Source organism: Thermobia domestica, chromosome 14 (assembly GCF_964235325.1).
Source record: "Thermobia domestica chromosome 14, izTheDome1.hap1.1, whole genome shotgun sequence".
In the NCBI taxonomy this organism is placed as follows: domain Eukaryota; kingdom Metazoa; phylum Arthropoda; class Insecta; order Zygentoma; family Lepismatidae; genus Thermobia; species Thermobia domestica.
Window position 1 is genome coordinate 201,798,913 of NC_137467.1, and position 144,179 is coordinate 201,943,091.

A 144,179-nucleotide genomic window follows, 5' to 3' on the forward strand; every position below is an offset into this window, starting at 1 on the left:
CTTAAATTATAGACTAATAGTATGTGAACATAGCTTTAAAGTTCACACTTTCATGTGTTGAAGGTTCGTGAAGAAAGAAATCCAATAATGTTGCTTCTTGTTAATTTTTTTCTTACTGTTATTCATTCCCTCACTACATTTCATCGTCGCTGCACTTCGATAAATCGTTATGTAACATTTTCTTCGAATATGTCCAACGAAATCCGATATATTCGACCAACTACGATAAGCCTAAAGCTCCGTTGCTTCTTCTAATAAGTGTCTTATGTGGAAACAAATATGATACTTGCTAAGAATGTAAATGATGAGAAAACATTTTTTGCTCTGTAAAGATGCCATTTCTGCACATATCGGATTTTCGAGGCGCAGTTGCTATATGCCGAAATTGATTCAAGAATCAACAGTGCGAGAAACGTTTTCGTTTGGTAATACAGAATTCCTATAGACTGAAACAGTGATGTCGTCATTTCCTTTCCGTTACCGTGGTGATGGCCATGTTTTCTTCTATACAAACGCGTGAAGCGAACGCTGTATTTTAAAGTGTAGTATAAATAAGGACAGCGGCTGTCAATTAATTATAAATTTGAAATTATAAAGTGTGTTAAGGAATGATAAAGTTGGTAAGAAAGGGTACAGATTTAGAATGTAGAAATTACGAATAAAATCAAGAAAATTCATAAAGAAAGAGTAATGTCTAAGGAACTTATTTCTAAAAACGCCACATCTTTAAGTGATAAGATAGAAATCAAATAATTAATGTAAACATCATTATCATATAATCCACTTTAAAAAGCAATTATACACAATAGAAACACTCAAACGTGCAGATTGGTAAACTGTCGGCACAACGGCAACTGTCAAAATATACAGTTAAAAAAATCTTTTAGAACGATGTTAATTCTATTGGGACATTTCATTTCCTTATGTTCACTCTTAATAATGGAAGTCCACAATATTAATGTATTTAATATTCCAAAGAAAGGGGGGGGAAGCAAGCAGGTCAGATCTTTTCTTATATTACCTACGAACTTTTTTAAAAAGCATTTAGAAACAGTACAATAAGGAAATATCCATTTATGAATGGTTCAGCGTATATTCTAAACAACTGTTAAACATTAATATAAGTATCATAACATTGCATACATGAACAGGATTAACAAATCAAAATTTTCCAGTATTATCTAAGGTTAATATCTGATTATGAACAAAGATTAGTATTTTTCTTTTCTATATATATCTGTTTCTTTTCTTTTCTTTTCTTTTTTTTAGTTTCATTGATTAGAAATATTTAAAAAAGAAACATAAATGTTTCATTCATTCTCATGTTTGCAATTCCGAAATATTTCATCATTGTTTTCGCTTTGCATTTAGGTCCTTTAGATATTTAGGCTACTTGTTTAGAAAATAAAATGGCGTTCACCATGGCAACGAAAAGGATGTGACGTCACACTATTTCAGTCTATTTTCGGCTTTTGTGGATCCATGCAGTAAGGAATTATGGGTAACGAACACAATGTTCAATATTAGTTTTCCTTCTTTGGTTTTATTGGTCAGTAAATTTAAATGTAAGATGAGACTATGAGACTGATATTGTGTACACTAAAGCAGTCATTCTCAACTTAATGAATTACAAGTGACTGATACAGAATTGCTCTTAGGGAAGGCACATTGCTGAAAATTAACGTTTTCTTGCTAGAACTTAAAGGAAAAAACTTGAAATATGTAGTAATTATTGTATACGAGAATTGATACATACTTTGTTTTTTGCCGTCTAGTCCTATCGAGAAAGTGTAGATTTTTACCGATATAGTTTTCCATAAGAGCCGCCAGTGAACAGGTGGATCATAAATTTCTCTTTTCAACATGTATTGCTGACAGATGACGAGAAGAACCCTAAAACAGGGGAAGCGGGGAAAGGTCAACGACACGGTCAAGTCCGTTTTCGGTTTTTGAGGTGCGGTCTATACTTAGATGTCGTCTGCTACTCCGGGCAAAGTTATATGTGTGCTATTCCGTGGTGTCATTTGAAACCCCGTGCGAAAAGTGCGCGAGCCCATACCTACGTCATACTGCTTCTGCTAGGGCTCTTCTCGTCATCTGTCCACTGTATTCTTATGCGCAGATGATCTTTGGATAACAATAACAGGTAAACGTAAGAATGTGGATGTAACATTACGTGTAATATCTTACGCTTCTCTTTGTTAATGCTGTGTGTGAATAAGCTTTGGATAAAGTGAGAGCAACCTCTTCCTCTATGCGTATAAATGGTTAGCATTCTCGTCAGTGCTGGATGGAGTTCGGATTTCAAATCCAGTTACAGGTGAATCTACTACCTTGGTGTTAAAAAGTAAGTAAAATCAACTATCTGAATAGGCTTGCACTTTATCATTTTAGTCTCTTTGAGGATGATATACACTTTGTTTAAATTTCATTTAAATTTTCAAAACTGGTTAATTCATGCATAATGTAGTTTTAAATCTTACGAAAGTTTAATATTCATAACTGGGTCAAATAATAGGTTGAAAAACGCTATGCTAAAGGGATGAATGGATGGACGGGTGTGTATCCTCCTTTTCTGGATTGAGGCTGTATTATATATGAGACTACAATTTAACGTGAATCCGCACCACGTGAACTCTCACTGGAAATTGGATAAATACATATTACTATTTTCGACTGTTAGGGTGCATTGCACTTCCTCTGATTAGTTTGTCAAATGAAAAGTTGTAATAATTTCCATGATTTCAGTGATTTATTTTTAATTAATACGTACTTCAAATCTAACTGATCATTGACATTGATTAATGTTAGAGGCAGGGTTTGCCCAAGTGGGCCCTGCCCGAAAAAACCCACCGGGTTTTTTCGGGTTGGAGCCACCTGAAAAACCCACCTGGGTTTTTGAGCTTTTTGTTAGTATTTTATTGGTACAATTAAGGTGATCACAGTGAACGTGATTTTTATAAGATTTTTGGACTTTCCTTTGGCGATTTAGATGCTTACACGGTAAGGTATACAACAACATTTACATAAGACCTTCATCAAGGTCGGAATGCTCTGAATGGATAAAAAAAAGCCTTGCCTTAGCTTGAGATAATTATAAAACATATTAATGTGTGGATTATGCTTATAGCCTATTTGAAATAAAATATGCAATTTTATATTTTAGAAAATAGTTTCCGTGAATAGTGTGCTCGCCGACTAGGCGACGCTGAGGGACGTTGTCCCTCATCCGTTTGGTGGGTTTAAGGCCATGGGTGCCGGTGCTACCAGTAAATATGTAGTGCATTAGTAAATCTATAAGTATTATTTTTTTATTACCTCTGATGGTAACACAAGTATTCCTGAGTAAAATTTTGTTTTCCAACAACAATTTATTCGAGTTATTTGTTGCTACTCTTCAAATAAGCATTTTGTAGAATCAACAGCAGCAATAGTGTAAAAATTCTTGTCAAATTTAAGAAGCTTAATGCTGAGAGTTCCGAAAACAACGTAACGCTTAGTTCAGTAGAGCCAAAAGATATGTGACTACGGTGAAACATTCTGGGCAAGTTCGTGTTGCACGCATCTACGACTCTAAGTGATGAAAGCACTTTTTTCCCTTCCATTAACCATACGATTAACCGCCGACGCTACATGAGACTGTGATAATGAGATGGACGATAACAGGAGGAAGCAATTGTTCTGGGGAAACCCACTCATACAATATGTCCACCAGAAAGAGCGCTTACCTCTGGTGCGTTAGGGTTCCTATTTCCCCCAGCCAAATAAGTTTGTGGAGGACAACATCGTAGCCCTGTGTTTTCTCAGAGTAGTCCCGTTTCGTCCCATTCCCCGTTCCACAAATTCTTCCCTCATTCCCTTGCCTTAATCATCTTTCACCTTTAACCTCAAGGTCATAATCATGGAACCTTAAACCGAAAGATTTAATTTTATTTTTCGTAGCTGCTTCCCCACCTTGCTACTAATAGATTTTGGTACACTGTAATGAGTTCGGTTTGCGGGTACTGTAGTTGTTCACCTTTCAAGAACTTTCTAAACACAGTGGACGCAATATTTTGTAAGGGCAATGTTTAACTGAAGGGGTGACGGAATTTTTTTCTATAATATGTTATAATTTCGGTAGTTTCTGTTCACATTAGGTTAGGTTATTTTCTGTTAGATTGTATTAGTGTATGAGTTCGGCATAATTTTCAAAAAAAAAAAAAAAAAAAAAAAAAGCTGTAGGTTAGGTTACATTTGGTTTGGTTATGTTAGGTCTAAGTACTTGTATCTTCGATTTCTCCCGTAAATTTTGTATTTTTTACGTACTTCTGGACTCCGTCTGCAAAACATTTACCTTTTGTAATTGAAGTTACAAAGAAAAAGAGATATTAGGATATTTAGTATAAATTCTTTCTGCTATAAAAATAAAATATGAAATATTCTTTTTAGGGTCCATGTTCCGTTAAGGGGGTCCAAAACTAACCTAACCTAATATAACGTTATGTTATGTTATCAAACGAAAATTGATGGAAAGAAGTGGATAAATTGCAAATTTCGTGTGGAAGAAGTTATTGGACCCCCTTAACGGAACATTGACCCTTTTTAGATTTATCAATGTATGTACAAGGAGTTGTGTGTGCACTGATAAACACTTGTCAGATTTACATATCCAGAAGGAATTTCTATATTTTTATTTAAAACTATTACTCTTTGGCTCCTTTACTTGCATTTGGGGAACAGCTTTTTATGTTGACGTATTTTGCAGAACTTGGTCATTTTCAGTGAACTCGAAAAAAGGGAAGAAATTATATATATAAAGCTGGAAAGGAATATCAAATCCAGAGGCAGTACAAGATAAGCTGGACACTAGCTAGCTAATCATTCTACACTGCGTCTGACACTTGTGATTCAAAGCAGACGAAAACAATCCCCTGGTTACTATGACAACCCATGACGTCACGTTCATAGACCGATGGCAGCGCCATCTCACCCGGGACGACACATCGTTCCGCCCTCCCGAGCGCTGATTGGCTCTTTCGCTGTGCAGACGATACAAACTGATTTCAATTGCACATATTGGAAGTTTGCTGTCTGTATATCCTTTGTCTGAGCTTCCCCAGGTCTCTTTCTCTCTCCCTCCCACACGCTCAGTATTGATGCAAAGGAACTCTTCTTCTTCTACTTGCTTGCTTTGTTGTCCTGGCGCCTAGCATTTTCGGCAGTTCGGTTGGTCTTGTTTGTGATGGTATAGATGTACTGTAGTCCGTCCTCCCTAGGAAATGAGTTCTGCTGTTTTAATTTGCAGTAGGCTGTAGTGAATAGTCTAATTAAAGCGTAATGTTATTGATTATTATGTACTGTAGGAGCTGAAAAACTATGGTGCGTATATTGTACGCTAAGATATATGAGACAGTCACTGGTGTAGTATAGTGGAAATAATGGATTACAGTGTATAGAATAGAACGATAGACTGGAGTTAGCATACACTCAAAGATGAGATGAGATAATCGTCCTTCTTGTTCCACACAATAACAGAAAAGTATTACGGTATCCTTGATGATATAATCGGTATGGCGTTTGAGCTAGACCTAGATATAACCTAAAAAGTAAAATACATGTCTTTTCGTGCAACCTTGAGGCGATATCTACTTTTTGGTCGTAGGCCTTGGGAATATAACCCAGAAAAATTTACCTTCACGGTGGTTGTTTTGCTCTTGATAACGTCTCTATTGTTGCTGTCTTTGCTATTGAAGTTGAGGTTCTCTTTGAAAACGGGATGTTGCTAATATGGTCTAGATGAGTTGCTTCGTTTGCAAGGTGGTCACTTGCAGTATTGCCAGGTATGCCGAAATATCCGAACGTGTGAAAAATTTGACACATTGTCCTTTGTCCTTAAGAGTTGTGAATTGTTGTTTAATATTGCTATGAATTCGTGTCATACGGTTCGAGAGGGCCGCAGATTAGAGGCTTTCTAGTGCACTGAGACTATCGCTACAGATGCCGAAGCATTGGTATTTTTGTTCTATGACCTGTCTCAAGACGGAGCGTATGTCCCATAATTCAGCATGAAATATAGACATCTGATTCGGTAGTCTTTGTATTACAAATTGATATGAATGGGGTATGTATATACCAGCTCTTGTGTATTCCATTCCTCCATGGGTTCGTTTAGAGGTATATGTATATATTAGGATGCAGTGTGGATGATTTAACGCCATGTAATATTCCCATCTTGGCGCCACACTCCTGGAGCTTAATAGATCCGTTCTTTTTTTGCTATTGATCGGAAATTCCAGTTCCACTGATGGATATGTAGTGCGGCACTGTATAATGTAACAAGGTAGTCTAGGATTCCGATATATGGAATATATACAACGTCTCAGTTTCACATATGTATAGTACAACCAGGGTAGTCTCTGGCGGTATGGCAGTACACCATTTCTGTTTTGTGTATAAATAAGTTCCAGTTTAGAAATCACAGTAGATGAAGTAGCCTATTCCTTAGTCTTCTCATTATATAACGCGACGCAGAGTACTGTTTGAACTGCGAGAGGATTTTACCTGCTGCTTCTAATGCGTTAGTTGGTGCAGATTGAAGTAATGAAAAAATTGTACGATGAGTGAGGGCTTCCGAAGAGGTATATTACAAAGTCTAACAGGTGTGGGAGCGAGGAGGTACCCTCCATAGTTTATTATGGCTTTTACACATTTTTGTGATATGTGTAGCAGTGGTCCAACGTCTGTTCCCATTTTTTGTTGCATTCGCTTCTCATGATATTTATGTAAGGTTGTATCTTCACTTGCAGAAATGCTAATTGTGGTTTCTAGGTTAAGCGGTAGTCAAAAATAATTCCCAAATAAGTAAGCTGATACTGCTGCTTCAGTGTGTGATTGTCTATTTGCAGGCTGATATACACCCGAATATAGGATTCGGTATGGCTTGGAGTGATTGACAGTCGACGTAATAGTAAAGATACCCACGTCGAGACCTGTTCCTTCATAAATCACAAGTTAGTTCATAACTGATAATGACACTTTTGTTCGCATACATATAAACTTTCAGTTGTACAATAAATGGTGCACCAAACAAATCAATATAAACAATAACCCTCATCATATCTTACCTTTTTTCGCAGTTCCTGCAGCGAAGTCACTCACGTCTTCTTTCTTTCTTCTTCACTATTATCATTGTTAAAGCGTTGCCTCCGAATTAGAAATAGTCTTCGTAAGCTATAAGTGTTTGTTAATTTCAAACTTTTCTTTCAACAAAATTCCAACCAGCCACTCACTGGCTCAGTGCACTCTGTGCAAGGATCTCCGCATGTGCCATCACTAACAATTGAATGTTGTTTTATGCACGTCCATCTTTTGCCCAAATAATGTAGGTCCGTGGAAGTTTCATTCGTGGATTAAATATGGATATCCAATGGACCATACACTGAAGTCAAGAAAATGGATATTCATTTCTGAACGTAATATGGACATCCAATGGATGTTACCCTCAAGTCCATATACTAAAATTGGACGTTCTGGATCTAATATGTACACCTTGTCTCAAAAAGGTTGGGAGCATTCGTTATTGGTGTTTTAAGGCAACAATTTTCAAAGTTCAACTTCGGGTATCTTCGGAAAAAAGTAAACCAGGTTCGAACCTCCAAGCCAGCCTTTCCAACCAGGAAAAAGTTTGCAGATGTGTTTTTCTTCTTTTAAATATAATAAGACTTGTTACCAAGTATAGAAAAAAAGCAACATTGATTGAAATACTTAATGATAGAATATTTCTAAACCTTGTATTAATGTCGGCACATGCTTGTTTGTCATTTAGCTCTCCATACGTAATTGAACCTTTAGATACGTTAAAGAATCTTTCCATATGTAAAAGAATGCTTAAAGTTAAGACATAGAACATAATTATCACCTGAGAACTAAAATAAAAGTCGAAGTAGAACAAAAACAGCGTTTGTAGTGGATATGAATGCCATAATTTTCTTGAGAACTGTTATACATGTTTCGCTAGAAGCATATTTCCGAAAGTCCTTGTGTTAGCTCACTGGTAAGGTGTCGCATTTCAAATCTTAATGTTACGAGTTCGATTCCCATCTGGGTCAATGATTTCTTTTATGAAATTGTATTTTCCGCAATGCATGAAAAATTATATAAAATAATTACATTAAAATACATCAGTTGTATATATATCACATAAACATTGCAGAACATAGCAATTATTATTTTTAATATATAACATCTGAGATAGGTAGGTGTTCACAGTAGGTTAGTATTATATATGAGAATATTAAATACAAGTTAGGAAAATCGTTCAATAGCAATAAATAAAGTATGTAGTGTATTTATTTGCAGCTATTTGTCATATAGAGGATACTTCTCAATATTCATATTACAGCATATAATTTATGATCTTGAAAAATTATTCGATGCATAAAGAGAGGGTATAAACAGAATCCAAAGTCGCAACGCTCGCAAAAAATTCATGAACCCCAAAGGTCACGTAAGCAGACTGGAATTGCCCTTATGAAGCATGCCACAGCAGAAAGTCTTTACATAGATTTTCAATTCAATTCCCATTGGTGTAACTAGGATATTTTCCTAGGGGGTGGAGCATGGTCCTTTAGTTCTAAAAAATTGGAAGAATCTTTTAGAAGACCTTGTTATGATGTTATATATAGTCTCCCTTACCACGCACTCATTATCAACTCCAAGTTATTTAGTTCAAACACGACACTGTCATGTAACATTTTAGTGAAAATATATTTTTTTAGAAATTTACTTAAAATTGTATATTCCCTATATTCTGATGCTACTAAATAACTACCTAAAACCTACTCTAATCATGAAAACTCATAATGTTCTATTACTGTTTTACTCGAGCAATTCTGAGTGAAAATACATTATTCGTAAACGTAAACTGTCATGCTCTCAGTTTACTTTTACACAGTGGTAAAAGTGGGTCTGAAAAGATAGGGGGACGTATGACATCACGCCATCTCCTGTGCCTATCTTTGCCCATTGCATTTTTTAGGAATTGGAGGGGCACCGTAGATAGTTTTGGAAGTGGAAAAACGGTGTCCTCCCGTGTTCTCCTTTACTTTTACCCCTGTCCTTACATCTTATAAAAACACAAATAAATATACAAGCTGTGACATAATTTAAAGTTATAACTTTTTAAAAATCAGTCATGGGCTATTCATTGTCGTTTACTAATTTTGGAGTTTAATTACATAAATCTCTGCAAACAAAGAAATACAATCAATTTTATACACAAAACATTTTTAACTAAAAAACAGAAACAATGGTATACAAAATAGTGGTAGAAATATAGTTGTTTAACTTCCCGAACAACTTAAATATTAAAAAAATACAATTAGAGTGAAGCAGATCAACAATACGGGAGGAGAAGACATGTAGACGGACTTGAGGGATTTGTTTTTCTATAAAAGATGTTTCCCATTATCTTTTCAATTAAATATTAAATTACACTCTTTACAATTTTCTGGAGGACGTATGATAAGTGGCTCTGATGGACAAGCAGATGTGATTGTAAAAATTAAAACAACAAACATTTAATGAAACAAAGATTCAACCAGCAGAATTGATTGATAATAATGTTGATCACAATATTTTAAGAGAGAGAAAAAATATATCAACTCTAGTAATATTCCTGAATTACATTATGAGCTTTTAAGCGTATTGTTGTAGCTACATCGTTAGCGTCAACCGTTGGGAAATATCATTACAGCCAGGGGACACCCACGAAGAGGTCCACCGGACCGAACCCTCAAAAATTTTTTTTTAATGATTGTGTTTTGTCTGTACCATGGAGCACTCATGGAATGTCCATCCAATTTGGACCGCATTAAATCGTAGTGACTTGACATACATATGTGCGCTTCCTTAATAAAACTATAGTTGACTTAACAGTGAAATTATTATTGGTTTATTTCCGAAGAACAAAGAAAAATTTAAATATTTATATTGGCTAATCAGTAAGGGCAATAATTTCTCTAGATTAGGGAAATTTCCCTCAAACTACGAACACCGCTTGTTATTGCTGCGATACCCATGTAACTTTTACAGAATGAAACTAAAATATCAGGTTATCAGAAACATATATTTTTCTTTAGCATAGCACAAATACATTCTCTTTTCGAAAGCAAAATATAAAAATTGTTCATGTGGTGCACAACTTACGCTACTTGGAAATTATTTATGGTTTACTCGGACGCAGAATAATGCCGTATCTCTGTCTTGCAATATTGTACTCCTCCCAACTTTCGACACTCTGAACAAAAATTTTCTGGGTGCGCACCTGATTACAGTTTATACCTTAAGAATGTAACTACAAACTTCAGTTCATAAATAATAATAATACTAAGAAGAAGGAGGAGGAAAAGCAACAAATGATATTGAATAGTGACTTTTAAATGGGTATTATATGCGTAATTGCTTCAGTTTAGCAGTTCAAGAGTTCGGCTTCTTTTTTTCTTTCGTTTCTGTTTTTTTAGTGTACCTTAATAATTTGCTCTGAGAATCGTAACTGTTCAAACATTACTACAGTATGCTATAAATAAAATAATAAGAATGAAACTGATTTATCACACACATATAAACAAGAAAAATTACTACGTCGATAAGTGAATTACTTGAAAGAATACAAAAATAATTTACATTAATGAAGCTATCAAATAAAAAAAAATCGCATACATCGCAAGTCGAGAGGTCGCTATACTGCCCACTATCACATTGGTTCAGGTATTTTATTACATTCAGGTACAAAACCATAGATCCATATTTAAAAAAAGTCGATAGGCGGACGAATATAGACACTATTAAACATGTCGAATGCAAGCATCATTAAAATTGTTATGCGTAAATTGAGGTAAATTAATAACATTATTTTCATCCAGTATAAAAATTGTGGGGAGGGTCAGCTTTGCTTCTGGGGGAAGCCGGCACCCCCAGGACCCTCTCTAGTTCCGCCTATGTCAATTCCTGATATATGCTTTTGCAATGTGGAAGTTGTAATGCCTTGAGTCGCTCTCTCTCTTTATTTATACAGAATATAAAAGTGGTTGTATGTGTGTGTTTCAACTTAATTCTGATATATCTAGAGCAATTTTAACTATATTTCTTACAGTCTGGAAAAGAGTACTGTCGGGATACATATCAAAAATGCTAGAAACGGGTTGATATTAATATCGAATCCATAGTTTCGTGGTCGCTTAGGTGAATAGTTCTACTTTCAATTCAAGTCCAATTAAGCTCCCATTAACACCCAGGAAGGTTACGTAGCGACATAAAAATATCGAAATCAACCGATATTAGAATCGAATCGTAAGTTTTCAGCGACGCATTTCCCGTTAGTCCACATTAGTTCACATTTCACATTAGTCCCATTGCCTAGAGGGCAACATATTTGCAGAATGCAAAGTTTAAAACTTGAACAATATTTTAATTTTTTCCGTATGGAAAAGTTAAAAATCAAGAGCAAATATACTATTTCATGAACAATCCCCTTTTACTATTCTAATATGTTTAATAATAGCGTAAAAATCTAAAAATTATTCAGAACATGTTTCACATTTTTACTTTTTGTTACGTAGTTGTAGCTGTAGCATGTAGTGAGTGGTATTTAACGGTAATAAATTCACTAATTAAGCATATTCAAATTTAAGTTTTATTTTTAAGTTAGGGATGAAGGGGCGGATAAATATGTAGTTATTGGGGCCGCCGAGAGCAAAAGTGCGTATGTTTACCGAGCTTATGTGCAGAGATTGGAAAATGCTGAAGATGAGGGGCAAGATTAATGAACTTGAACAGAGGTTGAAAAAGAAAAGAAAGAATTCAAATGATGGACTGGAAAAAATGTAGCCGTGAATTAGAGATCATCTTTTGTTGTAGTTATGTAGACCTTGAATTCTTTAGCTGTTTTATTAGGTAATCCCCGGGAGATTATTGGAATGAGACTGTCATTTTGACAATTTGTTTTTGACAATATCCGGGAGAGTGTATGGTTATATTAGCTAGCCGAACATGGTGTTGATTTTGAATAATCGGAGAAAGTGTTGGAAAATAGAAACAACAAATGAAGGATGTTACTATGTAGAAAAAAATAATGTGTAATCGTGTTGATGTAGAAATGGAGCCATAAGTATGTCAAGGAAAGTTAGAGCCAGTGTAGCAATTGATATTTTAGGGTTTATGAGCCAAGCGTGGCTGTTGATAATAAGGTTGAAGAGCCGAAAGTGGACACTGTTATGTTAGGTTGATGAGCCAAGAGTGACTTTTGATATTTTAGTGGCTTATGGTAATGCCAAGTGGGACAATAGTTATTGTTATAGTTTTTGGGATTCAGAAAAGCTCCTGTTTAATTGAATGTAAGTTAATTAAAGTTTGACAGTGAAAAGAAAGTGGTATAATTCATTTGTAAACTCTAGTAGATTTGAGAAGTTAATTAAAGTATTACTTTGCTTCACTGAAGGTACGAAAAATAAACAAACCTAACATTATAGTACATATCCTTAGGGGAGAGTAGAAGTCCGAATTTTTGTGAAAAATTGAGTATCTCACAAGCCGTTGAACTAAGAGCTGAAATTCAGCATATAACTGTTTATTAAAAATAAAGAGAATATGTCCTGACATTTTTTAAAATTGTTTTCTTTATGAGCAGGGGGGTGCATTTTCTATATATTGGAAATTGGTAGTGGGTTGATTTATAAAAATAATCGAAAACGATTGATATTAGTTGAGAAACAAATTGAGTAATAAAACTACAGTTCTTCGAAATTGATACCCACTGCTTTCTATTTATAATTGCAGAAGCTGGTGTTTAATATATGGAGCGTTCAGAACATAAAGCAATCAAGTCATAAAGTTGAGAGAAAATGGCCATAAAATTTGTATTCTAAACTTAGTTACATGGGCATTTTCAATTAGTACGGCATGCTTAATTATATAGAAAATTAGCTTTTGTTTCTTTTTTACGTTCGTGTACTTTTCCTTGATTTGAGACTTAAATTTCATGCTATTTTCTACTGAAATGTGTATGTAAGGGAACAAAGAAATAGTTATATATAATAAGTTGAAATTCATTTTAATTCCGAAGATGAGAAACTCTTTACTATTGTATATCTTAAAGGTCAGGTCCACCACTATTGTAACAGAGGTGCTTGAGCCATTGACGGTAGAAATTCAAACTCCGATAAGTGATAATTTCATAGTCTTGTTTTAGTCAATGGAAAGGAGGACGTGGATCATGGGTCAGAGTTGATGACGATGGGTTTTGGTGGATCGGAGTTGGTCGCAATGGTTCAGAGTGGTTCATAAATGGTGGTGGGTCAGAGTGGATCACGATGGATGATGGGTCAGAATGGGCTAATGGATAATTTGGGTGTTGGGTCTTCGTGGGTCGTGCATCAAATTTTCATTGACCCACACCATCTCTGGTTAAAATTGTACTAGAGAAGAGGCACCGAAGATGCATGTTGGCTATTATGCTCAAATTTTGCACATAGATAGCACCCCACCAGAAAGCAATAAATCTGAAATGGTTAACGGTACCACCTCCTAGAACTCGAGATGGAGGGGTTTGTCTGATTGGCTAAATTAAGACCTCAATGATTTATCCTTCAACAAGCAAGCTTTTTATGATTGTTTCCGTGGGGAAGTCAGAAGAACACGTGCCTAGTAATCGTAATACTAATAGTTCGCGTCCACCCCGGGGTATTTGTTTAGTGTTTCTTTTGACTCACCTAAATATAAACAAATCACACATATAGGCAGTTTGAATATTTTGGGAGAGTAATTTTGTGGTTCGTTGGCGTTTCATCGTGTCTCTGCAAATGGTAGTAAAATTTCCAAAATGGAACTGGCGCCACCGCGGATCGTCACTGTGGGACCACCAATTTTTCGCGAGAAGTCAATAGTGGACCATCTGTAGTCCACCAATGCTTACAGCTTAGAGTAATGAACGATGTCTTTGGCTTGTAGACTTCATGACGACCAACTTATCATTATTATTATTATTTGTAGTAATAGTAGTATAATTGATAATAGAATAATTATATTGTCTATGTGTTGTCTCGGTAGAACTACACACAGGATTTGGCTCGTTTTGGTTCGAGTCAACTCTAATCCGAGTCGAGTTGGAGGAAATTTTTCGCGCCAAGTCCTAGAGTAACCTCAAAGATGTCTGTTTCGAGTCGAGTCGACTTTCAAAGAAAAGTCGCTCGTGCCCATCCCTACTAATGAGAGTTTAATCGGAGTTAAGCGAAATCGAAAGTCACACTATTTCTCGAAAACTATGAATTCGACACTAATATCGATCATTTTCTAGCAATCTTTTATATATATCCCCCTCCCATTCACCATAGGTAGCCCAACAGCATTCTTTTTCAGACTATAAGAAATGTGGTTATAATTACTCTAGGCTAGTGATGAGCAGTGGGAATATTCCCGGTGGGAAGGAATTTTAAATGGGAATATTCCCGGGTTTTTTCCCTGGCTTATAAATTCCCGGGAAGGAATTTATTTTCATTTGTTTACTTTCTCTTCCAAATTATAAGAACTATAAATATGACTAATTACTTTATTTTAATATATTATGATTTACTTCTAGGTTTAAAAGAATTTGGAGGTTAAAAAAATTTAAATTATTTGACGGTACTTTATATAACTAATAATATGATTTTTTAAGTTCCATTTCCATTTGCACTAAGGTAATTGTAATAATAATACTAATATTGGTTGGTCAAAACTAGCAAAAAGTAGGATGATTTACGGAAAAAATGAGTTGATAGTGGTGTTCAAGTAGTCAAGAAAGTATCGAACACAATTTGTTTAGGGTTATAGGGGATTTGTACAAACTATAGAGATAAGTGGAAGTGATTTATGTGAGAAAATAAAGTGAATTGTTTGTAACAAAGAAAACGTGACATGCTGGGCTCTAATCCGTCTTCACTCGCTAACGCTCGCTCTGCGGTGCTGTCTGGATTTAATGTTTGTAATACAATTTAACGTATGAAACCATAAAACAACCGCATCGGAATAGGATGTCGCAAAAAAGTAGATGCAAAAGCTGGCCACCCAATGCTAAACAATAGCCAAAATTAACAAAGTACTAATTTACAAATGATGAAAAGAAACCATTTTGTAAAGTAATGTAGAAATAGAGTTGAAGTACTATTAATAAACCCTGAACCACCGTTAGTAATAGACGTCGGTCTGTCTCGAATTTCTGAAGAGGTACTCGGACTTCTCTTACATGTGAATTAATGCATGAAATTTCGAGAAATAGGTAGGAAGAAAGGTCGTGTATTGCAATGTTACATGCCAAATTATAAAGTTAAATCAGTGTCTTGCAAATTTTGTGAACATAAATGCTTATGCGCAAATGTTGATAAATTAGTGAGACATGTATCTTACGGCAGTTGCCCAATCTAATTTGTTTATAACATTTAAAAATTTAATATGTTTATAATATCACTAGTAGAGTCAAGTATAGAAAATCCACTTACTTATAAATTTAAACTGTATAGCGGTGTAAAAATATGTGGACTTACTATACTATTTTTTTCCACTTATTTACTTTCATAGAGCATATTGTAAGTAAATATACATTTATGCGCATGGGCGGCGATTAGGGGGGCAAAGGGGGCAGTTGCCCCCCACTCTTTTGAAGGGACCCATTAATGTATATAGAGTTTCATTTGGAAATGTAAAGTTTTTGTGTGTATTACTGCTTCATAGCAAAAAAATGTGCCATATAGTACTTTTCGTTGCGTGAGTAGGCCTATGTATTGGTTGCCTTCCAGTGGAGTTAAGAAACTACAAGAATTGCGTTTTAATTGCCACGGAAAATGGTCCAAAAATTATCCTACTGGAGCGTAACAATTCCAGGATACTTTTATTTCTTCTAACAAGGGTTCGATATCTTAATCAGCCGCTTTGAAACTAATTGAGAGAATATTTCGTCAAAAAAGGTCTTTCACGAGTTATTCTTTAATTGCACAAAAATCGAAAGTTCCTAAAATGTCTTTCATCTTTCTAATAGTAAGGAATATTGATTAAAAAGAGAGTAATAAAAAACAACTTCGACCTTCTCCATTGAGTTGTTGATTTTTTGAGATTAACGTCCTTTTCAGCAACGAGGCTCTATGAGACGGAACCTAGTGATTAACGTGGAATCCGAAACACATGAGCTCCGACCAGGAATCGAAGCCGGGTCTCGCATATTTTTCCATTGTTTTGCAGTGTAATATACGAGTGAAGTGGTGTGTTTAGGGGTGTACGAGTGTATATACAATTAAATTTAGTGAATTCAATATAATTCTAGGTTTTAGGATTATTTTCTATGACTGGAGTATGGAGTGATTCCAAGTATTGTGTTTTGGTGTATTCCAAGAAAGTGAAAACTGCATCTACTGGCAACGAACATGTTTCGGGAAGCTGCAAAAGCAAATATTTCTTTAAATGTCGTAGCATATGCTTGTAGTATTTACTGTCTTTAATTTTCTAAGAGTAATAACATACATTTAATAGCATGTGTGGAATTAAAAATGTAAGTTCTTTATTAATCTCCAGTTTCAATATAACTTCTACGGAACAAGCTTCATTATTCATTACTCTGATTAATATTATCCTATCTATTTATTTGTTTTGCAAATTTTTTATTAAATATTCTGATCACATAATTTTCCAGACAGAATTTTAAGATGTTCATGAGCAAGGAATCAAATCTCTTCTTCCACCTTCGTTGTTTAAAAGTACAAGGGCTAGTCCCTACTTGCGTTGCTCTTGTCAATTTGCTTAATAAAATATGAAATACGTTATACAATATTTTAACTGAAAAAGCAGTATCCTACACGGTGTATTAGTTACACAACCTTTCGTCAAGTAGTGTTAGAAACAAACAAGGAAACTAACATTAATATTTAAATATTCAGGTCTTGCCCCCCCACTTTTAACGTTCAATCGCCGCCACTGTTTATGCGTATTATCTAAACATAAGAAAATATTAATAAAGCAACATAGTACCGTTCAGAATATACATTTTAAGGAATCCCCTGGAGACAAGTGTAATAATATACTGTAGTAAAAAAAGAATTTAACTTCGAAATCTTAATATAGTAATAGAAATCACTTTTGTTTATGATTGTATATAAATTTCCGGAAAAAATCCCATTTTGGGAATCTTCCCCGGGAATATTCCCGAAAAATATATTCCCGGAAATTTACCCATCACTATTTGTGCTTATGTAGAAGCGTCACAAAATTGGGGCAAAAGGCATTGCCACTGTATTAAAAAAGTTTTATGGTCAATTTACAAAGGTAACTAAACGTGTAAAATGTAATGATTTGATTAGTGGAAAAATGTTAAAAAGTTATAATATGAGTACAAAGGTATATGACATGTACAAAGTAATGGGTATGATAAAGTAAAAAATACGTGAAAAAGTAATGTCACAATCTGGAAAAAGTCAAGTCAAGAGAGAAGTATGACACAATAGGGTAAAGGTCAAAATCGGGAGAGAAGTTCGAACAGTGAAAGAGGGCCGAAGGCCAAGTTGGACAGGGCAAAAGGTAGAGAAAAGTGAGAGTGTAAAATAAATGAAAAAATGTTGAAAAAAGAAGGGAATGTATGAACGTGTAAAGGGAGAAAAGAGTGTAAGTGTAGTGTATATGTCTAGAAAGGTCCACTCAACTCTCTCTTCCTCACAGAGGACACAAAACACGATGCACTCGCCGTAACGGCCACTGACGAACTCGTCAGTTTCGATGCTCCAGGTTCTTGATTATTCTGTCTTTTCTTGTCTTAGACCATTAACGGTCAAATAGGTAGGTGCACTAGCTCGCTATTCATATGTGCTACGAATGCGAAAATTGCCAAATGTGTAACTCTCGCGGTGGACATTGGATTACAAAATACAGGACACAATAGGGAAAAAGGTCAAAGTCAGGAAAAGGTCAAAATCGGTAAAGAAGTTCAGACAGTGAAAGAGGACTGATAGCCAAGTTGAATAGGGCAAATAGTTAGAGGAAAATGGGAACTGTAAAATGAAAAAGCACAAAGAGTAGAAAAAAGAAGGGGATGTATGTACGTGTAAATGTAAAAGAAAGTGTAAATGAAGTGTAGGTGTATAGGAAATCCCATTCAACTCTCTACCTCACAGAGCACCACCATTCATGAGGCACTCGCCGTAACGGCCACTGTCGAACTCCCAAGAATGCGTCGCACAGTGGACGAAATGCACAATATAGCTGTGAAAAAGTCCAAAAGCAAGTTGCTTGAAATTGCACCCATTGTACCCGTAAGGGATCACAAATATACCACAGATGACAGAAACAACAATAGAAAAATATTACGTTATGCAGGGAAATGGTTTGCAGGTATAAAAGAGGAGTTGTGGTACAGCCGCTGGTGTTACTAATGGTAGTCATATTTAGAGAGTGAAAGTTAACCCATCGTGCTCCCAAGTTTTTTCGACTCTTAGGAATCGAGAGTTGAGGTATTTCCTGCTGCAGGGATGCAGAGTTATATAAATAAAAAAATAACTAAAAAAATTAAATAGGGTACCACACTAGCACACATATAACGTCAGAAGATGATTTCCCTGAAAAAATACGCTATATTGCGTTTTAATAGAAAAACAGTAAAGATATCCGCGTATATCCACCTTGAAATATGTTTATGTGCAATAAATGAATGTTCTTTTAAGCAATAATAGTGATATCAGGTGCAGAAAACTGCGACTTTTTTTAATGTGTTTTATCTTTTCAGATACGATGTCTATATCCCGGAGAGAACTATTTTATATTTCACATGAAGAAAGAACCCTAAGTGCCAAAAATTCTGCAGTTGCAACGTATTTCTGGAGCAGACTGGGACTGGACAAGACAAACACAGATAAAAACGAGTACATTCAGCAGCAAGTAAACAATTTTAATAGCAACGTGCATCAAAAATGGCAGAAATCTAATCGTATGCTGAAGGTATTTTTATCACACGAAGGTAAATGGCTGGATACCAATGTCACCTTTGTGCCTCAACATCAACAAGATGATCCAGAACCAGGGCCATCATCCTGCAGCACACTCGGTAAGCCACTGAATTAATTTGAACAATTGTCCGTATCATCAAAAAAGAGGAAAGTTTTCTCGTTAGTGAAGACACCTTCAATAGAAGAATTAGCATTTGCCGCCCAAAGTAGTTTACGTTTGTCTGGAAAGAAGAGATGCCGTAAGTGTGGTGCGTGAGGTCACTGAAACAACACCAACGAGGGCTATGAAAATTAAAAAACATGCAAATCATCTAACGTGGAACCTACTAAGTATACGCCGGAAGAAGCACTTGCATTGTATATAGACGGACGTTTTACCAAACATTCTTACAAGTTAGTTCAGTCTGGCGCTACGGCACGTAATGCTAATATATATATCCTTATTACGATCAAATCCAGAACACAGAGAAAGACTGTTATCCCAATATGAAATCAATTACAGTTAGTGAAACATCAGCAGAGGTATCAGTTCAGGCACTGGTGGACCACACAATAACTAGATTGGTCATGTTTCAAGAAGATGCCTTATCTCAAAACGTTGATTATTTATCGGATGGTGTTACAGTTATTTTTAAATGGGATTGTGATGGTAGCTCTGGCCATTCCACATACAAGCAAATATACTATGATAATGATGAAGGTGCTAAAACAGATTTATTTCTATTTGCAGTGTGTATAGTTCCACTACATATGCGTGCAAATAAAACTATGCTATTATTGGACAGAATCCTCCACCTTCCTTCACAAGATTCTGTAGGCTTATTAAAGTCTTATTTGATCAAGAAACTGTGAAGGTGTCCAAACGTGAAATAGGGATTATCGAAGAGCAGATACAAGGACTCTGTCCCACTGTTGCCAACATTTGTGGCCACGATATCATATTTACTTCTATGTGTAAATTAACAATGATTGATGGGAAAACGTTTGGGGTCATTGCTGATATTTCAACTCAAGCATGTGGAATTTGTGGGGTGACTCCAAAAAATCTGAATAACTTCAAATTCATAGAGAAACTTTCGACGGATGGAAGCAAATATGAATTTGGTCTTTTAACACTGCATGTTTGGATAGGTGTTTTGAGTGCATTCTACACATCGCATATCATCGGAACGTCAAAAAGTGGCAAATTCGTACGCTAGTGGATAAGGAACAGTTTCGTCAAACTAAGAAATGCATTGAAGGTGACTTAAAAAAGAAAATGGGACTCTTAGTTGATATTCCAAAGCCTGGGTTTGGTACAACGAACGATAGTAATACTGCCAGGCGCTTTTTCGAGCAGTCTACTGTGGCATCATCTATCACAGGAATCGATGAAGAATTAATAAAACGGTTCCACGTGGTATTGCAAACAGTTTCATGCGGTTATGCGATAAATGTGAAAGCGTTTCGTAGTTACTCAAAAGCGACTGCTCTAAGGTTTGTTGAACTGTACCCTTGGTACTACATGCCATCTAGTGTGCATAAACTGCTCATTCATGGGGCAGATATCATCACAGCTGCTGTTTTCCCTATTGGTATGTTTTCACAGGAAGTATGGAAGCGAGAAATAAAGATTTAAGACGATACAGGGAGTTCCATATACGCAAATTTAACCGTATGCAAACAATGACAGACTTAATGAATACTATGCTATTTTCCTCTGATATTTCAGCTGTTCCTTTTCTCAAAGTGCACATTGCTCGATCACGTAAGATTTGGGGACTTGATGATGACGTCAAATCTCTCTTGACACAACCTTATCTCATTCCTAACTTATCCCCAGGTTGTGAAAGCGACCCTGATAGTAAATAATGTTCCGGTAACTGCTTCATACGTTCATATTTAGATAAAATGCACACTTATTGTCAGAACAGTTTTGATTTTTCGTACCGTAAATTGAGGTGGGTTTGAACACCTTGATTTTGTCACACATAAACTTAACCTTACACCTTGTAACTATGTACCTATTGGAAAAAACATTTTTATATTTAAAAAAATAAGACTGAACAAATAAAAACTGAAGCAGAATAACCGGAAAATGAAAACAATAGATTTCAGTCATCCCACCGGTCAAATTTACCCCAGTTTACGGTACTCATGTTTTGTTTAGTTTAGTTCTTACTATAGTGTTAAGGCAAACTCCACACTACGTCAGCTGCAATAGAAGTGCAGTGTGAAATGAAGTCGGCGAGCGGTAAGAGTATAAAATGACGACTTTTGTGATTTTCAAGGCGACAAATTTGCGTAAGTCAGTTTTCTGGACTCTGAAATACATTTTACGGCTTTCACAATACGTTTATTTACTGTTATTGTCTTGTCTTGTTTTTTGCACTATAAATAGTGTTCAATGGCCACCAGGTAACCACCAGTATGTGATAGACTTACAGAAAAAGGAATAATAATTATTTTCAGATAGTGAAAATAGTTAGTCACAGCTTGTATAAAGTTCCAAGAAAGTAATATGGTTTCCATTCTTTAGTAACTTTTCTGGTAGCCGGTCTTCACTATGCGTACAATCTTTATCATACTTATCTGTTTCCAACTTTATAAATAGATTAATAAAAAGAAACCATTTTTAAAATATTCTTGATTATCCAAATTACTTTGCTGTGTTCCATATGTCCAGGTGAAATCGATTGTTCAATAGGTGATTTTTTTAAAAAAATATTTATTCCAGAAGTTATGAGAAAATATATTAATGCTTTAATTGATGGCCAGTTGTTCGTTGCATATATATATTTATACGAAAATGGTGCATAAGCAAGGTATTTGTATAATTGTGTTAATGACTGTGAACGTAAAGATAGAAACAATTCACATTCAAAAATAATGTGATTAACTATTCCTATTTCTTTATCGCACCAGCAGTGATATGTAGTTTTTTTTTCCGTATTTGGAGTAATTTTATAGGAGTCAGCGCAGTTCCAAAAATAAGTCGGTAATAAATTATATTATGATTTCTCGACGAGTACAGATTTTAATGATTTTCTTCATATGGTCTTGCAGTGGATTAGAGATTGTCCAATAAAATTTTCCGGGAAGTGATTGTTGTTTATTATACCAGGTAGTTGACTGTTCCTCATAAAGGTACTTGATGTGATTGTAGTAAGTCCTTGGTGATAATTTGATATTCGTTGCTATTCCTTCATGACATGAAGCTTTTGCAGCTTTCTCTATAATATTGCTATTCGTTTCAATATTGACGTGAGTTTTAATAAAAGTGAAGTGTATTCTGTAACTATTTTTCATTAATATTCGATAAAGGTATTTAATATTTAGGAGAATCCAAGTTGTAGAATTATTCCAATGGATGGAATTTAAAGCTTATAACACACTAAATGAGTCTGAGCATATGGCAGATTTAAAAATTTTATATTTTTAATAAAAATTAATGCCTGTCGGATGGCAAATGCCTCTATATCTTCAAAACACAGAACAAAGAGAAGAATTTAAGCGATTTCTGAAAACCTATCTATTACAGCACTCCTTTTAATCCGTGAATGAATTCCTAGGTGTGTAAATGAATTTGATTACGGATAGTATTTAAAATGTCTGTTTTCTGTGTTTCTTTTACATACTACATATAGCTTAGTATCTTAAATTAATCAGTATGTATATGTTAGAACTATGTACGTTTATGTATTTTTATACCCTGATGAGTCTTATTCATACCCACAAATTCACTTAATATATATTATTATAAAGACGAAATAAAATGACTAATTGAATAATAACTCTCTATCAAGTTTTGCTCACGCTGAATTGTAATAAAGAAAAGTCATTATTTCTCTGTGAACAAAACATTTATTATTGTTGTTAATACAATAATATTCCGGTTAACACTTAAATATAAAGTCAAAAACATAGACCAAATATCTTACGAATTGTTTAATAGAACACATAACTAAAGCTCATTAGAAATTTTAATTTATTAGATTTTTCGGACAAATAACATGGATATCCTATATCCTAGAAAATATCCTAGAAATTAATTTCATTGTACCAATAAAATCTGTTTTTCACGTACGTAGAAACAAATATTGTAAGCTTTCAATGCATTTCCGAAAGCCTGATGAACTAAAACTTGCTCCATTTTCGTAACCTCCCGTTAACATTGTTGAAAAGCTCGTATCCTCCATATGTACGTATTGTGTTGAATCCCGAAGTAAAACATATACAAGCCACATCCACATCATAAAGTTAATAACAAGCCATTGCATCTGCTCTCCAGAAGAGATGCCTATCCATACGTCAGACCATAGATCACCTAGTTCATCAATCTACAAAGAAATAAAAATATGCAATTAGAAATGCCAAAACAAAAGAAAGATGCACTTCGATTCCTGCACTATAAAAAGACTTTTATTTTATTTTTCACCATATTAATATTACGGACACTTTTAAACTTAATTACGATTAGGACTGGGGTACGTTTGTAATGGAAATGGACGAAGCAGGCGACTGGATTAGATATTACGTTTGAGTTTCTCAGATACTTCTTGCAATTGGTAGTCGGTTGTCTATTGTGTAGAAACCTTATTTGAACTAGCACCTAAGAGAAAATATTTGCCTGACAGCTAGTAACGAAATTGTGATTTTGTGTTCCGAAATCTATTATTGTCACTCATGTACGTACTTCGCTAGCGTACATATTGTAGATAAATATTATGTACTAAAATATTTTTACTTTTTTCAGCAGTACTACTCATGAAGAATATAAGAGAATGAGGGTCAAATAGCAAAGATTGGAGCTGTTTCACCCTATGCTAACAATAATAAACTTTTTACTATCTCAGTGTATGTACGTATCTGGTGTTTTTTTCGTGAAAGTGAAACAATATTTGTTTGAAATAATATTATAACAGTTCTACTAGCAATACTGATAAATGTTGTATTCATCTTAAAACAAAGTGTCTACAGATTCATTTGGCATGTGTTTTGAAGGCCTATGTTTTCTTCTGTTCACTATACATCATTTTTAATGCACTGAATTCACAGGAAACTGGAATTTGCTTAGCTGTGTAAGCTCTGGACATAAAATGTTAATATTTTTTGTAAATAATAATATTAATAATAACAATGGTAATAAACCTCAAAGTTAGTTTCTAGTTAGTCTGTGGTTATTAAGGTGGCAAAGAAATACAATATACATATCCAATAGCGTAGACATATACATTAGGAACTAACAATAAACAATTGTAGTTCCTAGCAGTATTTTTACATTATGTTATCAATGAAACAATATGAATATTTGCATATGGCGTTTTATGGAAACACAATATATGTTTATTTATTTCTGATTAAACAATGCAAAAGAATTACGTGAAATATTTTTACATAAATTTCCTATTAAACATCATACAAACATTTCTATATATGTTTTCAATTTTGGCAAAACAGTAAATATTGTAATGTAATATAACATAAATATTTGTTCAACGTCACTTTTCACATGTTCATATGGGCGTGTCCAATTTACCGACCAACACATTTCTCTGGTCACCAAAAAAACTACAACAGCTATCGACACCAAATTCCACACAAATATCAACCTCCTGGACCCAGACACATTTACAAAAAATCATTAAAATATCGTGATATTTAATATATCTTTATCACGAAAAACTATTAAAAATATGATAAAAACTTGGCAACCACGGAAACTATAAAAGCCACCGACATCAAACAATGCACAAATATCAACCTCCTGGACCCCGACAAATTTAGAAAAAATCAATAAAATATCGTGATATTTAATATATCTTTATCACGAAAAACTATTAAAAATACGAAAAAACTTGGACACCACGGAAACTATCACGGCCACAGACAAAAAACAATGCACAAATTCAACCTTCTGGACCCCGACACATTTACAAAAAAAACATTAAAATATCGTGATATTTAATATATCTTTATCACGAAAAACTATTAAAAATATGAAAAAACTTGGCCACCAAGGAAACTATAATGGCCCTCGACACCAAACAACGCACAAATATCAACCGTGAGGACCCCGACATATTTACAAAAAATCATTAAAATATCGTAATATTTGATATATCTTTATCACGAAAAACTATTAAAAATATGATAAAAACTTGGCCACCACGGAAACTATAAAAGCCACCGACACCAAACAATGCACAAATATCAACCGTGAGGACCCCGACATATTTAGAAAAAATCATTAAAATATCGTGATATTTAATATATCTTTATCACGAAAAACTATTAAAAATACGAAAAAACTTGGCCACCACGGAAACTATCACGGCCACAGACAAAAACAATGCACAAATATCAACCTTCTGGACCCCGACACATTTACAAAAAAACATTAAAATATCGTGATATTTAATATATCTTTATCACGAAAAACTATTAAAAATATGAAAAAACTTGGCCACCAAGGAAACTATAATGGCCACCAACACCAAACAACACACAAACATCAAACTTCTTGACCACGACATATTTACAAGAAATCTTTAAAATATCGTGATATTTAATATATCTTTATCACGAAAAACTACTACAAAACTGATAAAAACTTGGCCACCACGGAAACTATAAAAGCCACCGATAACAAACAATGAACATATATGAACCTTCAGGACCCCGACATATATACAAAAAATCATTAAAATATCGTGGTATTTAATATATCTTTATCACGAAAAACTATTAAAAATATGATAAAAACTTGGCCACAACGGAAACTATAAGGGCCACCGACACCAAACAATGCACGAATATCAACCTCCTGGACCCAGATACATTTACAAAAAATCATTAAAGTATCATGATATTTAATATATCTTTATCACGAAAAACTATTAAAAATACGAAAAAACTTGGCCAGCACGGAAACTATCACGGCCAGAGACACCAAACAATGCACAAATATCCACCTCCCGGACCCCGACACATTTACAAAAGAACATTAAAATATCGTGATATTTAATATATCTTTATCACGAAAAACTATTAAAAATATGATAAAAACTTGGCCACCACGCAAACTGTAATGGCCACCGACACCAAACAATGCACAAATATCAACCTCATGGACCACGACATATTTAGAAAAAATCATTAAAATATCGTGATATTTAATATTTCTTTATCACGAAAAACTACTACAAACCTGATAAAAACTTGGCCACCACGGAAACTATAAAAGCCACCGATACCAAACAATGCACATATATGAACCTTCAGGACCCCGACATATATACAAAAAATCACTAAAATATCGTGATATTTAATATATCTTTATCACGAAAAACTATTAAAATATGATAAAAACTTGGCCACCACGGAAACTATAATGGCCACCGACACCAAACAACGCATAAATTTTAGACGTGAGGACCCCGAGATATTTACAAAAAATCATTAAAATATCGTGATGTTTAAAATATCTTTATCACGAAAAACTGTTTAAAATATGATAAAAACTTGGCCACCACGGAAACTATAATAGCCACCGATACCAAACAATGCATATATATGAACCCTCAGGACCCCGGCACATTTAAAGAAAATCATTAAAATATCGTGATATTTAATATATCTTTATCACGAAAAACTATTAAAAATATAAGAAAAACTTGGCCACCACGAAACTATCATGGCCACCGACACCAAACAATGCACAAATATCAACCTCCTAGAACACGACCAATTTACAAAAAAAAACATTAAAATATCGTGATATTTAATATATCTTTATCAGAAAAAATTACTACAAACCTCATAAAAACTTGGCCACCACGGAAACTGTAGGGGCCACCAATACCAAACAATGCACATATATGAACATTCAGGACCCCGACATATATACAAGAAATTGTTAAAATATCGTGATATTTAATATATCTTTATCACGAAAAACTATTAAAAATATGATAAAAACTTGGCCACCACGGAAACTATAATGGCCATCGATACCAAAAAATGCACAAATATCAACCTCCTGGAACCCGACTAATTAACAAAAAAAACATTAAAATATCGTGTTATTTAATATATCTTTATCACGAAAAATTACTACAAACCTCATAAAAACTTGGCCACCACTGAAACTGTAGTGGCCACCAATACCAAACAGTGCACATATATGAACCTTCAGGACCCCGACATATATACAAGAAATCACTAAAATATCGTGATATTTAATATATCTTTATCACGAAAAACTATTAAAAATATGATAAAAACTTGGCCACCACGGAAACTATAATGGCCACCGACACCAAACAATGCAAAAATATCAACCTCCTGGACCCAGACACATTTACAAAAATCATTAAAATATCGTGATATTTAATATATCTTTATCACGAAAAACTATTAAAAATATGAAAAAACTTGGCCACCACGTAAACTGTAATGGCCACCGACACCAAACAATGCACAAATATCAACCGTGAGGAGCCCGACATATTTACAAAAAATCCTTATAAAATCGTGATATTTAATATATCTTTATCACGGAAAACTATTATAAATATGATAAAAACTTGGCCACCACGGAAACTATAATTGCCACCAACGCCAAATAATATACAGTTATCAACCTTTAGGACTCCGAGATATTTACAAGAATTGATTAAAATGTCGTGATATTTAATATATCTTTATCACGAAAAACTATTATAAATATGATAAAAATTTGGCCATCACGGAAACTATAATGGCTACCGACACCAAACTATACACAAATTTCAACCTTCAGGACCCAGACATATCTACAAAAAATCATTAAAATATCGTGATATTTAATATATCTTTATCACGGGAATCTGCCAAGAATATAATAAAAGCTTGTGGTCCGTCCAAACTATAATGGCCATCTTCAGTAAACTCTACACAAATTTCAACCATTAGGACTGCGACATATTTAGTAAAAATCATAAAAATATGGTGATATTTAATATATCTTTACTAGGGAAAACTATCTATAATATTATACAAATTTGGATACCATTGAAGCTATAATGGCCTCCGAATATAAACTCTACCTAAATATGAATCTCTAGGACCTCGACAATATATTAATATTCCAGTTGGTGTAAGGAACCCTTTGGACACATGTACAGTTTCGGCAACTTTTCATTTTCGATTCCTAGGCATGTTGTATGGAACCAGTGATCACATTGGCCACACAACACCATCTTTCCTCTGAGCATTTTGCACATAGATTCATAATGGCATATGCCAGAATTTTCTTCCCAGTAGGATTTCACAATCTCAGACAAGAAACTTGTCGTTGGAATATCTGAAGGATTGCTTTTAACAACCGAACAAGTCCATTCTATTTCCTCAATTTTGAAAGTTCGCGCTTTCTTCTTGTTAAAAGAATATGTCCTTGGTCCGGAATTCTATCCTTCATCATGTATTCTTTTATTTTGAATGCTACAATCTTACGGTAATTATGCATTCTTCCCAGTTCATGGTATGTAAGCTTTGCAAGTGATCCACGTATTAGGATTTCTCCGAATAAACATATGTACAGACCACAGTCGTAACTGTTTGCTTGTACTGGAATATCACGAGGAGCATATATTTTCCATTCATTAACATTAAAAGACATACCATGAAATTTGTAATATGAAACAAACAGCGATAGTATAGTTCGTAACAACTGTTCAGACGGCAGATGTAATAAACTGTCAAGGTAGAAAATATTTTTTTTGCCTTCTTAGCACAACAAATAACGAACAGTGATCATTGAAAACAAAAGGTATAAGTGTAATGTCTTTCTCTGGAATTCGATATTTCATAAAAGAAAGAAAAGTTTCACGAACAACATCTTCACTTCTAAAGTAATTTAATACAGCGTCTGCTACGTAAACTTTCAGACTAGGGTTGTTTTTGGTTTCTTCATAAACTATGATAGAGAGATATGTTTCTAAAACAGAGTCACTTAAGTACCATTCGGATCCATTTTCTGCCTGAGTCCTTAACAGAGGTTCAAGATGGCTAGGATAAATAGATTTTCCCAATACTACGAATTCTTTATTATTTTTGTATCTTTCCTCAAAAGTGTCAAGAACGATGGAATCCAAGTCACCATCGTTGCCATTTGAGATGTCTATGGGTTCGAGTAACACATTTTTTACGTTCTTGCTTTTTGGTATAGGTGTAGATGTGACAAGTACGTTATCTTTCAAAAATTCATTTGTCTTCCTATCCTTGATATTCTCCAATTTACTGTCAATTTCACTTTTAGTCTGTATTAATTGAGAGGTAAAATTTACTGAGTGGAAAGTCCGTTGCTTTATAACATCACTCTTTGCTGCTTTAGTTGGAATTGATAGCATCTTCGAGGCTTCTAGTTTATTCAGAATTGTCGAATCGTCAGCTGCTTCGATTATTTTTATGTTCCTCGGGACCTTTTTTCTCCCAGATTTGTAGCCTCTGTTTTTTCTGAGAATAGTGTTAAGTTTTATATTTGTTATTTTTCTCGACGTATCGCCGATGGACAATCTTACTGCATCGATATGATGACAATTTCGTCTTGAAGGACAAGAACAAGATGGTCGTGGGAATAGAGAAACCAGGAATTTGCTGTTTGCTCCACTCACGATAAAAACTTGCTCTTCGGGCACATGCTTTACTCCACCTTGAATGACGATTAACTTTGCCAGTCCAAAATTTGTAAACACATTTTCTTGTGATTCCGTGCTCTTCGAAATCTGATTTTCGAATATATACGGAATATTTTCTAATGGCACATGGCTATGTGGAAAACTGATGTTATCAATGTTCCTTGAATTCTTCTCCTGATGGGCTGTTTTCATATCATCCTCACCGAATCCACATAGTCCTAACAAAATCTCTTTTTGATAGAAAAGGTCCAACTCATACAAAGATAAAGTAAGGACTTGTGCCTTTACCTCTTGGCGTTTCAGAAATCTCTTCAAAACAGCATTCATACTTTCCGAAGGGTTTATGGTCACACCACTTCAAGGAGTATACACATTCTTTTCTACTAGCTTCCATTTTCCAGAGGATTTTATATCAAGCTTTAAGTATTTGCCGAAATAATTTTTGAAAGCAGCACTCCATACCACATTCTAGACATACTGGTATACTTGTATTCAAATTGCTCTTCTGTGAATCCAGTAGGTCCCAAACTTGGTTAACATAGATAGCTATGTCAGCGCTACTGGTATTATGTTGCTGCCTTAACCAGTTCCGTACGTCCTGTTGTATATGGTTCCAGCAGAAAAAAAATAGAAGAGGTGCATACGGTTTGTATAGCTATCCTTATACCAAGTTCTCTGTCCACAAGTATAGTTTTTCCATCTATATCTGGACAATGCTCTTTCAAAAATTGAAAGAATCCCCTGTGCACGTTACTTGTTCGTCTGTCATGAATCAAATAAGCAAGTGGGCCAGGTGGTTCTTGTTGGAAAGCTGTATGTTTGTAAATTAAAATAGATAAATAAAAATCTCTCAATAGGAAAGTTGTATCATAGTATAGGATAGTATGACCAACCTTAGAATTTTCAACGAACAATTTGAACATGGAATTGCTAAATAAGACTGCATAAAAGTCAGGCAAGAGTTGTAATTTCTGAACGAAAGAATCTAGTTCTTGGTTCAAAATATAAAGACCTAGTACGTCATCATGAGATGGGAGATGTCGCTGTCTTTCACGCGAAACAGTATTTCTGACTTGCTTCGAATTCCTTGGTAGCAATACAGCTGCATGTGTTGCTTGTACATCCTCTCTTTGAAGCTTTCGATAGTCTTCTTTAGGCTGTTGTGATATAAAACATTTTTGTTGTTTTAATTGTGACTTTGCAGTCATAAAGTATGGTTTGGCATTATCCTTCTTACTGTTTCCATGTGGGCGTGGAATAAGAAGTTCAAAAGTTCCATTATAATGAATCAAGGTACAAGTCATTTTGAAATTATCAACTAACAACAGCTCAAAGGATCGTTTCTGAAATGTTTTTGATGAAGAATGTGTTAAATAAGTTTTTCGTGATAAAGATATATTAAATATCACGATATTTTTATGATTTTTTGTAAATGTGTCGGGGTCCTCACGGTTGATATTTGTGCATAGTTTGGTATCGCTGGCCATTATAGTGTTCGTTGTGGCCAAGTTTTTATCATATTTTTAATAGTTTTTCGTGATAAAGATATATTAAATATCACGATATTTTAATGATTTCTTGTAAATATCTCGGAGTCCTCACTGCTGATATTTTTGCGTTGTTTGGTGTCAGTGGCCGTGATAGTTTCCATAGTGCCCAACTTTTTATCATATTTTTAATAGTTTTTCGTGATAAAGACATATTAAATATGACTATATCTTAATGAATTTTTGTAAATATGTCGGGGTCCTCACGGTTGATATTTGTGCATTGTTTGGTGTCAGTGGCCATTATAGTTTCCGTGGTGGCCAAGTTTTTATCATGATTTAATAATTTTTGTCATAAAGATATATTAAATAGCACGAAATTTTAATGATTTTTTGTAAATATATCGGGGTTCCGGGTTTCGATATTTGTGCATTGTTTCGTGTCGGTGGCCATTATAGTTTCCGTGGTGGCCTAGCTTTTTCATATTTTTAATAGTTTTTCGTAATAAAGATATATTAAATATCACGGTATTTTAATGATTTCTCTTAAGTATCTCGGAGTCCTCACTGTTGATATTTTTGCGTTGTTTGGTGTCCGTGGCCGTGATAGTTTCCGTAGTGGCCAAGTTTTTATCAGGTTTGTAGTAGTTTTTCGTGATGAAGATATATCAAATATCACGATATTTTAATAATTTTTTGTAAATGTGTCGGGGTCCACGAGGTTGATAGTTGTGCATTGTTTGGTGTCCGTGGCCATTATAGTTTCTGTGGTGGCCAAGTTTTTATCATAATTTTAAGAATTATGGTGATAAAGATATATTAAATATCACGATATTTTAACGATTTTTTGTAAATATATCGCATTCCTGGTGCTTGATATTTGTGCAATGTTTGGTGACGGTGGCCATTATAGTTTCCGTGGTGGCCAAGTTTTTATCATATTTTTAATAGTTTTTCGTGATAAAGATATATAAAATTTCACGATATTTTAATGATTTTTTGTACATATATCGGGGTTTTGGTGGTTGATATTTGTGCATTGTTCGGTTTCGGTGTCCATTACAATTTCCGTGGTGGCCAAGTTTTTTCATATTTTTAATAGTTTTTCGTGATAAAGATATATTACATATGACGATATTTTAATGATTTTTTGTAAATGTGTCGGGGTTCAGGAGTTTGATATTTGTGCATTGTTTGATATCGGTGGCCATTAGAGTTTCCGTGGTGGCCAAATTTTTATCATATTGTTAATAGTTTTTCTTGATAAAGATATATTAAATATCACGATATTAAATGATTTCTTGTATATATGTTGGTGTCCTGAAGGCTCATATATGTGCTTTTTTTGGTATCGGTGGCCTTTATAATTTCCGTGGTGGCCAAGATTTTATCAGGTTTGTAGTAGTTTTTCGTGATAAAGATATACTAAATATCACAATATTTTAATGATTTTTTGTAAATATGTCGGGGTCTCTAAGGTTGATATTTATGCGTTGTTTCGTGTCGGTGGCTTTTATAGTTTCCGTGGTGGCCAAGTTTTTATCAGGTTTGTAGTAGTTTTTCGTGATAAAGATATATTAAATATCACGATATTTTAATGATTTCTCTGAAATATCTCCGAGTCCTCACTGTTGATATTTTTGCGTTGTTTGGTGTCGGTGGCCGTGATAGTTTCCGTAGTGGCCAAGTTTTTATCAGGTTTGTAGTAGATTTTCGTGATGAAGATATATTAAATATCACAATATTTTAATAATTTTTTGTAAATATGTCGGGGTTTTAGGGGCTGATATTTGTGCATTGTTTGGTGTTGGTGGCTATTACAGTTTCCGTGGTGGCCTAGTTTTTTCATATTTTGAATAGTTTTTCGTGATAAAGATATATCAAATATCATGATATTTTAATGATTTTTTGTAAATATGGTGGAGTCCTCACGATTGATATTTTTGCATTGTTTGGAGTCGGTGGCCATTATAGTTTCCGTGGTGGCCAAGTTTTTATCATATTTTTAATAGTTTTTCGTGATAAAGATATATAAAATTTCACGATATTGTAATGATTTTTTGTACATATATCGGGGTTTTGGTGGTTGATATTTGTGCATTGTTCGGTTTCGGTGTCCATTACAATTTCCGTGGTGGCCAAGTTTTTTCATATTTTTAATTGTTTTTCGTGATAAAGATATATTACATATGACGATATTTTAATGATTTTTTGTAAATGTGTCGGGGTTCAGGAGTTTGATATTTGTGCATTGTTTGATATCGGTGGCCATTAGAGTTTCCGTGGTGGCCAAATTTTTATCATATTGTTAATAGTTTTTCTTGATAAAGATATATTAAATATCACGATATTTAAATGATTTCTTGCATATGTGTTGGTGTCCTGAAGGCTCATATATGTGCTTTTTTTGGTATCGGTGGCCTTTATAGTTTCCGTGGTGGCCAAGATTTTATCAGGTTTGTAGTAGTTTTTCGTGATAATGATATACTAAATATCACAATATTTTAATGATTTTTTGCAAATATGTCGGGGTCTCTAAGGTTGATATTATGCGTTGTTTCGTGTCGGTGGCTCTTATAGTTTCCGTGGTGGCCAAGTTTTTATCATATATTTAGTAGTTTTTCGTGATAAAGATCTATTAGGTATCATGATATTTTAATGATTTTTTGTAAATGTGTTGGCGTCCTGAGGGTTTATATATGTGCATTGTTTGGTACAATTGGCCTTTATAGTTTCCGTGGTGGCCAAGTTTTTATCAGGTTTGTAGTAGTTTTTCGTGATAAAGATATATTAAATATCACGATATTTTAATGATTTCTCTGAAATATCTCCGAGTCCTCACTGTTGATATTTTTGCGTTGTTTGGTGTCGGTGGCCGTGATAGTTTCCGTAGTGGCCAAGTTTTTATCAGGTTTGTAGTAGATTTTCGTGATGAAGATATATTAAATATCACAATATTTTAATAATTTTTTGTAAATATGTCGGGGTTTTAGGGGTTGATATTTGTGCATTGTTTGGTGTTGGTGGCTATTACAGTTTCCGTGGTGGCCTAGTTTTTTCATATTTTGAATAGTTTTTCGTGATAAAGATATATCAAATATCATGATATTTTAATGATTTTTTGTAAATATGGTGGAGTCCTCACGATTGATATTTTTGCATTGTTTGGAGTCGGTGGCCATTATAGTTTTCGTGGTGGCCAAGTTTTTATCATAATTTTAATAGTTTTTTGATAAATATATATCAAATATCATGATATTTTAATAATTTTTTGTAAATATATCGGAGTTTTGGTGGTTGATATTTGTGAATTGTTTGGTGTCGGTTGCCATTATAGTTTCCGTGGTGGCCAAGTTTTTATCATATTTTTAATACTTTTTCATGATAAAGATATATTAAATATCACGATATTTTAATGATTTTTTGTAAATATGTCGGGGTCCGGGAGTTTGATATTTGTGCATTGTTTGGTTTCGGTGGCCATTACATTTTACGTGATGGCCAAGCTTTTTTCATATTTTTAATAGTGTTTCGTGATAAAAATATATTAAATATCACGATATTTTAATGATTTCTCTTAAGTATCTCGGAGTCCTCACTGTTGATATTTTTGCGTTGTTTGGTATCGGTGGCTTTTATAGTTTCCGTGGTGGCCAAGTTTTTATCAGGTTTGTAGTAGTTTTTCATGATGAAGATATATTAAATATCACGATATTTTAATGATTTTTTGTAAATATGTCGGGGTCCAGGAGTTTGATATTTGTGCATTGTTTGGTTTCGGTGGCCATTACATTTTCCGTGATGGCCAAGCTCTTTTCATATTTTTAATAGTGTTTCGTGATAAAAATATATTAAATATCGCGATATTTTAATGATTTCTCTTAAATATCTCGGAGTCCTCACTGTTGATATTTTTGCGTTGTTTGGTGTCGGTGGCCGTGATACTTTCCGTAGTGGCCAAGTTTTTATCAGGTTTGTAGTAGTTTTTCGTGATAAAGATATATTAAATATCACGATATTTTAATGATTTTTTGTACATATATTGGGGTTTTGGTGGTTGATATTTGTGCATTGTTTGGTGTCGGTGGCCATTAGAATTTCCGTGGTGGCCAAGTTTTTATCATATTTTTAATACTTTTTCGTGATAAAGATATATTAAATATCACGATATTTTAATGATTTTTTGTAAATATGTCGGGGTCCAGGAGTTTGATATTTGTGCATTGTTTGGTTTCGGTGGCCATTACATTTTCCGTGATGGCCAAGCTCTTTTCATATTTTTAATAGTGTTTCGTGATAAAAATATATTAAATATCACGATATTTTAATGATTTCTCTTAAATATCTCGGAGTCCTCACTGTTGATATTTTTGCGTTGTTTGGTGTCGGTGGCCGTGATACTTTCCGTAGTGGCCAAGTTTTTATCAGGTTTGTAGTAGTTTTTCGTGATAAAGATATATTAAATATCACGATATTTTAATGGTTTTTGTAAATATGTCGGGGTCTCTAAGGTTGATATATATGCGTTGTTTCGTGTCGGTGGCTCTTATAGTTTCCGTGGTGGCCAACTTTTTATCATATATTTGGTATTTTTTCGTGATAAAGATGTATTAAGTATCACGATATTTTAATGATTTTTTGTAAATGTGTCGGGGTTCTGAGGGTTCATATATGTGCATTGTTTGGTATTGGTGGCCCTTATAGTTTCCGTGGTGGTGAAGTTTTTATCAGGTTTGTAGTAGTTTTTCGTGATAAAGATATATTAAATATCACGATATTTTAATGATTTTTTGTAAATGTGTCGGGGTCCCTAAGGTTGATATGTGTGTGGAATTTGGTGTCGATAGCTGTTGTAGTTTTTTCGGTGGCCAGAGAAATGTGTTGGTCAGTAAATTAGACACACCCTGTTCATATAGTTACACGGAATTTTTGTACATAAAAATTTCCTACTAAACTTAGTGCAAACATTTTTATATATTCAATTCTTGCATAACAGTAAATATATTGTAGTATTACATAAATAGTTTGTTTAAAATAAACAATTAAATAAACATGGCTGTTATGACTGGCTTTTGGTTTTACTTTTGCAGGCAGTTTATACTATTATATTTCTTTTTCTTCACTGATTCATTTCACAGTTTATCCAATGTTTTATTTTTTCTCTGGTACTAATGTAGGCATAGAAGATAACATGGTTTCTACTAGTTTCAATTATATTTTAAGGTTTCAATACTTTGTTGTGTTTTTCGAATATAATTAAAATAATTTAAATGTTATCTCAAGCAAATCTGTTATTTAACAGACAAAGACAAGAATAAAATTATCAAAACAACTTTGAACTCTGCAGCAAGAGAGACTACCGGCACTCTTATTTGAAACTAATGTTGTATAATGAGGACACGACAGGTGCCCTTATTACTTCTTTTTCTTGGCAATAAACTGCTGCCATTTTCTTTTAGGTGGTACCAACTATCTTCACAGCGCTGAGTAAACGCCGCTCTCTGGGATAGTCACTTATTTAACAAGGAACTATTTGACTTCGAAGCCGTGAATGTTATTGGCAGATACCTGTAGCTATGAGGTAACTATAAGCCTAATACCACCTTAGCCCTCCTCAGGCCCGTAGCCAGCCCTAAAACTTAGGGGGGGCCCGGCTGAAGTTAGGGGGCCCCATCCAACTATATGATAGTTCATCACCATATTATAGTTCTTTTGCAAGCCTACTGTAAAACTTTTAGGGGGCCAGCAAAAATTTAGGGGGGGCCTGGCCCTCTAGACCCCCCTGGATACGGGCCTGGCCCTCCTCCAGATACCAGATACTTTTACTTGATTGTTAGTACAGATATATGATTGTGAACTGAAGTCAGCCCCCAAAGTCTTCTCCGAAATGTTTTGACAACGTGAAAGCTCCTCGAAACGTCTGACTAGCGGCTCATCAGTGGAACGAAAGACTTCTAAATGTAAAGAGAATGTGAATCACAGTCGAATGATAACGTCGAAGTATAGAGCAGAGCAGAACTATAGGCTATAGTATAATGGCGTTCACATCAAAACAATAAAATAAAGCTCTTAAGAAAACACTGGATTTATATCCACAAGAAGAGTGACCAAATTTTACATTTCGTGAGAAAGTTACATAGTAGTTTATCATAGTAAGAAAAAAGTGCCAGATAACTATTGGCTTTCTTGAAAGTGTCGATGTCAACGTAGTATTATACGGTGTCAACTGTAAACGTGGAGTTCAACAAAACGACGATCTTGATTGATTAGATTTGAATTCAACACCTCTTTCAGTAGCGAGGATATACGAGACGGAGACCTACAGCTTAGCGTTAGATTCAGACGATAAGTGCTGCTGGCGGGAATCAAACCTATGTATCCCACAGTACACTAGCCACATGCAGCGGAGGAACTCCAGCGCCGATGATAGTAATTGAAAGTGACATAGAAACTTAAGTCGAACATTGTAGTTTATGACCGATGTCGGAGGCACAAATCAATGTTTCTCCAGCAAGCATAATAAAGGATAACTTTTGCCCTGAGTAAGACACTAATATCGCAGCATTTGACAAAAAAACGACTTAATTGAGACAGGTATCGATCCATACACCTTATTTAGTTGGGAAATATGAAGTGGATTAGTGCATTGTATAATTTTTAAAATAACGAAGAAATATGATTTTTTTAAAACCTAAACATTGACACTGTAGTATGTGAAGGTAAAACCTTGATTAATATTTTTCATTCTGACAATACACAAGATGATTAATGAGATGTCAGAATTATGATTAGCTTTCCAACTTTAATGTTTGTTTAATTATAATATTCTGTAAATATAAAACGTGTATGAACCGATAGACAACATAGGGTTAAACAGAATAAGATACGTCATGTGCAATTTCAGAGAAAATAAAGAAACGATTTTCATTCCTCCAAAAAGTATTCGTTTATTGCCAATATTTCATAATTTTTAATCCTGAAACTATTTATTTATCTATAGCGTATGTAAAAATAAATATTAACAGAGCAAGCATACTGTAAGTGCTTTTCTCGAAGGAGACAGACTCGAAAAAATATACAGTATAAGCTTTCACAGGTCGGTCATACATCAGAAAATAAGCATGTTACAATCTATTTAATGTCTTTATTTATCCACATTCATAGTACCTCTCCAGTATGTAACCGTAATACTTTTTATTTTATTTGTCTATTCCTCCATATTGAGAGTAAGTCACCAGAATATACGAGTGAAACGTTCAATTTAAATACTCTGTTCGTTCGCGAGGATTGAATCACAGTTAGGTCAATATATTATTTAATTGCTGGATAAATAATAACTTACCGGTGGTGCTATATGATCTACCAAGTATCCACAAAATCTTGTAGATTCATATTTGTCCTGTAAAATATATCAATAGTAGATTATTCATTCATTAAATACTGTTTTATATAATGTAAGTCTTTATTTACTTGCACTGCTATACATAATGTGGCATATTTTAAGTACTCAATATTGGCTTAGAATTATCACGACTTTGATAATGTTGGTATATGTATACAGACGTCTGTTTATACGTGTTTCTTAGAAAGTTTTCCCTCCCTGGGAGCTAAAGTAAATCATATTGTAATTATATGTCAGTCATGCACAGGAAGCACCCTTTTCCATTTAGCAAATAGTGTTTATGTGCAGCTCTCTCATATTTTCATGTCATACCCCCCGGACAAAATATTCTGAAAGAAAGCTTGCACATGAACATAATTTCGTTCTCTGCCTCTCACTGTCATTGGTCATTGAATTGATTCCTTCTATGTTATCCCTGAACTCAATCACAGAAAGAACCAAAGACTGGAGGATATGCTATAAAAGTTATTCAGGGTGTGGAACCTAGGAGTTCATATTCTGTACAGCTGGAGTAGAAATAAAACTCTTATGGTTAAAGTGGACACCGACTTTGTACCTGACCTTCAATCTATCAAGTTACGCTGAACCAGCAGCAATTGATGTTGTACAATAGGAAGAGAAAGGAGATGGGAGGAGAGTCTGTCATGTGATTATGACGTAATTGATGCAGTACGTGAAGCTGGATGTATGTAAAGAAAGTAATGAGCCAAGGGGAGAGAAAGAGTCAGTTTAAGATATATATAAATTTTAATTCATAATATAATAATATTAAACGTAAAATGTACTTATATTGAATAGCCTTGAGCCCAAAAACAAAATCTGAAACGACGCTACTGTTAGGAATGAAAAGGGATGATGTCATAGGCAGGAAGTATGTCGCGTGAGTGTGAATGAGTAGATCATGCTGTTAGGTATTGTTGATTGTGTTTAAATAAAGATGACGTGTTCTTCTTTGAATCTATTAGTTAAATAAAGGGGCTAATACTACGTCGTCAGTATCTTCCAGCAAGATGACCGATTTGTAAAAATTAGTGGGCGAAACAGAATAATTGATTATCCAATAATTACTACGTTAAATAGGAAAAAGGCATGAATGAGAGTGTAGGAAAAATAGAAAGTTATTTGATCCTATTGATATATGGAAACAACTCAAATGCATTATTTTCGTATTTGCAGAATGTAATTGTTGGTTTAATTTACAAGGAGAAAATAAACTTATTTGGACGTAATACATTCTGTTCAGAAAGTAACTATACAGTTCATAACTTTCCGTATTTTATTTACCACTTTAAACAACTGAAATTAACTCCAAGCTAAACTTTAATCTCATGGAAGTTATGAGATGCTGGAAATGATCCCCCTCCACTTGAAGACATAGTTCCACATGTTTCTCCATGTTCTTAAAGACGTTGTGCAGAACATCGGGAGTTATGTTCGAATGTGAGTGTCAGTGCAGCGTGGAGTTCTTGTATGGTGTGCGGATTGTCTTTATAAACCTTTTCCTTCAGCGTACCCCATAGAAAGTAATCCGGTGGAGTCAGGTCGGGTGAACGCGGAGGCCAGAGTTCTCGAAAGATGATGCGGTCACCGAAGATGTCCTGTAAAAAGGTCATCGCCTTGTGGGCGGTATGTGCAGTCGCCCCATCCTGTTGGAAACAGGCATTCTCAATTTCGTCCTCATTCAGCTCATCTAGGAAGGGCTCCAGAATGCAGGTGCAGTACTGTTCTGCATTTATGGTGTTCTCAAAGAAGATGGACCCAATGATGCGTTCACGAGTCACGGCGCACCTAACACCAACCTTTTGATGATGCAGTGGGGACACATGAAATTCATGCAGAGTCTCCGTACTCCACATACGACTATTCTTGCTATTCACGTAACAGGAGAGGTGAAACCATGTCTCATCCGTGAAAAACGTTTTGTTAAGAATCCCCCGACCATTGTCCTGCAGGAAGGGCAGGAACCAGTTGCAAAAGTTCACACTCGCCGGGTGATCGGTGTCTCTTAGTTCATGCACGACCGAAATTTTGTACGGATACATGGACGGATACGGATACATACGATACTTCCGGAGAATCTTGTGAGCGGAACCCACGGTCCTTTGGGACTGCTGAGCTAGTCGTCTAACAGATTTCTTTGGACTATGCAGGATCACGTTTCGCACCTCCGCCACCTTCTCTGCGGATGTGGCTGTGAATGGCCTACCTGATTTTGGAGCATTATGAACGCTTCCGGTCTTTCGATACTTTTTGATGAGGTTCCGTACAGTACTGCGGCTAAGCACCTTCACTCCTGGGAACTTTAATGCAGATGAAGCTTCTACTACTGATGAGGTAAACTTGTCTCCATTGCGGAACACATGCTCCACAAGAAACACTTTGTTCAATCGTCAGTATAATGACCTGGATCACAATGATGTCACACAAGACGTTGGTCTTAAATCAAACCGGACCTATTAACAAATACAAATACCTGGTTGAATATGGTTGAAATATGTTAAACAATGGAAAATGTTGTATAACTAATTGACATCATATCAGTCATCCCTTAGTACACCACAACGTGACGCTGCATAGTTACTTTCGGAAGACCCGGTATATATATGATTTGGAATTTGCTGAGTTGTGGTAGTCATAAATGTGAAAGATCATTATGAAGTGAATACAATCTTCTGCAAATTATTCACGACTCATATAATGAATCAGAGCTGTTTGACTGCATAACGGTCATTTAAAGTTGTGTTAATCAAGTAAGTTGAATTTTCTTCATATATTTACATTATTTTAATAACGGTCTCTGTACATATAATACCCAAATTCGGTACCTGCAAGCAGTACATGATGGCACAATATACGTTAACGCTTTTGAATATTTTTACTCATAGGCCTTCTGAACAGGAAGAGATGGATATGAACATTAATTATATAAAGATGGAACAATATTATAAAGTGCAGAAGAAAACAACCAGTCGAATCTCTTTGGTAAAAGAGAAGTTGAAGCGCGAGAAAAAAACGAAAGCTAAATTTTATATGTAGGAAATTACTGACAAAGTGATAAAGAAAATATCTGATTTAAGTTCATTAGAAAGGATTCCTTCTAAAATAGAGAAACTGAATAACTTATACTTCGAAATTGAAAAGAAAGTATGAATATATAGTACATAATTATGTATCATAAATGAAGCACTGACTTGAGACACGTCAAAGTCAATAATGTCAATAATACCTTAAGTCAATGATTTGTGACGTTTCTCATCTCAGGGACACTTGTTGCAGCTCGATATTGTACCAACTATAAGCGTGACTTCTGACATATCACAACCCAACCGGTGTAGCTATCCATCAAGAACCAAAGCTGCAAGGTAACTCATTTTCGGCTAATGGCTGACTTATGACCTTTCGGTAATCAGAGATTCAAATATGAATTGGTGGTTACATTCAAAATTTTGAAACAGATCAAACACACATTAGACCTACAATTATAATTGTAAATTCTGAATATTTTTGGTTGTAGGTTATTGGAAACTATACTCTCAGCTAATTTTCTAAATGGAATAATAAACACTTCTGACCAGAGTATATACACTTATTTATTAAAAACTAAATTAGAGTGTAACGGTTTCGACAACGTTGTCTTCATTAGACACTATTCAGACGGGTCAGAATTGTTTATTATTGCATTGAGTTCCAGAGTCGTGATGGATAGAGCTAATTTCCCTTTATAAATTAGTGAATGGAATTATCAACAGTCTAGGGTATTGAATTTCAATATAAAATAAAAGAATAAGAAATCGGTTACCTTTTATTTGCAACAGATCTGAAACTATGACATATTTAAACTCTCATATTACGAGAGTTTGTCGATTATACAACCAGCTGATACAGGAGAATTTTGACTTAGATTTTGCTATGCCTTATTCAGTCTATGTAAAAACTCTTAAAAATAATTATTGATTATAAGAGATTTTTAGTTCGAAGCTGACATTTATTATGATGTTTTGAAATAAAAAGAGTATTTCTATTACGTGAAAACATTTGTGCCTTTTTTTTTACAGAAATCTTATTTAAACATTTATATTTGGGATATTTTTATTCTTGTTATGTTCTATTTGTTTCTCTTTTATTTGTGGCGTGAAGGGCTGGATTTATAACCTTTGCAAGGTTCTATTTGTATATTTGTGTATCTTATTGTGGAAATTATTACAAATATATCTCTTATTTGTGTTTCCTCATGTTTTTACTGTTAATTCTGTTTATTTTAATTTTCTTTTCTTTTGTTGTGTTTGTTGATATTTACAAAGCTTGTAATTATGTAAACCTATTGTAAATGGGAATTTTCTTTTTCTGTAATAGGTTCAATAAATAAACAAATAAATAAATAAATAAATAAATAAATACATAAATAAATAAAGTTCAAATTGAAAACTATTATTCTTCTGTTTTTCTCTGATTAATATAAGTTGTTCATTTATTAATGAATTGTAATTTGAAGAAACGATATTGTCTTATTTTCTTGTATTTAGCAGTAAATGTCATTTTAAAATATTAGTCAATTTAATAAATATGTTGTTATTCTCAAACTAGTTAAAACGGCCGTTATTCAAAGGAGGGCAATAAATTCATGATAAATATTTGAACCTTCTTTTACCTTCAGGATCAATAAAAGAGCATAACATACTCCATTTTGATCATAAAATTTGAGCTAGTAATCCTCTTAATGTAAGTGGTAAGATGACATTATACATATGGAAGATATTATGCTCCAAAATTCATTTCAGACTATTCGTCCGTTTTCTCGGAATGCAATCACAAACAACATGTAACGACGCCATCAGTATGGCGAGAAAACTATGGGAAATATCTACTTATCATCTGAAAAGTGAATATTTAAATACCACTTGGACGTGTTTCCGCTTACTTTTATGTGGTGTAAATGCCAAGTTTCCTCTTCCTAAATAGATGGTTTCGTGATATATTAATATTTTGCGTAACTGTTGGTCTCTATTCCGCTTAAGATACACAATTTATGGATTGAAGTGATGTGATAAACAGCAGTTCATGGTATATAGCTGTTTATGATTTCAATATCTCTGATCGTGAGACCCAATAAAAGGCACCCATTCAGTCGTTTAAGTTGGTAAAAGATTCACAATTCATTACATAAACGGATTTAGTTTAAAAGGACGAAAGTGTGAAATATAAAGAAATTTTGATATTAACAACAACAAAACCCAATGATCATCCAGTAAACTCCATCTCTGAGCCTGGCTATGAGTTACAAACTAAAATATTGGCACTTTGGTTATTGGATACATAGACCCATGATTCAGCAAAAAGTCTAACTCCAATAATCAGTACGTAACTTCTTTAGAACAAAATAGATTCATATAATATGCGTGTTTATTCTGTACAAAATAGTTTTTAAGTCCAAAACAAAGTACGTTCTTAACGAAAGAAAAAAATAATTGCATAGAAAGTGTTTAGTCCAACTCGCCTAAAAGTTTTACATGTGCATTGACAACGGGTTAACAGTCTCAGTCAGAATGTTAGATTTTAATCATGAATAAATTTGCACAATAACATTTAATAAATGATTATGTGCTAGCACGTGCATCTGTAAAAGACACAAATCGACCTCAAATTCTTGTTTAGTATAGGTATTCTCTTGGATGAATGCGTTGTTAACTGTTAATTTCAAATATGGATTTCCAAGAGTGCAATCAACTAAATTTTGGAATTGAATGTACTCTTGATACATTTAGTTTTGCTTCTGAGGAACTAATTTTATACATTTAAAAATGATTTGCAATACTACAGTATATCTAGGATTCGGTACAAGACAAGTGTGATCTGAAAACAGTCATTAGAATGATGTTCCGTCTCGGAAAATGTAGTTCTTACTGTTAACAGAGCTTTATCTCGGATTGAAAAAATCTCTGCCTTCAGACATCTCTAAGAATTTTCTCACTCTTTTTAACTACTTAGATGGAGCACGTTAAAAGTCAAAATTCTACAATCACAAAATGACAAAATCAAGTAGCAAGAGAAATTTACTGATGTTATTTTGTTCTATTTAGTGAACATATTTCTTTCAAGCTTTTCGAATTGGCAACGAGCCTTAATATAAAAGGATGATGAAAATGGTTTCATGAAGACTGCAGAGTAACGATGGATTCATACTTAACCATACGGTTTGTGTGTGAATCTTTTATTTTTTCACTTGTATAAATCACTTACTGTAATCTTAGTATAAGTTATAAAATACTTCTTACATTAACATAAAAACAATTTGCTAGATTTATCATAATTATGATCAATTATAATTATAATTTATTCTTATGTTTTAAATCATTGGTTCTCAACCGGTCTAATACTCAGACCCATTGAGTATGTAGCAAAATATTAGAGTTTGAAAATTATCAAGCATTTGATCAGAGCAATGATTAGATAAAATGAAGTTTTTGAGAGACTCCATCTCCAGCGGTAGCAACAATGCTCAATACTACATAAACTCATTACTTTATAGAAAGTTATAAACTTACATTATTATAATTTAAATTATAAAAACAAACAACTGTGTCAATATGTCGTGGGCGTGGAAACCACAAGCTTACACCATGGTTATTAGCACTTACTCGGGAGAGTAATACTCTCGGAACTAGAAACTAAATACACGGTTCTGGTTGGTTGACGTTATCAGTTGGTTGCCACGTAGTTTACATATAGCAGAAATCAAACACTTGCTCCTGTCGGCCCTTGCGGCTGAGCATGGTAGCGCTACAGGCTAGTAACGAAAATCGCTTTTGGCGTCGGTTCAAACCCGACCCAATGAATTTTTTATTTTAAAAAAACATAACACTTTTTTATTAAAATAACATGAAAATAATACTAAAATTGATTTACTTTTGTGCAGATAAGTAGTACCAGTAGTAGTAGTACCGGTACTACTACTACTACTACTACTACTACTAGTAGTAGTAGTAGTAGTAGTAGTAGGAGGAGGAGGAAGAATGGGTTAGAAGCCACGCAGGACTCGTTTTTTTCCACTTTGACCCCCATGATTTAAATTTTCTGAGCAACTTAAAACACTTGCCTAGGGTAGCGTGCAAAAGTACTTCTGGGAGTATTACTCTCCCGAGCGAGTCGTTGATTATTGCCCAAAGAAGCAGTTTGATTTAGATTGACAAATTAAGGAAGCGCAAGTTTCAACTAAGGAAGACAACTATTAAATCATTCTGTAAATTTCTAGTCTCAGAAACTGTTTCCTATTCAGTGTAAGCTCTAAACTCTGATAAACAAAATATTTGTATCCTTTCGCTCGTCACAAATACGATTGGCTAGAGATGTATCACTCCCACTCCCCACGGGGAGGAGCAAATTATACACGTGCATTTTGACAATATGTCTCGTGTTGTCCAGATATAGCAGCAACAGGTAGAAAGCAAAAGACTCGAAAGATTTTATATATATACACACTTGATTGCAGTTTTATAAGATAATCTGTATTGTATTTTTGTCATTTATAATAACGTAGCAGTTTTATATGGAGCTTAATAGTAAAAGTAATAATCAAATCATATGGACTACCTTGCGGAGGAGTACAAGCGTCGGTAGGCCAACAGCAAATCAGCGAGATTTAGTTTCACGTGGCTTTGTTTATCGCAGTTTAGAGCTTAGGCCGAACAGGGTTTTTAAAAGGAAGTTGTTTCTTCTAGAAAGAAGTTAGAAATGAGGCAAAAGTCTAATTAAAATGTTGGCAACAATTGAGCTAGGAATATTACACTAGAGAGATATCAGTGCAAAACTACTAAAATTCATACCAATTTTAAATAAATCGGCTGCTATTTATATAATCACTATAAACAGTAAGTTACTCAAACTTTTAAGTTGTATATGTGCTTCAAAGGCAACAAAAATTCAAAGTGCTAGAGATCAATAAATTTCAAACCAAACAAGGGAATAATATGATCATTTTGTATGCGATATATTCGGTACATCTATTTTGCAAGCATCAATGAAACTTCAATACTTACGTCATGCTGTCTTCTGTGTTTAGAAGTCTGATCGATCAACGAAGTCAAACTTTCCAATTTATTTATTGATTTATCCTCAAAGATAACATTCCTCACCACCTGAAACAATAAACGAGATATTACCTTTTACATTCCACATGAACTCTTTCTTCTTATTTTAGAACCGTTTTCCTAATTGTTAAAAAAGAAAACTTCCTCAAGGACAAGTGAGCACAAAAAGCAATTATATTAGTAAAATAAAACGAAATACAGACCATATTTACAGCGGCGCCAATGGGAAATTGCGTGTCACTTTTCACTTTTTGAAAGTATTCTATGCTCGTTCCTGCCCATTGAACTATGCACACTCTAGAAGGCTAGGTCAATAAGTAATGCACAACAACCAACGTAGAGGAGAGCATAGCAGGGAATACACCAAGAATACAATGCAAGTCTCATATTAAGATTACTTTCCAACATTACCGTTAAAGCTCTTCATGCATTTCTCCTACCGTGACACAAGTTTCCAAACTCCCTCTTCATAGAAGACCATCTTTCCGGAGTATAGCAATTTCCACACATTCGCATAACCGGACACTTACTTTAAGAAATGTCAGTTTCTCATACACACCATACACTTTATCGTAATACAACGTTGAAAGTGTTCGAAGATGGATTTTCTGGTCATTGAAAATTACCTGTTCGTTTGGCCGTGACATTCTGTTCCTTTGATGCTCGGCACGTGTCAAAACCATAATGTTCGCAATAGCATCTTGAAAGTAAATTTCACCCGGTTTTCTTCCTCTGATTCACACACACACTAAAACTACAATTTTCTGATGTTCGCAAGTACACGATTGTGAGATATGCATCATACGTGCTCAGCTCTTCATGGTTCTGCTGCTACGTATACACCTCATGAAAACTGCTGACTAAAATATGAACTTGATATCACCTTGCCTTGAAATGAATCTGAACTTGAAAATATGAATGAAATATATATTATTTTCCACGTCTCACATCGATGAAAATTTGTTCTGCCTTATTTATTGGCCCTCTTTCGTATTAGCTAATTCTACTGCGACGATCTTGTGAATATTTAACGTTTGTTTCAGAAAGTTTTAATTGGTTAGAGTTTAGTGTCTCTTTCAGGCACAAATGCTGTATAACATGTGGATCTACATTTATGGTACAATCCTAATCACTACAAACTTTAAACTTGCCGAATAATTTTCAGTGCTTACATCTGTTTCTTTCGGTTCGATTTTTATTAAAACATATTATTATTGTATAGAGTATACTCTTTACTTACTGACAGGTTTAAGTGTGTGAGTTAACTTTTTTCTCAAGCAACTCAAAATTTAAGTGACACGACACCTAATCCCTTATGGATATTCTTATCAATTAAATGTAACAGAATGGCACTTATCATATATCTTACTTACTTTACCAACGTGGTTTCGAGATTTAGCATTTGATTTCCTCCACATATATGGCTGCAAGGTAGAAACACTTTTCACAAAGATGCAATTCAACACGTGTTTCTCTAAGCTATTTAAAAATTGTGGGTCGACATTCTGGGAAAGAAATTAGTGACAATATTTATTATGAGTATGTATCACAAAATATATAAATGTACTTCATGCAATTTAATAATTATGATTTGAAGGGAAATATCAAAAACTCAAAGATACAAGGGAAATAACGTTAAATTAAGGGAATTGAAATATTAATAACAGTGTAACTTGTGTGAAAATGTTATCACACAGAAGAACTTGAGTCAAATGCATATTATGTTGGTGCGAATGCATGCCTATTTCGATAGCTGTTGAGAAACTCACCTCAGCAACATAAGCACTTCTGAATTGGCACAGTCTAAAGTGACGAACTCTACACATCTCAAGGAAACAGATTGGGGTATCCAAGCAGTCGACATACTAGAAGTGATGGTGAACAGTATCATATGAAAGTGCACCATGTTGAACACGTAATTTGGAGCGAGTTTTCTTTGGGAATTGAAACTTATCATTCTAAACAGGAAATCTTAGAAAATTTTAACAACGCATTTGATCCAGGAATGGCGATTAATCACATCATTCGACGTTGGTGTATCAAATATTGAGCTGGTGACACAACAATGCAGAACGAGCCCCCGTGGGCATTGAATAACATCATGTCCGAATGAGCTTTCCAGGAACATTGAGAAAGATTGCCATCGGAGAAGTATTCGTGCCATTTCAGACGGGTTAAGCATTCATCATATCACTTTTGTTAAGGTGTCTCCGTGCAGTCGATAAGGAGATAAAGTTGCACTCATGGGTGCTTAGGTAACACCGGCCAAAAAGACTCGCAGTCTAGAGATGTGCAGTTCTCTGAATGTAAGGAATAATCTGGAAGGTTTTCTGTATGAGATTCTCATTTGAGATTATGAATGGATTTGCCATGACAATGGTAAAGGAGAATACAATAGTTCGATCTTAATTATCGTCCATAGCGGTGTCTTAAATTCCATCCTCATCCAAGGTGCGGTCTATACTGGACGTGATGAATCATGTTTTTCAAGCCAGATGAAACAGTCGATTAAGATTGCACAGTAGTATACTGCATGAATCATCTGAAAACGTCAACAGGCACGGTGTTTTCTTGTTAGATGATACCAATGGTCAAGGATGTAGGCAGCGAGCTTTTTTAAGGGATCCATGACGTTTTCGCGGGAGGGGATATCTGGACAATAAAATCAAACCAAAGTTATTTTTTATCATAATAAGTAAACATTAATAACTTATCATGCTAGCTTACTCAAGATCACTCATTCATAGTGAGAGATACGGGTTAACCGTGGTGGATCTGGATGTCTAACAATTTAGAGTCTCTGGTGTTGAGAATTTCATAAAAGTCTCCAGAATTTTTCATTAATGACATTGATTATTGTCTAAGTATGGGGATTTAGACGTTAATGTTATTGCGTTATTCGTGTGTTCGCGATGTGGCTAAAAATATGCGTAAAGCACAGGTTAAAACCTGTTGTAGCAAAATGGAAGATAAAGTGTTTCGATGTAAGATGGGCATAAATGAGTCATGATCTACTCAGCATGTTGTACACGTATTTTAGAATACTGCTTCTGTCGTTTCAGTTTCGAGAATAGATGATCCAGTAGGTTCGTTGTAAACGCCGGGTTACCTGTCGTTAGTCTTTTGTAGATGTTCTAGGAAGACTTCTAGATAGAGAAGCACTATACTGAAGGCAATTGGAATGGAAATGAATAGATGGTTGACGATAACAGCAGATAAACTGAACGAGTTGTGATTCTACTTCTCCACTTGATCGTCACTGGTCCAGTAGATCGAAGTGGCTTTGTAAGCGGATATAACATGTTAAGGAAAAATGTAAGAATGTGGCGAGCATAGGCTGAGTGTTAAAGAGACAAACTCCTGCCGGTATCAAGAGAGAAAGTCAAGCATGTGGGAGCGACATACTAGGAAAGTTGACAGAAGTCTGCACAGTAATAGTAATTTTGATTTTGTCACTTTTTCTTATATTTAAAACTTATTTTTTTTTGTTTCAGTTATGTTTTTAAATTTTGATGATTTTAGTGCCCTTGGAAGTTCAAGTTAGGAACGTAACTCAATTATGCTATGACAGGTTAGAGCAGTGTTCATAGTTTAAGAGAAATTTCCCTATTATAGGGAAATTTCATAGGTACATTTAACAAGAATGGAAATAGTTTTTTAAAAGTAAAACAGGAAAATCTAGGGAACTTCTCGCGCTAACTGCTTAAATTTTTCTTTGCTTCATAGAAATAAACCAATACAATAGCAATAGCATGTGTGTCTGTCCAGTGGCGGCGCTACAGGGGAACGTGGAGGGGCGATCGCCACCCCAATATTTTTCTCGCCCCTCCTTCGCCCCCCATTTTCCTACGTATAACTGGTGAACTCATGATCAAAAAACTGCTGCTGTAGAATTCGCCACTGATCCAGTATCTACTGGCCACTGATCTATATGACCTCGCCACCCCAAAATTTTTTGCCTCCCTGCTATTAAGAGCCTAGCGCCGCCAATGTGTCTGTCCGTCTGTTCAAAGTAGTATGCTTATAATTTGGACTTATTGTTGGCTTGGTGTATTTGTGTGTATTTTTTGTAGAAAACAGTGAAGGATAAAGTAAAAAGAAAGAAGTAAAAACCAAATGATCAAAAGAAATCTGCTTGGTAGTTGCTTTAATACAACTGAATCAATGTAATCACACATCTTCTGTCATAGGAAATGGACACTTAACAAATTAGGGGGAAAAATTGATAAGAAAAGGGAAAATTTTGAATAATTGGAGGGAAGTTTTCTTATAGAAACTTATTAACGTAGGGTCACAGAAGTACTTATTCTTAGGACGCTGATGACATACGAAATAGACGTTTCTCCTTATAGTCATATCAAAACTCATTTCTCGTTGTCACCATTTTTGTTAATGTAGTAAAGTGGTAGCAGATTCCTACCACTTACAGTTTTAGTATAGATATTAAAGTAAAAATGGAATATGTTCCCCAGGCGCTTAATTAATTTCAGAAAAACCTCTTCTCGCTATCAATTACCGTTTGTACTTGATGACCATTAACAATAACACTGGAAATTGTTGTTGATTTCTGACTCTTGCAGTTGGAAAAAAGAGTTAATAAAGGAGACGAAACCAATTCTTCAGACTCTGAATCGACTCGAAGAAACTGTTTCTCGCTATTTTCTGCCATTTTTGCTATGACACTTGTCGACAGGACAAACGGACCTAGATGTCCGATATTTATGAATTGCATAGTTAGAAATCTAAAAGTGCATTACGTAAATTCAATTAAGAAATGAATATTTCAAACATGGATGAAAATAAAACAGCTTCTGTTAAAGAGGAAAAGTTAGGTACGTATCACGTAAGACGGTATGCGACGTTTTGACGTCATAAAATATATTAAAGGAAAATCTTGTAACGTATGGCATATTAAGCTGGAAATTATTTGTAACACATAACAAATCTGCCTTTTACTACGACTTTGGTTGGGGAGTTTGAATACCTTATCCCCCTTAAGAAGCTTAACTAATTTTAGTAGGACTTTTTAATAAGAAAAGCTACATATTAAAATTCATTTGTAAAAGAGTTTTCTATACCCTTACAAAAGAGTTTTGTATATTTCACTTAGATCAAACACAGTTCTATGCAAAACTCACTTCACTCGAAAGGTCACAGTAGTAAAAGTAAATTGAATGTTTAGATACCTGTACATGTTTTTTTCGGCTTCCCCACGAGGAATTTATTTCTTGTTTCAGAATGGCAACTAAACGGAGGGCAATGTTGGAACTGTTTTGTCAAGTAAAGCGTCAATAAGAAATTCTTCGTTTACTTGTGTTCCAAAAACGACAGTCATAGACGCAGTTCGCGATTTCAGAAGCTCGACCATGAAGGCGACCGTCCCAGAAGAGGAAGAAACTGCAACACCAACACGTCCAAGAACCGTAAGATCATCAAAAGGCGAGTACAACGTAATCCGAGCATCTCCGTGAGAAAAATCGCTCGTGAGAGAGGGATCAACCGCGAATCGGTGCTGCAAATATCGAAAAGGGAGCTCAACCTCAAGGCCACAAGCTCTAAAAGGCTCATCTGCTCACGGACAAAAACAAGCGCGTGCTACTCGAACGATGCCTCCTTCTCAAGCGCCGGGCCGCAGGTCAGCGATGGAAACGCATTCTCTTCACCGACGAGAAGCTGTTCACCGTGAAGGAGGCGCACAATCACCAAAACGACAGGACCTGGTCCGCAGAGGCTTCTGGCACCTCAGCCATCGCCGGAAACCGCCATAATTTGCAGTCAGTCTTGGTCTGGGGCGCAATTTCTGCAAGCGGCATGATTCCTCTGGTGTTGGTGGGTCAAGGGTCAAGCTAAACCACGAGGTGTACCGAGGCGACATTCTCGAGATCGTGGTACTCCCGTGTGCCAAGCGGCACTTTGGCGATACGGAATGGATTTTCCAATAGGACTCCGATCCAGCACACAGGGCGAAACGGACGAAAGACTGGTGCAGAACCCATTTTCCAGACTTCATCTAGTCTGCGGAATGGCCGCTTTATTGGGCGGATCTCAACCCCATGACTACCGTCTATGGTCAATTTTGAAGGTCAGGGCATGCACTACGCGCCACAAAAGATTCGAGTGGCTGAAGGAATCCTTGCGTCGTGAGTGGAACCAATTGTCTCCGTAGGACCTGCGGCCAATCGCTGAACATTTGAAAGCACGTTGGACCTCTCTATAGCCGCCAAGTACGGCCACTTCGAAATCAGGTGAACATGCTGTTAATAAATACTCATTCTCTTGGTATGATGTGCTCTTTTGCTAAATTCTTTATTTTTAAGAAATGTATGGTAACAAACATTCATACGAGTTATTTCTTGCCAACCTATATATATCCAGGCGCGACTCCAAGGGGACTATAGCCCCCCTTGGCACTCAGGTATACACTGGATAAAATGGGCTTCAATCTTGCTTTAAACTGGATAAAGCTACAAACTATGGTTTAGCCCCTCCCTTGATCATATCCTGGATTTGCCACTGTATATATATATATATATATATATATATATATATATATACAGGGTGCGGCACGTAAAACCGGCCCGTCGTAATATTCTGGTATATTGTGTTTTTGGCAACAGTTAAATAATCTACCTTCCTACCAAGAGATGGCGTGTCGAGGTCGGGTCGACTTACGTGATCTGCAGCAGTCACCTGTAGCCGCAGCCAGTGAAACTTGTCGAAACCAGTTGAGAAAAAGGCCTCGTTGTGTTAAGCCGGCTGAGTGTCAGTGTGTGATAATGCCGTATTCGATACCCGAGCGTGTTGCCATTGTTGAAGGGTTCATTCTCACTGGATCTTTTGTAAAAACAAAGAATTTGTCTCGGGAGAAATTTCCAGGACGTTCTGTACCAGCAAAAAGCACCATTCAGGAATTGATTGAAAAATGGCGGCGTACAGGATCGGTTCAAAATGCTCCCAGGAACAGACGACCATCTGTCTGCACACCTGAATTAAAGATGCAGGTGGAGGAGATAATGACAAGAAGTCCTCGAAAGTCAACCAGGAGATTGAGTCAACAGGTTCATGCGAGTGAGAGAAGTTGCAGACGTGTTTTAAGGGAACTGAAGTTATGTGTTCACTTTACGGGCCGGTTTTACTTGCCGCACCCTGTATATATATATATATATATATATCTTACCTGTCCCCGCCAATGTTGAACACAAACTTGCGTCACTGCACATAACTATAGCAATTTAGGGATAGAGTCGGTAAAATGATTCTTTAAAGTAAAACACTCAACCATTCTTATACCGGAAACTGCTGGCGCTGCCAGTCATATCACGTGCTTGTCACACCACACAACACAAGTTCTAATAGTTGCGCAACTAAAATCCGAAGAACAGTTAGTTATCACTACAGTAGACAAAAATAGCATTTTGCTCGTATTGCTTAAAAGGTAATTGGTAGTATTTTTGTACTAACCTATACGTTAGTATGTAAATACTACACTAATTGTTGGGAAGTCCGTGCTTTATGGTTCTGATAGAGTAATGCAGGGAGAAGCCTTCTCGATGAAATGTCAACCAAGAACATTATTTAATGGAAGCCATATTGTAAACCAGATTATGATATGATCTTTTTGCTTTGGGTGATACTCGTTGCTTAGGTTCGTCTTGCCCTCTTTCATGATGAATGAGGCTAAGAATCATGTCGCAGAATTGTAGTGATTAATATTATAAATCTTATGTAGGTCTGCCTACGGAAGTCCAATTAGGCCTATGTTTAGATACAAATCCTAACAATAAATGACAAATAGCTCACAATATGGTCTCTATTTAAACCAGGGTGTCATTTAGGGGAGCAGGAGGGGGGCAATTGTCACTCCCCCCAAGAGTTTGAAAAGAATACATATACTTTAATCGATTGTCTAATAATAAATTGGTGGATCGATCTATCTGAAGTGGTCCAAAGATGGGTAAAATGGTTGCTCGAATATCTCCGAAAATTATAGAAATTGGAGTGTGATGAATCTTGTGTATGAGAAGGTCGAAAACACTATTCACGTTGTCGGTATGTACAAGTGTTTCTGAATGGCGGCCATATTTGTGGTCGGTGGAGTGCCAATTTTTGCATTTGCAAGCGTTTACGAAAACTACAGTTACTCAGGACGTACGAATCAGACGAAAACCAAACAAAAACAAATGTTTAGAAGAGAGACTAAAGTACATGGAGAAGCTTCTAAATAAATATGCAAGGTTGCAAACCAATACATCAAATCACCAGAAAAACTACAAAAAATTATACTTTTAAAGGCATAAAGTGGGGGTTAAAGGCATAAGGTATTTTGGAATAGCATAAATTGGGGGGTTCACAAGTTTTGTACTGAATACTATTTCACGTAAAGAGTCTGTAGAAATATCCACAGACACTACTGGCACCGTAGATTTATGAGTGTCCGAAAGTTGAAGTTTGTGAGTTTAATGTCATTTTTGGGGCGTAATATCTCAGGAGGGCAAAATGCTAAAAATTGCTGCTTAGGCCAAAAAATAATTCTGCATATGAATAAATTATTGCAAAAAAATCAAGACTGATATTACATGGAGAAAAAAGTGAGGGCGTGGTAAAAACGCGAAGAAACCACGTGCGTGACGATTGTCGTAGCCCGGGAAAATTTAAATGTTTTGATGTTTCATGCTAGATCTCAAAAACTACGTATGGTGCAGCAATTAGGCAAGCTTTTCGTTTGTGCAAAAGATTGCGAGTGGCGTTTTTTTTCCATCTTCCTAGCTCCATGATCATTGCCACGTCTATATGGTGAGGGAGTTAGCTCTGCTTTGCACCCGCGACACCATCGTCGAACTGGGCCTTGGTATTAAGGCACTTAATATCTCAGCAAAGTATCATTGAAATCCAATCCCAGTTACGAAAGTTACTGTGTTCACAAGGTTGCGCTATACCTATTTATCTTATCCTGCTGAAAATGGCGCATTTGTGGAAAATATTTAAAATGATTGTTGTTTCCTTTCTCTTCTGTAGAATTACAGCAATAGCTTTTAGTACCTGTAATTACAATAAGTTCTCGCGTTTACACTATTTAAGCAGTGTTGCAAACTTCAGCAATGTTTATCATATCTCTGGAACGGTTTAAGATATCGAAGTGCTGGAAACTGCAAAATAATTTACAGATCTATTACAAACCAGTCAAATAACTAGGTATGATACTTATCTTAGCGTTATTTCGAAATAAAGACTTTCAAAAAAAAAATTAAAATTTCAAGCTCTGGTAACTTCGTTCCTATTCATTCGAAACAAGTCATACCATGACCAAGGTATCCAACACTAAAGTGCTTTTGATGTGCATTATCCTGTGCATCTCCGTTATGCTGTAATTGCGTTAGAGGCTTCCGAACTTTGGATGTTGGTGATAATATAACATCGTTAGTTTGCAACATTCAATAAGAAAAGTGGTATTTTAAGTTAATTTTCACACGTTGATTTGAAATATGTAATAATCTGACGTAGTGCCATTTGAAAAATATAGCTATATTGGGTTGGCAAAAATGTTCAGTCTTTCTGTTTAATACATACAAAGATGTCCCCCTTCTTATAGTTGCTCCGTGCAAAGTTTCACTTTTCTCTCTGCTTTGGTTTGTCCGCTATAGCGGATGGTCAAGATAAATTGTCCACTCTGTAAACGTGGCAATGATTATGGAGCTAGAAAGATGGAACAAACGCCACTCGCAAGCTTTTCCACAACTGAACACAAACAAAAGCGGGCCTAATTGCTGAACCATGCAAAGTTTTTGAGAACTAGCATGAAACGTCGCCACGTACGTGCTTTCTTCGCGTTTTTACCACGTCCTCACTTTTTCTCCATGTGATATCAGTTCTTACTTTTTGCAATAGTTTATTCACGTACAGATTTACTTTGTGGCCTAAGTAGTTTGCCCTCCTGAGATATCAAGTTCCAAAAAATGGCATCAAAATTATAATCTTCAACTTTCGGACCCCCATAAATCCAGGATGAAAGTAGTATCTAGTTGTAGATATTCCTGCAGATTCTTTACATGTAATAGATTCAGCACGAAACTTATGAAACCCCACTTTATGCCATTCCAAATTACAGCCCCTCAAAAAGTGCAATTTTCTGTGGATTTTCTGGTGATTTCATGTATTGGTTTGCAACCCTGCATATTTATTTAGACGCAAAAGTTTATATTCTCCGTATGCCTCTGTCTTTCCTCTAAATATTCGTTTATGTTTGGAGTTCGTCTAATACATATATCCTGAGCAACTGCAGTTTTTGTAAAAGCTTGCAAATGAAAAAAAAAAAAATACACTCCATCGACAAAAAAGATGTCCGCCATTCAGGAATTCTTGTACACCCAGGAAAGAAAGTATTTGACAGTTGACAAATTTTCCTTTGCCAATAACTCGGGAACAAATGAATTAATTTGGATCTTTTTGTTGCTATCCTTAGAACAGTTATAATTTGATAACTTACCAAAATCTGTACTCTAGTAAGTTAAATTATTGTTAAGTTTTTAGGGGAAAAAATTGTCAACTGAAAAAATTATTTCTTTCGTGACTATACATGCGACAACGTGATGATGTTATTGACCTGTTAATACACAAAATTCATCACAAAGTTTAATCATTTTCGGAGAGATCGAGCCAGGCCCGCAACCAGAGGAGGGCTAGGGGCCCTGGCCCCCCTAAACTATTCGTGGTCCCTCCAGACCTCAATAGAAAAAACAATTTAAATTTTTGTAAGAGAATTTTTGACGAATTTTCCCTCCTAACATATTCAAGGCTCTCCCTCCAAACCTCTGTGGCTGGTATCGGGCCTGGATCGAGCAGCCATCTCTGGACCACTTCGTATGGATTGACCCCAGTAAAAAACGTGAAACCTCTTGGTGCTCTTGTCCCCATCAAGCGAAATGACGCACCTGATTTAAACCAAGTAACTGCAAAGAACATCTTCAACATTTGGTGTGAAATTATGGCTGTCATGTTAAACTTTTGATGTATCGATTATTTTTAAGGTATTCAGTTATTGAATTATATAGCAGAACTTAACTTGCCAAATACGTATGCACATTATTGGAGGTTCAGTGGAATTTCCCCACTATCTTCAATGGTCCGAAAGTAAAATGATCGTTTTGCAATAGGTCAAAATATATAGTTTACATGGAATTAACTAACTAACTAACTCTATGGCCTATGGAACCCGGAGGTTCAGTGCCGCGTTCACAAAAGCTCTCCACTGACTTCTATCCTTAGCTAATTGGATCCAGTTTCTACTTTGTATTCCTATCTCTGCGAGATCCATCTTAATATTATCCTCCCATCTGCGCCTAGATCTTCCTAATGGTCGTTTTCCTATGGGTCTACCAGTCAAGACTTTGAAAGCGTTTCTACTTTCTTCCATTCTAGCTACATGACCTGCCCACCTAAGCCTCCTAGACTTGACGACCCTAACAATGTTGGGTAAACCGTATAAACTATGTAGTTCCTCGTTATGAAGCTTCCGCCATTCCCCATTCTCGTTCCTCTTGGGTCCGAATATTCTTCTCAGGATCCTGTTCTCAGATACTTTCAGTCTATGTTCTTCCCTGAGAGTAAGCGACCATGTTTCGCAACCATACAGAACAACAGGCATGATTATCGTTTTATATATTTTAAGCTTCAAATTCCTCGACAGAATTCGCGACGACAAGAGTTTTTGAACCGAATAGTAACACGAATTCCCTGCTTTTAGTCGACATTTAATTTCTTCGTGAATATGATTTTCGTATGTTAATATTGATCCTAAATATTTGAAAGTATCCACTTTATCAAAAGTATTATTTAATATTTTAACGCCTCCACAATTTGCCGTATTACGTTCCCGACGCACTTCCATGTATTTAGTTTTCTCTGCATGGAATTACTATCAAATATCTGTCTTGTAAATATTTTAAAATATATGTTATGATGTTGAGATAAGACAATTTGTACTGACACAATGGTCACGCTGTGGATTATTTGAGTTAAGATATGGAGGTTAATTTGTCTTAAGGGGATCATTTTAACAATCCTCTCCTACTGACAACGAAAGTTAAGAGAAAATTGAATCTACCTTCCAGAAATTCTTGACTGACGTTTTCTCCATATTATTCGCTGACAGAGGACAGACGACTAAGCGTAATTTATCTTCTCCTCTATCCCTCCTTGGGTTCTCTGAGTTCATGTATATCTTCACTTGAACAGAATCTCCAGGCTGGAGAAATCCAACGTTTGGTTTGGCTTTATACTTCTGATGTGCAGTAGTTTGAATCTGAAACAATACACAGGATGAATATAGAAGATGGCACCAGTTTAAAAGCTTTACATTATGCAAATTAAATTAGTTATAATTACATAACAAGTTGAAAATAGTTTATGGAATTGCCAAGTTTTACTCACTATGTTATAAATGTTTTATGTAACCTCCACCTTCCGCACGAACAACGAAGCAATAGCTAAATCTTCTCAAACCTTCTTCAACTGAATTAACTACCGCTGTGTCTGAGGGCACCCACATCACTTGTTATTTGATTTACAAAAACACAGTCCGCCTTATGCAGAGTGATTTCGACGTATGATTAGCGTCATACTAAAGGCCTGGCTACTGCAGGAGACATATGTTGGTCAAACTCTTTAGTATGGCACTAATCATGCGTCACAACAACTCTGCATAAGGCTCAGTCTTTCTAAGTAACCAATCGTGATCAATTAAAACTTCTAATTGTTTATTTAAATTCTTTTCCTTTGCCAACTAAGTTGCGTTTACACAAATACATACTAACGCTGAGCAAGGTTACGGTCTGTCAATGGGAACGTGTGTCATATGAGTTGGTGATAAATCTGGTTAAATATTGGATCATTCTAAAGACATACGGGATGGTATGACAATAGGGTGCAGCGTTTTACCACTTTTTTCTCGAAATGAAATGTAATACCTGGCAAAAGTGGCCAATCTACATGGACATTTCAGGTATAGATTTTTTTTTTCAAATCAGATAATATCTTCTGTGAGAAATATTGCCTCAAAGTTTCAAAATTTACCTGAAAATTACAAACAAATACCAAAATTGTTCATTAATTTTAGTTATGTTAAAGTAAACATATTTTTGGTTAAATACATGTCAATTGCTATGAAAACTGACATTCAAGTATAAAAATGCCAGTTATATGCACTTTGGGGGAATAGGGGTGCCTCCTATGGGGCCAGAAAAGGGAACAAATTCAGTACAGTTAAGCGGTTGTGTAGCTTCTCGCTCACCTGGTAATATAGCCTAGCGAAGTGACCCAGAGCCCACCATGTAGAGGTGGCTGCACCTACGGCTCCTCGCCTAGGCCTATCCAATCAACCAACCATATATAGGGCCGGATGAACTGATCCGATTAGTCACTGTCAGGAAAAAATGTCACAAGTTGGGACTTTGATTGAAATTTGGACGCAGCTTGCCTAGAAAGTAAGATTGACCTGATTATTCCGCCCCTAGCATCACTGGCACATACTCGGGAGGTTTCTTCAGTGACTAATTTCACTACCCGTTCTACTGCCACCATGTGGCACGGATGGACGGTGAAGGACCATTCTGGCACAGTATTGTCAGGAAGTGAAAGTTTGACCATGAGCTGTTTGTTTGGTACCGTCCATAGAACTTATCGGTAGTACAGTTATTGAAACATCAGTGCTTTCCCGAAAGATCATTGCAGTGTAATCGTTTGCCTCAAAATTCAGTCTGGGAAGGATGTTATATCTAACGGAGTTATGGAGATTCTGCTTCATGTTCTCGAGCACTAAGAATCTTATGTAATGCATCTTGTCGGACAGCAAGTAGACCATCAGTCATCATGGCGAGAATAAATTTTCTGGGAGTGCAAAAAATGCATTCGTCTGAATGGATGAACGAATTATAGCCTGGTATTCCCTTGGTAAGTATCTAAACCTTGAATGGCTTCAAAGACGTGAGAGGACCATCAGCAATGGAAGACTATGTTCTGATACGGCATTGCATAACCACACAGACTCTAAGTAGGAATGTCGCAATTTCTATTAATTTCTTGGTAGTTTTTTTGTTGCGATATACAATGTTAAAATTCTTTTTGCACTAGTCAACCAGCTAGCTTTGTTTAATTTGCCAGGGAACATAGAAACAAGCTTTTCCGGGCATGCTCTGGAGTCAATGGCTTGAGATATCTGGAACAAGCATCTCAGGTCCTTACTGAGTTTTCTGTGCTCTTCTGGGCTATGATGAGGTAAGTCATATTTTATTGGTTTGAATAGCAACACCGAAAGCTTTCCACAGTTAGATAGTTTTGAAACTATGGGACATGTGTAATAATAAGGGCTTGAATAAGTGCCGTGAATATGCGTGAAGAGGGCTCGGAAAAGCAGTTCATTAAAATGAAAGAGGCAAATAGCCCATTGCATATGTTTTCCTGTTAGTTCCTCTAATTTTCGAAGAACAACTCCATTCCAAGCAGTGTTAGTGTATGTTCCATCACATCCAAGAACCTCAACTTTATCAAACCCAACTCTGAGTTGATTCATGATGTATTCGAAAATAGCTGTGGTCTCGTCATGTGCAGAGCCAGAGGATGGTGTCACGTGACCAACGTATTGAGAGTTACGTTCAGCCACAAGTGATAAGTGCTCTTTTCTAACGATGCATGTGTGTATTTTATTGTCATCTCTTCTATCATCAAAGTATAGGATTTTAATGGGATCATCATTTCTAGAACTTTCTTTTAAATTCCGAGCAAGTTTAAATTTCGCAAGCCTTATTTTGTTCCTGTCTACAGTTAAAGCAGATGTTATGTCGCTAGATTTTTGAGAAGTTATAATTCCAGCCTTTGAAGCTGCCTGAAGCACAGTTGATGCTATATGTACCACAGCCCTCTTGCTTACATTGTATCTCTGAGGAATCATAACAGTTTCAGTCAAATCTACGAAAGTCGTTCCCAAAGTAATGCATTCTTTTTTTATGGAAACTAATGGAGATACATAACTAACAACAGCACAGCTAAACAGAGCAATATTTCAGCTACTTACTGTCATTTTTCGACATAGTTCTCACCATTTGTTATGCACTTTTTCCAACGATGAACCAGAGCCTGTATGAAACACTTGTAGAAATGGGTAATCCATGGACTGTCTTTTGGATTCCGGCTCGTAGTGATAACACCACGTATCATCTCCACGCTATCCAAAAAATTGTCACGTTCATCTTCATAGTGGTCCAGCAGGTCCCGAAGGAAAAGGCAAGGACGAAAAAAGCTGTAGAAACGTTTAATTGTACTGAATTTATCCTCTTTTCCGGCCCCAGAGTAGGCACCCCTACACCCCCCCAAGCGCATATAACTGGCATTTTCAGACTGGAATGTCAGTTTTCATAGCATCTGACATGTATAAACCCAAAAATATGTTTACCTTAACATGACAAAAAATGAACAATTTTGGTATTTTTTTGCAATTTTCAGTGAAATTTTGAAACTTTGATGCAATAGTTCTCATTTAGTATTATTTGGTTTGAAAAAAAAAATATACTTTTGAAATGTCCATGTGGATTGGCCACTTTTGCCAGGTTTCGTTCCGAAGAAAAAGTGGCAAAACGACCCACCCTAGTATGACAATAATGAGATGGATCTCGCAGAAATGAGAATACAAAGTAGAAACTGGATCCATTTGGTTAAAGACAAAAGAAAATAGAGAGCTTTTGTGAACGCGGCATTGAAAATCCGGGTTCCATAGGCCATAGAGTTAGTTAAGTGCATACGGTAACAACTGTGTGTCTTAACCGTATATACTGTGTTCGTATTGCGTAGTTACTAAATTATACAGTGCTTGACGTAGGATAAATACTGGTGCACTTACGTTTACAATTACAATTTCATTTAATTTTAATACGAGTTTTGTGTTAATAATAAACAACAAAACATCATCTTCAACATCATCAGCATCAATTTTCTAATAAGGCAGGGAGGCGTCGGAACAGCGACTGTTAACTATTAGGACGTTACTCACAGATTGATATAGTTTACATATGAGAAATAGGTGCATTTTCTTTACACCTTATGTTAACTAACAGAACGTCGACATCAAGATGCTATACTATGGACGGTCTTACGAGCATACAAATGCAAGTAAGGACGAGCAACTATAAAAATTGTTAGCATCAGGCACGTGGCGTTCATGTTCATGATATTATTATTATTATTATTATAATTATAAATATAGTAAAATAAATATACGATAATAATAAAATTACCGAACGTTATAGGACTTCAATTAACTTGTAGTAACATTTTAAAAGAATAGTAGCAAGAACAGCATCTGCGCTTGCTATTCTCGAATATATTAATTTATGAATGCTGCCGTCGGGGGAAATTATACCAACAAAAACGATAGAGAACTTTCACTTCCCTGTCTTCTCATTCCATACCTTTTCTGTATGTCGGTGCTCACTCAAGGGCTGTGTTACCGCTCCGCTGAACGCTAGAATTGCAACTTGTTATGAATGCAAAATGATTGTCGATTACTTGCTGTGGCAGAGCAAACCTCTCGCTAAGATGGCTGCTTTCTCCTTTCAATGAGACCGTGATAAACTATTCTTGAAGGAAAACTGGATAACTGGGACTGCGGTACAAATAGTCTCCAGTGGACAGCTAACCTGCATCTAGTTATCACTTTAAGGTTATTAGTATCGTGGCTTCTGGTTAAGATAAAAACAAATTATCCTCTATGAGTAATGGACGGTAACACGTCATATATTTTGGTGGGGTCGATTTTTGGCGAAAATTATCCGTTTCCGTGTTAAACTGTAAGTCCATGATTCATATAGCTTCCGTGATGAAAGAAATATTAACCCGAATTCAACCGCCCAAATCATTATATAAAGGTAATCAAGAAAGTTCTGTAGTTTTTTCACCCACCAACTTCGAACATCGACATGTCACATAAGACGTACCTGCAAGATCAAAAATAGTATACATCAGCTTCGACGACCTTCTACAAACGTTCTGGGAGGCCATGAATTCCATAGAGAAAGAACATGGTGTGCCGTGAAGCGAAGGTATCAAGTGCATTTTGCACCTCTACTAGGGATTTGAACTGTCGTCCTCTAAGGTGATTGCCCAAGGAATGGAACTGGTGTTAATCGGACGGCGGAATGTCCGGGGAGTATGGGAGATGCAACAGTGTTTCCCATTCAAGAAGTAGAATGGTGTCCCGGGTCATTCTAGTCACGTGGGACTTAGCTTTGCCCTTTAACAGAAGACCCGTTTCCGATTCAGAAGTGCTGGCTCCAGAGTTTTGAGTTTTTCTTGAACATGGTCGAACTACTGACAGTACATAATAGCATTGGTGTACTGACCAGCTGGTACCAGTTCCCGATGCACGATACCGCGAACAGTCCACCAAACACACAGGAGGACCAATTGAACACAGACCTCAAGAGAAAGCGACAGAACTTTCTTTGTTATAATAAAGCCAGGTTAAAATTTAATCCTCTTTCAAACCGTTCACATTTATTTCTGTGTGTGTTTGTATAAATACTTTACTCTTGGTAAGAATAATTCTAGTGGTCACGGTGGATCAGTGGTAGAGTGTATATCTTTGAGGCGTCGGATCCCTAGCCAAATAAGCTTGTGGTGGACAGCATCGTGTCCGTGGGTTTTCTCTGCATTCTCTGCTTTTTCTCACATTATCATTCCACTAACTCTGTCATCATAATTCACTTCTCTTTATCATGGCCTCCTTTAGCCTAACGGATGTTATAACTAAAAGATTTCATTTAATTTCATTTTTAAGAATAGTTGTTAGGAATTTCTATGATATAGTAAAAACATAACACGCACCATTATAAAATAGCATTTAAGTCACTGTACAACAATAACTAATACAAACCTTAAATGTAATGGAATGAGTGGATACATTTGTAACAATGGTGTATCCGACAACTTTCATTTGGCGTTCTTCAAAGAAGAGCACATCTGGTGGTGTGATCCTCACAGCATCTGTAACACAATTAGTAAAATTCTTAATCTTCTCACGTTTCACTAAAAATGTAGTATATGCTTTATCTAAGTATTCGTGTTTCATAATCCTCTGGTACCAGAGATAGTGATAGAAGACCTAGCTACTGCTATTGCCACGTTGTTTTGTACTGCATAGACAACCTCTCCACTGATAAGTTGCATCTAGCTTTCCATTCCTCCCACTCCCCTTGTCCTATCTAGATCAGTCTTTGTCAGCTGACTGCTTTTGTAATGAAATACACTCCTTCCATTTAGAGATAAATTGGCTGGAAGAGAATTTTGAATCCGCCATTAGAATGTGTTCATTATGTTTATACGTTAAATAAATGTAAAATTATTTCGTCTCGTTTGAAAAGCTGTTTCTAAACAAAGAAGGTTTGTTTTCAAGACGACATGAAGTATAAACTCATGAAGAAACGTCTACTTCCACATGCATAATCGAAGTTTGTTGCGGTCGACATTGAGGGAAAGAAAGAAAGTTCTCAGCCACCAATCAAAAATCTAGACATTTATATGACTAACTGAGATTACTAAAAATACAACATCTGAGCGACAGATATCAAAGGGGTATAGGAGTGAGAATGGTATAAATTTAATATTACGTATTGAAAATCTTATTTCCACTCTAGTCTTGAGGTTCCAGAAGCCTTCCCGACTCCTCTAGTAAGTAGCGTATGTGCCTTTGGTGCATGCGGTCCTTTGTTCGATTTCCAGTAGGAAAGCACAAATGTTAAGTTGCAAAATCAGTATACAGAATGTTTCAAAACTACACCTTCACCGTTTGGGAGGTGATTCCTGACACAAAGATAAGACAGAAAGTATACATCAACCTGGTAAACAAATACTTCCTTTCGAAGCTACAGGCTGCCGAAAACATGGAAAAATGAACTTGAAAAGTCCATAGCTCCAAAACTGTAGGACCTACCGAAGTCGAATGAAGACTTTATTTAGGAACTAATATATGCCCTATCCAAATATTCATGTTTCAGAATCCTGCGGCACTTCTGCGACCATTTTTATACAGACAGTTGGAGAGTACTTCAAATTAAATGCCCGTAGCCAAACTCCCTCTATAAAAATTGTTGCGTGAGCACCTTAGGATTCTGCAACATGTATTTTGGGAATGCGCACATATTAATTCCTAAGTGAATTCTTGACCCGACTACGGTAGGTTCCATAGTGTTGGAGCTATGGACTTTCAAAGTTTATTGTTTCATGTCTTCTGCAGCCGAAAGGAAGCATTTATGAACCTAGATTTGTCTATACTTTTCGTCTTATCTTGGTGTCAGGAGTCACCTCCCAAACTTTGGCCGTGTTGTTGTGATACACCCTGTATATAGTGACTATAAATAACAGTCAAATTATACCGATACATGTAACGTAAATTATTCATAGGTTTCTACATTCATTATTCGTTAAAATCTTTTTATTTTTTTAGAAATGTTCAAATGTAGGTTACAAATCACTCTGAATTTGCAAAATTGGTTGTACCTATATTAAGTTTAAGTTCAGTCATGTATGGGTTACAATGAAGATATACATTGTAAAGTAAACATACAGCTTCTTGAAACCGAGCATCTGTGGCCGCTCCGACATTAAACTTATGAATGAGCTACTGAATATTTTTCTACAAGTGTATTTGATGCACAATATCACATGTTATTCTAAATAATTATAAGACTTCGGAACTGGCGGAAGTCCTATAATACGGTTTTGGCCCACTGTCTATGGACAGGTATAACAACAAGAATGGTAAGAAAAATCGAGAAATAGTATATGGCAATCGTCTCTAAAATTAGCCTCAATTCAAACCAGAAATGGCTTAAATTAGGCATTTACGGTTTCAATATTTGTTTCCATATAACGGAAACGGTAACAAATAGTGAGGAGTGGCTAATTGAAAACGACTCATCGTAACAAGATAACATACCTGGACTATTAGGAACACTCTACCAAAACCGGAAATCGTTCAAATTTGCTTTTTTCGGGTTTCAATAGTGATTTCCACAAAGTAAAAGCATTAAGAGATAACAAGATTCCTTTTCGCTATCGTTTTAACATTACAAGAAATGCATAAATGTTTAGTTCCATTTTCTTCGTTAAACCTCTATTCGAATCGAAAGTGGTTAATATTGACAACCTGCGATTCCACCATTTATTGTCATAGAACATAAACGATAATAGATAGGTATATAGCAATAAGTATTTTCTAAAATCGATTCAGTATTTGAATAGAACATTTCGTCATAATCCGCAACACACTACAGACACTATAAGTGGTTGAAATTTACTTGTACGTCTTATTTTAACACTGATTTCATTTTTTGATATTTCCTGTTGCCACAGTTATGTTCATGGTGTAAAAGTTATCGAGAGGCACTTTTTGCAATCGATTCAGCGTTCCAAGGATAGGTTCCATCTCATCTCGTTAACACTCTGTTCACCGGAACTGGAAGAAATCAACTATTTCTGGCTTCAAGGTTGATATTCATAGAAAACAAAGTATAGTATATAGCGACAAGCGATTTTTGAGCGACGTTACCACTACCTGACGGAATTTGAAAGGAGCTTTATTATATGTTAACATATAGTGGTCTGGTCGAATCGTGAAATATCCAGAAATGTGAGACATTCAAATGTGACATTGGTCATAGTTCAAATAAATGGGAAGATGAGGGAAATCACACAGTCACCAAGGTTTCGGTCGATGAAGTCCTACCACACCAAGAGACGTATTGTGCTCGAAATACATCATAACCTCTGACGTGCCGGTACAAGTAATGAACTTACTACAACACCCTGTCATCCTACACCTTTGGTCAGACACTAGGATCAGCCGGACTATGTATTCTCTGGACCCCATGCATTAGGCAACCGTTAACACAACAACACATACAGTTGTGTTTGGACTGTTACTGTACCCGGTAAATATGTATTATTTACCAGTAGCGTCGCATAATTTACGGACATGAATGTCGGTTCAGAATGAAAATCATCTGCGAGTATGGTGGCGTCGAGGGGAGAGAACAGGTTCTGAAACTGCTTTGGAGACCTACATCGGTGTTAGTTCTGGCGTCATGGTGTGGAGAACCATCTGGTATGACTTCAGGCCACATCTGGTATACATTCAGGACCTCTGTCGGACCAACGGTACGTCACGGACATCCAGCGTCTTCATCTGTTACCCAGTGACGATAAATGATTTCCTACGGGGGTAATTTCAATGCCCTGAAGGTTAAAGTAGCATCGCAAAAGTACTAGTAAGCGTTGTTGAGTATGACTAGAAGTCATCTCTGAGGGAATTTCGCACCTCCGTGGGGATTCTCAGAGGCTATCCGTTGACAAAATAAGTGGTATTATCTCTCACAAGATAGTGTCCTGCTAACATCTTTTAATATGAGAACGGTCATCCAAACACTCCACATGTCTGTATCAAATACCTGCATGATGTTTAGATATTCCCTTGACCAGCAAAATCCCCGATCTGTCCCCGATAGAACATGTGGGAGGGACTAGCTCCGACATGATGTCCCAATGTCAATATCCAGGAAATCGCAAGCCACTTACAACGCTCGTGAGGCAATTTGTCTCAAGAGTAAAAACAAGACAGGATAACACCCTTCCAAGTAAATGAGTACATTCATCCAAACCTGAGGGGCTGTTGGATTAAAACCATGTAATAACGCGGTGACAAGACTAACACATTCTGGGGTGGTTATACATATCATAAGCCTAATCCTTTACATACTAGCCGATGACATGCATGTGTACGCAATTACATCGACATCATATTGTTCCTTCCAGGTGGGTTTTTTGTGTGAGTGCATGTAATAATAATAATAATAATAATAATAATAATAATAATAATAATAATAATAATAATAATAATAATAATAATAATAATAATAATACATGAGTATAATAACCAGTTACTTTGGAAAAAGTGTTTACCGAAACTCACCTTGGTGAATTTAGCAGTCTCCCTATGAATGAGCTCGTACTGGGTTTCAATATTGTCTGACAAATATTTTAGGAAATGACGTTCCGTCCAACTTAGCTACTGATAATAACAATTTTCTCACAACTTGTATTTATCTCCAGGAAGACTTGTGTATATCATTTTGGAGCAGCTGAATTTGTACGGTATTTAATTTAATGCGCCTGTTACAAATTCTGTATCACGAATGTTCTAAGTTAAATAACTGTAAATAATAGTGTAATTAAGAATATATTTTTGGATCGTTGTAAATCAGTTATAAACTATTTAAATGTAGCTTTTATATTTTTCAATACTTCCAACAATATCGACAATCGTTCCACATATTTTGAAAAAGTAAATGTTATTGTTAAAAGAAAGAGCCTGAACCGAAGAGTCATGGCCAACTTAGAAAGAGAAAAGGAATTTGAATTTAGTACTCCAACACGTACCACCTGTAAAGTTGGCTAAAGCTAAATTTGTAAGTAGTCATTACAAGTGGTGCTTTATTCATAATTTTTGTTTATTTATGTCAATATCTTGCGACCCTTTTGATCGCTCTTCACACACCCCAGTTTGAGAACCACTAATAAGGAGAAATAAGGCGCTGTTTGTTTATCCCTCAATTTTCTTGAGAAACATATCTAGACCAAGAAATATCGCATACAAGCATTGCTTCTTGTAGCACTTCGTTTCGAACATAATACTGACATTAATTGCATTTTGACTAAAGCATTCCTTTCTACACCAAGGATATATGAGACGTGGACCTACAGCTTAACGTGAAATTCGATTCACATGAGCTCCCGCCGAAAATCAAACCCGAGGTCTCCCACGTCAAAGGACCGTACACTAACCACTTGACCACGTGGGAGCTCATATTACTGATGTAACTTGACACGAAAGGAATCAGTTTGTAAACTTAACGCGGAACACGTAATACTTCACTATTCCACTAAAGAATTGAAGCAATTAGTGGAATAAATACGAAAATAGAAAAAAATATACTTGGCATCAAATAAGTCATCAGCTACGAATATCTTTGGTTAATCAATTGCTTAGAACTCTTCGAGGACTTAAAGTGGATAATTTCCTTTGCACGTTAGAGTAAACTCTGCTGAAATATGCTCATAAACTGCGAAGTTTTGTGACAAAGCTCGGAAATCAATTTTTTAAAACTGTGCTTTATTCTTGAGAAGCCATCTTTTAGAAGTTCACTATTGTCTTCCGCAGATGAAACATCTTTAGACAGTCTTAAAAAAAAAAAGAACTTGTTGCACACGAGAGAGAGCGTTAGTTCCCAATTCTCAGGATATATGATTTGCAGCGGGTCGCGCTTAACGTCATTTGACTCCTAACAGTTCAAACTAGTTGATTTCTAAAAATGTGCTCCAATTCTTAGAATCTGACGTAAGATATACAGGAAAAGTAAGTGAATATTTTATAATTTCATTCGATAAAGGTGCAAATGCTGCGCAAGCTCGTTGGAAAATTTGTGCTGTTTATGGGCTGGACATACTATCAAAAGCAACCACTAAAAGATGGTTTAATAAGTTTTCTTCTAGAAATTTCGATATCCAAAATACTCCTCGCAGTAGGCGACCAGTCACAGAAAAGTGGATAAAATTCTGGCAAGAGTTGAGAAACAATGGCGTGTAAGCAGCAATGACCTGTCAATTGCTTAAACAGTTATCATCAGTGTTCAATCTTTTCGAGAAAACTGGTTGAGAAATAAAAATGGACTAAAAAATACTGAATCAAATTTTTACCTATAAATCTGTACTGAAACTTAACATATTATAAAATTTTTGAAATCGAAATCGCTTCTGAATGAAAAGTGGATAACTTCCAAAAACATTTTGCAAGAAAGACCGTAGTTGAAGTTAGAAGCAGCTCCACAGTTTGTAGCGAAGCATACACTGATGCCAGAAAGATTTTGCTGTTTCTCATTGGTAGGGCATCGTAGATCAGGAGCCGCTGCCCCAAGGTGAAACGATAGAGCAGAACCAGTATTTTTGATAATAAGCACTATTGCACCTAGCAATTGAAAAGAAACCGCCAGAAGTAGTCAATAGAAACGTGTCGTACACTAAGCTGACAACGTCAGACGAGGTACATCTTTAACGATCCGTCAGAAATTAAGTAACCATGGAAGGCATGTTTCGATACATTCATCGTATAGCCAGCAACTGATGTCATACTATCATTTCTTTCCATCTTCACAGATCTCCCTGAATGGTGCTAAGTTAGTTTCAAAAGGGGCCTGTTTTTGTATAGCAATTTTATGACCAGAAACCAGGGAAGTTCTGCAGTGACGGAATTATGATGTTTCCGGAAAAGTGGCTGAAAATCATTGAACAAAAATGGTGCATATAAGTTTCAGGCCTGTATCCACGGGGGATCTAGGGCGGGTTCCCTAAAATTTTCACGATAGGGTTGTAAATGAACTATAATATGCTGATATAGTATCTTTGGATCGGGGCCCCCCTACATTTTTAGACTGGCTACCGGCCTGTCAGCTTCATAATGCTGGTTTGAAACTACAATAAATACATTCTCAATTTTGACCTACACAGGATCAATACCTATTAGACAACCTGGCAATACAAACCTTTCAGACATATCTTATGTATGTCACTGCTTGTGTACGAAACATAAGAACATTACCTTAATTTTAACACACATCTTAAACAATTAATATAACAGTAATTGTTATCTTCTAATACCTGGTTGTACACAATAAAAATTAACAAGCTTTGATGGTGAGGATAGTGCAGCTTTTGTTTTTCCTTGAACGACAGATGAAAAATTCCTGTTCATGTGGGTAAGATCACTTACATTGTACTTGACTGACTTCCTCCCGTGACACTTTAAACGGTGCTTGGAAGCTTTCTGCTGGTTTGCATTCATGGTCTTCAACTGTTTACCATCACTGCCTTTTATTTTTCCCACTAAAGGCTTTTCCATTGTCATTGAAGGAAGAGTTTCGCCACGTTTTACAATAGAGGAGACACTCAAGATTCGGTTGGTTGAATTAGTCCAATGCTATGTACAACTTCCTGACATATTTCTGGTCTCCAGGACACGTTTCACAAATAGATTTGGTTACCAATATAATATTTGATGTTCACTTCGTTTAGTACAGTTTGATATTTGTCTTCTTCATATTATTTTGTCAGATTGTACCAGTCCCACAGAACATATCCCAGCCTAAAGAATACTTGTATCTACGAAGATCGTATAGGTATTTTTCTACTTATGAAATTTGCCTTTCATTACAGGTTAACCCTAATTTGATTTATGGAATTGACATATACGTCCAGAGGACAAAATTGAATTAACTACGTATTATACTTTCTCCATAAATATTCATCAGAATCTTCATCATCATATTCATCATATTCATCACTACTAGAGTGTTCTAAATATTCATCAGAATCAACACATAGAAAAATATATGTTGCTGTTATTGGAAGATTTAAAATAGAAAATATATTTGATCTAACAAAAATTCTGCTTCTGTGTAATTTGCAAAAATTTAAAACAATTTTTTCCAGAGTCGTATTAAACTTAATCGCCAATATCTAAACATTTCTTAGGACCATAGAAACTATTGTTGAAAGATTTTGAAATCCCTTTCTTGAGAAGCAAAATATTTTATTTATTTTTAGATTATTGTTAATTAATTAACTAATTTACTTTCAATAAATACAACACCAAGGATCAAAATTTGAAAGTCATACGAACTTGCCAGTCCAAAAATGGTGGTCGTCAATGTCTCTTTAGTCAGATACCATTCTTACTGAACACTGGTCTTCAGGCTCTAAATTCCTAGTCGCCAATGGCGACCTGGCGATCGGAAATTTTGCGCCCTTTATAGAACATTTATTGGAACAGTAATCTAACAACTCATATAAATGGCTACGTATCTAGTAAAATACGCCTCATATTTTGCAGAGTAGCGTCCCGTCTGAGATACAAGCCGTAATTTCGCCCATCCCAAGCCAGCTCATACAAATCTAATGCAGAGTGAACGACAGTTATTTTCATGTCACCTTACAATCTTCTGTTTAAAACGAGAATCAGTTTCCCTTGAGATTGAATCATATTTGAACTGGAATACGCAAATGGTGCACCTGATCTTCATAGGTCGTATTGATTTTATAATTACAAAATTCGCTATTTTTAGCCATAATGTTCCTTTGGTTTTGTTGATACATGTTGCATATTGTTTCTTGCTTTTGTCATCATCATCATTAGTAATATGTTCCTGTTCCATAAAACTCTTTATTGTTTCTGTTCTATAGTTTAGTTATAATATTATTTCTAGTGAAAATCATCGATAAACAACTCCCTCCAATCCACAAACTGTCCCTCCTATATTTCCTCACGTCAAATGACTTATGCCATATTGCCAGGTTATTCATAAAATACTTATTTATGAAATACGAATAAAATAGCCTGAGCCGTTTTTGAGAAAAGCATCGATAGAAAGCTCAACCCCAAGAATAAACTATCCCTCGCAGATTTTTCCCAGAGGAATGTCTTATACCACAATATAGGGTTCTTAATTAAATGTTGATTTATGAAACATAAAAACAATTGTTGGAGCCATTTTTGAGAAAATCGTGTTTTCCGATGTTTATTCTTCAGTAAACTACTCTAATTTGAAGAAAACTTAGCGAACGGACGGACGGATGTATATCGAAAAATCACGTTTTCGATATGTAGGGTTCATGAAAGATGTAAATTCGTTGAGTTCTCGATTATTATTTTCTGTTTTTCACGATCGCCATACTTTCTCTCCTTCGTCGTTCGAAAGTAAAAAATCACCGTCTGAGATGGTTTTACAGGCGAATCGAAAACTGACGTAAGGAAAGTAATGAAATGGACATAGAGAGAAATGGAAAAGAGAAAGAATTGCAAAGAACTGGGAAATACTTAGGTATAACCGATAATTATAATGAGGATGACGTCATAGAGCAGAACCTAGAAGTGTAATAGCTAAATTGCGGAGCAACCGGGAGGATGCTCATTAAAAGGAAAACTTTATATTAAAAATGGAAAGTTGACATAAGTTTTCATGTAGAAGAGATTTTCTTTCTTAAGAAAAGAAGTTAATTTAGGTGTTTGTATAACGATAAACGTCCTAACATTACAACCCACGAAGATTTATGGCAAGGCAGAGGGCTTTTATAATGACATTTCATTAGCACTACGGTTCCAGTCGCAAATTATTTTTGGTTTTCTAATGTATGAAGATTACCAATAGTTTACGACGCTCATTGATAGATTGGTTGGAATTAAATCTCTCTTTTTAGCACCTAGGCTATATGACAAGGGACACACTAATGTAATAACCAGAACACATTGCTCGGGTTTGTATTTGAAGCAACTACCATCACTAAAGCTTGAATCAATGATAACAACTCGTGGGATAAATCCATATTGTAGGATTTTTTAACATTTGCTTATAGAAAAGAGATAAAGGAAGTTTTCGTCGAAATTGGCAGCGTAGGAGTATGTGCGATTTTTACACCTTATAGACGGCAACAATTATTTTATGGACCAAAAATAGCCTAGTAAATCTTCAATCTGAAATCAGGTTAATTGTAATTTTATGTTACAAGAAAACACATGCTAGAGGGAAATGTCTTTAAAAAACTGCTATCGGCCGAAAACAAAAGTAAATTGTGCTCTGGCATTGAAAATATATACTGCAAAATGAAGATGTTTTTTTAAAATTTTTTAATTTCCTTTTCTTGTTATTTTCATATTATTTTTTGTAGTTACATCCAGTAGATGATGGCACAAAGGAGTGGCAGAAATAATAAGTTTTGAAAACAAAATGTATTTGTTTCTGTCAAATACTAAATTGCTTCTTTCAAGGAAAATAATTCTTCAAAAGCTATTTGATAAACTTAGAAAATCGATGTTTGCGGATAATTAATTATATATCGCAGAAAATAACATTCAGTACTTCTGCTTTTCTTACTCTGCAAGTTTCGTAAATTTATAATTAGCATAATGTGGGAAATTCAAGAGCAAAATTGGAATTTCTATACCACGAGATGGGATTTTATAACGTTTGAAGTTAGCATAACTGATTTGAACCCATAATCATAATCTGTCACGAAGGACATACGATTGCGGTAATTATGTAGATTTATTGATAATATGTGCGGGACCACGTATACCAAACGTGCATTCGCGGTCTCATTGTTAAATCCCGTACTCCGAGGTCATATATACAAGGAACTTTCAAATGAAAAGGCATGAAACGTCGTAGAAACCAAACGTGGTATGTTGAAATAGGAATATATCGCTTTGAAATAAAGTACTTCCACATCTAAGGAGAGAATGTAGTGTTCGGCCTGGTTGTGCCCATGTGTGGATGCCTTTCACATGATGCAGGAGAGAATCAGGCAATTATGTGTTCCGTCCAAGTCGAATTGACTCGGCAGTGTGTGTGAGGAAATAATAGCATTCACAATGAAACATTCGACGATTGAGGAGCAGCGAGGTATTATCCGATTTCTGACTGGGAAAATGGGTTTAATCGGTCGATATTCATCGCCGGATGGTGACTGTATACGGGAGAGACTGTGTGTTCAACAAGTCAGTGAGAAAGTGGAGTGATTCTGCCTCACGATTACGCTTGTCCACACGTCTCGCAGGTCACACGAAGTGTACTGAATAAGTTGAAGTGGGAGCAGCTTGAGCGTCCACCCTACAGCTTGAACATATCTCACTGCGACTTCCATCTGTTTGGCCCGCTAAAAAGACATCTCAAAGGCAAGCGCTTGAACTGGGACGAAAACTGAAAGGAACAGTGGAAGATTGGCTGCTATCACACCCCCTGGATTTCTGGAAACAGGGAATCCTTCGGCTTATAATACAGTGCGATAGTTGTGCTCAGGCGTCTGGTAATTAATTTTGAACAAATACTTCGATTATATCCACAGTGTCATCTTTCACCTTTCCATTTGAACACTCCTCGTATATCAGACTTAAATATAATAAAATCAATATATTCTTTGTATAGTTAGAAAGAAAGATGAGAAGCAAAACTTGGCTGCTATAATGGTTCTCTGTTTGTTGATAAGAACTGCTTCGTAACTGTTATATAATGATCCAACAATTTTTAAATCGCCATTTTTTTTAATTCGATAACTTTGTGTCTTCTATCGCTAGGGATGCGCACGAGACGAATCGAGACAAAATTTTCCTGACAAAATTCGAGCCGATACACAACTCTTCCAATAGAGAAGAATACATTTTTCGAGTCGAGACATCACCTTTACAGTACATTTTCGAGACGAGACAGCCTCAAATCTTGTCTCGTGCGCATCCTTACCTATCGCAAGCATGCATACTATAAAGTTACCCACGGTGCTAATAACATTATCAAGCAAGCAGGTGATAGCAACGACCCTGCAGACCCCTGGAGGAGGGGTGAATCTCGAAACTGTTTTAAACACGGCTTGGGTCTTATTCCAGTGATCCAGTGATGGGAAAACTTCTTTAGGAAGGGACTAAAAGAAAAAATAAAAACATTTTGGTGGACCAATATTGAAAGAAAAAGAACAATTAGGTGGCCTATACATTTTCATAAAAAAAACTTCTTGTATTATTAAGCCCTATGATTGAAAGACTATAAAGTGGAAGTGGTAAATGAAATTTGTACAGCATTTCTACAAGTTTCTCTCAATATTGATTAAAGTGGGATTCACATATTTTCAGAAGTGAAGTTAAATTCTGTAAATTAGGACTCATATTGCGGACCTGATAGAATGCTTGAGCTGGTGGCATCTGGCCCATGGGCCGTCGTTTGCCCATTACTGTTTTAGTCTATAGATGGATAAGACAAAACCGGTTCCGTCACCACTGTGCCAAGTTGCTGCATAATTAATATCAGCGCCAGACCTTAGTGATGCACTGAAAACTTTTGTTTATTTTTGTAAGGTCTTGGCATGTCTGCACTCCTATTCTTTGCTGTCTTGGGTTATAGATTGTTTTCTTTCTTTAACTGCAGTGACCAAAAGACCTGGGCTCTACACCAATCACAGAAATGTTTTGCTTTACCTCTGATACATCGAAAGATTTCGGTATACGATTCGTGGAGCCGTCTTGCGAACGCACGCTTGAGGAAACGTCAAACACCAAAAGTTTACGAACAATATTGCTAAACGTTGAAAACGTGCTCAATGATATGGTTTCGCAAAAACACATCCTAAATAAATCTAACGACACTGTATCCTCGTGACACATTCTCCGTACAGCGCGGGAGACGAGAGGCAAAATTTCATGGATAAGAGTTGTCAACAGACCCCCCTCCCACGTTCTATACGGTGGAAAATGGGTATATTTAGTTGAATTAGGCAATGTAGGCAGTGTTGAATGATATTACGAGGAGTATTCGATAATTCCTGATATAGAAAATCTTCAATTTTCAAAATTAGAGGTTGAAAAATGTTCGTATCCGATTTTCTGAAACATATCGTTTACTTATGTTCATCGCGAGTTACCGAAATTCATGTTAATTATTTATTATCTGCCCTCATACTGTGATTTGTTATTATGACTTTTTTTTGTTACTGATGCGCTAGTGGGAAGTCTGCATTGGATGTTTTGATTGGACTATAGGATATGTAACGGAATTCAAAAAAAAAAAAAAAAAAAAAAAAAAAAAAGAAAAAAGAGGAGTTTAGGTTTGTGAGCATTTAGATCGAAGTAAGAAAGTGGAACAAATAGTTACCAGTTTAGTCGCTAGAGGTATGTAGTGATAGACTCTTTCTATGCGCATCAAAGACATAGTGACATCTAGTGGCAAATTTGGGAACTCGCTGCACCGATGTGAGAGAACCCAACCTTGAGTCAGGTGCCTTTGCTCGTTGGTACTTCGTGTGATTGGGACGGTAGAATTGTACTTCGTAATGTATTGAATAATCGTTCTATTCCATACCTTTCGATGTTGTTTTTCCAGAACAGGAGTATCATGGTATCGTAAGTTATTATTGTAATAGTCCATATTAGCATAGTATAATGAGTAATCTTTAATCATTCTTTTTGCATTATTTTTCTTGTATTTTTTTCCTTTTTTTCTTTCATTCTGACATAGTTAACTTGAATACTTGTCTGATTGGGGATGCCTTATTATTTATGGCGATATGGGCTAGTGTATTGCGTATTAAGTGAAATCAGGAAATTGATATTAAAGTTTCTTTTTGGACATTTAATTCTTACGAAATTAAAATTGGAATATAATTGTCATGCTCCGATGTTCCTTAAAATGTAATGATATGATTGCATCGAAAGATAAGCGTTTCTGTCGACAAATCTGAGATGAGAGTTTTCCATAATTATTGTTATCAACGTTTAGTATTTCTCTTGTTATTGAATTCATATATAGTTTTTGTTAAAATAAATATTATAGCAGAAACGTCCTTCTTTGATATTAAATTTGATCTAACCTACATCCAACACATATTGCAGCAGTATAACCGCATTGAACCTATTGGGATTTCCTCTAGTCTCTTTGAGGCCTCACGAGGAAGTAAAAATAAACTATTGGGGTGTACCCCGCAAAATTATATTGTTACAAGGTACCAACGAGCAAATGCCGGTTATTGCTGTGTTGGATCGTGTCCCGGTAATATTGCTTGTGTTGGTTTGTGTCCCAGTAAAAATTTGAATATTGGTTCGGATCAAGATAGCGCAGGTTCGATCCCGGAAGGTAGGAGTGGTTAGTGCTATTACGGTTCGAGTCCCGGTTTGTGGTACTTGGTTCGATGTCACCTTATATCAATTTATATGTGGTCGGTTGAATGTAAAGAGTACGTATATGTATCATTCCCTTACATGTTGAAAAAAAAGAACAAAAAGGAACAAACAAAAAATCGTTTCAGCATTGGAAATAATACGAATGATTGGCCTTTGAGAAAATCTGTTGTAAGGAATATTCGTTCCGATATACGTAGTATATGTAAATGGTTCTACTGTGTTACAGAATTAATAAATTATAGTGTGGCGTACGGGGAATTTTATGACTATTTTCGGCCTTTTAATTAGAAATTTTATATATATATATATATATATATATATAAAAAATCAGAATCATGAATTTTGCCGCTCGTTTTGGAAGAGAGTTCACAGGTTGGTCTCCTGTGTGTAATCCACCAGGGGGTAATGAGGTGCCCGTTGCTTCCCTGGTGCAGATTGACGATGTGCCCACCGCAGGAGCCAGGGGGGGCCCTCAGAATCGGGATGTTTCTGATTTGTTGGACTTCGCTGGCTGTGCGGTGCCACAAGTTCGTCCTTATCGTGGGTTGAATAAACCACCTATCACATGTAATTTCACAAAAATATTTTCAGAAAGCATCTATAAATCTATAGAGATGCAAATTAACGAACTACCTCTTGTGAATGAAAATAGTAGTATTCTTTTGTGTCAATTCTTGTTGAAGGTTAAGGAAATGATCGAAATGAAGGTTGCACCTTCCGAAGCAGTTTTGGTAGCTAGTTTAAGTAAATGTAAAAATCAAATGTATGAAGAGATGCAGCGTTTGCTTAATTTAACAACTGATTGGAAGTATATTTCTGAATGTATTTTGGAAAAAATTATCTCACCTTTAGTTCGTACGGAATTTTATAATAGTAAGATGTTTAGAGTTATGAAAGAGCATGAATCCCTTCAAAATTTTCTTCGTGAAAAAATATCAGTGTTGCAACTATTGAATATGGAAATGTCAGTTGTAGAATTTTGTCACACGGTCTCTAACTTAATCAAACCTGAGATTCGGGATTTATTATTGTTAACTGGTTTACCTAACACTGTTCATGAATTCTTAGAATTTGCCGAAACTTATGAGATGAATAGGCGATATGCCTTGGACTATCAGAAAACAGTAAGAAATCAATATATTTCAAATACAGTAGTACGTAATCTTACGAAACGAAATCGTGTTAGAAATTTTTGCAATGTATGTGGTAGTAGTAATCATGCTTGGAATCGATGTCCGTATAAAGGTAGCAATATTCGGGGAGACTCTATGTATTTAAACAATGAAATGGAGAATCAATATCATCTTTTACAAATGATGGTTTCCATCTGTCGAACGCCTTATCCGGCCGTTATTGATACAGGCTCAACTCTGAATTTATGTGAACGAACAGTTTTTGAGAAAATAAGTATGAAATGTCGACCTAAAGTTAAACCTGTAAAGTATTCAGTATCTGTTCTGGACAATGAGTCAATATGTGACAATGAGACAATGAGTGAATATCGAAGAAATGGTTGAACTAAGATTTTTCGTGAACAATTCTTGTTTTAGTGCTTGGTTTGGAATTATTGATCACCCTAGTTTGAAGTTATTATTGGGAATTTCGTTTTTAAACGAAAATTTTGCTCATATTGACATTCGAAATAAAACTTTATTTTTTGAGAAACTTAATAAAGAAGTAAAATTGACTGAATTTTATCAACATGATTCTAATCATTCGGATATATTTGTAGATTATCCTACAAAATTAAAACATTCTAGTGTAATTTATAGTGGGGTTAATAGACAGAACATTAATACAGGAAGTCGCCCTAGAGTATGTAATACTACTGCTTCACTTCAGGAATCTATACATTGTTTTCCTGGTGCAGATATACAATGCCCGGGCCAGGTAGGTTGTTCATCTTCTACCGGATATGGTTGTCAAATTGAAAACAATCATCAACGATTGGAATTTAGTGGAGGTGAGAGTAATGGTAGTAGTATTAGACCTGAATCGCGTTCTATATCTATGCAGCGTAGCTCCTCAGCGGCAGCGTGTAGAGGAATGGATTTACATCGGTCATCTGGGAATATTGGTAATCATCGTGGATCAGCGGTGCGTTTTCGTCAAGGGACTTCTGTTGTCAATTTATCCCGTCCATCAACGGCGTCGTGTGATGTGGGAAATAGATGCCCATCTGTTCATCAGTGTGGTCACCATTCATCTATGGTGTGAAGGGATCTTGGAGCTTCAGTAGCGGAGCGTAATCTAGATGTCTCTCGTCAAGCAAAAGCTTTACCATCTAGAAATTTTAGACGACAGTCAACTATCCGTCGAGGTCAGCGTCCGTCTGCGGTGCGCAGTGGTCATGAGTCTTCAGTGGAGGTGAGCAGTCATGGTTTGTTGTGTCAACCGTCAACGACATTGTCTGATAGGAGCGGATTTCAATTTACGACATCGGATAAACGATCAGCGTTACATGATGGTTGTCATTCGGCAGTGGCGGAGTTCAGTGGTGGTGTTAATACTCAGTCGCCTATCACACAGAGGTCAGAACATCCTGAGGGATCATTTCCAATGAGTGATCGTCGATTTCCAGTGGTGCGTAGTGACATTGATTTACCTGATCAATCATTAAAACCCCCATTAACTAGTAACTGTTCACAGTCAATTTTGCAGATAGACCGTTCAACTTCAGGTGTGGAGAGCAATGGTGGTGGTCCTAATCGATCTTCCTTAGGTCAAACAACTTCGGGTGTGAGCAGAGAGCTGGTTTCTGGTCAGCGTCAGCGGGCCAGATCTAGGTGGAGAATGGGAAGTTCCAGCCGAGCCAATGTTGAGACAAACGTTCATATACCAAGGCGATCTTCATCTAGGCAGATGGATCCGAGAGATTTTTCCAGAGATGTCCAGTTTGTGGAAGAAGTTCCAGCTGGGGTCAGTGTTGACAATCCTACCAGATCAGAATTCCAGAATTCTCCCAATGAGTTGGAGGGAAATGGAAAAGGTAATATTGATTTCTCTGTTGATATTATTTCTCCAGATTTAATACCTTATGTTGAAAAATTGTTTAATAAATTTAAAGATGTCGTCACCGATGATTTAGGTATGATAAAGGATTATCAACATAAGATAATATTAACTGATAATACACCGTGTATTACACAACCTTATCCTGTTCCCAAACATAAACTTAAAGATATGGATAAATTTATCGATTCTTTAATAGAAAAAGAGGTTGTTGAAGAGATTAAAAGTTCGCCGTACATTTCACCCTGCTTTATGATTTCAAATAAAGATAAATCGCCCAGATTAGTAGTCAATTTCTCAGAAATCAACAAGCGTGTCTTAATGACAGGATTTCCGAGTCCCCATGCGGAATCTATCATAGCTAACACTGGGAGACATCGTTATTTTAGCTGTTTTGACGTAAAATTTAGCTATTATCAAATTGAACTTCATCCTAGCTCTCGATCAATAACAGCCTTTGCTACCCCAACTAGATTACTCCAGTTTCGCAAGATACCTTTGGTCTCGTATCATCAGGCTTTGTATTGTCTAGCTTAATGCATAAAATATTTAGGGACCTGGAAGGCGAATATCTAGACATATTTGTCGAAGACATAATAGTTCATGCTGATAGCATTGAAAAACATAACGAGATTCTCGAAAAGGTTTTGCAAAGACTTCGAGAGAATGGTGTGACCATTTCTCCTCATAAAACCCGTTTGTGCAAACGTAAAATAAAATTTCTTGGTTATGAATTTTCTGAAGGAAATGTGTATATCGACAAAGAAAGAGTGAAGGTTATTAAACAACTTCCCAGGCCTAAAAATCGTAGAGCATAAGCGAAACTGTTGGGTTTTCTTTCATATTATTTGAGATTCTTGAAAGATTATGGAGAATTGTTAGGGCCTTTATACGAACTTAAGAGTCCCAAAAATACATTTAAGTGGGGTAAAGAGGAAGATGAAATTTTAGATCAAATCAAGGAAGCTATAATAAATCATGTCATTTTGAAATCCCGGATTTTTCAAGTCCATTTGTAGTACATGTCGATTCATCTTGTCGATGTTATAGCGGAATTCTTAGTCAGTATGATGATCAAGGGTTATTAAGACCGGTGATGTTTGCTAGCAAGTTAATTCCAACAACTGCTTGGTCGAAGAATATCTTCGAACTTGAGATGAAATCTTTAATTTACTGTTTAGACAAGTTTGATATGTATCTACATCATAATAAATTTACAGTATTTTGTGATAATGCCAGCTTAACATGGATTTTGAAAAATCATAAAAGACAGAGAAAATATGGGTCTATGATAGAAAAGATAAGTAAATATAATTTCAATATAATTCATCTTAGGAGTAAAAAGAACTTTTTGGCTTATTATATCAGCCGCATGTATAGTTTTGTTGATTTCGAGCCTGTTGAGATTAATACTGTTAATAATCAAAATGTGCATTTATCTTTTATAAATTTTTGGAGGTTGCCTCTTTTTAATAAACCTTTAGAAGAACTGCAAAGAATGGATCCAAAGTTGAAAGGTATAATTCAATCTATTGAGAATAAACAAAGAGTAGAACCATATCTTATTCAAAATAATATTTTGTTAAAAAGGACGAATGGCAAAGTATATGGCGGACTTCGGGCTGTAATTCCTGATAGTATGAAAGAGAGTATAATTAAATTCTTCCATGAACAAATCGTCGGGGGTGGTCATGGTGGTCGGGCCAAGACCATCGCTAAAATTGCAAGCCGCTTTACTTGGGACAATTTATATCAAGATATTGCTCAATTTATTCAACGCTGTGATATCTGTCAGCGTATAAAAGATCGAAATATACCTCTTTATGGTACATATTTCTCGAAAAAGGAAACGAAACCCAATGCTTGCTTGCATATCGACGTGATGGGTCCTTGGTTACCTAGTCATGGATATAAATATTTGCTAGTTGTCACAGATGCCTTTTCAAGGTTCGTTATTATTGAACCACTTAGAAAGATAACTTCTAAGATTATATGTGTCAAGTTGGATAAGATATTTTATATGTACGGCTATCCAGCTCGTTTATTGCATGATAATGCGAGTTACTTTAGATCTGATCAGTTCAGTCAGTACTTGTTTAGTTTGGGCATACAAGACATTTGTACGGCTCCCAATTCGCCTTCTTGTAACTTTACGGAAAGGCAAAACAAAAATATAAAGTTGATATTGAAGGCGTATATTGATCAAAACCAAACTAAGTGGGATGATCATATTTATAAAGTGCAATATACTTTGAACTCGTCAGAAAATTCGGAAACTCGTAAAACTCCCGGAGAGTTATATCTTGGGAGAATAATGTGGAATCCTCTTGACATTAGATGGATCATAGATCTTGGTGTATTGGATAATACACAGGATAAGGAAGAGATGTGTCAGAGGATAGCTCAAAATATTGAAAAGGCTTGGCGTCGGAAAGAATCCGCTTATAAGAAACGCCATATTCCGGTGACGTTTGCTGTTGGTGATTCTGTCTTAGTGAAGCGTATGTTAAAGGCTTCGATCGAGCAGAAAATTATGCCGAAACTAAGTCAGAATTATGATGGCACATTCCAGATACTTTGCTATCCGATCAAAAACACTGTCTTGTTAAAATCTATAGAGAATCCTGACATTGTTATAAAAAGGAATGTAATGCATATTAAAAAATACTATCCTCCTAGAGCTTCATAATTTGTAAAATTGAAAGAATTTAAATGTAAATTGTAAAATTGCATTTAAAATTTCTATTCAGAAGTAACAGACCTTATTCATAAAGAAGAGCTTACTGGGAAACACATGTAATAACTTTAAATATTAAAAATATGTGTATAGGTATGTTTAATGTTAGATTTTTTATTATCTTTGTATACTGTGTTTGTTTGTTCAATCCTGCAGGATGTGTGTTTTTGTCCATGCCTGTTCATGTCCTTGGGAATACATCGTCAGAAATGGCAGAAACTTTCTTTTCGTCGTCATCAGCTGTAATCGATAAATACTCTGGATCTTCGAAATGGCTGTCTCATCCTCGTTATGGAAAGGATTAGAACTCTACATGGAACTCTGAATATTCCGGAATTTGTTTGGGCCCATATTCAAGTAAGATCTTTGTTTTGGAAAGTGAGTGGATATGGTGAGTTGATTCTTCCGAGTTTGGCATGCTTGATTCCAACAGAGACAGATCATTTTTTTTTCAATTACCTTATTATCAGTTAAAATTATTTATTCACCCTTGTGGGGGAATTTTGTAACGGAATTGAAAAAAAAAGAAAAAAGAGGAGTTTAGGTTTGTGAGCATTTAGATCGAAGTAAGAAAGAGGAACAAATAGTTACCAGTTTAGTCGCTAGAGGTATGTAGTGATAGATTCTTTCTATGCGCATCAAAGACATAGTGACATCTAGTGGCAAATTTGGGAACTCGCTGCACCGATGTGAGAGAACCCAACCTTGAGTCAGGTGCCTTTGCTCGTTAGTACTTCGTGTGATTGGGACGGTAGAATTGTACTTCGTAATGTATTGAATAATCGTTCTATTCCATACCTTTCGATGTTGTTTTTCCAGAACAGGAGTATCATGGTATCGTAAGTTATTATTGTAATAGTCCATATTAGCATAGTATAATGAGTAATCTTTAATTATTCTTTTTGCATTATTTTTCTTGTATTTTTTTCCTTTTTTTCTTTCATTCTGACATAGTTAACTTGAATACTTGTCTGATTGGGGATGCCTTATTATTTATGGCGATATGGGCTAGTGTATTGCGTATTAAGTGAAATCAGGAAATTGATATTAAAGTTTCTTTTTGGACATTTAATTCTTGCGAAATTAAAATTGGAATATAATTGTCATGCTCCGATGTTCCTTAAAATGTAATGATATGATTGCATCGAAAGATAAGCGTTTCTGTCGACAAATCTGAGATGAGAGTTTTCCATAATTATTGTTATCAACGTTTAGTATTTCTCTTGTTATTGAATTCATATATAGTTTTTGTTAAAATAAATATTATAGCAGAAACGTCCTTCTTTGATATTAAATTTGATCTAACCTACATCCAACACATATTGCAGCAGTATAACCGCATTGAACCTATTGGGATTTCCTCTAGTCTCTTTGAGGCCTCACGAGGAAGTAAAAATAAACTATTGGGGTGTACCCCGCAAAATTATATTGTTACAGATATAAATACACTTACCAACTGGTCAATATTTGTTCTCATTTCATTCTTTCTTCTACGATTTTGTAAGATTATTACAACGAAATTTTCAAACAGTGGACATTCTTTCAGAAAATAGCTGACATTTTATTAAAAAGCTGGACTTTTTTACATGTAAATTTGAAAACATTTTATCTTATAATTGTGTGGATGATGTTGAATCTGCATTGGTTCTTAAATCAGAATTGTAGTTGCCCCAGCCAGCATTTTTTGACCGAAGTAATGCATTATGTTCTTGCAACAAGTATTTGTAAAATTCTTCGTAATTCATGTGCATGAAACTACGTAGATTTTAGTACAATGACCAATCCCGTAACTGACTGTATTAACGAGCTTTTTTTACACTAAGCATTGATTAGAGAAAACACTCTTTATTCGCTGCATTACCGTACTGCTAAAATCGCAAAATAAAGTTGATAATGTTCACTGGAAATTACAAATGCTATTGTTACTTCTGAAAAATTCCCATCACTACTCTTCAGCAAGAGTATACATTTTATTCTAGACTAAGAACTCATATAAGATAAGTGACACATAATGAGTTATTAGGACTAGGCTATATGCTATACGCTTATGCTTATGTAACAACTTACATAACCTTCGTCAGTTATAGTTTCGTCTTTCATTGATTATTTTCTGAAAGATCAAAGGGAGTTATACAGTACAAATTCAACCAAACTCATTGATCTGATGGTTGTAAATCTTGGCAACGTTGTATTCATATGAGATAAATATGATGTGCAGGCTTTTAGTTCCCGAGTTAGATGAGATCAAATTTGAAGTTTGGACTTCGACACATTTTCGAGAATCAATTTTAATCAAGAGCTGATTAAAAACCAATGAAGGACAGTTTTCTAACGCAATTGAGAAACATACTAATGTTTCAAGCAAAAGATTGAACAAATCGAAATATGATTAAATGTCAGACTATTCAAAAACAATTGAAATGACGTCTTAACATTGAAGAATCACAAAATGTCGGAATGATCAGCAAAGGCGGAAAGGATAGCAACCCCAATTTCACTGAAATTACCTGTGAAGAAATATAAATGTTCTATTTCGGTATCTTACCAATACTTTTCATATACTAATATTGATATGATTCAAATGCCGGAAAGAGGTGGGTAACTACGTGTTTACTAACACGCTGAATCACAAGAACTATATCTCCAATTTAGATTCAATTCAAGATCTCGGATACAAATTAGAAAAAAAAACGATTTAGATTGTGATTATGATCTGACCACTTCCACCTCACAAGTTGGCAATTTTGTTATATAGTAGGCATATGGACATTCGACGCAAGACGCGGATTTGATTCCCGGCGGGAGCTCATGTGGTCCGATTGCCACATTAATCACTAGGTCACGTCTCATATAGCTTCGCTGGTGAAAGGGACGCTCAACTGAAATCAACAACATTCCGGGTGGGAATTGAAGGGGTTAGGACATAACGATAAGGCGTAAGTTCGTGTCAAATGATTGAGTGCTGAAAAGGCATACTAAAATCCGAACCAACCAAACAATCAAGCTGCGGAAGCACGTGAGATGTCTATGTACTTTCCGTTCCGCACGACAAAATATTACGTTAAACTACTTATTTTTTCCAGAGCACGGGAGCGATAGTGAATATTGAGAAAAGCATTATATTATCAAACATTATATAAAATGCATGTTTTAGATAAAAGTTAATCTAAAAAGTTAATTTCAGAGATAGATTAAACATTTACGGGTAAGATGTTTATCTCACAAGGAGACTTACGAAAGTGAAACTCACCGATTTGAATGAAACTTTGTAGATTTGTAAAATTTCGAAAAATAATCGACACGTATTTTTTATTATTATTATTTCGGTATTGCTGTAGGTTTAAGAGTACAAACAAACTTTGAACGTTAGAGGTGATCTTGAAGCATAGACAGAGAACAATTATTTAATGTAGAAGAAAAACATACTGCCAGGGGTTTTCAGGACAGCTGATTCAGAATCTCACGTCAAAATTAGAAGATGCAAAATTGTGGATCCAATATGGTGATTACAATTACAAAAGTCTTCTGGTTTGAAATGGTGTACAGTTAGCCAAGAGCAAATATCCACTATCGCAGGCAGGGGTTACTGCGAGGAGGTTGCAGAACGATTTGAAACACCTTTCTCTACTTATTTTAACGAGATGCTTGATTAAAGTACATTTCTATACCTCTCATATTCGGGGCGCTTGTTTATAGTGAGTCTCCTCGCTTGTCAATATGTCCGAGTTTCATATATCATCAGTTGTTATAATTAAAAATTTATTGAAACACGTTTTACAGTAATGATATTCCGTAAAAAGATGTGTGATGCATAAACATAGTTTACACAACGCACACCTTATTACAGCATTAGCTACTTACAAATTACAAAATGATGCACAATCTTTGAAATAAAATGTTACGGGATTGTCATACGTAGGAGGTTTTTATTACAAATAACTGCTTTCGTATCACAGATACCTAATAATATTGGCAAATGTGGGAGAATAAATACTATTTATGAATAAATGATTGGATCTTAATTATATTATTACGGAGATGTAAATTTATGTTATAGAGAAGGACAGTGTCCGAAAAATGTCCCAAGAAGTTTTTCCAGGGACTAAAGAAAATACATCAAGATGCTAAATCCAGTTGTTCCTGCAGGAATGGTTTCTATTTTGATATATTCTTTTTAGGTTTAACTCGGGACTCAAATATAATATAAATTACTTAAATAAGCACCCCGATTAATGAGAGGCGAGGGGACTCACTTTCAATAAGCACCCCGAATAATGAGAGGTGCAGAAACTCACTTTAATCAAACATGCCGCTAAAATAAGTACAGAAAGGAGTTTCAAATCGGTTTGCAACCTTCTCGCAATAACTCATGCCAATTATGATTGTTCATGGCTAACTGCAAACCATTTCAAACCAGAAGACTTTTGTAATTTTGATCAACATATTGGATCCACCATTTTGAATTTTCTAATTTTGACATGAAATTCTGAATCAGCTGTCTTAGAACCTCCCTGGGAGTATATTTTCTTCTATAATTAATAATTATTTTCTGTCTATGCTTCAAAACCTTCCCTAACGTTCAAAGGGTTACAGAGGCACCTTAAACAGTACCATTACTGAAATTTAAAAAATACGTGTCGATTCTTTTTCGATATACAAATCTGCAAAGTTTCATTCAAATCGGTGAGTTACACTTCCGTAAGTTTCTTTGTTAGAGGCGCATTCAATAATATAATAATGATGGCCACAAGAGATCAGGATTATTACAAGAATATTTCCTAATTCTAGAATCAACATACAAACTGTGGAAGCAAAGTTGTCACAGTCATTTTCTAATGTGCAGTTTTTGTAGTGAGTGCTCATGTTTCAATGTAATTAAGTTGTTCCTTAAAGTGTCAAATGTGGAATACATTTAAATTCATATGGTCAGTACAAGAGCCCGATCAAAGTCCGGTTCATCTATCTGAAAACGAATTCCAAATGTCCCATATTGAACGTCTAAGTACTTAGCAAGAAAATGCAAAAATTAGCTACGCTTTAAAATTCTCAGCATATCCTATTTATGTTTCTGTATTAACATTTTTCTTTCGAAACAATTGAGATCTTATGCTTTTCCTTTCTATGGACGAATGTAATATAAAAAGAGTCTCACTGTCGTGAGAATGTTTCTACGTCTTGGTCACGCAGAAGGTACTGTTTGAATGGCGGGAGAGTTAATCGAAAAGGTGGATATATCCTTCTGTTCGTTTATTAACAAATCCAGCGAGCAGTTGTGATCATAGCAAACCTCTGCCTCTCGCTTGTTTACGAACGAGTTGTTTCTTTCCCGGTAGAACTTGTTTTAAATACCCATTTCTACTCCAATAAAGCGAAGTGGAGACCAAACATATAGAGTGTCTCCCGGTTTAACGTGGTTGCCAGATTTAAGAAGTAGTGTAGGAAGTTAACTTGACTAATATCTGGTAATTTAAATATAAACAACTATGTAGTTTCTTTCCACATACTTTTAAATTCTTGTAGATTTATTGTCCCAAAACTGCGTGTACTTATCTACTTTGTGCTATTATTTTACACTGTAGACAACTGAAATATTACAACACTGTAGAGGTCCTAATAACGCCTGCAACTCTGTAGAGGAATGTTAATAGTGTGTGTGTGTGACATTAGATCATCCAGATATGTTATTGGTACCGGTACCATTTATATCTTGCAGGTGATGTTGGCATTAGGATCCAATAAATATAGTACGGCACCACACGTGTTTCCCAAGAAACTGCCAGAAATAGAGACATAAGTATTTTACCACCGCAAATATGAATAAAATTAATGCATTTTGATCTCACTCTCGGTTTGGTATCTCTTCTAGTTTTTTGTGCACATTTGGTCCAACAAGTTGGTCTCCCAACTCGGAGCTAACAAGTACACAAATACGTGTATAGGTGTGTGTGTCTGTGTGTGTATGTATGTATGTAACCGAGAGAGATAAAGTTTAAAGCCCCACGATTATGTCGAATAAGCTAAATAAAAGGTTTATCCTCAAGACGCGGGGGGAGAGGGAACCATTGAGCCACCTCATCTGTTAATTTTAAAATTCTGCTCTACTATGTTGCCATAGTCTTTTTTCACACCAATACGAGTAATTGTTGTATCTTATATAGGGAATAAAAATAGGTCATTGTCTTTTATAAAGGTCACAAAATACCTGCCGCCAATGTCATACTCGTTCTGCTGTTATGTGTAATTGGAATCGGAACTGTACCTTTTTTGCATAAGTGTAACTCCTACTAAATTGCAACCGAATTGGAACTGTAATTTTATTCGGCATATGCTACCAAAGGCTCCATGTATGTGTGTGTATGAGCCGAGATGAAATTTTTAAGTTTTACGTCCAACGAATATGTCGAATAAGCTAAATAACGCGACATGCGAAGTGAAAGCGAACCACTGAGCCACCGAAGCTGTTATTTTTAATCTCTGCTCTACTATGTTGCCACAGACCTTTTTCACACCAATACGAGTAATTGTTGTATGTTATATAGGGAATAAAATTAGGTTATTGTCTTTTATAAAGGTCACAAAATACCTGCCGTCAATGTCATACTCGTTCTGCTGTTGTGTGTAATTGGAATCGGAACTGTACCTTTTATGCATAAGTGTAACTTCTACTAAATTGCAACCGAATTGGAACTGTAATTTTATTCGGCATACGCTACCAAAGGCTCCATGTATGTGTGTGTATGAGCCGAGATGAAATTTTTAAGTTTTACGTCCAACGAATATGTCGAATAAGCTAAATAACGCGACATGCGAAGTGAAAGCGAACCACTGAGCCACCGAAGCTGTTATTTTTAATCTCTGCTCTACTATGTTGCCACAGACCTTTTTCACACCAATACGGGCAGGGATTGAAAGTTATTTAGAGAATGATAAAAGTGGTAAAAAGGGCTATAAAAACTAAACTGTCATAAAACGTGTACCACTCATAAACTCTAAGACTTAGGTAAAAGCAAATACGATATTCGTACACAACATGTTCGAAAACCCCTATATACCGAGTTCCATCCAAATCGGTTAAAACTGTCAGAGAAAGAGCATATCCCACATAAACAATAAGGCCTACGTTAAACTAAATATGATATTCGTAATTAGCATATTTTAAAGCCCCTATTAACGGAGTTTCATCCAAATCGGCTAAAACTATCATAAAAACGGCGTATCCCACATTAAACTATAAGACATACATAAAAACTAATATGGTATTCCTAATGAGCATGTTCGAAAATTCCTATATACCGAGTATCATTCGAATCGGTTAAAACTGTCAGAGAAAGGGCGTAAGTAGAGTGGGGTCGCTTGGGTTTGTTTTTTTCCTATTGCGCATGCGCAAAGCCTTGACGCTGATTGGCTAGCGCAGGTCACGTGACCCCGTCCCCGGCAACGCCCCCTGCACGCTGATTGGCTGGCCACGCACCCGGCCACACCCCTTCAGGCTGATTGGCTAGCGCCGGACCCGTGACTGCGCCCACGGACACGCCCACCTTGAACCGTCCAACCACGGTCTTTTACGACCTTCATTTTAGGAGTGCCTACTGCGCACTTCGGGTCATGCCGCGCTGATTGGCCGGCGCCGCTCCCCGCCCCCTGGACTCACGTACTGCGCACCTCGGGATATGGGGGTTTTCGAACAGGCCCACGCTGATTTTAAAACCCAATCACTCGTCAACGATGCCGCATATTGAGGTGCCGTTTCCACACAAGAGACTACGAACACATACCATAGCAGATAATACATAAGATTCGTTCCCTTATATGAGCACTTTTAACATAGCTGATCGATAACACATTCTCCAACTGCCTATTTAACATAGCACATATTACATAAGACTATATAACATAGTAGGGGTGTACTCATTCCCTTTTATGAGCACTTTTAACATATAACACAGCAGAGCTAATAAAAGAGCAGAGACTACGAATCCATACCAGAGCAGATAATACAATAGGATTACGTAACACCCTGAACCGTCCAGCCATGGTCTTTTACGACCTCCATTTTAGGAGTGTATTTGTTCCCTATTATGATCACTTCTTCCACCCCTTATTTTACCATAGCAGAGAATAATGGGGGTGTATTCGTCCTCCATTTTGTATTCAAGATGGGCGCCGTGCGCTCAGAGATATGGAGACCAAATTTTTGACCTACTGCGCATATGAGCAGACTGTTCCGATTCCGCTGAAGCAGATTGTCGTTCTCTTTTACGAGACTACAGCTACATAATAGAGCAGAGATTAAAAAATAACAAAACCACACACAGACACATACACACACACTTGATTGCTTATGCGCAGTAAAATTTAATTTCCAATTTATTACACATTGCACGCATTCGCAGAAAAATTACAGTAGACTACAGACTAAGAGAACATAACAGACTGTTCCAGCTGCAGTGCCTGTTCCGGTTCAGGAGCAGACAACGTGCAACGAGTAAGTCGTGAAAGACTATGACCTATTTTTCATTCCCTAAATAACATAGTATACCCACTTGTTACCCCGACTTCCGGTTCTGATTAAACACACACAAACACCCACAATTGGTTGCGTCTGGCAAATCCAATTTAGTAGAAATAACACGCATGCGCAGAAATATCTACATTTCCGATTCGATACGCCCTTTGAACCGATTTGGATAAAACTCTGCATATGGGAAGTTTTCGACCATGTTGATTACGAATATTATATTTCTTTTTACCTGGATCTTATAGTTTATGTGGGATACGACATTTTTATGTGAATTTTAACCAATTTGGATGAAACTCGGTATATGGGGGGTTTTCGACCATGCTGATTACTAGTATTATATTTATTTCTACCTGGGTCTTATAGTTTATGTGGGATACGCCCTTTGTATGACACTTAAAACCCAATCACTCGTAAACGAAGCAACATATTGAGGTGATGTTTCTACATTTAGCAATTGGTCATAAACTACTGACCATTGAGGGCAAAGGTCAAAATACTTAAAACCTAATAACTCGAAAACGGAGTCACATATTGAGATGGTGTTTCCACATCTAGTAATAGTTCATCAACTACTACAAGCTCCAAAAATAATTACTATCGAGGTCAAAGGTTAAAATACTTAAAACCTAATAACTCGGAAACGGAGCCAAATATTGAGATGGTATTTCCACATTTAGTAACTAGTCATCAACCACTGCAAGTTCCAAAATAATGATTATCGAGGTCAAAGGTCAAAATACTTAAAACCTAATAACTCGAAAACTGAGCCACATATTGAGATGACGTTTCCTCATTTAGTAACAGAGCATCAGCTACTACAAATTCCAAAAGTGTTGATCATCGAGGTCAAAAGGTCAAACTCGTAAACGAAGCCACATACGCAGCGGACTCTGGTTATCATGAACATATTCAACACAACGTATATATCAAAAAATAATCAATCATGGGTGCGGTTATGAAGAACACTTAAAACTCACCCTCTCGAATTTTGACAAAAACCAGAAATAATTTTTAAAAATCAATATTTCAGTTATTTCTCAGCGCAGCGAACTCTGGGTTTCATGAACGTATTTAACATAGCGTATATTTCAAAAAATAATCAGTCTTGGGTGAGGTTATGAGAAACACTTAAAAATCACCTCCCTCGAATTTTGACCAAGTCCCGAAATACTTCAATTTTTAAAAATCAATATTTCAGTTATTTTAAACCGCAGCGAACTCTGGTTCCTCATTTAGTAGCAGATCATCAACTACATGTACGAAAATATTGACTATTGAGGTCAAAAGGCCAAATAACTCGTAACAGAGCAACGGACAAATTTGTGTGATCTATTCAATTTTGTACCAAGTTGAAACAAAAGTGAAGAAAGAATAAATTTGAGTGGTTTATTTACTTTTGTATTAATGAGAAAGAAATCAAACAAACACAATTTTAACTAGTTCAGAATTTCCGTACTTTTTTGGGCTATTCAAATAAACACAAAAATTAATTTGGATGGAGTATTTATTTTTGTACTATCGAGAAAGAAAGGAAAATATGCCATATTAACTAACAAACGAAGAGATAAATTTAAGTGATCTATTCCATTTTGTACCAAGGAGATATGCCATTTTAACTAGCTCAGAATTTATGTGCCTTTTTGTGCTAAGGTCCATTTTAACTAACTGAAAAGTTTATATCTTGTACTATTTAGACAAACGAAGGGATAAATTTGAGAAATCGAACATGGACCATTTTAACTAACTCAGAATTTTATATCATTTTGTAATGTTCAAATAAATGAAGAAATAAATTTGGATGGAGTATTTAGCTTTGTACGAACCAGAAAAAGGTGAAGAAGGTCCCTTTTAATTAGTTCAATATTTCTGTACAATTTTGTACTACCCAAATAAACGAAAGAGTAAATTTGGATAACCTATTTTATTTTTGTACCAATCAGAAGAAACTCAAAGAATGGCAATTTTAACTAGATTAGCATTTTATACTTTTTGTACCATTAAAAAAACAGAATAACTTGAGTAGTCTGTTTTTCTACTCATCCGAAGGAGAGCAAAGAAGAACCGTTTTAAGTAGCTCAGCTTTTTCACACCTAATGTTGCCATGACTATAAGGAAAGGAATAAATAAATATGGGTGTCGTAACCATTTATATCAGACTTAGATTTTTATGCATTTTTTGTAATATTTGTACCAAACATAAAAAAGCTACACAGATAAACAAAGGAATAAATTTGTAATAACCACATAAAGCGAATCTCAGCTTGATATACCATTTGAGTGGCCTATTGAATTTTGTATCCTCGTCGCCATAAGTGCCTTTACATCGCAGTGACGGGTATGTGACCGCGCAGTACTCCAAGGAAGGGATGGTTGTATAAGAATTTGTGATTAATTTTGAAGAGTTTTTATTTTGACTAGGGAATTAACATAGGTGAAGGGAGTAAAGACACAGATTTGAAGCATCAGTTCACTGTTATTGAAGCATCAGTGCACGAAAATATTCGTATTCTCAGTTTTTCTATTCATTGTTTTATATGTTAAGTTAAATACCACAATATGTATCACTGATATCGCAGATCGTATTATTTTTTAAAATCGTGTTTGTAACCTATTGTCAAAACATTCATCTCCAGACATGATGTAGAGAGAAGAGAAAGAGATACGACATCTGTAATATATGTATATGTGATTCACTAAGTAACTGTAGAAATTAGTTAAAGGACAGATAAGAGAGCGAAAAGGAGCTCTAGAAGTCTGAACTTTTTAGAAACGTCCTAGATAGGTGAAAATATAGTTAAAAATTGCAAAAGGAATCATGTAAATTACCTCTCTTTTCTTATATTCTAGTATACTTTTTCTTTCACATCCAAACATCTCTATTCAGAATTACGAGATAAAGGTGGAGAGAGAAACATTCCCATTTCAAGAATTATATCAGGAAAAAAATCTTTTGACTTAGACTAGATTCGAACTCGCAACCCTTGAATCCATGGCTCAGCGCTCTACCGATTGCGCTAACAACTACTGTTGGAAAAGCCAGATTTCTACAACTACCGGTTGCTGAATGGTGTGTATTAACTAAGTTTGCCGAGACAATTGCTTCATATAGCTATAATAATAATAATAATAATAATAATAATAATAATAATAATAATAATAATAATAATAATAATAATAAAGTAGAAGAAGAACAGAATCTAAAAAGTCACATATGTTAAAAGTTTCACGTGCAGAGTAAGTCCTAATATGAGATTTTATTAATTATATATAATAAATGTAAGCGTGGTTTATTCGTGTGTGCTATTCAAACTGCGCAACTCACTACCTAGTCCCATAAGGGTTGTACGCTTATGGTACAGTAGCCTTGCGTCCTCCAACCGTGAAGAATGTTTCTGTTTGAACCTATGCGTGTCCTAAGAGGAAGGAGGAGATTGAAAGAAAGAAAAGTGGTTTAGAAATTATGCAAACGTAGAATATCTCACGAGGCGAGGTGATATAGAGTTCAGCGTGTCTTTCAGCTACTACTCTATACAAGACGTGCATCTACGACTTAACGTGGAACCCGAACCACACGACTCCTGACGGGAATCGAAACCCGTATCACCTCTAGTTCTATCATGAGAGACACAAGAACATGTAAAAATAATCGAAAATGAACGATATTAATGTTAAATTCATAGCTTTTGAGTGCATGAATTATGTATGATACCCTCTATATCGTTCACATCAAATTTTAGCATTATCTGCATGGAGGTTTAATAGGAGGGGTGATAATTAAAAATTCCTAATTGAAATATATGAGTGTCTATTCAATAGCTTTCGGGGTCACTGAAATGCATAATTACACTCCCGATAGTATTAAAGCCCAAAGCTTTACTCTTTCCTTAACAGGAAGTTTATTCATTTACATAACTCAGGACACCTTAAAGTTAAGGATATGAAACTCGATGCATATATTTCTAATTCAAAATTATTAGATACGTATTGTAGCTTAGACTTCTAAGGAGGGGAAGGGACAATTTACGCAATGATTTCCTTCACATTCGAATAAAATACTGCCTCATTATATTGCAAAAACTCATTTCGAGTGGTGTCATTGCTAATAGTTTTCCGTATTTGTTTATATCCCTACTCATTTATAATAGTATCTCACTTTTCCTGTGACGGGAGCAACACCTAAGCGAGCATTCAGTAAAGTAAATGCCATTAAAATCTATATTCATAGCACAGTGGTGAAATAAAGTTGAGCTCTTTGGCAATCTTTAGCATGGGAAGCGAATAAAGCCACCACATTGGAAAAGCAGCTAATGAATTCCTCTCCGAAAAAGATCACCCGCACATTTATTTTACAGGTGGTGTTTTATAGTTATACTTAAGTTTGTTGCAATTGCTCCAGTGAGGCGAGACACTGAAGTCATTCGTAATAAGGGGAAAGGGACATGTAAAAGTAGTCAAATATGAACAATATTAGTATCGAAATCATAGTTTTCGTGGTCGAAGATGAATAGTGACGCTGTCGATGTTGCTTAGGTAGAAGTTAAGCCTTGGTTGGCATGGAGGTCAGAGTGGGAGGGTGACAGGCAAAAAATAAATAAAATAAAATCGAAACATCCTATATTTCTGTCGAATATATATTTTTCGGTATCTCTGACATAAATAGTAATATTCCAGATGTGGTATATGACCAAGGTCGGCCCCATTCGCATGTGGTTTCAGAGGAGAGAATCGGTGAAGATTTCAGAACAGTTCCTTTGACTTAAGTTTCAGTACACTGAGAGGGAAGAGTGGTAACACACAAATACTGGTGTCACATCCGGACCTATCAGAGGTATGATTTCTGGGGAACTGTCGTTGCTCCAGGGAGGCATTACCCCCTGATCAGTCCCTAACATTCTTACTGCTTTACAGGGGCGTAGGCAGGAATTTATTTCAGTGATCGAAAGAATTTTTAGGGGTAAATTGTGCACCCTCCAGGAGCCATGTAGTATCGTACGTTCAACAGTACTTTTTCTGAGTCAAAACTTTGTCTCTCTCTCTCTCTCTCTCTCTCTCTCTCTGTCTATATATATATATATATATATATATATATATATATGTATAGATAGATAGATAACAGTAACAGGGGCGGTTGTAGACATTTCGTAACTGTAAGCAAATAATATTTAGGCGCCCCGCCTATATGATAATAAAAGAATTGAATGCTGTAATGGACAAAAATTCTTCAGATAATTGTTACAATTACAAATTTCTTCAATATATAATAATTCAGTCTTCCAGTGAGTATTAAAGGAAAATGGCAAAATTAAACCTAATTAACTGTGGATGAATCATGACCAAAGTTCCAGTTTTAATAATTTATATCTTTTTTATTATTATTATTATTATTATTAAATAAGCACAGGAAACAACTAAATTGTATACCTAAGATGTATTTTGACAAATACAGTTGAAACATAAAAGTCGAAATAGAATAAAACTAAAGAGCTTCAAGTCTAACATTATCACAGGTTTGATTTTGACAAAGAGATATGCTCTTACACTTCATTAAAAGCATATTTAAATAGTGTTTTCTAGTGATACAAATATGGTAATTAGCTTAATTTCTCGTTTTCTTTGTTACTGTAAAGTTCATGTTATAAATACACTTTTCTGGCTTTCAATTTGGCAAAATCTCTTATTATTGCATCCATATCAATTTCATTCAGAATGTCATCTTCAATGGCCATCAAAGCTAGTCCATTTAATCGTTCTTGAGATATACTTGATTTCAAATAATTTTTTATTAATTTTAGTTAAACTAGTTCAATACACAACAAATGACAAAAGTGTGTCTTAATTTATATGTAATTTGTCCCCGATCAGTGGCAGAACTTTAAAATCATGTTTCTCCGCAAAAATTATTTTCAGGGCCCCTTATGCCTATAGAACAATTCAATTCTTTCATGGGGCCGCGGTGGCTCAGTGGTAGAGCGTTCACCTCTGGTGCTTGGGGTCCCGGGTTCGATTCCAGCCCCCGCCAAGTGAACTTTGTGGTGGACAAACATCGTGTGCGTGGGTTTTCTCGGGGTTCTCCCGTTTCCTCCCACTTTCTTCATTCCACCATTTCACTCATTACTCATCATCACCGTCTCCTTTAGCCTAACCGGCATAAGCGTGGGACGTAAAACTTAAAGATTTCATTTCATTTCAATTCAATTCTTTCATGTTTCTTTTCAACATAGACGTTCGAAATCAGGCAGTAACACAATCTAAACACAAGTAATGATGCACCCATTGAGGTCCGAAGATTTTTTCGGAAGAGCCTACAAAATGCAAATAATTTTGTGTATTTGCCCCCTGAAATTATGCTAATTGGGGGATCCAGACTCTCAGACTGCCTGTTCAGTGTTTCGTCCACACATATTTTAGGGGGCCACTCCCCCCGGGAGAAGTTCAAAATAATACGTCTATAATATAATAATAAATAAAAGAGTACCAGCAGTGGCCCTACTAAGTGTGCCCCCCGGAAGATGTTTTCTGAATAGAAAACTGCACCTATTAGGGATGCGCACGATACAAGATTTGTGGCTGTCTCGTCTCGAAAATGTGCTGTAAAAGTGATGGCTCGACTCGAAAAATGTATATTTCTCTATTGGAAGAGCCGTGTCTCGACTCGAATTTTGTCTGGAAAATTCTGTCTCGACCTGGCCCCTTGCGCATCCGTAGCACCTATGTCGTTACATCCCTGAACACAAGTAACTAATAATCAAAATTCTACTTTGCATTAGAATTATTACTAATTTAAAATATCGCTCCATCTAAATTTATTAGCAGAGAATGGATTAATAATTATTGTTATCTGTCATAATAAAACGAGCATCTGTATACGCTGCTGTGATTGAAAGTGAGAGTACTGAAAAAAATACTTGTCATCCAAATGACCTTTCGTCGCTTTCGATTATATCCTTTCAAGTTCTATACTTATATGCCACGTGAAAACTAATTGTATTCAAACAAATTTTGAAATACATGAAATTTAATTCAGACCCGTAACCGAAATGACCGTATCGTTCCATTTTAATTCAACAATTAAATTACTGCAATCAGGTTAAAATAAATTTGTCAGCTTCAAAAGAATGTCGACCTGCAAATGCTTCGTTAACAGTGACTGATATTGACAACTCTCCACCTCAATATTTGTCTAATTTTGTCCAGCACTCGAAAGAAACTTGTTTAGAGCCTTCGGTTGCCTCTTATCTTCTTTCACGTTTTGTAGCTTTCTTTTCGGATAAAATGCTCACTTGGTTTTATATCGTTGGTCATTATTATTACATGAAAAAAATAGTACTATTAAAAAGTGAAAGCACACATCATTATAAATTAAAAATATAAACAAAAACGAAATGACTTAGGATAGAAATGAAAATGTTGACGAATGACAAATGACTAATAGATATTAACAAAGTGAGCATTAAGCACTGGACAGCGATTGTGAGTCATTAGGAACTTAAGTTAAAATTTCCCTCAGAAATGATTTTTAAAGAACCCATTTGTACCGCCCGTCTTTTCTTAGTATTCGCTCCACTCCCTGGACGAATGGACAAGAAAGCCTACTTGCTTGCATGGGGGCCCGAAGAATGTTTTTAGGGTGGTCATCTCCCTCGTTACTATATTACGTTTGGTATTTTTATTTGTATTAAGAAAATCTTAAGAAATTATACATATACATTATACTTGTCGTAAGCCAGGTGGGGCCTGGCCCTTTCGTCCCCTTTTGGGTGCCCATGCTTGCTTCAACTTTGATAATGTGCATTTCATTTACGGTGATCTTTCTCAACCCTTAACTGTTGAGAAAGGAATGAAGAGTCTGTTATATTTGTATTTTGTGCATATGGTGGGATTGTGGAAAGAATACCAGTCTTTAGCTCTACGGTCATAGTACTTAATACAACATCTATTGGAAAGCTAAATTTACATTGATTTTATCTCATATTCGTAAAATATCCCTTTTCCCTCTTTAAAAGGTCTATCCTGTGCCATGGAAATTTTCCTCAAACTAGCATCTCTTGTGAGTGTGGCATTGGCATCAATTTCTAGAGGATATCAGGCTTAGCGCCTATTTTGAATTCTCCCTGTATGTTGTTATTGTTCTTCAAACAAGAAATTGTAATTATTAAATAATAAAGAAGAGACTTCCCTATGTTGTCACCTCATCCCAATACAAATTCATGCTTACCATTCTCTTCCTAGTTTCCGTAACTTCATCAAAACAAGCTCAGCCACGCCGTTTCAGCAATTAACAAACTTCCCTATTGACCAATATAATTGTGATGAGCTAGTCATCCACGTGCAGACCACCAGGAAGAAGCGAAAGCAAAGAAGTAGAACAAAACCAGGGGACACGGGACCCTCGAGGTGAGAAGTGTGACAGAAGCCGCCAGAAACACACTTTGGACCCCTATTCAGAAGAGTCGTCGTAGCAGCAATTGAAAGACGGTCGGCACGCCTGGGCCCTCACCAACCATTGCATGACAGAGGTGTCATTCTGAAGAGGCCAGGACATCTGGGAGCTGTTGCCCTGAGGTCGAGAGGTTCTTCACTCTCGAACGTGAGGTCCGGGATCGATACCAGACGGAAACACTCAACGAATTGGAGGATAAGGCTTCACCCGATATTTGAAGAGGCTCATCATATCGAAATGGCTGAGGTACAGTAAAACCCTTTCCTTTCCTAACCTTTGTGTCTCTGTGATTTCTTCTATTAGAAAACATGCATTTCATTTCATTCATCCCCAATTAATTACTTCAGCGCTGTACTGCTCAGATCCCCACGTACTTTCTCTCTTGCCATGCAAAGTACTATCCCCACATTCTTTCAGTAAAGAACTGATAATTGAGCAAATAACTGTGGTTGTAACTCCACAGTACAGTACAGCAAGAAATTGATGTGCGAGTCCATTTCATTTGTAAAGGGGTGTTTTACAGCCAACCAAGCGAAGATTCGACTTTATTGTCCTTTTGATGTATTTTATCTGTATCTCAGTCTGTACAATATTTATTCGAAGCTATATGAGGAAAATTTTTCATCATAACATTTTTAAAATGAATATTTACATTTAAAACAAAATTCATTTTTCTAATTTGGTGCCCTGTTCACCTGGCGCCTCCTGCGAACGCGTAGTTCGCAGGATTCAAGATCCGGCCCCGCAGTAACAATGGAATTCTGTATTACCGCCCGACTATCGTTGTTGTGAAAACATTCATCATAATATGACGTAGGAAAATGAGTTACATTAAGGTCTAAGATCTAATATCAAAGTTGAAACATCGCAAGTAAAGCAAAAACATATAATAGCAAAAAGTTTTGAAAATAATTTCAGTTTAAACTAGCTGCGACTACATTTAATTCAAAATTGAACTTCTGGAGCGCAACATATGAGCGTAACTAAAAGAAAAAATAAATAAGAACAGTCGGGATTTGAACCTAAAGAAAACAAGTAGGAGTCCCTTATACTAACCATTCATCTACTATATTTTGTTTACTAAAAATATTTTCCATGCAGCAAAATGCCATTTCACACTGAAACATTAACAACATAAGAACAAAGTTTTCAAGAATATTTGCCAAAGCTTATGTATTAAAAGTATCCCGGTATTCGCCCAGTGGTACTGCAAAATCACTAGTCAGGATACCTCGTATCGAAATTTGAACCTGGAGACTCCCAATTACAAAGGTCAACGCTAACCAGTAACCTACGTTCGCTCAGTAAATGTCATGAAATTACTTTTCTGTAATAATTTTTGGAAAATGTTTATTATTTTCATGAAGCAAAGAGTGCATCTTCTACTTGGGTTGAGAACTATATACTATACTTCTAAGAGTCAACTAATAGTTGATGTTTATGTTTAACGAATTGATGGAATCAAGCTTTTTCAAAACATAAAAAATACTGTATGGTATGGGATGATCATGGAAAAAGTAAAAATAGCCATCGAGGACACACTAACCAACCACTGTACGCAGGTAAGTCAAGGTTCGTTAACTTGAAAATGAAATGAAATGAAATCATTGAGTTTTACGTCCCGCGGTTATGCCGGTTAGGCTAAAGGAGACGGTGATGATGAATAATGAATGAAATGGTGGAATGAAGAAAGTGGGAGGAAACGGGAGAACTCCGAGAAAACCCATGCACACGGTGTTTATCCACCACAAAGTTCACTTGGCTGGGACTGGGATCGAACCCGTGACCCCAAGCACCAGAGGTGAACGTTCTATCACTGATTCGTTAACTTGGTTATATGAAGAAATCACTAACAGAAAATAGCTGATAGCTTTACGCCTAACCATCTCAGCGACCTCGAAACTATGAACTCTACATGAACATCGATTGTCGTTTTCGATCATTTTATATGTTACTCCCTTCCAAGGTCTTGCCCTTTATCCTAATGCATGAAAAGCAAATAATATTTTCGCCAGCCAGGGGCAGGGAAGGAAGAAAGCACACAACTCGCTGTATAGCTTTAGGGCAAATACCTAAAGGCACAAGCAATAAACCACTTGACCATGAGCAATGTTGCGAAACATAAGGCAGGGTAAGCCCACGCTCAGCCTGTTCGACACAAAATCACTGACCCTTCGAACAAGATAACATTATTGCGCTCTCAGAGTCAGGTTTTAAATGCATTTGTGTTGAAGTACGTTTACTTTGATTTTTAAACATTTGATGAATTTCTTACACACTGTTGTGTATGATATTTTCTATGTGGAATATTATTGAATATTTTCTAATGTACACATTGTGTAAATAGAACTCATCTGTATTTCTTACATTGACTTTGAAAACTTTAGCAATGCCCTCATGCGCTGTGTACGGCTTTAAAATGAACACACGAAATAGAAAAGTTGGTGAAGCGAATGTCAAGTTCCGTTCATTTCCAAAGCAGGGAGATTTACAGCAATTGTAAAGCAATAGGGGTGTAATTTTGTCATCTGTGGTTGGACCCAAAAAGCCGTAGGTCCACGCTGCTTATGCTCTTAGCAGAGCTGAGCTGATTTTGAGTTTAACATTCCGTTCAGCAGCGAGGCTATATGATATGTAGACCTACTGGTTAACGTGGAATCCGAATCACATGAGCTTTCACCGGGAATCGAACCTGGGTCTCCCACGCCAAACGCTCGTACGCTAAGCTTGTGCCCTTAGTTTTATGAATTTTACCAAATGAATGAATATCTACATATTTTAACACAGTATATGAGTTCTTTGCTATATTGCTTTTGTAGTAATATTTTTGTCATTAATTTGCTTATTATGTATCTTTCTATATAAAATAACAAGTTCTGGCTGGCTGATTGATCAACGCTAGGCCAAACCGCTTAAGCTAGAAACTTGAAGTTTAGAAAGGGCATATGATTTGTAATGTAAGGTTCCACTAAAAGAAGAATATTTGGAAATTTGAAGGGAAAAGGGAGAAAGAGGAGTGGCAATTATCTTAAAATGCCCATACCTTGGAATCTTTGAGTGTTAACGACATGAAATTTGGTATATGGACTTCTCATTTAAAATAATTAGATATGTATGTAAGCGTTTTTATGATATTTGCCCTAGAAAGGAAGAAAATAGGGTAAAGTTACAATTGTTATAATTGGATGGTCATAACTTGAAAATCGTTAAGGTTATTGACATGAAAATTGGTTGAGTTGATTTTGAGTTTAACGTCCCATTCAGTAGCGAAGCTATATGAAACGTTAACCTACTGATTAACGTGGAATTCGAAATACATGAGCTCCCGCCGGGAATGAAAATTGGTGTTTAGGTTTTGCAAGTAAAACAATTAAAGACATGTTTCTGCGTTTTTTCATTTTTCCTTAGAAAAAAAAGGTTTAAATTGTAATTGGTAAAATAGAATGGCCATATTCCAAAATCCCTTAAGAGTAGAAACATCTTGATTAAAGATGTATTTCAGCGTTTATATATATATATATATATATATATATATATATATATATATATATATATATATATATATATATATTACGGTTAGAAGAAAAACAGCAGGAAGTCAAAGTTGGGAGTTGAAATTGTTACAATAAGATAGCCATATCTCGAAACCACTTAAGATCAGAGGTCTTAGGGATATGAGAAGTGAGAGGTCAGAGAAAGAGCAAATGCAAGCGTCTGGGGGCGGACTCCCCGAAAGCAAGTTATGCAATAAAAAAATTTGCATCAGTTAGACTTTACACGGCGGTTTCTGGGTGTTGGTTTTTGAAGCTCCAAGTTAATCACATAACTTCAATTTACATGTCTTTATTTTCTAAAATTCAGCAGTTGTTTATAAGTGGGTATTTTGGACTCAAATTTTACATTTAAATTCATATGTCTTTTCGTTATTTATATCTGGTATCAACTTTGTTTTCTTTATCAGAAAGATAGAAGAAATTTTCGATTATTTTTACATGATCCTGTGTCTCCCATGATAGAACTAGAGGTGATACGGGTTTCGATTCCCGTCAGGAGTCGTGTGGTTCGGGTTCCACGTTAAGTCGTAGATGCACGTCTTCAGGGCGTCATTTAGGAAGGGCAGGAGGGGGCAATTGCCCCCCAAGAGTTTGAGGTTTACATATACTTTAATCGATTGCCTACTAATGTATTAGTACAAAATGTGAAAGTCTTACGTCAGTGGTGCTCTTGCCCCCCTCAAGCGAAGTCTGAAATGACGCCCCTGCACGTCTTGTATAGAGTAGTAGCTGAAAGACACGCTGAATTCTATATCACCTCACCTCGTGACATATTCTACGTTTGCATAATTTCTAAACCACTTTTCTTTCTTTCAATCTCCTCCTTCCTCTTAGGACACGCATAGGTTCAAACAGAAACATTCTTCACGGTTGGAGGACGCAAGGCTACTGTACCATAAGCGTACAACCCTTATGGGACTAGGTAGTGAGTTGCGCAGTTTGAGTAGCACACACGAATAAACCACGCTTACATTTATTATATATAATTAATAAAATCTCATATTAGGACTTACTCTGCACGTGAAACTTTTAACATATGTGACTTTTAGATTCTGTTCTTCTTCTGCTTTATTATTATTATTATTATTATTATTATTATTATTATTATTATTATTATTATTATTATTATTATTATTATTATTATTATTATTATTATTATAGCTATATGAAGCAATTGTCTCGGCAAACTTAGTTAATACACACCATTCAGCAACCGGTAGTTGTAGAAATCTGGCTTTTCCAACAGTAGTTGTTAGCGCAATCGGTAGAGCGCTGAGCCATGGATTCAAGGGTTGCGAGTTCGAATCTAGTCTAAGTCAAAAGATTTTTTTCCTGATATAATTCTTGAAATGGAAATGTTTATCTCTTCGCCTTTATCTCCTAATTCTGAATAGAGATGTTTGGATGTGAAAGAAAAAGTATACTAGAATATAAGAAAAGAGAGGTAATTTACATGATTCCTTTTGCAATTTTTAACTATATTTTCACCTGTCTAGGACGTTTCTAAAAAGTTCAGACTTCTAGAGCTCCTTTTCGCTCTCTTATCTGTCCTTTAATTAATTTCTACAGTTACTTAGTGAATCACATATACATATATTACAGATGTCGTATCTCTTTCTCTTCTCTCTACATCATGTCTGGAGATGAATGTTTTGACAATGGGTTACAAACACGATTTTAAAAAATAATACGATTTGCGATATCAGTGATGCATATTGTGGTGTTTAACTTAACATATAAAACAATAAATAGAAAAACTGAGAATACGAATCTTTTCGTGCACTGATGCTTCAATAACAGTGAACTGATGCTTCAAATCTGTGTCTTTACTCCCTTCACCTATGTTAATTCCCTAGTCAAAATAAAAACTCTTCAAAATTAATCACAAATTCTTATACAACCATCCCTTCCTTGGAGTACTGCGCGGTCACATACCCGTCACTGCGATGTAAAGGCACTTATGGCGACGAGGATACCAACGAGAAATCTCATTTCCAGGCCATGTTTTACTATTTAAACAAACGAAGGGATAAATTTAAGAAAGCGAACATGGACTCAGAATTTATGTCAGTTTGTAATACTCAAATAAGCGAGGAAATATATTTGGATAGATTATTTAGTTCTGTACCAAGCAGAAAAGGAAACAAAGGTATAAATTTGTACTGACCGGAAAAGCGAAGAAGGATCAGCATTCTATACTTTTTTGCCATTTAAAAACGGGTGTCCTATTTCCTTTTGTACCAACGAGAAAAAAGCCGAAAAGGATCGTTTTAACTGGCTTAGAATTTTATACTTTTTTGTAGCGAAAAAGCTAGGAAATACCATTTAACTAACTAATAATTTTTGCGCTATAGAAGAAAGCGAAGAAACACCATTTTAACTAGCTCAGCATGTTATAACTTTTTGTGCTATACATTTGAGTGGTCTACCCAATTTATTGAACATGTACTATTTAAACAAACAAAGGTCTAAATTTGTACTAACCAGACTCAAAATTTTATATCATTTTGTAATACTGAAATGGACTAAGGAATAAATTTGTGTGGCCTATTTAGTTTTGTAGCAAGCGGAAAAAGGAAAGAACTAACATTTTGTACTAATCAAATAAGTGAAGGAATAAATCTGAGTGGCTTAAACAAAAACGGTCAATTTGTGCCTTTTGTGCTATTAAAATAAACGAAGGGTTAAATTTGAGTGACCTATTCAATTTTGTACCAAGTAGAAGAATTGAAGAATGAATAAATTTTGTTTGCAATTAAAAAAGGTCTATTTTAAATAGTTCAGTATTTATGTACATTTTGTACTTCTCAAATTCTACTTTGTGTACCAACCACAGAAGAACAAAGAAAGACCATATTCTGCTACTCAAACAAACGAAGGAATAAGCTCAGAATTTCTATACCTTTTTGTGCTATTCATATAAACGAAGGAACGAAGAAGGATAATTTTATATCCCTTCGTGCTAATGAAATAATCGAAGGAATAAATTTGTATGGCGTATTCAGTTTTATAGCAAGCAGAAAAAGCCCGAAAAAAAGGACGAATGGTGGGTAATGAATTTGGGTGGTCTATTTCATTTTTGTAACAATCACAAGAAAAATAAAGATGATACATTTTAACTAGCTCAGAATTTTATACCTTTGTGAGTGGTTAAAATAAACGAGTGGTTCATTTAGTTGTGGTGCTACATTTTGTATATTTTTGTGTCATCCGGAGAACAGTTTAAATTGCCTCTCCCGTCATTAAGTAAGGCTCATAGTTATATGAGTATTGAGGTGTGTTTAGCGAATTAGGTCTTACGTTCAGTATAGATCGACAAAATACTAACGGCGACGCTAAAGTCCAAAGTTTCCCGGTCACTAACTAAATATTTGAACGTGAGATTTAACAAACCAGAGTTGCGTCATAATTCAATTATAACTTAATTCAGTAGAACAGACTCCATAGCAATTAACGTTCTAAAGATAACTGATGAATGACGAAGAATCATTGCAATCAATAAAGAAAGAAGAAACAGCATGCTTGGCTATTTTGAATCACAGTAGAAGGAAAGCCAGAAGAAGAATAGATCATATCAAAGTATGAATCAGCTCATCAAGGAAAAGAAAATTTTCAAAGTTCCGTGTTCCATACCATCTATAAAGAGTGATGAATTATTCATTCTGTTGCTGCAGATATTTAAGAAATGATACGAATGCGTTACCTAACATTTGTATTGCTAGTATAGTGAGGCTCCTAAGGTACTACCTATTGCTCAACGATTCAAATATATTTGATTAATGGAATTATTTCTTAAACTTTCTTTCCTTGTCTAAGGTAAATTATAGGAAACTTATTAAGGCCAAAAGACAAATATATATTTTTTGCATTTATGTATTTTATTATAATGGAATATAAGTTTATGGAGTATATTTGGAAAATAATAGAACATATATCATGATCTTATATTAACGAATTGTTCTTGGAAAATATTTATTTTGTATTGCTTGAAACATATTATTAAACAGAAAATGCGAATAAAATATTATTTAATTGTAATATAAGACGGAGAATGCATAGAATGCTTTTATTGTAGATATATAAATAGATGTATCACACTTGCAAAAATATTTATTTGATTTGTTTTTGCTAGCAGAAAAAAATACTAGCATGGAGATTGTTTATGTTTCACCTAGAGAAAAAGAAATTCAGCGTGAAAACGAAAAACCTATACTGTTGATTCACCCGTCTGACCTCGATTTGCCAGATGAATTACGTGATAAAGTGAGAATAATATGTCCATCAACAAGAAATAGAAGAAGTGTATTATTTTAGACGCTATAATAGATATAATGATGAAATACTCCCGGAAAGTGATGATGACAGTGTTTCAAATATTAACTGTTTTGAAGTGGAAGCTAATGAGTGCGAGTGTACTAGTGAAAGTATTAGTGATACATGTGTTATACAATTATTTAATGAGTACACTCCAAATTCAGTATTATTATGTGAAGCAGGTTCTGAACATAATGAAAATCAAAAAGATCACAACTGTTTGCTGCAATATGATTACGAATTATTATAAAAGGAGTGGACGATCTTAACTAAACGTGAAATGAGAGAGAAACTCTATAAACTTTATTGAAAAAAGCATTTTAAAAGTTGTAATTATAAGAACACTTATACTTTGGAGGAAAAATTTAATCTGGTATATGAATACATTACAGAGTGTGATTATTATATCAAAGAAATAGTAGTAGTGTTTTAGAGAAAGATAAACAATTATTTAATTCTGTAAATGAACACTGGGACACTGTAGCATATGCATTTTATTGTGTAAGAATAGAAGAAAATATTAGGGCTAAATATTTTGACGTAAGTTGGGAAATTACAAAGGGTTACAGAGAATTGAATTTTTAACTATATTATTTTAGAAATGGAGGAATTTGTAGTATTGTAATATTGAGAATTTAATAGATTACAAACATTGGACTAACACATGTAAATAATAGTTAGAGCTAAAATACTGAATTACTGGCAACTGAATTGTCAGTGAGAGTAATGTATGGTTTTCTTTAAAAGAAATAAATAAACTGATCAGGATGACACAAAAATATACAAAATGTGGCACCACATCTAAATGAACCACTCGTTTATTTTAACCCTCACAAAGGTATAAAATTCTGAGCTAGTTAAAATGTATCTTCTTTACTTTTCTTGTGATTGTTACAAAAATGAAATAGACCACCCAAATTTATTACCGACCAATCTTCCCTTTTTTCGGGCCTTTTCTGCTTGCTATAAAAGTGAATAGGCCTTTCAAATTTATTCCTTAGTTTATTTGATTAGTACGAAAGGATATAAAATTATCCTTCTTCGTCCCTTCGTTTATTTGAATAGCACAAAAAGGTATAGAAATTCTGAGCTTATTCCTTCGTTTGTTTGAGTAGCAGAATATGGTCTTTCTTTGTTTTTCTGTGGTTGGTACAGAAAGTAGAATTTGAGTAGTACAAAATGTACATAAATACTGAACTATTTAAGATAGACCTTCTCCGCTTTTTTAATTGCAAACAAAATTTATTCATTCTTCAATTTTTTCTACTTGGTACAAAATTGAATAGGTCACTCAAATTTATTCCTTAGTCGATTTCAGTATTACAAAATGATATAAAATTTTGAGTCTGGTTTGTACAAATTTATACCTTTGTTTGTTTAAATAGTACAACATGGTCAGCAAATTGGGTAGATCGCTCAAATGTATAACACAAAAAGTTATAACATGCTGAGCTAGTTAAAATGTTCTTTCTTCGCTTTCTTCTATAGCGCAAAAAATTATTAGTTAGTTAAATGGTATTTCTTTGATTTTTCGCTACAAAAAAGTATAAAATTATAAGCCAGTTAAAACGATCCTTCTCGGCTTTTTTCTCGTTGGTACAAAAGGAAATAGGACAACCGTTTTTAAATGGCAAAAAAGTATAGAATGCTGATCCTTCTTCGCTTTTCCGGTCAGTACAAATTTATACCTTTGTTTCCTTTCCTGCTTGGTACAGAACTAAATAATCTATCCAAATATATTTCCTCGCTTATTTGAGTATTACAAACTGACATAAATTCTGAGTCCATGTTCGCTTTCTTAAATTTATCCCTTCGTTTGTTTAAATAGTAAAACATGGCCTGGAAATGAGATTTCTCGTTGGTACAAAATTCAATAGGCCACTCAAATGGTATATCAAGCTGAGATTCGCTTTTTGTGGTTATTACAAATTTATTCCTTTGTTTATCTGTGTAGCTTTTTTATGTTTGGTACAAATATTACAAAAAATACATAAAAATCTAAGTCTGATATAAATGGTTAGGACACCCATATTTATTTATTCCTTTCCTTATAGTCATGGCAACATTAGGTATGAAAAAGCTAAGCTACTTGAAATCGTTCTTCTTTGCTCTCCTTCGGATGAGTACAAAAACAGGCTACTCAAGCTATTTTCAGTTTTTTAATGGTACAAAAAGTATAAAATGCTAATCAAGTTAAAATTGCCATTCTTCTAGTTTCTTCTGATTGGTACAAAAATAAAATAGGTTATCCAAATTTACTCTTTCGTTTATTTGGGTAGTACAAAATTGTACAGAAATATTGAACTAATTAAAAGGGACCTTCTTCACCTTTTTCTGGTTCGTACAAAGCTAAATACTCCATCCAAATTTATTTCTTCATTTATTCGAACATTACAAAATGATATAAAATTCTGAGTTAGTTAAAATGGTCCATGTTCGATTTCTCAAATTTATCCCTTCGTTTGTCTAATTAGTACAAGATATAAACTTTTCAGCTAGTTAAAATGGACCTTAGCACAAAAAGGCACATAAATTCTGAGCTAGTTAAAATGGCATTTCTCCTTGGTACAAAATGAAATAGATCACTTAAATTTGTCCCTTCGTTTGCTAGTTAATATGGTATATTTTTCCTTTCTTTCTCGTTAGTACAAAAATTAATACTCCATCCAAATTAATTTTTGCGTTTATTTGAATAGCCCAAAAACGGTACAGAAATTCTGAACTAGTTAAAATTGTGTTTGTTTGATTTCTTTCTCATTAATACAAAAGTAAATAAGCCACTAAAATTTATTCCTTCTTCATTTTTTCTAATTGGTACAAAATTGAATAGATCACACAAATTTGTCCGTTGCTCTGTTACGAGTTATTTGGCCTTTTCACCTCAATATTCAATATATTTGTACATATAGTTGATGATCTGTTACTAAATGAGGAACCAGAGTTCGCTGCGGTTTAAAATAACTGAAATATTGATTTTTAAAAATTTAAGTATTTCTGTACTTTGTGAAAATTCGAGAGGGGTGATTTTTACGTATTCCTCATAACCTCAGCCAAGACTGATTATTTTTTGAAATATACGCTATGTTAAATACGTTCATGAAACCCAGAGTTCGCTGCGCTGAGAAATAACTGAAATATTGATTTTTAAAAATTATTTCTGTTTTTTGTCAAAATTCGAGAGGGTGATTTTTAAGTGTTCCTCATAACCGCACCCATGATTGATTATTTTTTGAAATATACGTTGTGTTGAATATGTTCATGAAAACCAGAGTTCGCTTCATATGTGGCTTCGTTTACGAGTTTGACCTTTTGATCTTGATGGTCAACACTTTTGGAACTTGTAATAGTTGATGATCTGTTTCTAAATGAGGAAACGTCATCTCAATATGTGGCTCCGTTTTCGATTTATTAGGATTTAAGTATTTTGACCTTTGACCTCGATGGTCTTTATTTTGGAACTTGCAGTGGTTGATGACCAATTACTAAATGCGGAATTACCATCTCAATATGTGGCTCCGTTTCTGAATTATTAGGTGTTAAGTATATTGACCTTTGACCTCAATTGTCATTATTTTGAAACTTGCAGTAATTGATGAACTATTAGTAAATGTGGAAACACCATCTCAATATGTGGCTCCGTTTTCGAGTTATTAGGTTTTAAGTATGTTGACCTTTGACCTCGATAGTAATTATTTTTGGAACTTGTAGTAGTTGATCAACTGTTACTAAATGTGGAAACACCACCTCAATATGTGGCTCCATTTTCGAGTTTGACCTTTTGACCTCGATGGTCAACACTTTTGGAACTTGTAGTTGATGGTCTGTTACTAAATGAGGAAACCTCATCTCAATATGTGGCTCCGGTTTCGAGTTATTAGGTTATAAGTATTTTGACCTTTGACCTCGATGGTCATTATTTTGGAACTTGCAGTGGTTGATGACCAATTACTAAATGAGAGAACAGCACCTCAATATTTGGCTCCGTTTTCGAGTTATTAGGTCTTAAGTGTCATACAAAGGGCGTATTCCACATAAACTATAAAACCCAGTAAAAAGAAATATAATATTCGTAATCAGCATGTCCGAAAACCCCTACATACCGAGTTTCATCCAAATTGGTTAAAATTGTCATATAAAGGACGTATCCCACATAAAGTATAGGACCTAGGTAAAAATAAGTGGGTTATTCGTAATGAGCATGGTCGAAAACCCCCATATACCGAATTTCATCCAAATCGGTTCAAAGGACATATCGAATGGGAAATGTAAATATTTCTGCGTATGCGTGTTATTTCTACTAAATCGGATTTGGCATACGCAACCAAGTGTGTGTGTGTGTGTTTAATCAGAACCGGAAGTGGGGGTAACAACTGTGTATACTATGTTATTCAGGGGTTGGAAAATAGGTCAGTCTTTTACGACTTACTCGTTGCACGTCGTCTGCTCCGAGGGTGGAAACAGTACCTCAATACGTGGCTTTTTGACCTCGATGATCAGTACTTTTGGGTCATGTAGCTTTTGATGACCAATTACTAAGTGTGGAAACGGCACCTCAATATGTTGCTTAGTTTACACGTCTGACCTTTTACCACGACGGTCAGTACTTTTGGGAGATGCAGTAATTGACGAATGCTATGTTACACACGGGCTTGATAAGAGGGAACGAGTACACGTCCTAATATTTTTGCTATGCGCAAACAGGGGTTGAAAAATAAGCCATACTCTTTTATTTGCTCTGCTATGTTATATGCGCTATGTTAAATACGTGGATGGAAAACGTGTTTTCGATCTGCTATGTGTTCGTAGTCTCTGTGTAATTTCTGCTATGTTAAAAATGCTCATATAAGGGAACGAATACACCCCTTAAAATGTACTCATAAAAGAGAACGAGTACACCCCTGCTATGTTATATAGTCTTATATGTGCTATGTTAAATAGGTGGATGGAGAGTGTGCTATCGATCTGCTATCTGTTCGTAGTCTCTATGTAATTTCTGCTAAGTGCTCATAAAAGGGAACGAATCTTATGTATTATCTGCTATGGTATGTGTTCGTAGTCTCCACTGCAATGTGGCCTGTTCGAAAACCCCCATATATCGAGGTGCGCAGTACGTGAGTCCAGTGGGCGGGGGGGACGGCGCCAGGCACTCCTAAAATGGAGGTCGTAAAAGACCATGGTTGGACGGTTCAAGGTGGGCGTGACCGGGGGCGAAGTCACGTGCCCGGCGCCAGCCAATCAGCGTCAAGGGGGCGGGGTCCGGCGCCAGCCAATCAGCGTCAAGGGGCGTGGCCGGGGGCGTGGCCAGCCAATCAGCGTGAAGGGGCGGGGTAACGTGACCTGCGCCAGCCAATCAGCGTGCAGGGTTTGCGCATGTGCAGTAGGAGAAACAACTTGACCAATTGACCCCACTCTACTGGCGTATCTCACATAAACTATAAGACTATCGTAAAAATATATATGGTATTCGTAATCAGCATGTTTGAAAACCCCTATATACCGAGTTTCATCCAAATCGGCTAAAATTGTCATAGAAAGGGCGTATTCCACATAACTGAGATATAGGTAATGATAAATATGGTATTCGTAACCAGCATGTTCGGAAACCTCTACATACCGAGTTTCATGCAAATTGGTTTACTTCAGAAAATATATATATTGAGTTTTATCCAAATTGGTTATAATTGTTATAAAAGGCTTTACCGTGATATCTACACTATACGTCATACTCACAAAGGGCTGCAAAAGCAACGCCGCCAATGTCATACTCGTCCTGCTCCTGTATGTTATCGAATCGGAACTGTAATGCTTCTTCGTATGCGTGTTATTTCTACTAAATTGGAACTTTAATTTTGTTGTGCATTCGCAACCAAGTGCTCCGTGAACCATGTGTTTGTGATTGTGTGGTTTAATCTCTGCTTCAGCTTTTTCGTCGTAGAAGAGTGAACGAGTAAAACGAATCGACTTTGTATGTTATTTCGGCCCCACTTGTTCATTTCTGTGGCCATAGCCTTTCTACAATATATGTTGCGTAGTCTTTGCTGTTGGGCCATGGCCTTTCTTGCGTAATTTTAAAAAGGCTGCTAAGTTCGTAGTTGGGTGAAACTTCTCCGGTGTTGTGTATTCGGAACTGGAGTTTGTACTCTATCTTCAGTTTGAACAGTTTGCTCATGCGGCACAAAGTGCTCCGTAAACCAATTGTGTGTGTGTGTGTGTGTGTGTGAGTGAGTTGGAAATAAAACCACACGCAAGCGGGGAGAGAACTACTGCTCTACTATGTTCAATACTTGTTGGAATATGTGCTAATAGTCCTATGTTGTAGCCTTTGTAGTCTGTAGTCTGCTCCTGCTGCTGCTGTGTTCAATCGGAAATGGAAGTGGGAGTCTAGAGCTGTAACTTCTACTAAATTGATACTGCGCATGCGTAAACAAGTGTGTGTACTATGTTATTTAGGGAATGAAAAATTGGTCATAGTCTTTTATAACGGTTCAAATCAGGGATCGTAACAGCCTATTCGTTGCATAGTCTGTTCCGAAACCGGTAATGGTACTGGAACTTAAGTCGGAAGAAGAAGCGGAACAGTTTACGCAATCGCTACAATAGATCACAGTCGTAAAATGGTACTCGTTGCGTAGTCTGCTTCGGAAGCGGGACTGACACTGCAACTGGAACAGTTTGCTCATGCACTACCAAGTGCTCCGTAAAGCAAGTGTGTATGTGTGTGTGTGTGTGTGTGTGAGAGAGAGAGAGATAATGCCATGTGCGTGCAAACCCACGCCAACGGGAAGAGAACCACTCCTCTACTATGTTCAATAGGACTTGGAATATGTGTTCATAGTCGTATGTTGTAGTCTATGGTCTGGTGCTGGTGGTGGTGTGTTTAATCGGAACCGGAACTGGAAGTTGGAACTGTAATTTTTCTGCGCATGCGTTGAATATATAATAGATTGGAAATTTAATTTTACTGCGCATGAGCAATAAACTGTGTGTGTGTGTGTGTGTGTGTGACTAACAAGACTTATGCTATATTGTTAAATCCTGTTTCTGTTATTTTTAATCTCTGCTCTACTATGTTGTCATAGTCTTTTTTCACATCAAAAAAGTGCTTGTAAAAGAGAACGAAAACACTCCTGATTTATAATGGATAAAAAACACTACCGGCAGTATCATGGTCGTTCTGCTATATCATAGTATTCCTGTTGGGTGTAATTCGAACTGTAATGTTGCTGCGCATGCGTGGTTCGGTGACCTTCATAGTCGTAAACGGCTACTCGTTGCGTGTAATCTACTCCAGAGGAACCGGAACGGGTACTGGAACTTGAGTCGGAATAGGAGTCGGAACATGAATCAGAACTGGAAGTGGAACAGGAACCGGAACAGTTTGCGCATGCACAATAGGTAAAAAAAACTCCCCCAAGTGCCACCACCCTACTAATGTGCTTCACAGTTCATACCTTAGAACATTTTAAGACTTCTCTATGTCTGCCAGAGATTGTGAAGAAAAAAATAGATCGAGGGTTATTTCTGCCCATGACTCACTTTGGTTATCTTTAAAATTTCGACTAAAAATTTAATGTCTAATTAAAATAAATGTTTTTCTTTCCCAATGTTAGTAACTAGTTATACTCATAGTGTTGTAACTCATGACGTGCTTATAACACTGTTATTGCGCTTATGACATTGATCATTCACTTTAATGTCAGTGTTTCCCTTAATGCAATAATTACTCAGTTATTAACTGAGTCTTATTTTCACTGATGTAAATTGTGCCCATATTAGATGATCCTGTTCCCAATATGAGCACTTTACAAGGGTCCAGTTTCAATTCTTGCTTTTTATATGTGGCAATCTTTATAATAATTAAATCCTTCATTAGATAAAGGAGTGTTCAAGGAATATTAAAAGCTAATTTTGAGACTGATAGCTGAATCCGTTTCCTCATCTAAATTGTCTTAAGGTTCCCATAAATGGTTCAAGTAGCGTATATATGGTAAACATTTAACAAAAATCCTTCCCGAAGACTGCATTAAAAAGTGTTAGTTCATTCCGACTGACGCTGAGAACAGTCATGCCAATTTGGAATATTTTTGGCTAAATCTAGTACATTTGGAGAGGCACAAAGCCATGTTAATCAACGAAATTCTTACAGCCTTAAATATAGCTTCTATCATTAAACTTTTTGCCATATTGGACCATTTTTATTAGCCATTAAATAAATTCTCAAAATAATTTTTTCTTTGAAAATAAAGTGTATACTTAAAACATGAGTCTCATTATATACATTTGGATTGATTAATTTCTTAAGACAGAGGATGTTTTATTACGCAAGACACTTCCATTTTCCAATTCTTCTTTTCTCTCCCCACTCCACATGTCAACATCTACTCAACAATACTTGTCAACTTAGAAAGAATTTTACGCTCCCTTAACAGCGTCGTTTGGTACATTTTAGTTATTTTAATTAGTCATTTCATTGCAAGTAAGAATTTTCTAATACGAATTTAATAATGGTGTTTCTTCAAGCCATGTAGATAGTTTTAGTTTATTAAAGGAAAGAAATAGGAGATTTAATTATAACTTCATGACTTCTGACATCGAACTTCTTGACTTCAAAAAATCCACACTATCCCAGTATGTTGTTTTACCAGTGGGAAATAAAAATTAAATATGAATTTTATTTTCTGTAAATTTTGAACACAATAATGGAATCACATGATTCTGCTTCTCTTTCTACATGTAATGTTTAAACGCCTTGCTGTATTTTCTGGTTTCTTTCGAGTCTGTTGGAAGTGAAACTATTTTTTCCTTTTTTTCTGATTTTACTTAAAATTTTGTTTATCGCAAATAATAATTCTGCGTCTGACAAAGTTATAAACATTCATTTCTAGTTAACGCATTTTGGGTATTGTGAATTTTTATGTGTAAATGAAACAATTAAGCCTCAGTAACAGCAGAGGTATTTGAAAACAATTGCTCGTGGAAAATGAAATCAATGATTGAATCCTGTAAATTCCTCCGGATCCAACAAAACCCTGATGTATGTTTTGCAAGTGTGAGATAATGCCTATAGTATAATGTAAGCGCTTTGGCGTCAATAATATGGCAGCAGGGGTCTAAATCAACATAGTCTGACGACATCTTTGTCAGTGTGGCCAAACAGGCCCTGGGGAGGAAGATTTATTACCTGGGCAATGGAAGGGGATGATTTGGTTCCTGGAAAGTGGAATGACCTCTTTTCCTGTTGAAACATGATCCTACATGGTTCTTTAATCGAAATTTTAAAAATTATATTCAAATTAAAATTAAAAAAAATGTTTCAGGTCATTAAAACTTCAGTATATGGCTTGAAACGCGATCCCTAGCTCCCACAAGCTTTTCCCCCTTAATTTAATTATGATTCTACTTAAATATTTAATTTGATCCACCGAAATGGAGTCATTGTTTTAATTTTATTCGATTTTATTAAAATTCTTTGTCTCCTTTTTACGGGTCGCTTTCAGTTTTTACTGATTCGCTTGTACAAGCTCAGCTTTTGTATTCCTTCGTGTTATTTAAAATAATACTCGTAAAAAAGTTCCGAAAATATTTAAAATGTATAACTTTAATGCTGGTTCCTTTTACTACGTAAAGTATTAAGATGAGCTACGGTAACTTAGAAAATATTAACAGAAAAGAACAGAACAGAACAAAAAAGAAAAAATATGTAGGAACGGGAAGGTATGAATATTTATTTATTTATTTATTTTTCTTTTTCGCTGCGAAGCGAACTCCGTTTTTCTTCCAACTTTGCAGCAACAAATACCCACATCCGCCGCTTAGCTTTGCCTTTGCTATCTCCCAACTGAAATTGCAGGTTTCTAAGTTTCCATTGGCTCCACTACAGAATTATTCTTGCGATTTGATTGGCAAGCCAAGTACCTTTTAACCACACCTCCCACTATTATCCTATGTAGAGGTGTATTACTTGAACCAGGCAAAATGGTCAACTGTCAATCACTTTCTTTAGTTGTGATTGAACACAAGATTCTATTTTTCCCTCCCTTTTGCCCAACTAATGTTCATAGTTAGTAGTAAAAATGGATCGATCTGGAACAGCGTTTAACAACTCACAAGCCACTGGGAAAATGACCACCGTGCACCGTGAGCTCACGGTCTTTTACGACCTCCATTTTAGGGGTGAATTTATTCCCTTTTATGACCACTTTTTAGGGGGTGTACTCGTTCTCTTTTATGAGCACATTTTTAAGGGTGTACTCGTTCCCTTTTATGAGCACTTTTCCAACCCCTACGAACACATAACAGAACACCAGACTACGTAACATAACGAACATACAGCAGAGCAGATTGAACTCGTACCCTTTTATGAACACTTTTTCAGGGGTGAACTCGTTCTCTTTTGTGAGCACATTTTAAGGGTGAACTCGTTTCCTTTTATGAGCATTTTTTCAACCCCTATTTTAACATATGAGATAACACATAAGATTACGAACACATAGAAGAGCAGATAACACATAACACTACGTAACACACAGCAGAACAGATAACACATAAGAGTACGTAACATAACAAGGGTGTACTCGTTCTCTTTTATGAGCATATTTTTCAACCCCTATTTTAACGTAGGAGCTAACACCGAACACATAGAAGAGCAGATAACACATAACACTACGTAACACACAGCAGAACAGATAACACATAAGACTACGTAACACACAACAACCTCCATTTTAGGGGTGTACTCGTTCTCTTTTATGAGCATATTTTCCAACCCTTACGAACACATAGCAGAGGTGTATTCGTTTTCAACCCCTTAGCATAAGACTATGTAACAGCAGTTACGAACACATAGTAGAGCAGATAATAAACATAACAACCTCCATTTTAGGGGTGTATTCATTCCCTTTTATGAACATATTTTCCAACCCCTATTTCAACATGGCAGAGACTACGAAACATGGCGGACATAGCACAGGGGGTGTATTCATTTTCTCCACCCCTAATTGAACATAGCAGAAATTACACTGAGACTACGTAACACACAACAACCTCCATTTTAGGGGTGTACTCGTTCTCTTTTATGAGCATATTTTCCAACCCCTATTTCAACATGACAGAGACTACGAAACATGGCGGACATAGCACAGGGGGTGTATTCATTTTCTCCACCCCTAATTGAACATAGCAGAAATTACACTGAGAGTACGTAACACACAAAAACCTCTATTTTAAGGGGTGTACTCGTTCTCTTTTATAATTACTTTTCCAACCCCTATTTTACCGTAGCAGATTTTTCAACCCCTATTTTAAGACAAAGAATACCTATGTAACATAGCGATTCGATACGCTCTTTGAACCGATTTGGATGAAACTCGACATATGGGGGTTTCTGGACATGCTGATTACAAATATCATACTTATTTTTACCTGGTTCCTATAGTTTTTGTGGCATACGCCCTTTCTATGACAATTTTAACCAATTTGGGTGAAACTCGGTATATAGGGGTTTTCGGACATGCTGATTACAAATATCATACTTATTTTTACCTGGGTCCTATAGTTTATGTGGCATACGCCCTTTCTATGACACTTAAAACCTAATAACTCAAAAACGAAGCAACGTATTGAGATGCTGTTTCCACATTTAGTAATCGACCACCAACTATAATACTACAAGTTCCAAAATAATGACCATCGAGGTCAAAGGTCAAAACACTTAAAACCCAATCACTCGTAAACGAAGTAACATATTGAGATGGTGTTTCCACATTTAGTAATTGGTCATCAGGTACAACAAGTTCCAAAATAATGTCCATCGAGGTCAAAGGTCAAAACTCGAAAACGAAGCAACGTAATGAGGTGCTGTTTCCAAATCTAGTAACTAGTCATCAACTACTACATGTCCCAAAATTAGTGACCATCGAGGTCAAAGGTCAAAATACTTAAAACTCAATAACTCGAAAATGGAGCCACATATTGAGGTAGTGTTTCCACATTTAGCAATTGGTCATCAGGTACCACAAGTTCCAAAATAGTGGCCATCGAGGTCAAAGGTCAACATACTTAAAACCTAATATCTTGAAAACGGAGCCACATACTCAGGTGCTGTTTCCACATTGAGTAATAGGTCATCAGGTACCACAAGTTCCAAAATAGTGGCCATCGAGGTCAAAGGTCAACATACTTAAAACCAAATAACTCTTAAATGGATCCACATATTGAGATGCTGTTTCCAAATCTAGTAACTGGTCATCAGGTACCACAAATTCCAAAATAGTGGCCATCGAGGTCAAAGGTCAACATACTTAAAACCTAATAACTCGAAAACGGAGCCAAGTATTGAGGTGCTGTTTCCACATTTAGCAAGAGGTCATCAACTAGTACAAGTTCCAAAATAATGACCATCGAGGTTAAAGGTCAACATACTTAAAACCTAATAACTCAAAACCAGAGCCACATATTGAGGTGCTGTTTCCACATTTAGCAAGAGGTCATCAACTAGTACAAGTTTCAGAAATAATGGCCATCGAGAATGGTCATCGAGGTCAAAGGTCAAAGTACTTAAAACCCAATAACTCGGAAACGGAGCCAAGTATGGAGGTGCTGTTTCCAAATCTGGTAATTGGTCATCAACTACTACAAGTTCCAAAATAATGACCATCGAGGTCAAAGGTCAAAACTCGAAATCGGATCCAAGTATTGAGGTGGTGTTTTCCAAATTTGGTAATTGGTCAACTGCTACAAGTTTCAAAAGTAATGGTCATCGAGGTCAAAAGTCAATCTCGTAAATGAAACCACATATTGAGATAACGTTTCCTCATTTAGTAAATTTGTGATCTATTCAATTTTGTACAAAGCAGAAAAAAAGTGAAGAAGGAATAAATTTGAGTGGCTTATTTACTTTTGTATTAACAAGAAAGAAAGCAAAGATATGCCGTATTAACTAGCTATGTATTATTTAAGCAAAACGAAGGGCTAAATTTGAGAAAGCGAACATGGACCATTTTACTCAAATTTGGATGGAGTATTTATCTTTGTATGAACCAGAAAAAAATGAAGAAGTTCCGTTTTAATAGTTCAATATTTCTGTACAATTTTGTACTACTCAAATAATCACAAGAAAATCAAAGAAGGGTCATTTTAACTAGATCAGCATTTTATACCTTTTTGTGCTATTCAAATAATAGAGGCAACAAATTTCAGTGGTCTATTTTATTTTTGTACCAATCAGAAGAAAAGCAAAGATATGCCATTCTCAGACTTTTATACCATTTTGTACTACTCCAATAAACGAAGGAATACCAATCAGAAAAAAAAGAAGTGAAGATCAGGTGGATTATTTTCTTTTGTACCAACTGGAAAAGAGAAGAAGAGCTACTTTAACTAGCCCATTATGTACTGTTTAAACAAACGAAAATTGACCATTATGTAACTTTTGAAATACTGAAATGTTCTATTTTTGTATCAATCAGAAAAACCCGAAGAAGGATCATTTTAACAAGTTCATAATTTCTGTGACGAAAGAATAATTTTGATGTTCTACTTTTTATACCAACGAGAAAAAAATGAACTAGCTGAATATACGAAAGAATAAATTTAAGTGACCTATTCAATTTTGTACTACTCAAATAAACAATGGAGTATTTAGTTTTGCACCATTTTGGAGTATTCAAATAAACAAAGTAATTATAACTTGTGTCAACTCTAAAATTAATTAAACGAAGTAATGCATTTGAAAAACCGAAGTTGAGTATTTTATACCATTTTGTATTATTAAGCAAAAACAAAGGATCATTTTATATCATTTTAAACTAGTCTAATAAACGAAGGCATAAATATGAGTGAGCTATTTAATTTTGTAGCTGAGTATTTTAACGAAAGAACAAAATTGTACTAACCAGAAAAAACCGAAGAAGGCCCATTTTAACTAACTGAGAATTTCTGTACCTTTTTGTAAATTTGAGTGGCCTGTTTTTGTACTAACCAGAAAAATCGAAGGAGGTCCAATTTAGCTAACTCAGAATTTTATACCATTTTGTACTAGGTGTCCTACTTTTTGTACCAGCGTGAAATGCCTTTTTAACCAGCTCAGTAGTATTCAAATAAACAAAAAAACCGAAGAAGGATTATTTTAACTAGCTCAGAATTTCTGTACTTTTGTGCCATACAAACAAATGAAAAAACTAAATTTGAATGGAGTATTATTTTTTGTGCCAAGCAGAAAAAGGAAAGAATTTGTACTGACCAGAAAAGGCGAAGAAGGATTTAAATAAACGAAGGAACAAATTTGAGTGATCTATTCAATTTTATAGCAATCAGAAGAAAACCAAAGAAGAGCCATTTTAACTAGCTGAGTATTTTTGTGATACAGAAATCAACAAATGAATAAATTTGAGTGACCTATTCAATTTGGTATCAATAAGAAATACCATTTTAAATAACTCAGCATCTTATACCTTTTTGTGCTATTTAAATAAACGAAGAAAGCGAAGGAGGTTCAATTTAGCTAACTCAGAATTTTATACCATTTTGTACTAATCAAATAAACGAAGGAATAAATTTTTATGACCTATTCAGTTTTGAAAACAAGCAGGGAAAGAAAAGAACTAACACTTTGTACTAATCAAATAATCATATAACCTAACTCAAAGAAACGAAAGAATAAATTTTGAGTGGCTTAAGCAAAGAAGGTCAATTTGTACCTTTTGTGCTATTAAAACTGAGTGATCTATTCAATTTTATACCAAGTAGAAAAAATTTTGTTTGCAATTAAAAAAAACGGAGAAGGTCTATTTTATGTACATTTTGTACTACTCAAATAAACAAAGAAATACCATATTCTGCTACTCAAACAAACGACGGAATAAGCTCAGAATTTCTATACCTTTTTGTGTTATTCAAATAAACGAAGGAATAAATTTGTGTGACCTATTCACTTATTATAGCAAGCAGTAAAAGCACGAAAAAAGGGAAGAAGGTTCATTATAACAAGCTAGGTATTTTTATACCATTTTGTATTACTCTATTTCATTTTTGTAACAATCAGAAGTAAACAGCTCAGAATTTTATACCTTTGTGGTGTTACATTTTGTATATTTTTGTGTCATCCAGAGAACAATTTAAATTGACTCTCCCGTCACTAAGTAAGGGTCATAAAATATTTGAACGTGAGATTTAACAGACCAGAGTTGCGTCATAATTGTGTAGAACAGACTCCATAGCAATTAGCGTAACAGCATGCATGGTCATTTTTGATCACAGCAGAAGAATCAGCTCATCAAGGAAAAGAAAAGTTTTCAAAGTTCCATGTTGCTGCAGATATTTAACATTTGTACTGCTAGTATAGTTAGGGTCCTAAGGTATTGCCTATTGCTCGACGATTCAATTATTTTTAGACTTTCCTTCCTCGTCTAAGTCAAAAAGAGAAATATATATTTTTGCATTTATGTATTTTAATATAATGGAATTACTTGGTATAAAATTAAATAGATCACTCAGTTTTAATAGCACAAAAGGTACAAATTGACCTTCTTTGCTTAAGCCACTCAAAATTTATTCTTTCGTTTCTTTGAGTTAGTTAATATGATTATTTGATTAGTACAAAATGTTAGTTCTTTTCTTTCCCTGCTTGTTTTCAAAACTGAATAGGTCATAAAAATTTATTCCTTCGTTTATTTGATTAGTACAAAATGGTATAAAATTCTGAGTTAGCTAAATTGAACCTCCTTCGCTTTCTTCGTTTATTTAAATAGCACAAAAAGGTATAAGATGCTGAGTTATTTAAAATGGTATTTCTTATTGATACCAAATTGAATAGGTCACTCAAATTTATTCATTTGTTGATTTCTGTATCACAAAAATACTCAGCTAGTTAAAATGGCTCTTCTTTGGTTTTCTTCTGATTGCTATAAAATTGAATAGATCACTCAAATTTGTTCCTTCGTTTATTTAAATCCTTCTTCGCCTTTTCTGGTCAGTACAAATTCTTTCCTTTTTCTGCTTGGCACAAAAAATAATACTGCATTCAAATTTAGTTTTTTCATTTGTTTGAATGGCACAAAAGTACAGAAATTCTGAGCTAGTTAAAATGATCCTTCTTCGGTTTTTTTGTTTATTTGAATACTACTGAGCTGGTTAAAAAGGCATTTCACGCTGGTACAAAAAGTAGGACACCTAGTACAAAATGGTATAAAATTCTGAGTTAGCTAAATTGGACCTCCTTCGATTTTTCTGGTTAGTACAAAAAACAGGCCACTCAAATTTACAAAAAGGTACAGAAATTCTCAGTTAGCTAAAATGGGCCTTCTTCGGTTTTTTCTGGTTAGTACAATTTTGTTCTTTCGTTAAAATACTCAGCTACAAAATTAAATAGCTCACTCATATTTATGCCTTCGTTTATTAGACTAGTTTAAAATGATATAAAATGATCCTTTGTTTTTGCTTAATAATACAAAATGGTATAAAATACTCAACTTCGGTTTTTCAAATGCATTACTTCGTTTAATTAATTTTAGAGTTGACACAAGTTATAATTCCTTTGTTTATTTGAATACTCCAAAATGGTGCAAAACTAAATACTCCATTGTTTATTTGAGTAGTACAAAATTGAATAGGTCACTTAAATTTATTCTTTCGTATATTCAGCTAGTTCATTTTTTTCTCGTTGGTATAAAAAGTAGAACATCAAAATTATTCTTTCGTCACAGAAATTATGAACTTGTTAAAATGATCCTTCTTCGGGTTTTTCTGATTGATACAAAAATAGAACATTTCAGTATTTCAAAAGTTACATAATGGTCAATTTTCGTTTGTTTAAACAGTACATAATGGGCTAGTTAAAGTAGCTCTTCTTCTCTTTTCCAGTTGGTACAAAAGAAAATAATCCACCTGATCTTCACTTCTTTTTTTCTGGTTGGTACTCCTTCGTTTATTGGAGTAGTACAAAATGGTATAAAAGTCTGAGAATGGCATATCTTTGCTTTTCTTCTGATTGGTACAAAAATAAAATAGATCACTGAAATTTGTTGCCTCTATTATTTGAATAGCACAAAAAGGTATAAAATGCTGATCTAGTTAAAATGACCCATCTTTGATTTTCTTGTGATTATTTGAGTAGTACAAAATTGTACAGAAATATTGAACTAGTTAAAACGGATCTTCTTCATTTTTTTTCTGGTTCATACAAAGATAAATACTCCATCCAAATTTGAGTAAAATGGTCCATGTTCGCTTTCTCAAATTTAGCCCTTCGTTTTGCTTAAATAATACATAGCTAGTTAATACGGCATATCTTTGCTTTCTTTCTTGTTAACACAAAAGTAAATAAGCCACTCAAATTTATTCCTTCTTCACTTTTTTCTGCTTTGTACAAAATTGAATAGATCACACAAATTTACTAAATGAGGAAACGTTATCTCAATATGTGGTTTCATTTACGAGATTGACTTTTGACCTCGATGACCATTATTTTTGAAACTTGTAGCAGTTGACCAATTACCAAATTTGGAAAACACCACCTCAATACTTGGATCCGTTTTCGAGTTTTGACCTTTGACCTCGATGGTCATTATTTTAGAACTTGTAGTAGTTGATGACCAATTACCAGATTTGGAAACAGCACCTCCATACTTGGCTCCGTTTCCGAGTTATTGGGTTTTAAGTACTTTGACCTTTGACCTCGATGACCATTCTCGATGGCCATTATTTCTGAAACTTGTACTAGTTGATGACCTCTTGCTAAATGTGGAAACAGCACCTCATTACGTTGCTTCGTTTTCGAGTTTTGACCTTTGACCTCGATGGACAATATTTTGGAACTTGTGGTACCTGATGACCAATTACTAAATGTGGAAACACCATCTCAATATGTTACTTCGTTTACGAGTGATTGGGTTTTAAGTGTTTTGACCTTTGACCTCGATGGTCATTATTTTGGAACTTGTAGTATTATAGTTGGTGGTCGATTACTAAATGTGGAAACAGCATCTCAATACGTTGCTTCGTTTTTGAGTTATTAGGTTTTAAGTGTCATAGAAAGGGCGTATGCCACATAAACTATAGGACCCAGGTAAAAATAAGTATGATATTTGTAATCAGCATGTCCGAAAACCCCTATATACCGAGTTTCACCCAAATTGGTTAAAATTGTCATAGAAAGGGCGTATGCCACAAAAACTATAGGAACCAGGTAAAAATAAGTATGATATTTGTAATCAGCATGTCCAGAAACCCCCATATGTCGAGTTTCATCCAAATCGGTTCAAAGAGCGTATCGAATCGCTATGTTACATAGGTATTCTTTGTCTTAAAATAGGGGTTGAAAAATCTGCTACGGTAAAATAGGGGTTGGAAAAGTAATTATAAAAGAGAACGAGTACACCCCTTAAAATAGAGGTTTTTGTGTGTTACGTACTCTCAGTGTAATTTCTGCTATGTTCAATTAGGGGTGGAGAAAATGAATACACCCCCTGTGCTATGTCCGCCATGTTTCGTAGTCTCTGTCATGTTGAAATAGGGGTTGGAAAATATGCTCATAAAAGAGAACGAGTACACCCCTAAAATGGAGGTTGTTGTGTGTTACGTAGTCTCAGTGTAATTTCTGCTATGTTCAATTAGGGGTGGAGAAAATGAATACACCTCCTGTGCTATGTCCGCCGTGTTTCGTAGTCTCTGCCATGTTGAAATAGGGGTTGGAAAATATGTTCATAAAAGGGAATGAATACACCCCTAAAATGGAGGTTGTTATGTTTATTATCTGCTCTACTATGTGTTCGTAACTGCTATGTTACATAGTCTTATGCTAAGGGGTTGAAAACGAATACACCTCTGCTATGTGTTCGTAAGGGTTGGAAAATATGCTCATAAAAGAGAACGAGTACACCCCTAAAATGGAGGTTGTTGTGTGTTACGTAGTCTTATGTGTTATCTGTTCTGCTGTGTGTTACGTAGTGTTATGTGTTATCTACTCTTCTATGTGTTCGGTGTTAGCTCCTACGTTAAAATAGGGGTTGAAAAATATGCTCATAAAAGAGAACGAGTACACCCTTGTTATGTTACGTACTCTTATGTGTTATCTGTTCTGCTGTGTGTTACGTAGTGTTATGTGTTATCTGCTCTTCTATGTGTTCGTAATCTTATGTGTTATCTCATATGTTAAAATAGGGGTTGAAAAAATGCTCATAAAAGGAAACGAGTTCACCCTTAAAATGTGCTCACAAAAGAGAACGAGTTCACCCCTGAAAAAGTGTTCATAAAAGGGTACGAGTTCAATCTGCTCTGCTGTATGTTCGTTATGTTACGTAGTCTGATGTTCTGTTATGTGTTCGTAGGGGTTGGAAAAGTGCTCATGAAAGGGAACGAGTACACCCTTAAAAATGTGCTCATAAAAGAGAACGAGTACACCCCCTAAAAAGTGGTCATAAAAGGGAATAAATTCACCCCTAAAATGGAGGTCGTAAAAGACCGTGGGCTGACGGTGCACGGTGGTCATTTTCCCAGTGGCTTGTGAGTTGTTAAACGCTGTTCCAGATCGATCCATTTTCTACTACTATAGTTTCTTGTTTCACAGGTAAACACCTCCCTTACCCCGCGATGAATAACCAGCTATATTGTTCCCCTTTCTTTACCACTAAGTGAACACACATTTCTTGCCGAGAATGGATGAATGCTTTTTCCTCCGGAGTTTGACCACTTTTTGGTCTGCCTTAAATGTATTCTAAAACTTCAAGTGTTCTCTTCTCCCCTGGCTGACGAGGTGCGTCCACAGGTCTCCCCACCTACCGCCGAATAACTGGCTTTGTCTCTCTCATGTCAATAATCTGATGGATAAACGCCTGGGTTCTTGCACCTGCCTTTGGATTTCTAATTGGGACGGAACTGTCATTATCCCTTCTTGAATGGTTTATTGCTCTATGTGTATTCAGAGGCAAAAACGGATGGTCTGTTCTTTGTGACAAGTATGCAACATTTATTGAGATATATTTCGAAATGAAGTCCATACATTTCAAGAAAGCTGACATCGGTTTTCATTCCTTCGTTCAAGCGTGTAACTCATTAAAATCAAATTTCTATGAAAATTACTGGTCGACTCCCCCTTAACAAATTTTCTAGTTCTTTGTAGGTATTACCTTGTATGTCTCGTGAGGCTCCATGCTACTAAAACTCCGTCAACTGTCTTCTGTTGGTAGCTATGCGCCCCGCGATTCCAGACATACTGGGAAAGTACAAAATAAAATTTGGCGACTACAAAGTTTAGGCACACTATGGAACTGTCTAAAAATGGTTATTACTTTGAAGAAATTGAGATTTAATGACCCGCTACCTTTGTAGAAAAGAAAGAAATGTATTCTTTGATCCGACAAGATGTTTGCAAACAAAATATTCCTTTCTTTTCCTTTTTGTAGACTGAATCCAAGCGGTGTTACAAAGAAAATTAATTTACCTTGTTTCTCCTTTATTCCCTCTATATGATAATAAATAACTATACTATATAAATGTACTGCACATCCATTTATAAAGGTAATTTACTGTTGCGACGTGGTTAAGTTGTGGGTATTTCTGGTAGTTTAAAAACTTGTTTCTCTTCTGCTTTTTGTCTGTTCATCAGGAGGAGATATATTCAAGTAAGTTTTATATTATTAATATTGTTATTGTTTTAATATATTTTTATTGAGAGTGCATAGAACCCCCAGGAAATTTACATATATTTAATTGTTCGCCACAAAATTATTTGCACTAGGATTGAAGCGGGAACCCCAAGAAAATTGAGATACATTTTTTTAATGAAAATAATTAATATGGTGTAGAAGCGAACCATGAACTCCCACCACCACCGAAGAAAACTTACAATTGAACCATTATGTTTTTAAACCGGGGAAAGCAGCCCTGAACGAGTGATATTTGCTTTTGAAAAGATTAGTTGACAGTGGTACCAGACCCGCGGGGGCCACCTGAATGTTCTGAATATCTATTTGTACATGAATTGTTTTACGGTTAATCAAATTATTGTTTGAACTATATGTCTTAGTTTCGTATTGTCTTATGGCAAATTCAAACTTTATATTATTTCAACAGTACATGTTTGCCACGGTTTGCGGAGAACTTTAACAAGAAAGATTGAAGGATGAAACTATTATTGTTATAACTAGAAATATGTGAAAATCTAAAACTTCATATGATACTTTTTTTTAACAATATTCAAATAGTTACGAAATGAAATTAGTCAGAAAATGGTTCTTGACGTCCCTTAAGGTTGGTGTAAAGGGACAAGTTTTTTCAATGGATGTCACTACACTCTTGTATCTCTCTTATGTATTTTTTAAATTTCACGAAAATTTACAATTTCTCTTACAAATGTTAACCTAGAGACATGAAATTTTTGGGGAAGGAACTTGATAACTTATCAAAGGCAACAACCCGTGCCGATTTCTTATTTAGAATTTTCTTCATTGTTGAAAGAGTAATACTGTTAAAGGTTTGGATATCCCTTTCAACACACAAGCCATTTCAACAAGGAAGAAAATTCTACATAAAAAATCGGCACGGATAGTTGTCTTCGATAGGTTATGAAGTTCCTTCTCGAAAAATTTGAAATTTCTAGTTTGAAATTTGTAAGAGAAACCGTGAATTTTCGTGAAAGGTAAAAATTACATGAGACAGATACGAAAACTGTAGTGACATCTATCGGCAAAACTTGTCACTTTAAACTAACCTTAAGAACCCCCAATGATGGAGTTCACAGTTTACTGCAGAAACCAAGTGTGGAATTTGTCTGAATCTTTATAACTGATAGCGAGATTAAACAAATGCGTACTGCACAACATTTTACTTTTCTTAAATTTTTAATAGATTTGTTTGGTAACATTGTTCCTCTGATTGATAATTGTTTGGTTTTGTTTTTCGCAATTGTTCAATGAACAATTTTTAATTTGTGATTTACTAAAAAGTGTTGAAATATACATAAATTGGGCCTTATGCAAAGTGGTTTTGATGTGTGATTAGTACCATACTAAAGTGTTCGACTAACATATGTTCCCTGCAGTAGTCTTGCCTTTAGTATTCGGCTGATCATACGCCAAAACGAAAGTGCATAAGGCGGAAAGAGGTTTCAGTTGCAGTGGAGCAGTTTACCGAGATATATTCGATTTCCCGTTCTGTTTGCGTTTACGTAGATGTGCACGGGTTTCCTGTAGATGTGTGGGGCTTTCTCAGGGTAAGACTTGAAAGAAAGAACTATGTTCATTTATATTTTTTTATCATAGAAGTGTACGGTAGGCTCCCCTTCGAATTTGCGCTAGATTAGTAAACCATCGCAAATTTTGCGAAAGGTAATGAATACCCAAATGTTTTACAAGATATGACGAATAAAGGTTTGTAATTTAGTGAGCGAAAAAAATTATAATATATATTGTTTTATGGATTGTTTGTCTTTGGATAATCCTTGGTGAGAAATGCTCTGAAAATTTAAGAAATATGAACTTGGGTATTTTAAACATATGGCGCAGTATTCAGAGAGAATTCGTTAATCGTGGATTAGTCACATACTTGATACATACTAGCTCTTTATTAAGGAAGTGTTTGGTATTCAGAGTCTGCTAACCAGAGTACAAGTAAATATCCGATTTGAGTATGATTAACCTTAATGCATCGGGTGAGAAAAATAAATATCGCAACTACAGAAAAGTAAATGATCGCAAACGTATTCTGTAAAATAAAAATGAAAACACATGAAATATGAAATATGTGTCGCACGTTAAACCATGGGTAAAACATTAGCTTCTGCTGTAGATTAATTAGTCATATCGAATTAGATAAATATAATTTTGATAACCATCCGTTAGTCAGATCATAGTATGGTTTTAATAAGCCTAATAACATTTTGTTAGGCATGGTTTTAGAATATGAAAGAGAGAAGACGTAAAAAGATAACCCAATGCAGTGTGGTGAAAGAGGACCTTGTGTTTAAAAGTATATCCCCCTAGACTTTTCCATTACTGAACGTTATTTGTTTTATACCTGGTTTCCCCAAAGCGAATGGTCCCTTTCTCACTGAGAAGACCAGACTATGCCCGTGTTTAAGATTGAATTCTCCCCTAGACTTTTCCATTACTGAACGCTATTTGTTTTATACTTGGTTTCTTCAAAGCGAACGGTCCCTTTCTCACTGAGAAGAGGAGACTATGCCCGTGTTCAAGATTAAATTCTCCCCATGATTTTTCCATTACTAAACGCTATTTGTTTTATACTTGGTATCCCCAGAGGGAGCGGTCCCTTTCTCACTGAAAAGAGGAGACTATGTCCGTGTTTAAGATTGGATTCTTCCCCTAGACTTTTTCATTACTAAACGCTATTTGTTTTATATTTGATTTCCCCAAAGCGTGTAACCGACTAGGGTTCGATTCTTGTACGTCCTTGTTGGGGAAGCCATTTTTGTAACCGGCTAGGGTTCGATTCTTTTATATTTCTGCTCGTGATGCTACTATTCATAATCGTTGTGGTTCGCATTCTGTTCGGTGCACTACATTACCAGGTTGGAGTTCGAACCAAAATTGTGAATTACTTAGTGATCAGTTTCTTCAATAGGGCGCGAACACACTGAAATCACTATGTTTATGGCTATAAAATTCCGGTACGATTTTTATTCAGTCATTCACATTGAAGCACAAACATTACAAATTTAGCATGCACACAGCTTAAAACTAACCATATAAATACATAGGAACACTTTCATTAAACAAAATCAATTTAGTTTAAAATGTATATTTTCGGGCTGTCGTAGTGACGTTTGTTTTATTGCCCTCTTTACTGTTCACAAGTACTTACATGTTTTATACCTCATAAGATTATAAATTGATCTTTACATTAATTTTTAATTCAAACCTTCATTGTATGAATTGAATTTTTTATTTTAGCTCACACTAACGCGATTCGGACACGGACGATACGGTATCGACGCGAAATTCACACTGTTTATTCTTAGTTTATGCATTCAATGAAGTTTAGTGGTGACTGTAAAGCATAATCAATGCAGAATTGATCCAACTTGTTATAATAATGTTCTTTCACTACATTTGCATAATGTTTGCCGCACTTTTCTCCATTCGCTGTTCCGTCCTTGGGTGCTTTTATCTGAATAGAATTTTCGAGGAGGTTTTGTTTGACTGTATTCATTCGCCGCTGCTATACTGCTACATCATATCTTATTTACACGTGATATAACTGATTCACTAACTAAATGTACTTCTTCAGCTTTGATGAATTAATATTGAAGGGAAAGGTAAGTAAATTTTATATTTTGAGGATTGAAGTCCGATGGTTAACGATGTACAGGGGGACTACTTTTTATAAATCATTCTAGCCCTCCGCAAGTTTACACACTGTTTCTTGCTCCATTTTTGATCCATATTTGGGTGCGATTTTGCTCCGGAAGTTTTACTCAGCTAATACAAATTCTCATACAAGTTCAGCCACAGATTGCTCGAAATAAACTATCTTGCAGTTCACCAGAAGACGTCCCTTTTCCTTACTGGATTGCAATTTAAAATAAATTTGTTGTATATAATAGGCTTGTACAGTTATAAGCGAACGGTTCCTTTCTCACTGAGAAGACCAGACTATGCCCGTGTTTAAGATTGAATTGTCCCCTAGACTTTTCCATTGCTGAACGCTATTTGTTTCATACTTGGTTTCGTCAAAGCGAATACTTCTTGTTTCGTACTGACAGATGGGGGCTTTAACCTCATTTGTTAGATAGTAGCCCCTAGACTTTTGCTTCACCAAAGGCAATTTACTCCATCCTTTTGGTATTAGGATTTCAAAGTGAACGGATACATCAATACTGGAAGAGGAGATATATCCGTAAATGAAGTGGGTACGGTCCCCCTACTAAACACTCATTGCGTTACTGAAAGACTGGGCTTTATGTTCCCTAATTCAACCCAATAGTTTAACTGATTGTTAAGTTCACTTATACTGTACTGTTATAATACTTGAACTGAGCATTAAGACCGACAGAGCATACACGTATATGTATGGAAGTATTGAGAAAATGTTGAATCATACGTGTGAGAGGAAACGCATGGAAGACATGTTTTGCTTCTGTTAGTATTATCAACTGCATGTTATTAAGATTGAAATATTAAATATGTGCTAGGCCTTTATTACACAATTGAAACATATGTAATGCAAATATACTATACTCACCTTAAATATACATAGAAATATACGGAAGACTTACACACGCGTGTACGCTGTCGAACATTCAACGCATAACTAACCTCCAATTTAGAATTCTACTACTAGATGTCACTGGTAGTAGCGATGGCGCAATACATCATGGGACATGATATAACGAGTATTAGGCGTATGAAGTCATCAATTCCTTTCATGTCAGCTTACGTGCAACGTCAAAGACGAGCTCTATTGGCTCTTAAGCGTATTTTAATTAAACTACATAGATATTTAATACTACTGAATAAATATGTATATAGGATTTTCAAGACATTCATTGAATCCTATCGTATTACAGACAGCGACGCGTTGCTGAACCCTGTGTGGCAGTAGCAACGCAATAAGGAGAAACACCACTTTGGGTTTGACCATCAAAATATCGAAGGAGAATCGACATTTCTTCTTTTTTTGTAGTTTTGTGAAAAATTAACTAAGGCTTGAGGTGGGTTTCTTATATTACTTATATTTTATACTTACTGATTTTCAAGGCAAGAATTCATACATATTCCAATTCTTCTTGAGCTTGTTTACCATTATTAATAAACAGAGAGAGACTTTTTTGTGGATATTTTAAAAGAATAGTTTACAACTAAATACATATAAAGCGAATATTTACTTATTCCTTTCCATAAATTAAACAGATTGCTTTCTATTTACATATTATTTAACTATAGCTTAAAAAATAATTGATTGGTCTCTCTGTCTTATATTAAAGCGATATATTAAAGTGAACTTGATAACTCAAAATTGTTTTTTTTTATTTTTCAGATGGATTTCTTCTGCCCATCCCAGGAAATCAACATGGCTGATGATATCTATTTAAAGAATTGGTGCGTGGTTTCAACGACTACCCGAGGGTCTTCAGTACCTTGAAAACCATTATGGAACTACTGCGTCTGGAACATTGGGGGTTGGAGAGATGCGATGCACTCCTACGCGCCCTTCGTGCCTTTTAAGGTAATGATACACTGGTTCTCCAGCGCTGTGTATCCAGTGCTGACGTAGTAGATTTGCTTTGTGTATGGATATTTGCGTACGTATGATACCTATGAACCGGCTCAGCATAAACTTTTGTATTTATGATCTTGTGGGGAATGTAAGGTGGATAGGATCAAAAATGCAGTTATCGAACTTTTTTGATTTCGGCACGTGGTTTGTTTTTGGACCATGCTTAATCCCATCTGAAAATAATACCATAGTCATGTCCCCTCAAGAAAATAATTACTTTAGTCATAATAATTTACATCATCATCATCATCATCATCATAGGTATTCTGCCTTTATTGGCAGGTCACTTGCTGCAGCTGAGAAGCTCCCATGCTCCACGGTCCTCCGCTAACCTTTTCGTCTTCGCGTATGATCTTTCTGTTTTAATATCATCCATTAATTGTAGTCTCTTTCGCCCCCTCCCTCTCTTTCCCGCCACCATACCCTCATGATACAATCTCTTCTTAGGCAATGTCCCAACCAGTTTCTCTTCCTCTTCCTAATAATATCTAAAAGTGTTCTTTTCTCACCCACCATTTCTAACACTCTCTCATTCGTTTCCCGCTCGACCCAACTAATTCTTTCCATTCTTCTCCACACCCACATTTCGAAGGCTTCCAGTCGATTTTCGTCACCTTTACGTAATGTCCACGTTTCCGCCCCATACAGTACAACACTCCACACGAAGCATTTTATGAGTCTTTTTCTAAACTCTTTGTCCAAGGTCCCACAAAACAGACTTTTCTTTCTTTTAAAGGCTTCTTTCGGCATTCCTATCCTTGCTTTTATTTCACGTTCGCATTTCATGTCATTACTAAGAACACTACCCAGGTATCGAAAACTATTCACTTGTTCTATTTCTCCCCTGCTACTTTTATATTTGGCACAGACCCCTTCGTTCCAATCACCATGGCTTTTGTCTTTCTAAAATTTATTTTTATCCCATATTCCTCTAAGCCCTTTCTCATTTTTCTAACATTTTATTGATTTTCTTTTCAGAGTCTGCAACAAGCGCCATATCGTCTGCAAATCTTATACATCTAATCTTTCTACCTCCTACCGAAATGCCATCATCATTATGTAGCATGATATAATCATTTACATCAATTAACCAATAAAGATTTAGCTTTCTTAGATGAAGTAGATGGGATTGGTAATCAAAATTCCGATGAAATACCAGATGAAGAAATGAGGAGTTTCTTTCAAAGTGAGGACAACGCTGTGGTTATACCCACGCAACAAGTCCAGGGAAAAATCGTGTATACAATCCACCTGAACACAGTGTACAGGATAATCATGACTCTGGGCACCAAATGTTTTCTCTCCTCACCCTGGCCCGTCATATGCTAGTGTTCCAGCACTGGTTGGACATGGCAACATGAACAATAATACGGCAAGTGGTACTACTATTAGTGCTCATAGTGGTAGTACAAGAGGTAGTAGTAGTGATAATTGAAGGGTCCAGGGGAAGAAGCTGATAAGTCCAAAAATCGATATTGTTTGTTTTTGATAGTGTTCTTGTATGAAAACAGACGTTCCTGTTGATTTAGTGACGAGGAGAACACTATGATAAGTCCGAAAATATTTACGAATAAAGAAAACCCATCATGGAGAAGAATATGTTAACTCCACGACCTTCTGGGGAAAACGGTGTTAAGTCCAGGTTATTGTTGTGTTGTACAAGTGGCAACACTGATATCGGCCATTTAAGAAATTACTTGTTTACAGTCTCCGTTCAGAAACGCGCTCTAGTTAACGTGAAGTTTACAATAAAACGTTGATTTCTTTAGTTGTTGTGATCAGTGGTAATGATCAACAAAGCATGGATGATTCCCTGAGTGAAGAAGAATCTGCTCCACCTTCAACATCTAAGAAAAGACCTTCATATGGAAAATTCGAGATGTAATGGCAAAACTCAGACGACAGAGCCATGAGACCGGCCCAAAGTGCATCTGCAAACGACGTTGTTTTGAGGAGGTTAGTGATGTAGGAAAACAAGAAATCATTAGACGAATGAACGAATTTGCGTCAAATGATTTAATTAAGATATACCTGTTAGGCCTACTTGTAATAGTACCTGTGCAGAGACGTAGGCCTAGGAAAAACGAGAGAGAAGTGTCTTACCGTGATGCATCATATTCATACCGAGTCCAGGTGGTACAAGAAGGACAGACAGAGGAGGTCACTGTTTGTAAAGCTGCATTCGCTTCACTTCATGGTGTTGGCCGCGGGAAATTTGATGATCTTACGAAACCTTTGAAAAATACTGATAATCCTCCAAGAGACAACCGAGGGAAACAATAATGCCCTCACGCAGTAAGAGAGGAAATTAAGAACAACATGCGGAATCACATAGCTAACTTTAAAGGAAGAGAAAATCATTACAGCGTTAAAGACTCCAGTGGAATCTATTTACCACCTGAATTGAACATACGTAAATTTTTTGACCTCTTTCGTTTCAAATATCCAAATACTAGTCCTACGTTGTACAAAACGAACAGAACTATTTCAATATGAAATATAACATCAGTTTTGGTTGTTCCAGAACCGATACGTGCTCTACCTGTGATGCGATTCAGGCAAAGAAAAGAAACTTTCAAGCTGAGTTGGCTTTTGCTAAAACTGATTCAGAGAAACTGGTCTTAGAGAACAAAATCAAGGGAGTTGAATGTGCAGGCTTACTACAAGCGGAGCAATGGTACAAACTAAAGAGTGCAGCAAAGCGAAACGCTCAAAACTTTCAGATCTCTAACATTTCGACTACCGATATATACTACAACAGACAATTGTCAGTCTATCTCTTCAACGTACACAACGTACACATCCGTTTCGACTGGACAGAGTGTTTTTATCTTTATCCAGAAACTGTAGGCCGTAAAGGCAGTGATAAAGTTTGCTCTTTTCTGCACCACTTCTTTTATAACATGTTAGAAACTGCAGTTGAAGAACTAGAAGTATTTAGTGATTCTTACTCAGGACGGAAAAAGAAAAATTTTACATTGAAATTCTATCATCATTTGGTTTACAAGGAGTGCAAACTAAAGACTCTTGCAGTGTTTCTTCCAGTAAGGATCACTCGTATAATAAGTGTGACAAGAACTCCGGCCTAAGGAGAAAAGTTGAGCAGAGTTATCTGAAGGTCTGGAACAGGTGATCCGTCACTGGTTCATTTGAACGACTCCAATACCAGCTCTGAACGACAGAGAGGTTTGTGCAATAGAAAAAGAGAGAGAATGATAACGGCGATGTATTCTTCGCCTCCCATATAGATAACATTGGATTTAACGGCTAAGCATAGCTCGGGCGACGTATTCGTCGCTCAACTTTCCTCTCGTAACGGTCAGTTTTCAAGCAAGTACAAGTTCGCCATTATAATCTTCCTCGGTGGAGTTAGCATCTAGTTTCAAACGTACCACATGCAGCGCTCACCTCTCTCTGTCTTTCTCCCCTTTTCATCAGCACTCTGTCATATCAAAATATTATAATTAAATCCTAAGTTGTGAGACAAATTCAAAAACAGGGTTGGAAACTAATTCTTTTTAACATGTTTTCCAGAATTGATAAAATTACGAATTAAGCTTTGAAACTATTACCAATGAATTACCACCAAATAAGGTAAACATGATAACTTTTGAACGCGATAGCCAACCCTGTTATCAGTGGCGTATTGGTGGGTGCTATTTTTTAAATCGCTATATCTCCGTTGTTTATAAACCGATTTTCAAAATTCAAACGACATTCGGTAGAGAACAAAATTCGCAATTGTTTGGGAGTTCAAGTGGTTACCTATCTTTAAGGATAGTGTTTTAAAACCGCTATATCTCCGTTGTTTATTAACCGATTTTCACGTTTTAACGACAATCAATAGAGAGATAAATTTAGTATCTTTTGAGTGACTTTTAGGTTGCATAACTCTAAGGATATTGCTACAAAAACTCAAATAATTATCTTATTTATATATGGATCTTTCAAATTCAAATGGCATTGCATTCTGTATGTTTAGAGGTCTTAGTTTTATAGCTTTATAACCATAAAACTCTTAAAATCGATAACCTACAATGTAAAACGGATACTGATAATGGATACTGATAATGGAATATTCTGTTAACCACGTTCTCTATAGGAAACAATGATTCTTAAACTCAGTCCATTCGTCATAGCTCAAGCTGAATAAACAACCATTAATTTCAAAGACGTCTTCTGTGCTGTCTTGAACATTCTTGATGATTGCATTGAAATTATTAGTAAGAATGAATTTCTTTTAAGAATCCATACTAACCACTCCACTTTTTTACTTTTAGAATTTTTTTAAAATCATTTATGTTATTTTTTGGATTCATTTGTAAAGTAAAACTGATGCATTTATAACCATTATCTAAATCTTTCAAACCCCCATACTTAACAAAGAGCTTATATTTTTTCATGTCTTTCAAGACTTGCTCAGTATCATCATTATATCTTTGTGGTAATAATATCTTATATTTCTCATGTAAATGTACTAAAACTCCGTACGTTGCGCTTGAATTAATTTCCATAATTTTATCTCGTACCGTTTACCTTTTTCTAACTCATCTATGCGAAGGAATCTCAATGCCTTAACGTCATTTTCTTATTCAAATAATTAGCCATAGCCTATTTGTTATCAGGAAAATGTTCGTTTTATGAAAATTTCATAAACCGCTCCCCATTTGAAATTTACATACAGAACTCAACAGTTGGATAATTATCTTTTAGACCAGTGTATTTGAATTTTAATCCATCTTTAACGATCTCATCAATCATTTTATCTGTTAAGTTTATTGGTAAATCTAGGTGGAAGAAAAACCTTAAACTCTTCGCATTCAACTAAAATGCTCTTTCCAAACTTAGTTTTAATCTTTTCCATTTTCACAATCTTATTTTCTGTATCTAATTCTAATTCTCTTAATCCAATAACTTGTTTCTGCTCAAGACTTCCAAGTTTATTTAAAAGCTCAATATGACTCGCCGTCGTATTTATTATATAGAAAATCAATGATCACTTCAAATTTTTATCTCTAACAAAAAACTTTTTAATCATTTTTGCTAATTTTAGAATAACGTTTATGGAAAACCTCCATAAACATTACAAAAATACATTTAACTATTTAGAACTCTTCTACTACTTTCTCATTCTTAGGGTTATATGTAAAGTTCTTTGGTCCAATTAAAATCGCATAACATATAGTATTAGCAGCCACAGCTTCTACAAAGTCTGCTATAATCTTTATGTTTGTTCTCTCATTTACCGATACATTTTTCCTCTTACTACAATTAATCACATACATTGGCCTGTTATCTGTAAACTCTTTAGGATCATAGTACATTTCGGTATTACCACATGTTATTCTCTTAAATGAAGTATAATCTTCGTACATTTTAAAATAATCCTTGTTAGCAATATCTAAGTTTCTTGATTCTGTTGGAAATACCTCATTCCTTCCATCTTAAGATAGATATTCTTTACCTTACAATGATCGAACTTACTTGCGTCTGCTGTTTGTTTACCACTTCTATCAGTTTGGAACATTACAACTACGAAATCAGGCATATCAAATTGTCTACAATTAAATTGAGTTGCAACATCAAACTCCAAGAAAGAACCTACGACAGTCTTCTGAACACACTGATAAGTGTGGAATGAAAACATGATTTTAGGTTCTTTAAGAATATTCAACTTCAACTGGTTTTCGTAATTAGATTCGTATTCAATAATAGGTTTTCTTATCCCCATACTCTTTATTGTTATTTTTCCATCATGAATGAGCTCCTGTTCCAGTCCATTTGTACAAGGCATCGTTATTGTTGTTAGCTTTTGTAAATGTTATTCTCAATGCACCTTTTCACATAACCTTTTTATAATCACTTAAAAGCCTGGAATTAATCTTAATGGGTACAAAACGCTAAAGTCCTTTCGTAGACCAAGTTTATCATGTTTCAAATCCTGCTTGTTTTAGATATTCAACTTCTGGTTTGGAAATATTTAATGTTCTAATAGCTGTAGATCATATTCCAGGTAGTTCAATGTTATCTATAACAACTCCATGCTTTCTAACCTCAATTTGAGAAAAGAAGAATGGTAAGGAGTTATCTACAAGTTTAATAGTATCATTTGCACCGAATGTTCCTCCAACTGATGCGCCAAAAACTTCAAAAGTCATATGACAATCTGCTTTGTGTGGATGTATAAACCCATCCCCCACATCGAAATCAAACTCAATATCTTTGTTAGCTTCATTCAAATTATTAAATGTTCTTGTATTAGGTTAAAACCCTGTAACTCATAACTCTCAATACTATCCATTTATTATAAAGAAAATCTTGAAACAACGCTTTTATGGAATGTACTCATAAAAGAATTATACATAACAACTTTTAAAAACTTATAATCCCCATCCTAAGTTAACCTTAGCATTCATAGCAGTACCAACTCCAAAAGCAGCTAATCGTTCACCAATTGATGCATCACTACTAAATACTCTATTCCATGCTTTAGTTTCTAGTTCCTTATCTGCAATATGTCTTGACTCAGTATCTTTATTGTCTCTGTAGTATATATCGTGTTCTTTACAAGCCTCATCTTATGGGTTAATACCTTTATCACCTCTTTCTAATCTTTCTTGAAGCTTAGTGCCTGGACCACAGTACGACATTCCAGGAAAATGTAGCTCAAACGGTAATTTATTAATTAAGTCATTTACTAATCCTTTTCCAAGCTTCTCATTATTCCAGAATCGTGGTGGTAATGTATTTAACATCTTAATTAAATAACTTATACCTTTCGGATCATTAGGAATAAATTGTGAAAGCTTATTATTAATCACACTCAATATACCTACTTTCTCATTATAAAAGTTATTATTACCAGTCTGTTTTCCCCATCTATAACTATTATCCGATCAATTAACTTTCTCACATCATCCATCCATATATATTTTTTAGGTAATTCGTTGTATATTTTTATTCCTTCTCCAGACTGGTGTTTTCTTTCTTGTTGGTGTTGGAGGTAAATATGATTTAATATAATCATCCCAAATAGGCTTGATAACATTATTGTACTTAGAGCCTCTTTAGATGCTACTTTTTTATCTCGGTTATATTTTTGAAAGGCAGCATGTGATTCTAATATTATTTTTTGTACTGTTCAAAATCGTCATTATCATAATCTTCAATGGTTTTATTAATACTCATTATTAATAATTCCCATAGACCTTCTGTTCCTTTATCAGTTTTACCATTAATTATCAAATCATCGCCACTCACTTTAACTTCAGAATTTCCTATCTTATTTATTATTTTTCCATCCTCTTCAACAGCTCTTATTGCTAATACACTATCATTTCTTCTACTATAATATTTTGTGGCAATCTTACCAAATGATTGTGCTGTTGTTAAGGCTCTACTCCTTCGACTTTGTCTTTCATTTGTTTTTTCATTCGTTTTATTTCTCCTGTTATAGGTGTATCACTACTACTTGGACGACTATCATAAGTTATCTTTTTAGGTGTTTCTAGTAGACTAGGATCTATTGAAGCCGTCTTATGTACAGCTGGAACAAGTTCCGTTATTAGATTTTTATTTTGTTCTGCTACTTCTTTGATCTCAATTCCTAAATTTTGGATAGCATCAATTACAACTTGTTCTTGAGTCTTAAGTTTATCGATATACCTGCTCTTTCTTTCTTCCAAGATTTGAAGTCCTTTATCAAGAACTACTTTAACTTAATATTTTTATTAATTTCTTTCTCATCCATTTATTATAGAAAAAACGAACAAACGTCAAAAAACATCAAAAAACGTCAAAAAACGTCAAACGTTTATAAAGTGTTTTATCTTGTTTCTATACTTACCATTGTTTACCTTCCTTGTCGTATCAATTACTATAAAACCATAATCTTCTTGCCAACATAATAAACATATCTCTTTAAATTTATCATAAGGCATATCTCATCCAACAAACCCATTATACACATGTTTAAGATTAATATCATCTTGTGTAAATACGCATAGGAAGTGAACGGTATCTCTTATAAGCTGTTTAGGTACTTTTGAATATGTCTGTGCAAGATAGAAACAGTCTAAATGTCTATGTCTACCTCTCGTAAAGTAATTTCTAACAGTATCTTGGTTCTCCAAAATGTAATCATCAAACACAACGACAGAGTATTTTTCATATTCATCAATAGGTACAATACAGTCATTACTGCTTAAGAACGTTGCTATTTGCTTCTTGAACTTTAGTTGTGCTTTTTCAAATCGTTCTTTTAATTGCTTATACTTTGGCTGATTCATGCTTTTAGAATATATAGAGAAGTAATGATTATTTAACCAACCTGGCTGTAATAAGAAGTGAAATAACAGAAAAGTCTTACCACAACCAGATGGACCCACAATAAGACATCGAATATCATCAGGTATAAGTTCTCCATTTCTTTTTTAGCTGTTGTTTCTTTTATCATCTCTTTTACATCCCAATTAATAGTTTTCTTACCCATTTATTTTTAGCGAGTATTGTGATTTAACCTTACATACCATTAATACTGTATTAGGTTTTAGCGAGAAGAACTTGACCGAAAACATAGAATATGTTGGAGATAAATTACCAAAGTTTCATCCGTTCGATACAATTAATGTTCCCTGTAATATAGCTGATGGTATGTTTGCTAAAGATACGGAGTACACACATAGAGAAACAGGAATCATAGCATCATTTAAAATAGATGCTGAGTTTAAACATAGTATTACTTACGAGCCTACTTATCCATTATTTTTCCCTATATCTACAAGGTTGATAATTTTGAGATAAGGATGACAGATGAGAATGATTACTTAATTGATTTTGGTGGAGCTACAACAACTGTACTTTTACAAACCAAAATTTTCTTTTAAATAAATAGGAAGATGTGTTCTATTAAAGGTTGTATGTTTAGTGTTCCTTACAGT

General features: G+C 35.4%; 1 protein-coding gene across 3 annotated transcripts; it reads right to left on the reverse strand.

Moving 5' to 3' along the window:
* Positions 1 to 22,856: 22,856 nt before the first annotated feature.
* On the reverse strand, positions 22,857 to 72,172 carry LOC145670769 (vesicle-associated membrane protein-associated protein A-like). Of its 3 annotated transcripts, none has more exons than XM_081739535.1 (7): positions 71,489 to 72,172; positions 64,544 to 64,653; positions 58,727 to 58,924; positions 48,000 to 48,131; positions 46,576 to 46,674; positions 38,483 to 38,539; positions 22,857 to 23,314 (listed from the first exon to the last, which is right to left on the reverse strand). In XM_081739535.1, the coding sequence occupies exons 2-7, from the start codon at positions 64,601 to 64,603 to the stop codon at positions 23,054 to 23,056; spliced, it is 807 nt and encodes a 268-aa protein (XP_081595661.1). In that variant the 5' UTR covers positions 64,604 to 64,653; positions 71,489 to 72,172; the 3' UTR covers positions 22,857 to 23,053. The 3 variants fall into 3 exon arrangements, with proteins under 3 accessions (XP_081595661.1, XP_081595659.1, XP_081595660.1); XM_081739533.1 differs by having other exon boundaries at positions 71,377 to 72,172; XM_081739534.1 differs by lacking the exon at positions 38,483 to 38,539 and having other exon boundaries at positions 71,377 to 72,172.
* Between the last annotated feature and the right edge of the window lie 72,007 nt (positions 72,173 to 144,179).

Excerpts from the sequence above, each read along its gene's own strand:
- LOC145670769 (XM_081739533.1), bottom strand. The coding sequence starts at position 71,623 with ATGACAATGGAAAAGCCTTTAGTGGGAAAAATAAAAGGCAGTGATGGT. Across the intron at positions 48,132-58,726 it reads CAGTCAAGAATTTCTGGAAG|AATGTCGACCCACAATTTTT; the intron begins GTAGATTCAATT and ends TTTCTTTCCCAG. Across the intron at positions 46,675-47,999 it reads CTCGAAACCACGTTGGTAAA|GTGGTGAGGAATGTTATCTT; the intron begins GTAAGTAAGATA and ends TTATTGTTTCAG.